The sequence below is a fragment of the Glycine soja genome, chromosome 9 (assembly GCF_004193775.1).
Source record: "Glycine soja cultivar W05 chromosome 9, ASM419377v2, whole genome shotgun sequence".
NCBI lineage: Eukaryota > Viridiplantae > Streptophyta > Magnoliopsida > Fabales > Fabaceae > Glycine > Glycine soja.
The window spans coordinates 39,591,480-39,733,179 of NC_041010.1; the positions used below are offsets into that span (position 1 = coordinate 39,591,480).

At 32.7% G+C, this 141,700-nt stretch overlaps 17 protein-coding genes across 31 annotated transcripts in view; 8 read left to right on the plus strand and 9 right to left on the minus strand.

Annotated features, from left to right (window-relative positions):
* Window positions 1–2,307, plus strand: part of LOC114424973 (probable 3-beta-hydroxysteroid-Delta(8),Delta(7)-isomerase) — a 2,610-nt gene extending 303 nt beyond the window's left edge. Inside the window, exons 1-4 of the mRNA XM_028391681.1 lie at window positions 1–5; window positions 1,180–1,323; window positions 1,431–1,539; window positions 1,696–2,307. The exon at window positions 1–5 is cut by the window's left edge and continues 303 nt beyond it. Coding sequence (XP_028247482.1) covers window positions 1–5; window positions 1,180–1,323; window positions 1,431–1,539; window positions 1,696–1,966 — 529 coding nt within the window. The 3' untranslated portion in view covers window positions 1,967–2,307. The remainder of the gene's footprint in view (window positions 6–1,179; window positions 1,324–1,430; window positions 1,540–1,695) is intronic.
* Window positions 2,308–4,764: 2,457 nt separating this feature from the next.
* Window positions 4,765–6,946, plus strand: LOC114367307 (probable 3-beta-hydroxysteroid-Delta(8),Delta(7)-isomerase). Its single transcript, XM_028324463.1, has 4 exons — window positions 4,765–5,016; window positions 5,821–5,964; window positions 6,075–6,183; window positions 6,423–6,946. Exons 1-4 carry the CDS (start codon window positions 4,857–4,859, stop codon window positions 6,652–6,654), a joined length of 645 nt encoding a protein of 214 aa, XP_028180264.1. The 5' UTR covers window positions 4,765–4,856; the 3' UTR covers window positions 6,655–6,946.
* Window positions 6,947–8,917: 1,971 nt separating this feature from the next.
* LOC114367284 (probable 3-beta-hydroxysteroid-Delta(8),Delta(7)-isomerase) lies at window positions 8,918–11,142 on the plus strand. Its single transcript, XM_028324443.1, has 4 exons — window positions 8,918–9,239; window positions 9,965–10,108; window positions 10,225–10,333; window positions 10,558–11,142. The coding sequence occupies exons 1-4, from the start codon at window positions 8,981–8,983 to the stop codon at window positions 10,826–10,828; spliced, it is 783 nt and encodes a 260-aa protein (XP_028180244.1). The 5' UTR covers window positions 8,918–8,980; the 3' UTR covers window positions 10,829–11,142.
* Window positions 11,143–14,828: 3,686 nt separating this feature from the next.
* On the plus strand, window positions 14,829–16,032 carry LOC114425396 (protein PLANT CADMIUM RESISTANCE 9-like). Its single transcript, XM_028392314.1, has 4 exons — window positions 14,829–15,049; window positions 15,275–15,346; window positions 15,468–15,677; window positions 15,769–16,032. Exons 1-4 carry the CDS (start codon window positions 14,944–14,946, stop codon window positions 15,843–15,845), a joined length of 465 nt encoding a protein of 154 aa, XP_028248115.1. The 5' UTR covers window positions 14,829–14,943; the 3' UTR covers window positions 15,846–16,032.
* A 2,179-nt stretch (window positions 16,033–18,211) lies between these two features.
* LOC114368843 (protein CASP-like) lies at window positions 18,212–34,270 on the plus strand. The gene is made up of 19 exons (XM_028326105.1): window positions 18,212–18,513; window positions 18,705–18,815; window positions 19,099–19,277; window positions 19,843–19,992; window positions 20,931–21,019; window positions 21,618–21,727; window positions 21,894–21,988; window positions 23,663–23,718; window positions 24,799–24,964; window positions 25,226–25,318; window positions 25,412–25,540; window positions 25,834–25,953; window positions 26,114–26,200; window positions 27,221–27,328; window positions 27,414–27,557; window positions 27,658–27,759; window positions 33,428–33,507; window positions 33,748–33,840; window positions 33,923–34,270. Exons 1-19 carry the CDS (start codon window positions 18,408–18,410, stop codon window positions 33,981–33,983), a joined length of 2,079 nt encoding a protein of 692 aa, XP_028181906.1. The 5' UTR covers window positions 18,212–18,407; the 3' UTR covers window positions 33,984–34,270.
* A 3,943-nt stretch (window positions 34,271–38,213) lies between these two features.
* On the minus strand, window positions 38,214–40,242 carry LOC114368844 (protein ASPARTIC PROTEASE IN GUARD CELL 1-like). Its single transcript, XM_028326106.1, has one exon. It carries the CDS (start codon window positions 40,117–40,119, stop codon window positions 38,641–38,643), a length of 1,479 nt encoding a protein of 492 aa, XP_028181907.1. The 5' UTR covers window positions 40,120–40,242; the 3' UTR covers window positions 38,214–38,640.
* A 3,041-nt stretch (window positions 40,243–43,283) lies between these two features.
* Window positions 43,284–45,639, minus strand: LOC114366873 (ATP-dependent Clp protease adapter protein CLPS1, chloroplastic-like). Of its 2 annotated transcripts, none has more exons than XM_028323895.1 (3): window positions 45,446–45,639; window positions 45,035–45,185; window positions 43,284–43,837 (listed from the first exon to the last, which is right to left on the minus strand). In XM_028323895.1, exons 1-3 carry the CDS (start codon window positions 45,510–45,512, stop codon window positions 43,573–43,575), a joined length of 483 nt encoding a protein of 160 aa, XP_028179696.1. In that variant the 5' UTR covers window positions 45,513–45,639; the 3' UTR covers window positions 43,284–43,572. The 2 variants fall into 2 exon arrangements, with proteins under 2 accessions (XP_028179696.1, XP_028179697.1); XM_028323896.1 differs by having other exon boundaries at window positions 45,035–45,199; window positions 45,446–45,635.
* A 5,169-nt stretch (window positions 45,640–50,808) lies between these two features.
* LOC114368845 lies at window positions 50,809–57,035 on the plus strand. Its single transcript, XM_028326107.1, has 9 exons — window positions 50,809–51,090; window positions 51,774–51,947; window positions 52,849–53,245; window positions 53,361–53,641; window positions 53,740–53,808; window positions 54,225–54,281; window positions 55,191–55,243; window positions 55,336–55,411; window positions 55,679–57,035. Exons 1-9 carry the CDS (start codon window positions 51,047–51,049, stop codon window positions 56,619–56,621), a joined length of 2,094 nt encoding a protein of 697 aa, XP_028181908.1. The 5' UTR covers window positions 50,809–51,046; the 3' UTR covers window positions 56,622–57,035.
* Window positions 57,036–59,847: 2,812 nt separating this feature from the next.
* LOC114368846 (nudix hydrolase 20, chloroplastic-like) lies at window positions 59,848–63,451 on the plus strand. Of its 2 annotated transcripts, XM_028326108.1 has the most exons (9): window positions 59,849–60,247; window positions 60,488–60,552; window positions 60,825–61,011; window positions 61,109–61,189; window positions 61,772–61,897; window positions 62,136–62,215; window positions 62,431–62,546; window positions 62,639–62,759; window positions 63,205–63,451. In XM_028326108.1, exons 1-9 carry the CDS (start codon window positions 59,924–59,926, stop codon window positions 63,272–63,274), a joined length of 1,170 nt encoding a protein of 389 aa, XP_028181909.1. In that variant the 5' UTR covers window positions 59,849–59,923; the 3' UTR covers window positions 63,275–63,451. The 2 variants fall into 2 exon arrangements, with proteins under 2 accessions (XP_028181910.1, XP_028181909.1); XM_028326109.1 differs by lacking the exon at window positions 60,488–60,552 and having other exon boundaries at window positions 59,848–60,247; window positions 60,820–61,011.
* A 155-nt stretch (window positions 63,452–63,606) lies between these two features.
* Window positions 63,607–67,877, minus strand: LOC114368848 (probable strigolactone esterase DAD2). The gene is made up of 2 exons (XM_028326110.1): window positions 67,378–67,877; window positions 63,607–64,358 (listed from the first exon to the last, which is right to left on the minus strand). The coding sequence occupies exons 1-2, from the start codon at window positions 67,785–67,787 to the stop codon at window positions 63,932–63,934; spliced, it is 837 nt and encodes a 278-aa protein (XP_028181911.1). The 5' UTR covers window positions 67,788–67,877; the 3' UTR covers window positions 63,607–63,931.
* Window positions 67,878–83,852: 15,975 nt separating this feature from the next.
* Window positions 83,853–92,171, minus strand: LOC114368849 (fe-S cluster assembly factor HCF101, chloroplastic-like). Its single transcript, XM_028326111.1, has 15 exons — window positions 92,033–92,171; window positions 91,822–91,950; window positions 90,978–91,120; window positions 90,835–90,885; window positions 90,477–90,632; window positions 89,879–90,022; window positions 89,656–89,798; window positions 89,273–89,342; window positions 88,460–88,555; window positions 88,172–88,261; window positions 87,972–88,025; window positions 86,739–86,862; window positions 85,888–86,012; window positions 84,870–84,992; window positions 83,853–84,245 (listed from the first exon to the last, which is right to left on the minus strand). Exons 1-15 carry the CDS (start codon window positions 92,103–92,105, stop codon window positions 84,174–84,176), a joined length of 1,593 nt encoding a protein of 530 aa, XP_028181912.1. The 5' UTR covers window positions 92,106–92,171; the 3' UTR covers window positions 83,853–84,173.
* Window positions 92,172–93,553: 1,382 nt separating this feature from the next.
* LOC114367592 (FT-interacting protein 3-like) lies at window positions 93,554–96,375 on the minus strand. The gene has a single exon (XM_028324782.1). The coding sequence runs from the start codon at window positions 96,206–96,208 to the stop codon at window positions 93,818–93,820; it is 2,391 nt and encodes a 796-aa protein (XP_028180583.1). The 5' UTR covers window positions 96,209–96,375; the 3' UTR covers window positions 93,554–93,817.
* Window positions 96,376–97,950: 1,575 nt separating this feature from the next.
* Window positions 97,951–106,393, minus strand: LOC114368850 (VIN3-like protein 1). 9 transcript variants are annotated; one of them, XM_028326115.1, is made up of 8 exons: window positions 106,180–106,393; window positions 105,724–105,782; window positions 105,103–105,170; window positions 103,115–103,221; window positions 102,205–102,269; window positions 100,459–101,086; window positions 99,702–100,012; window positions 97,951–99,604 (listed from the first exon to the last, which is right to left on the minus strand). In XM_028326115.1, the coding sequence occupies exons 6-8, from the start codon at window positions 100,905–100,907 to the stop codon at window positions 98,409–98,411; spliced, it is 1,956 nt and encodes a 651-aa protein (XP_028181916.1). In that variant the 5' UTR covers window positions 100,908–101,086; window positions 102,205–102,269; window positions 103,115–103,221; window positions 105,103–105,170; window positions 105,724–105,782; window positions 106,180–106,393; the 3' UTR covers window positions 97,951–98,408. The 9 variants fall into 9 exon arrangements, with proteins under 9 accessions (XP_028181916.1, XP_028181915.1, XP_028181914.1 ...); XM_028326114.1 differs by lacking the exon at window positions 105,724–105,782; XM_028326113.1 differs by lacking the exon at window positions 103,115–103,221.
* Window positions 106,394–113,133: 6,740 nt separating this feature from the next.
* LOC114368853 lies at window positions 113,134–116,394 on the minus strand. The gene is made up of 2 exons (XM_028326121.1): window positions 115,836–116,394; window positions 113,134–113,459 (listed from the first exon to the last, which is right to left on the minus strand). Exon 1 carries the CDS (start codon window positions 116,308–116,310, stop codon window positions 115,840–115,842), a length of 471 nt encoding a protein of 156 aa, XP_028181922.1. The 5' UTR covers window positions 116,311–116,394; the 3' UTR covers window positions 113,134–113,459; window positions 115,836–115,839.
* A 4,828-nt stretch (window positions 116,395–121,222) lies between these two features.
* LOC114367601 (protein SODIUM POTASSIUM ROOT DEFECTIVE 2-like) lies at window positions 121,223–123,091 on the minus strand. The gene is made up of 3 exons (XM_028324791.1): window positions 122,336–123,091; window positions 122,018–122,093; window positions 121,223–121,669 (listed from the first exon to the last, which is right to left on the minus strand). The coding sequence occupies exons 1-3, from the start codon at window positions 122,528–122,530 to the stop codon at window positions 121,533–121,535; spliced, it is 408 nt and encodes a 135-aa protein (XP_028180592.1). The 5' UTR covers window positions 122,531–123,091; the 3' UTR covers window positions 121,223–121,532.
* Window positions 123,092–129,802: 6,711 nt separating this feature from the next.
* On the plus strand, window positions 129,803–138,193 carry LOC114368854 (probable ADP-ribosylation factor GTPase-activating protein AGD14). 5 transcript variants are annotated; one of them, XM_028326123.1, is made up of 15 exons: window positions 129,803–129,976; window positions 130,234–130,351; window positions 133,066–133,127; window positions 133,578–133,665; window positions 133,769–133,830; window positions 133,911–134,007; window positions 134,177–134,560; window positions 135,054–135,372; window positions 135,455–135,693; window positions 135,774–135,938; window positions 136,037–136,135; window positions 136,372–136,455; window positions 136,909–137,071; window positions 137,167–137,212; window positions 137,546–138,193. In XM_028326123.1, the coding sequence occupies exons 2-15, from the start codon at window positions 130,253–130,255 to the stop codon at window positions 137,676–137,678; spliced, it is 2,040 nt and encodes a 679-aa protein (XP_028181924.1). In that variant the 5' UTR covers window positions 129,803–129,976; window positions 130,234–130,252; the 3' UTR covers window positions 137,679–138,193. The 5 variants fall into 5 exon arrangements, with proteins under 5 accessions (XP_028181924.1, XP_028181927.1, XP_028181923.1 ...); XM_028326122.1 differs by having other exon boundaries at window positions 129,804–129,976; window positions 136,037–136,138; XM_028326126.1 differs by lacking the exons at window positions 137,167–137,212; window positions 137,546–138,193 and having other exon boundaries at window positions 136,037–136,112; window positions 136,909–137,047.
* Window positions 138,194–139,509: 1,316 nt separating this feature from the next.
* Window positions 139,510–141,700, minus strand: part of LOC114425393 (probable serine incorporator) — a 6,529-nt gene continuing 4,338 nt past the window's right edge. Inside the window, exons 9-13 of the mRNA XM_028392312.1 lie at window positions 141,549–141,618; window positions 141,065–141,136; window positions 140,852–140,985; window positions 140,369–140,442; window positions 139,510–140,028 (exon numbers count right to left, since the gene is read on the minus strand). Coding sequence (XP_028248113.1) covers window positions 139,973–140,028; window positions 140,369–140,442; window positions 140,852–140,985; window positions 141,065–141,136; window positions 141,549–141,618 — 406 coding nt within the window. The 3' untranslated portion in view covers window positions 139,510–139,972. The remainder of the gene's footprint in view (window positions 140,029–140,368; window positions 140,443–140,851; window positions 140,986–141,064; window positions 141,137–141,548; window positions 141,619–141,700) is intronic.

A 141,700-nucleotide genomic window follows, 5' to 3' on the forward strand; every position in this document is an offset into this window, starting at 1 on the left:
CTCTGGTACTATCAATTATGAAACTTTTTAACTTCAATAAACGACCCATCAGCGGAATTTGTTCATTTCTCGTGAAAAAGATGCTTTTTTTATTATTTTATTTATGCACCCAGTGTTCAGTTTCAAAACTTTTTATCTCTTTTAATGTCGAAATACCTTTCATTAGAACAATGATGTTTGGTTACACACTCCACTTGGTGGTTTTCCACTTTTACAGATAACCAAGTAGTTAGACGTGATTTTTTATGTTTCAATGTTGATTCCAACCACGCTAAAAAACAAAACACAGATCCACTTTTTATTGTTTCTTTTATGTAACCGACGTGCAGGGTCTTCAATCTTGATTCGCATTTAAAACATATCATGTTGTTGAGGGGAAGGACTAAAAGATTATTAGATGGTCATGTTAGGGTTTTTTTTTTTTTTGGATTCATAGGAATCGAAGAAGACAGGTATGAGGGGGTTTAGAACAACTCACAGGATTTGTTTTTTTATTTTATTTTTTATTCTGGTTGAGAATATACAGTATGGCAATAATTAATAAGTTGCTCTGTGATTAACTTTTTTCTGCATTTGATTTGGTATTCAACAGTATTGCCTAGTGCTTTTTTATTCAATACAATCCAAAAGGGGTTACCCATTGCCATGTATTGTTTGAACCTATTCATTGTCCTGCTTAGTAACGGTCAAACCGTCCTTTCTCTCATTAACTATTGTGCAATGGGACAAAATTAGATGCAATAGGTGCTTTTGGTGATGTTTTTGTTTTCTAATTGAAGTTTTACCTTGGTAATATGGGTAATAAAGGTTTGCATTAAAGATCAATGTAGGTTAAAGAGATGAAACTCTAATTTTGATCGGAGAATTGGAGAACAATACTCAAAATATCCAAGAGTTTGCGTCTAAGTTTTGTCCAACTAAAGAAACCATATCAGTTGGTGTATGCTGTCTCAGTTCACTCTGTGTTCTCTCAGTTCCTTTGTTTTTGAGTACATTGTTTTTTTCCTTTTAATTAGTTCACAAGGCACTCACACTATATCATCTGTTGCAAGTTTATGGTTTAGTCTCTGTTTCTGTTTTGGCTTCCTACTATTATTTTTATTTGAATTTCTGTAATCAGATTCGCATAAATGATTGAAGGTTTTCTGTTTTTGTTTTCATGACTTTGTATTCTCCCAGGACGCTTTAAGAAAACCAAAGTTGATAGAGTGCTGATGTGCTGGTGGGCCTTCACAGGTCTCACACACATTATTCTTGAGGGTTATTTTGTTTTCTCTCCTGAGTTTTTCAAGGATAAAACTGGCTTCTACCTGGCTGAAGTTTGTGAGTTTCTTTGGCATTGAACAATGATATTGTTCAAATTTGGAGTACCCTTCAAGGAATTTGCAGTTTTTTTAGTTGATGGAAGTTTTTTAATGAACAAATAACAGGGAAGGAATATAGCAAAGGGGATTCAAGGTATGCAGGAAGGGATGCAGGGGTAGTTACTGTTGAAGGAATAACAGCGGTTTTGGAGGGTCCAGCTAGCCTTCTAGCAGTGTAAGTTGAAAATAAATTAAACAAAGGACCAAGAGAACTAATGCTATGATGCTGCTACTAATGATTTTTATTTTTTTGCTCAGTTTGACTCTGTATTGCATGTTTTATCTTCTCATTTTTTCACATAACTGTTTGTATTACCAATATGGATGACAGATACGCTATAGCTACTGGGAAGTCATATAGCTACATACTTCAGTTTGCCATTTCTTTGGGCCAGCTATACGGAACTGCTGTTTATTATATAACAGCAATCTTGGAAGGTGATAATTTTTCTACAAACTCGTTTTACTATTATGCATACTACATTGGAGCAAATGCCTCCTGGATTGTAATACCCTTGATCATTGCCATCCGCTGCTGGAGGAAGATCTGTGCAGCATTTCGAGTTCAAGGTGGCCAGACAAAAAAGCCTAAAGTTCGTTGAAGGAAACATTTTCAGGTTATTGGTCTTAGAGATCCTGAGCTAATAATGATGTTTTGGGGTAGTTGAGATAGGAGAGATTGTTGTAAGAATTGTGACATTGATTCTCTTAAACTGCATATCTCAGGGAGAAAAAAAAATCCCAGTGTCATTTGAGAAGGTGATGTTTTTAATTTTAAGTTTTGAATAAGTATTTTCCTATCATTGATTTGAAATTGAATATTGAATGTTAGCTGGCAGATGCTAGAATATAGACACCAGCGCTTTTGCTCTTTGTAGCTACACTTGTTTTCCTTAATTTTCATTTGGAAAGAAAAAATAAATGACCTCAGTGTTGTGTTTTAGGTGGGTATTTTATTTGTTTTCTGTCGTATATAGATTTTTAAATAAAAGAATAGTTTTTTTTTTTTAAACACTAGAAAGTATAGAAAACATTGAATCAGATCGCAAAGCCAGCAAATCCTTGTCTTCATTCAACAATTCCAAGACTCTCTGAAACCTAACATGGAGCCTATATTCTTGTTCTGTTAGAATATTCGGAGAACATCTTGTGATGTTGTAATTGTATCTGAGAATATTTTTACTTTCTCATTACACTATTCTAGTTATCCTTGATAAATTGTGAGCTTATTAAGCAAATCACAGTGATGCATCCGAACTTTGAGAAATTTTACATAGCTATCGATTTTCCTTAAGATTACTTACCAGATGCTGACCATGATGATGAAGTATCTTTTTAAAAATTTCTCATGTGTAGATGAAAAAACAAAATGTTTTTCAGTCCAATTCTAACAAAGCACCAAATCAAACATTACATTAGTTGGAGCATGGGTTGCATTTCGTTGACTAGAACATACCAATTCTAACAAAGCAACCAAATTATACAGTGATTAATTCCACCAGTTTAAACTGACAAATGTTATGCGATATGGACATGCTTATTTTCATTCGCAGTCCTTACTATTTACAAGTGTTGACTTCAGTATGGCAAAATGACTTTTGCCAGAACCGTAGTATTTTCATTGTAAGAATTTAACAAAGGGATTAATATGGTAGTAAGTATATTTGTTTCTTATTTGTTATTTATGAAATGACAATAAATTGATCTCATTTTTCATTTACTATTATCTAATTGGTGTATCTTAGTTGACAACACAGGTTAAATTTTGTAAAGGAAAACTTGAGTTTAATCTCTACAAAATACAATGTTAGGGAAGGATGAAAAACTTTAAATGTGACTAAGTTTTGAACTGAAAATTAATTTTATAATCGACCCAAATGACTGAAGCTTGTGAAAATATCTAAGAATCAAGGATTCTACTGGTTACTGACGTACCAAAAGCCCTAATTATTATGGGAATATCTCGAAAGTCCTACCAATTTTTAGAGAGTCGAAATCCATAATTACCATGATTATAAAAAATATATCTTTTTTTAATAGTAATATATATATGCACGCTTAGAGGGTGAGCCCTGGTACAGCGGTAAAGTTGTGTCTTGGTGACTTGTTGGTCATGGGTTCGAATCCGGAAATAGCCTCTTTGCATATGCAAGGGTAAGGTTGCGTACAATATCCCTCCCCCATGGGGCATGCTTAGACTTTTGTCTTAATTCATGGTTATCAAAGTTAAAATGACATTGTCAAATATGATAAACTAAAAAAAGACGAATTAGGAAGATAAAAAAAACATTTAAACTAAAAAGAATGGAGAGAGATGAATCACTTTTGATTTTTTTTATTCATAGAAATTATACTCAAATAATAAGAAATTTATAACAATTCATATATACAATTTAATTAATTGATTTAGACTCGCTTAATATTTACCTTAATTTGTATTAAAATGAGTTTAATTTTTATACATCATTAGTGTAAAAAATTGTAATTTGTTAGTGAATAAAAAAGTATAATCAATATAATTATTATAAAAGTCAATCAACTTATTATAAATTATCATTGATAGTTAAATCACAATATAAATGGCTGAAATCTAACTCAATTAGTTAAATAAGATAGATAAACTATTATAAATTCCTCTCTCTATATATATATATCCTCCTACCATAGATAAAAAAAATCAGAATATAAAAACTCTTTACACACTTCACACATACACTGATTTATCATTAACAATAGCAGTTAGTTTTTGACAGTTGGCCAAAGGTCACGTAATATACGTTCGTGAATTGGACTTCCACCACGTGCCAGCGGTAAAACAAGATAATGAAGCTGCGATGATTTGGTCAGTTTACCAAGAAGTCATATAAGTATCCATCCACTTATCAAATCTCGTCCCTTTCCGATCATGATTCCCTTCAAATTTTATTTCAAGTGCATCAATCTCAACCATTTATATATACTAAAATAAAACATTTAGAAAAAAATAATTTGAAAAGAATGGAGGGTGAAAGATTGAACTGCATCCCTGCACTTATTTTTCAGCTACAGAGGATCCGTATCCTTCCCTCTCATCCACACTCTTTCTACCGAAAAGTTATCGGTCAGTAAAACTCTTAAACGATAGAAAAAATATGATTAAAAAAAAAAATCTTACTAAATTTTACCAGTCAAGTGTTCTGATGAAGAATGAAGTACAGATACTCCAATTCTTTGTTCTGTCTCGTGTCCAACACGCATTCATGTCAGTATCCGACACCGGCATAATATTCGTATTACGTTCTATATTTTGAACATTCCACGTGTTCATGTCCGTATCATATCTGGGGTGTCTGTGTCGGTGCGTTCTTCATAGTTAATGAGAGACAAAACCAATAAATATTATATACCACTAAGATAATAACAAAAGAAAATATTCACTCTGTCCAACCAAGTACTCAACACTTGAAAGCACTAAACAGTATATCCCATTCAGCCTCATTGCAGAAGAAGAAGATGGAGGGGTCTCGAGTCTCAGAGTCAGAGGGTCACCCCTACGTCCCACGTGACTTGCACCTTCCTGGCTACGTTCCTTGCTTCCTTTCCGTCTCTAACATTCTATCTGTCTATGTCTTCTCTTCTCTCCTCCTTCTCTCTCTCGTCTGGATCTTCTCAGGTACCACCAGCACAACACTTTTCTCCAAGTTTTTAGTAAACTCTCCACAACCCATCAAGTATTACACTTTCGCTTAAATATTCTTTCAAATAATGATGAAGTAGTCTTAAAAGTATTAAATATCCATCAATTTAGTTCCTACATTGATATACGAGGAAAATGTGGTTTTAGTCTTTATATTTTTCAGGAAATGTGCTCGAAGTCCCTGTATGTTATTAACATTGTGGCTGAATGTCATTTGTTATTCAACAGTATGGCCTGATCCTGATGCTTTGTTATTTGATATAATCCAAATTGGATTACCCCTGTATTCTTTGAACCTATTCATTGTTCTGTATGCTTGGTAACAGGCTAACAATCATACCACAATTAAGTTATTAACCCTAATTCCAAAGGGTGTGTTTGGTTTAGAGGATAAAAATAGGGAGGATGGAAATAGAAGGAGATTTTTTTTAATTAAAGTAGAGTGTAAAGAGGTGTGAGTCTGACAAAAAAAATTACAAAATTTCTCTTGTATATTATTTCCATCCTTCAAAACAAACACACCCTAAATGAAGATGGTTGCCTCGAATAAGAATCCAAGTCTAAATTCTACAAGCGGAATATGTAGTTTGTGGAATAAATAAATCCATATCAGTTGTTGTATGCTGTCTGAGTTCACTCTATATGTTCTCTTACTTGCTTTGGTTTTTAGAGTATACTTTTTCTTCTTCTTTATCATTGTTATTTGAATTTCTGTCATCAGATTGGTGGAAATGGTTTTAGGCTTCTGATTTTGTTTACATGACTTTGGTATTCTCCCAGGACGCCTTATGAAAACCACAGTCGATAGACTGCTGATGTGCTGGTTGGCCTTCACAGGCCTCACACACACGATTATTGAGGGTTATTTTGTTTTCTCACCTGAGTTTTTCAAGGATAGGAATGGCTTCTACCTGGCTGAAGTTTGTGAGCTTCTTTTACATTGAACACAAATGTACCATTGTTAGAATTTGGAGACCTTTCAAGGAATTTTCTGTTTCTTATTTGCTGGAAATTTTTCAATCAACAAATAACAGGGAAGGAATATAGCAAAGCGGATTCAAGGTATGCAGGAAGGAATGCTGCAGTAGTTGGTTTTGAGGGCCCAACAGCTGTTTTTGTGGGTCCAGCTTGCCTTCTAGCAGTGTAAGTAGTAAATAAAGAACAAAAGAAATGACTAAGATAACTAATGCTATGCCACTCCAACTAATGAATTTTCTTTAACCGAGCCAAATGGCCTCTGATCCATGTAGCTGACCTCACTTACTCAAATAAGATTTTATTGTTGTTGTTTGTAGTAGTTTAACTCTGAATTTCATGCTGTATTTTCTAATGCTTTTCATTATTTCACACCTAGCTGTTTGTATTGCCAATATGGATGACAGATATGCAATTGCAACTGAGAAGTCATATAGCTACATACTTCAGTTTTCCGTTTCTTTGGGCCAACTATACGGAATTGCTGTTTATTATATAACAGGAATCTTGGAAGGTGATGATTTTTCTGCAAGTTTGTTTTACTATTATGCATACTATATTCTAGCAAATTCCCCCTGGATTGTAATACCCTCAATCGTTGCCATCCGCTGCTGGAGGAAGATCTGTGCAGCATTCTGAGTTCAAGGAGGCCAGAAAAAGAAGCCTAAACTTCGTTGATGCAGACCTTTTCAGGTTATTGGTTTTAAAGATCCTGCGCTAATAATGATGTTTTAGGGTGGTTGAGATAGGAGATATTGTTTCAAGAATTGTGTCAATTTACTCTCTTAAACTTCAAATCTCAGGGAGGAGAAAAAAATCCAACTGTCATTTGAGAAGTTCATGTTTTTAAGTTTTGAACAAGTATTCTCCTATCATTGATTTGAAATTGAATGGTACATGCTAGAATATAGACACTATTGCTTTTGCTCTTTGTAGCTACACTCTTTCCACTTCTTTCCGTTAATTTTCATTTAGGAAAAAAAAGGTGGATTATGTTATAGTGTTTTAAGGTGGGTACTGCATTTGTTTTCTGTCTCTTAATAAAACAATAGTTAACCTTCTTTTGTAAACACTAAAAAGTATACAAAACATTTAATAAGATTGCAAATAATCCAGCAAAATCCTTGTCTTCATCCAACAATCCCAAGCCTCTCAGAAACCTCACATGGAGCTATATTGTTATTCTGTAAGAATATTTGGAGAACATCTTGTGATGTTATTGTGTTTTAGAATATTTTTACTTTCCCATAACACGATTCTAGTTATGCTTGATAAATTGAGTTTATTAAGCAAATCACGGAGATGCATTCCACAGGTTCCATAAGATTACTTGCCAGTGAGATGCTGACCATGATGATGAAGTAATAGAATACATAACATTTTACAAGTTTCTTATAGTAGATGAAAAAACAAAATGATTTTCAGTCCATTTTTTTTCTAGAATTGTTTTTGACATTCACAACAAAGAAACTTACTGCTGACAATTCCTAGAAAAGTTTGTGGGAAGGAGTCATTTTGTGCATATAAAAAGATCTTTGATTTTTGAAAGTGCTTACTTTGAGACAAAGTCTTCAATTTAAATTTGTGGTTTGCAGTTTCTATCGAGTTTGCTTACTTTGGAGAAATAGATCTGTAATGCAATGCTTCTCCCATGACCATAATTGTTGCACAAGATACCTCACCCCTTATAGTACAAATGCAAATCGACTGCTTAATGTTTGATCTTGTAATAGTGCATCAGTTGGATCATGGGTTGCATTTTGCATTTCGTTGACTACAATATCGTTTAAATCAAAAGCACAAGTCTAACATGTTCACCTAATATAAACTCTTTTTTTAGGCTTATTATTTTAACATATTTAACCTGAAAATGTACTTAAAAGCCTATTTTATAGTAAGAGCTATAAAATAAGATTATATTTTACACATTTAACTAAGTTATTAACGTATCTACTATCTACCTTTATATGAGAGTTAAATTTTAGGCCAAGTTTGGAAGAGTTTATTAACACTGATGTAAGTTCTTTGGAGAGTTTATGAAAATAACTTATTCATATGTCCATAAGTTGTTTTCAATTTGTTTCAAAAAGTTTTTCAAAATAGATTTTGAAAATAACTTATAGCTTATATGAAAATAATTTTTTCCCATTTCCTTTTTATTTATCAAAAAAATTTATACGTTTATATGATAAGAACTTTTTCTATAGACCTTTAAATTATCATAAATCTATAATTTTAAAATATAATAGTAAAAATTTAATCAATAATATTTTTTTGAGTGACAATCAATAATATTATTTTCATCACATTATTATGTTTATTTAAATAAGTTGACTTATATCAATATGTTTTGAGTTAGAAGAGGATAGATCTCACTGAATCTCACCAGCTTGATTCCGTGACAAAAATGTTATGATAACCTAATTAATTAAACAGTGTCACATTGATTTTTGCAGGTTTTGAAAATGACTTACAGTTAGCACTACATTATTGCTTCGACCAGAACAAGACTATTTTTATACGTCATGCTTAATGTATCAACACAATCACTAGTAGATGCGATTGAAATTGAATATGTTTGAAATGATTGAATGTGATGCCTAATCTTGTTAATCCTGCAAAGCATACTACGTTGAATTAACATGACAATCATTGAAGTCATTTTCAAGTACCGATCAACTGATGGGAGTAACTTGTTACATCCTAGGCTTTCTTTAAATCCAGCAGTTCAGTTTCCCAACTTGAAGCAATCAGAGGGTACATAGTACATACTTACAAACCAGTTGTGACAAAGCAACCAAATTATGCAGTGATAAATTCCACTAGTTTAAAGTGACAAATGTGCTTATGCAATATGCTCACGGATGGGTAGGAAATTAGTTATTATTGTTGAAAGATATTAAAAATCACATGTGTTGCACGGGTAGGCAATTAGTTATTAGTTTATATCCATGCACCAAACCAAATGTCTTCCCTCCAACTCAGTAGTCAACACTGGGCAGCACTAGACACTACTACTACTACTCTATCATTCTCTTCATCCCCATTGCAGCAGAAGAAGAAGATGGAGGGATCTCATTCTCAGGTCTCAAAGGGTCATCCCTACGTCCCACGCGACTTGCATCTACCCGGCTATGTTCCTTGCTTCCTCTCTGTCTCTAACATCCTCTCCATCTACGTCTTCTCCTCTTTGCTCATCGTCGCTCTCGTCTGGATCTTCTCAGGTACCACCAACACAACAACACTTTTCTCCAGGCTTTCAACAATAATGTAAAAGTTTTTGAGGTCTCGTTATTAACTAGTATACTATCAATTTGGTGCCTCACCTTTTCTTGCAAATAGTCTTTAATGTAATGAAATTATACAAGAAGTCCCAAAAGTATTAAATATTTATAAATTTACTTCTTACATTGCTATATTTTACTAACATTCAAAGACTAATTTAAAGAATTTTTGCATACTTGGAAGGCTATTAGTATGATTTCTAATACTCGATTGAGAGATTATTTATATAATTTATTTACTTTAGGGACTATTTAGAAGAGGGAGAGTAACATTTAGGAATAAGAATCCAAGTCTAAATTCTATAAGTCGAATTTGTAGTTTGTGCAATAAAGAAACCATATCAGTTGGTTTATGCTGTCTCAGTTCACTTTATATGTTCTCTCATCCAGTGTTTCGATTTTGGATTGATTATTAGAACTCAAAAAGCACATTATCCCACCATGATTTTCTACCATAAGTCATAACACGGAGTACCTTAAAGCTACGATGGCTATATTATATCTATGTGATCCACCTCGTTTCCAAACACTCACTCGGTTGCTTTGTTTTTTAGAGTACACTTTTTTTTTCTTTATCATTGTCATTTGAATGTCTATCTTCAGATGTGTGGAAATTAATGATTTTAGGCTTTCTGATATTGTTTCATGACTTTGTGTTCTCCCAGGACGCCTTAAGAAAACCAAAGTTGATAGAGTGCTGATGTGCTGGTGGGTCTTCACTGGCCTCACACACATGATTATTGGGGGTTATTATGTTTTCTCACCTGAGTTTTTCAAGGATAAGTCTGGCTTCTACATGGCTGAAGTTTGTGAGCTTCTTTGACATTGAACACAGATGTACCATTCTTAGAATTTTTTAGTACCTTTCAAGGAATTAATTTGCTGTTTTTTAGTTGAAGAAATTTTTTCAATGAACAAATAACAGGGAAGGAATATAGCAAAGCGGATTCAAGGTATGCCGGAAGGAATGCAGTGGTAGTTACTTTTGAGAGCCTAACAGCTGTTTTGGTGGGTCCACCTTGCCTTCTAGCAGTGTAAGTTAACAAAAGGCATGATCAAGATAACCGATGCTATGATATTGCTACTAATGAATTTAATTTCTTTAAGCGAATCAAATGATATCAGTGATTCATGTAATTGACCTCACTTAATAGCATAAGATGTTGTTGTTGTTTTTGTTTAATTCTGGATTGCATATTTTATCTTCTCTTGTTTCATTTTTTCACCTAACTTTTTGTATTGCCAATATGGATGACAGATATGCAATAGCTACTGGGAAGACATATAGCTACATACTCCAGTTTGCCATTTCCTTGGGCCAGCTATATGGAAGTGCTTTTTATTATATAACAGCAATCTTGGAAGGTGATAATTTTTCTGTGAACTCATTTTACTATTATGCATACTATATTGGAGCAAATGCCTCTTGGATTGTAATACCCTCGATGGTTGGCATCCGCTGCTGGGGGAAGATCTGTGAAGCATTTCGCATTCAAGGAGGCCAGACAAAAAAGCCTAAAGTCCGTTGATGCAGACCTTTTCAGGTTATTGGTTTTAAAGATTCTGAGCTAATAATGATGTTTTGGGCTAGTTGAGATAAGAGAGACTGTTGTAAGAATTGCCAATTCATTCTCTTAAACTGCATCTCAGGGAGGAAAAAAAATCCACTGTCATTTGAGAAGGTGATGTTTTTATGCTTTGAACAAGTATTTTCCTATCATTGAGATTTGAAATTGAATGTTAGTTGGCACAAGCTAGAATATAGACACCATTTCTTTTGCTCTTTGAGCTACAGTAGTTGTTCACTTCTTTTCCTTAATTTGAAAGAAAAATGTTGATCTCATTGTAGTTGGATTATGGGTTGCATTTCGTTGACCACAACATTATTATGTTTAAATTTAACATATTATTAAATAAAGTTACAATCATATATATCTTAACAATTTAATGAGCCTTTGTGTATGCTAACAAGTTTTTTTTTAACCATATTATTGGTATATAGTATTTATCGCTTTTATTGATGATTAGTCTTCGTCCAAAAATTTAACTAATCATCTTTAATAAGATTTGATCTCTCTTTTTAACTAATTTTTTTTTATTCATAAGGCTCGAATGCACGGTAACAAGTTTAAGTTTTTGGGAAAAAAACATCTTAATGAGAAAACTAAATCTGGACCATAAAACTATATATGGAGGATTAAAATTTAATATAAAAAACTCACATGATTTTTTAAATAGTTGCATGATATTAAACTTTAAGCGTTCATATTTAATTATACGGTTTAGATTTAATTTTCTCACCTAGATTTAATTTTCTCACCTTCACATAAGATAATTTCCTCTCATATGATTTTATATATATACATGTATATATATTTTCATGAAATTTATATTTATTTAAATAGGTTAGTTAGCCAAAAGAAAAAGCAGAGGAGAAACAATTTTTTTTCTAGACATCTACTAAAAAAGTCAAAGTCAATTCCAATGGCATGTTAATGGACTAATAGTTTCTTTTTTCTCTTGTTCTGTATTTTGTTATGTTTTTTCCCATTGCACGTCATTCATTCGAGTTGATCATGCAACCAGCTTATTCTACCAAAGTTTGGATTATATGTAGCTTGTTTTTGTTTATGGATAAATTCAACCATAAACTATATATTCTAGTTGTACAAGCATACGAAGTTAAGGTGACCACGTCCCTATTAATTTAGTACTTAAAAATATACTTTGAATTCCCAACTTCAACAAATTGATAATTTTTATTGCCATTTCCGAAAGCTAGCCATGATTAACCACGTTCCTAATGGATAATGATAATTAACTTCAAATGTTCAATAGCTTTATGTTTTACGGTGACTTATACAGATCAATCATAAATTACACTATAAGGGCATGGATTTTGCTTACATTAAGCCTTTAATAGAATAAACTTAGCCTAAAAAGTTTTGCAGAACAAAACCAGGTCATGTGTGTAAGTATTTGCAACACCATATAACTATATACTATAACTAAACGGCTGATGGAAAAGAGATGAACTAATTTATGTTCCAAAGCGTATATGAAATAGTAGAACAATATATTAACTAGCTCACTTAATTTATTTAAGGGGACTGGAATTTCCGAAGTCCAGCCTTGCATTTTGAAATACTAGTACTGGTCATACCTATATATTTAAATCAAATGTTGTATAGTAAACAGCTTGGTTGTTGGAATAGGACAAAAAAATAAAAGGAACATATGAAGGCAATGTCAATCCATCGAGCTTTTCCATGGCTACATATATGCAAGATTATAACCTAGTGGACAAAAGTTTGCATTGAGTTGCCAATCTCCTCATATCATATATATATTTCCATTGGACAATGGAAAACTGGTTTATATGATTGCTTTGATGACACTGGAAATTGTAAGCTCTTGTCCGAATTCACCGTGTCGTGTATACATGATGTATCACAAAATTATGTTGCATTCTAATTTGAGCTTAATTAATTTGTATCCACTGTAGAAAGTTTTACATTACTGTCAAACAATTAGATATCATGATTGACATGACTTTTAAGTTATTGTAAACTTATCAAACAGTCATTGGATGATGTGTGCGTATACTAACTATTTTCTCTATTTTTTTAGATATACTATTTTCTCTTGTTTTCGGGCATTTACATAGGATTGATAACTTGCTATGAGATAATAAACTTCCAAAATTACTTTCAGTTCAATTTTTAATAGGTCGCAATGTGGAATTCTTATATTCATTCAAATTCAGATTCTTATAATCAAACTAGAACTATATTAAATTTTGAAGATTTGAGTTTACTCACATGTTTTTCCTTGGTCTATAATTTCCACATTGCGACCAAATGTGAAACGTGGACAGCACCAGGTAAAACAACCTTCATAGAGAAAAGGAGGGGGGGAGAAGGTATGTAACTAAACCTATTAAAAATTGAACTGAAAGTAATTTTGGTTACATACCTTCTCCCACGTGGTTGAAGTATTCTCGCAAAATAACGTGACTCTGACTGATCTCTCTATGATTTTATCTAGTGAGAATGATGTGATTACCCAGTGTATTGGGACATGAGTTTTTGTATTAATTGCTTGAAATTCTAAATATGTAGTTTTTTGTTCATTCTCAAAGTTTTTGATTATCTTGTTTTAAGACAGAAATATTTTCATATCCTTAATTGATAAATTTTTAATTTGATGATTAACATGAATGTGAACCATTTTACTCATATTTTCTCATATTTTATTAATTAAATGTTTTGAGACACGAATATTTTGATATCCTTAATTATCATATTTTCTTATATTTTATTAATTATCACCCATTTGTTATCATTTTTTTAATAGGATATGATTTTCTCATTTTTAATAGAAAAGTACACATCACACCACTTTTATGTTTTCATCTCTAACACTATCATTTATTTATATAAATAATGAAATAAAATTCTTCAGAACCCTTTATTTTTTTATTTTATTTTTGGCGTTAAGGAGGCCTCAAATGCTACTACAGTTTATTAAAAAAATATGACTTGCCATTCGCCACACCAAAAAGACTAGTAGCTAAATTAGTAATTAATTAAAAGCCAAATTCGATCTCAAGACAATTGAAGTGCCGCATGCGCATTGGAATGGGGCAAATTCATCTCCTATATATAAATATTTTTTTTCGAAATAATACATTGTTATATAAATATGTGTTTGTACTCTTCGAGTATTCCAAAAAAAGAAAAATATTTATTAATTAGTTTAACTGGACAATATTATTTCTACTTCAAAGGTTTTAAGTTGATTTAATATAAATTATTACATTATAAAAAAATAAAAAGTACCGCATATTTCATTATACTTGATAAAATATTTTTTAAATAACAAATAATGAGTTTAATTTTGAAACAGTGATAACTAAAATTACACACTAAAATTTCTCTTATTTTTTTATTTTTATTCATTTTTTAAAATTATCAAATTAAAATATTTTAAACTTAAAATATTGTTCATAAATGAATAATAAAAAATGAAACAAAATGAAGAAAAACAAAACAAAATAAAAATTAAAACATCACATGGTGATTCCCCACATCATTTGTCAAAACAATATGTGAGTGTGGCATCATTATTAACATGCCATGTTAATAATTTTTGTTAAAAAAATAAATAGTTGTTTAATAGTAAACCAATATGTAAGATGTAAAATGTTATCATTTTTATATTGGTCACTTTAGAAATTGATGTCAAAATTTCTTGTTTTATGTTAATTGTATCGATAATAAATATAAAAAATATTTATTTTCATCAATCAAGTTGACAAAAAAGTATTATTATATTATTTTTAATAATTAGAAGATCTAGTTAAATTTTTTAATAATTTATAAATTCAATTAAACTTTTTATTGTAATCAAGAGATGAATTATATAATTAATTATACGTTTAAATCAAATGTTACCTATCAGCTTGTTTGTTCGAATTAATTGGACAAAAGTTAAAAGGTACATACGAAGTCAATATCAACCCATGGAACTTTTCTGTGGCTACATATATATATGCAAAAGACAAAAGATAACCCAGTTAAATAGTACTATTTTGTGTCAATCTCCTCATCGATCTCATTTTGTCTCTGATTAGAGCTTCAAAATGGATACCGGTGAAGGTAAGTCAGCACAAGCACCAAACATCAATGCTCCACCCACTGGACAATGGACTACTGGTTTATTTGATTGCTTTGACGACACTGGAATTTGTAAGCTCTTTTCTAAATTTACCATGCCACGTCCTACGCTTGTATGACTTATCACAAAATTATGTATTAATTGTTGCATTCTAATTTGAGCTTAATCTGCATTTACTGCTAGTAAAAAAAATTTAATAGTGTCAAGCAATTAATTAGATATCATGGTTAAAATACTTTCAGTTCAATTTTCACGAGTTTTATTAATTATATACCTTCTCCCCTTTGTTTATGAAGGCTGTTCTACCTGGCTCTGTCCACATTCCATTTTTGGTCCCAATGCGGAAATTATAGACCAAGGAAGAACATGTGAGTAATTAAACTCAAGTCTTCAAATTTAACGGTTACCCGTTTAAGCTACTTACGTATGTATAGTCATAACATTTTTTAATTATTTACTTTCCATAAAAAATGGTGAAAAAAATTGCAGCTTCTAGATCTGCAACTTACATATTTTGTGGCCTTAGCTTGGTTGGGTGGGCATTCTTATATTCATTCAAATTCAGAAGCAAGCTAAGAGCCCTCTACAACTTACCAGAAGAACCATGCGGAGATCTTTGCGTTCACTACTGTTGTTTAGTGTTTGCTATTAGCCAAGAGCGACGAGAACTTAAAAACCGTGGATTGGACACCTCAGTAGGTATAATATAATTACTCAATACCGTATATAAACACAATATTATAATATGTACATTATTATATTCACAAGTTCTAATTATATGTATATCTAGGTTGGAAGGGAAACGAATTCGCAATGAGAAAAGCTAACCTAGTACCTCCACCAGTTGTGCCCGCCATGACTCGCTAGAATTTCTCATGTCAACGATACAATTTGGAGTAGACTTGCTGTTATATACAATCTGGTGCTATAAGTTAGGAGTTTAACTTTCTTAGTTTTTAATATCTAGTATCAGTTGCTTTATAATTTCCTGTTGTTGAGTATGTAGCCACTTTGAATTCAATAAAGAAGCATCAGTTTGCAAGTTACATATATACTTTTCATTCTCTACAAAATCTGTTTCTTAATTATCTGTTTGTGATTTCCCACGGACAACAATGATTACCTTTATATGTTGAGTGTTGCCTGGATTTGTTAGTTTTGTTGTATTATTAATCGTCTCTTGTCTCTTTCTTGTGAGAAACAAACATTTGTGGATCATGCATGTTTTTTCATACAAGCAAATAATTTTATTCAAGGAGTCAAGATACTCATACATCATCTCACAGCACCTATCCTTCAATCCTTAATACATTATTATAGTGCACAAATATATGTACGGGTCAGGAAATCTTAGTCCAACTCTAGCCAACTCCCCCCGCAAAATCTAATTTTGATCAAGTCTAAAATACAAAGTCCCCAGGTTGAATACTATCTCGTTATGAAGTAATATGAATTATATATACAATTTAATTGAACTCTTGTTTAATACTTTTTTAATATATGAAGATGTATACTATAATTCCGATCATGAAAAATAAACTATTTTGATAAATTACACCAAGAAAGTTATTGAAAAAAGTTTTAAAAAATTGTGAAAACGAGAATCATAAAATATTTTCATAAATAAACTCGTTATAAACTCTTCTAAATATCTCCTAAGCCAGCGAAATGTTTAAAAAACTTTGTTTTATTCTCAAAAGCATAAAAAAATTAAAATAAAAAAGGGTTTACATAAAACCTTGAATTATTTTAATATTCCATTTGATGGTTTTCAACTTTCTAAATTTTTTTAACCAAAAAAAAAAAAATCTAATTTTTAAAGCTTGCATGGGACCTTACATACAACTGATCATAAATCGAATGGATGAACTGAGCGTGTTTGGTACATTTAAGACGTGCGCTCAAATTAAAAACTACATCAAAACTGTGTTGATACACAAAAGTTACAAGCATTAGTGTTGGCTTGAACGTGGATCAATGTTGATGTCATTAGAAAACAAAAAACTAGAATTGTGTCAATCAATCATTTGGTGGTCAGAAGATATAGATGATCCACCCAAGTCTCGCCTCAATATGTGTTAGGGTTATGTAATATACTATATAAATATCATACTTAATTGACAATATGTGAACACCTATTTTAATTGGCATTCAAAAGTACACTTGTGGTCATATTGATTCTCCATTTATCAGTGACAAAAATTAATTCTTTAATAATAATTCATGATATTATTTAATTTAGTTTTCTTTTTTAATTTATGATAATTTTAAAAACTAACTTATCCAAAATATAATTTCAAAAGAATAGTGTAATACGGCATATATTTCCAACTACTAATTTAATTAAATATACTTATTAATTAATTTTAACATTATTTTGGGTATTTTTTGGAAGAAAATAATAGGCATTCTCTTAGCATCTTTTTTTCACTTCTCAATTCAATCAATAAAAGTTTATGCCAAAATAAAAGGCACAAATTAACCGATACCCATAACTACAAAATGCCAACATATCTTAGAAGTTAGACCTCGATAGCACTAACACCACGGGCTCAACAATTCCAAACCCGCCCAAAAAAATGCGGGCTCCCAATTATTGACACACAAAAATTGCTATTTAAATCCCCCAATATAATAAAAAGTCACATATACCCCCACCCCTTCCCCTCGATTAAAACACCCTTGCTTAAAACATCATCCTCCATCCCCTTTCCCTCGCTTTTCTTCCTCTCTATTCTTCACCCCATTTGTTTCTAATGATTTCCGTACCCCTTCTCTTAGTCCCCACTCCCCTCAAGCTCTCCCTCTGTCGCACTCCATTTTGGTTAAACCAAAAAGTCCTTCAAGCTCCTTCGACATTGACTAGTCAAGTGTGCATTTCAAGCCCCCTTTTTTCTATCTTAAAGATCTGACAGAAACTTGTTTTTGCTGCATACCTAATTCAGTTACATAACAGAACCTTGATTACGTGAACGGTGTCAAATATCAGGGGTATTTTTTGAAAAAAAAGCACATTTCTGAAAAGGTAGGAGTTTAAATAGTTAACTGAAGGTGTGAATAGAAATGCTAAAAATATGAAGCTAAAGCCTAAAGGATCAACTCGGCCCAACGATTACAAGGAAGAACACGTCTCCTTCAAAACTGTACCTGTAAAAAATACTTGTGGATTTATGATAAAATTGATAATGATATCAACCCAGCTAAACCATTATTAACTTAGTGACCAAACAAAACTTGAAAGCTATTAAGCTAAACTAATACTTAATTTACTAATTTACTTGGCAAATATTCAGATCCGTTTTTCTGATCCCACATTACCGCATAAAAGTGTTTTCCGTTTGGTGAATACAGAACCCGAAACCGAGACAGAGTGATAGAACAGAGAAAGAAAAAATAACTACTTCAACCAAATTAGACACTGCACCAGAAATGGAGGCTCCACCAGGTGGATCCGGATCCGGATCCGGACCCGAGCGAGATAAATCCACCGCTCCCTCCTCTTCTCCGATCTCCGTCGTCTCCGCCTTCTGGAAAGGTCACACCGAAACTTCACTTCCACGTTTCGCTCTTTCCAAATTTCCGTCGATTTTCATAGCTTTCATCTGATTTCGTGTTTCCGCGTGTGTGAATTGACTTGACGATCTCTAATCTGTGATGTGTTGCCGCATTGTTTCAATTGCTGCAATTGCGATGATTTCGTGACTCTGTGTTTATTCGTCTTTTCAGATTTTGAGTTGGAGAAGGAGAAATCTATATTGGATGAGCAAGGGCTTCGAATTGCAGAGAACCAGGAAAACAGTCAGAGAAATCGGCGCAAGCTTGCAGAGAACACTAGAGGTGTGTGCTTAGTGCTTTTGTTACTGTTTTCAAATTATGCTCGAAACTTAGTTAATAGAATTATTATTAACATTTATTCTGAAATCAGCGTTCAATATATGCTTTAGTAACAATTCACTTGGATATGGATAGCTTACCTGTTAGGACATGTTTTCACTGAAAATGGAACGGAGGCAGGAGCATAGCTGCGCTTTGTTTTTTTTCATGCTCTGTAATTTTTTATTATTATTGTTTGGGGTAATAAATGGATGTGTCTGAGAATTGCATATTATGCTGCTTACAGACTTCAAAAAGGCTTCGCCTGAGGATAAGTTAAGTTTGTTCAATTCCTTGCTTAAGGGCTATCAAGAAGAGGTCGATAATCTTACTAAGAGAGCAAAGTTTGGAGAAAATGCTTTTCTCAACATCTATCAAAAGCTCTATGAAGCTCCGGATCCTTATCCAGCTCTTGTGTCGATTGCTGTGAGTTCTAGCATTTTGCTTAGGTGCCCTGTTTCTTTATTTTCAATTTTTTGCACTATGTGATAGGACTCATGTAATTTTATTGGATGTATTACATCATCTACATGCATGAGTTAGTTATGGATAATGAATGCATGATTCTCCATTCTAAATATACTGATGTAGTAATGCTCTTTTTAGCAATGAGCACTGGGCATGTCCTTCCATCTTGGAATGCATTCAACTTTAAGGGTGTTTCCTTGCCATCATACCTGTGTTGGGATGAGATTCTATTTCTAGAATCTCTTTTGTGTTCTTCCCATTGCTTTAAGGTGTTTTCATCTCTTGACTTTTAAAGAGATGGGCTGCCCTCCCACTTTTTCAATATGCATATTTAAAGATTACAAAATTAGGCCTCTGTCATGATCATTAATTTATTATGCTTTTAAACTGTTCCATTTTTATTGCTTACTAAATTGTATGTACGATACTTGTGTGGATTAGTGCTTATATTTTATGCATGTAGGGAAACCATGTGCATAGTTACATTTGCTTGTTCATGTTCTGATGTGTTTTCATTGTGCAGGAGCAAGATCTCAAGATATCTGAGCTTGAATCTGAAAACCGGAAAATGAAAGTTGAGCTTGAGGAGTTCAGGACAGAGGCAACTCACTTGAAGAATCAGCAGGCTACAATACGAAGACTTGAAGAGAGAAACAGGCAATTAGAGCAACAGGTTATTAATGCTTCTGATATTGTGTATATGATTACATGTTACAGTCTCTTTCATTTCTTGAGGAAAATACCTGTTGAGTGTTGATGCCTTTATATGATGCTTCCTGTTTTCGGTCTAGTATGCACTGGTGTATTGTCAGGATCCTATTATGATCGCCTGATTTCATTTCTTTTATGAAACAACTATCCCAAAAGCTTAAGCTTTTAGGTGAAAGAACAAAAATCGTTTTTAATATATTGCATCTCTAAAATCAGCATCCCAATCCTTTATCCTTTTTTCTTATCCAATTTATTTTTTTAACAATTTAAGGATGAATAAACTTAGGTTTAAGTAATTACGACTTACAAGTACAGTATTGTTTGAAGGTTGCTTTATGTATGTGTTTTATCCAATAATGTATTCTATAACTATCCTTAAATCTAATTTTTGCATTAGATAGTACCTTGGACTTATAAAAGGGGCAAAGTAGGTCTTACCAAATTGCTGATATTGTACCCTATTTTAAGTAAAAGATTTCTCATGAATTGCCAATTTCTGAATTTGAGATGCATTTGTATGTTTCATACCTGTTTTATTGTTCAAATGGGTGAATGTGCACATGCATTCAAACAAGTGCAGAATTTTTCCATTTGTGATAAAGAACTTTGTTAATTGCGGTGACTGCCTCCAAATGTCTACCGATAAATTTTGGCAGAAAGGTTTTAAATGTTTACATTTATGACATGCAATAAATTGATTTCCTAGCTTAACTGAATCCAACTCCTTACTGTCAAATTGATAAGTTCCTTTCAATCTGTGTGTTCATATTTTGTTATTTTATGGCATATTTGCAATGTGTAGAATTCTCTAGATCCCCAACATCTTTAAAATTCAATTATAAATTAGACCTAACTGTCTTTCATGATTTTTACCTTGTCATTTGAATTTATGTGAATTAGATGGAAGAGAAAGTGAAAGAAATTGTGGAGATTAAGCAACGCAGTCTGGCAGAAGAGAATCAGAAAACAATGGAAGTTTTGAAAGAAAGGTATCTGGTAATCTTGTCTGCTATGGCAAATTGTTTGTTTATTCAGTTTAGTACATGTGACAACTGCCTTAGATATATGTTTGTAGCATTCTTAGTTTCTTACCATTGCCAAAGTGGACTATAGAAAGAAGGGAGGGAAACATAGGATGGAGAACCCATGTGAGCCAAAGAAATACTGGCTCCAAGCACTACCTGCACACATGGCAGGGTGGTGGGAGGAAAGAAACCAAATTTTTTAATGGTGTGAAGTATAAGAAGGGCGCACAGGGAAAGGGAGGGGCAACCAAGGACTGAGTGTGGGATTGGATGGGGTGTTAATGTCTCTTGAATGATGTTGACTTCCTTTTTCATTCTTTTCTTTTTGTAAATGTTTCCATTAGCTTTCTGTTTGCTGTGAGCAAGAGAGGGAGAGTCTATTCTTGTGAGTCTGTTTCTGCAATTGGAAATTATTCCCTCTTTTTCTACATTCAAATATAAAATACCTAGGTTCCTATCACTTTGTCCCTCTTGCCCTGTATTGACTGACTACTACTATATCAGAACTGTCCTCTGTCTTGGCATTGCTTACCTAGTCTGATGATCTCTTTATTCTGTGCAGGGAACAGGCACTGCAAGATCAGTTGCAGCATGCCAAAGACAGTGTTTCTACTATGCAGAAATTGCATGAACTCGCACAAAACCAGTTGTTTGAACTCTGCGCCCAATCTGGTAATCAAATAGTTTTCATTTTAATTTTAGTTGTACACTTCACTTGAATCTGTAACATCAGTTCTTACATTACTTTATAATCTGCATATTAAGAGTTAAGACCATGATTCTCCTAATATTATTTAATATTGAAGAAAATGATCCCCTGTTTTCTTGAAAACTTCAGAGGAAGAGAGGGCATCTAAGCAATCAGAGGTCAATCTTCTGATGGATGAAGTGGAACGTGCACAATCAATGCTTCTTAGTTTAGAAAGAGAGAAGGTACAATTTACAAACTTTTATTTGATTTTGAAGTGTGGTTATTTGTAATTGTGTGTTCGCCTGTTCAGTCAAATTCTTCAATTTTTGCTGCTTTCTCTCTATTTGTTTCAGAATTTACAAAATATTATAGTCCACTGTTTTTAAATCTGTTTAAGTGTAGTGAAGACGATTAATGTTGAGGTGGGATGATAGGACATACAAGATCAGAAATATGTATTTGAAATAAATTTAGAGTAGTACCTATTTTGAAAAGATGACAGAACCTCGACCAAGTTGGTTTGGTTGTGTTTGGAGTTGACTAACAGAGTTTAAGGGAAAACTTTTGGAGATACTCATACTCATAAGACTTTGCTCTAAACACTTTTAAAAAATTAGTTTTGACAGAGCCTGGTAGCAGAGTTTGACCCCGCTGCCAACCCTTCCTGGCAAGATAGGGCTTGAGTTGTGTTTTGTATCTTTTTTTTGTTCCATATTAGGTGCTCTGTTGAGTTATAACAGTTTGTTTCTTTATCCTTTAAAAAAATTATCACTGCTGCAATCAATTCATATTCCATATACATATTAATTACACAGCTGGGAGTCTCTTACAAACCAACAAACCAGAATTGAAGAATAGAATGCAAGATAGAAAGAACAAGAATGAATCTGTTATTGGAGAATGACATTTGAACAGAAAAGGAGAGAAATCTCCTTCTAAGGGTTTCCCCTTGACAAAGAGTTGTTCATTTCAGGCTTTGTTTTCCAATACTAACAATTCTGAATGCCTAAGCAGTGATAATTAACAATTCTAACCAATAAACCAATTCTAACAAATAAACCAATTCTATTACTGACTCTGACTACTATTAACAACTCTATCTAATTCCATAACTGTCCTAACTACTTTGCTCCGACTCCTATCAGAGTGCTTCTATTATATATGTCAAGATCAAAATAGGAAAAAGTATCAGTGGGCAATTTTTCAAAATTTGAAATAAACTAAAGAAAGAAAGTATTGGTAACTAGGAAGATGGTGTCTTAACTTTAAATCCCTCTTTAACTATTCCCCATGGAATTACTTGTGCTTGAGGATTCAACTATTAATTGATTCTTGTTGTGATCTTCACTCTTGGGATAAGGCTTGTTTTTTATTATTATTGTTAAGTTTCTAAATTAGTTTCTCTTTGTTAAATTTTCTTTAAATTTTAAGCATATCCTTATAATCAACTTTAAATTTCTATTGATGACCTACCCCACAACCCCGTGTACTGTTCTGGTTTCACTGACAATGTTCTTCCCTCCTGTAGGTATAAAGAATGGAATTACTAGTTTATATTTTTTGCAAAGGCTGTTATCAATGACTGTAAACTGAATATAGTTTGTGATTGTCAAACTGAATGAACTGTGTATTTGTGTAGGTGCATCTTGGTTCTTTATGATGTAAGGATACAGTTTTTACTGTTTAGTCCATAATCAAATCTTAAAATAACCAAGTCTCTGTTTGGTATCCATATAAGGGTAGAGAGGAAGATAATTGGATGAAAGAATTTAATTGGGCCCACATATTTTAAATCCTTCCATAGCTTCTGTAACATTAAGTGGAATGAATCTTGTCTCAAGCTGCTGAGTGCTGATGCTTTTCCATGTTCAATAAGACTTGCTGTTTATTGTAGCGATACTTCTGTGTCTATGCAGGGGGTTCTCCGAAATCAGTTGCAAACGGCAAATGAAGAGACTGAAACTAAGAATAGGTATGGTGATCCTCTTTGTTTTCTATTTAAATTAAAAATTATTATTATGCCCAAACTAAGCAGTATTAGTTGGACATATTTACACATTTCCCTTTCTAAAATCTATTTATGAGTATTATCTGCATTTTAAGTTTCTAATTTCCAAATTCTACATACAGAAACATTTTTTTTATTGGCTGTTAAACTAAAGAAATTTATTATAACTATACTACCCATCTTTAGCATCCCTTTTTAAGTTGAATAACATTTCCCATTCTGCATTTCCTTTAAAGATCCTTTGGTCTTCAACTCTTCATTCTTCCAAACATGATAATTAAAAGAAATCCCAGTTCAATTAGTTTCAAGATTTGCTGCATGATATATTTTCATTCTTAATCAAGCAATCCAAATTTATTTTTATCATTTTAATTTGGTATCTTTAGCTATACGTGTTATTATTTTAATTATTTTTTACAGCTTTAAAAGCTTGTAAAACAAACTCTCTTTACTTCATAAAATTCAGAGCATGATGTGTGAAACAAACTCCATTCTTCACATTCGGGTTTATCTCTTTCGGTTAATAGAAGCAATTATTTGGATCCCTCAACATATTAATCTTTCCTTGAAGAAAGTATAGTCTAAAAGAAATAAGACCATGTTTTTGTGTGGACTAGAAATGCTAACAACACATTCTTTTGAACGCATTGTATTATCGGCTGAAATTTATTGGAAATTACAAACTTTGTGGGTCCCACTTATTTAATTATTCTCTCTCCTGATTTTATAGTTTTTAATATTTTTTAATTTTTAACCAATACTAGAGTGTTATAGAGTGGGTTGCTATTTGCTAACACTCCTCACTCCTCTTGCGTGAATTCACCGTACAATAAGTTATTCAGTGATGCAGAGCTACTTTCTGTCTATCTGACCCTATATTTCTGTTTTTAATTTTTAATAATTTAATTATTTGTGTTTTCTGTCTATCTGACCCTATATCCATATATGCATACTCACTCATTGATACTTGCTCAAATCCTTCTAATTTCTTATCTTTTACACTGGATCGCAATCTTCAGATTATTGTTTGTTTTTATTTTGCAGTGATAATTTTGACTCAAATAGCGCGCTGGAGAATTCTTTAAATGCCAAAGAAAAACAAATCTCTGATTTGAACATGGAACTACACAATATTGAAACAGCCTTATCAAATGAAAGAGATCAACACATTAATGAAGTCAAGAAACTTACGGCCATGCTCAATGAAAAGGTAATATTTTGGTAGGCCAAAGTCTACTGAAGATTTCCTTCGTGTGATACTTAAATGCACTATAAGTGACTTTGATTTGTGAATTCCCCAAGATTTTGATCCAATATATTTTGTTTTCAAATTGGCTTAGTCCTGAGCAGATGCGTTGCAGTTGATATAGTAGCAATTACAATCCATTTGCTTCGTTATATGGCACATAATTTTGTTCTTCCATGCTCATGAAAATTTAAAACTATTTTTTATCACCTTCTCTTAATATAGGAGGCTGCCCTTGAGGAGATGAAGAAAGAACTTAAAGCAAGGCCAACAGAAAAGATGGTTGATGATCTGCGCAAGAAAGTGAAAATTTTGCAGGTGGTTTTATTGTTCCCTGTATCCTCTATTTACCATTTTGGTGGGCTCTCTTGTAACATCACTATTTGTGTTCCTTGTGAACTATACTTGTAGGCAGTGGGTTATAATTCAATCGAGGCCGAAGACTGGGAAGTGGCTACAAGTGGAGAAGAGATGAGCAAGATGGAGTCTCTTCTTCTTGATAAGAACCGTAAAATGGAACATGAACTAACACAGTTGAAGGTAAGAATGTGATTTGTTTAGCAATAGGACATCCAGTCCTCCTGCCCCCATAAACAAAGAAGAAGACTTTGAAAAGATCAGAGTGAAAGAAATAATCAACTAACATAACACTAGCCTTTTATATAGTGTAGCTTTCAAAGAAAGCAAGACCAGTGATGAAAGGATCCTATGTATTTCCTTCATTTGAGCAATTATTGTGGAGTCAATAACAATTTCATGTAGAAATGCCAAGTATTATTGCTGTGCATTTGGAAATACCTCTTTCATTCAGATGGAAGTCCTACCATTTTCAGGTCACACTTTCTGAGAAAACGTCCATACTGGAAACAGCTGAACAGAAGATAGCAGAACTTACAGCAAAGTCTAATGAACAACAGAAATTGATACAGAAGTTGGAAGATGATATATTGAAGGTTTGGAATGATTACCTGGGTTGCCTCTGTTACATATCCACCACTTTAAATAGAATAAGAATTGCTCTCTTTTGCTAATATTTGGTTATGCGTTTATGAATAATGATGAAATTTTATGCTTTTTATTTATTTAATGCATTTAGTAACCCTCTTGATACAGGGATATAGTTCCAATTCAAAAGACCGTAAAGGGAACTTCCTTGATGATTGGGATCTTTCAGAAGCTGGTGGGGGTGAGGTTTCTGAGGTAAATTCCACTCTTGTGCTGCCATTATTTCTGCATTTTACTTCTTTCTGCAGACCAATCTTCAAAAGAAACAAAGTTTCATACATTCAACAATTGGAAAGAGATGCTGTCTGTCTGAACTGTTGTTTTCTTTTAGGTTAACAAAAAATTAGTTCTCATCAATAATTTGTTGGGTGGAGTTGAGTTGAGTGTTAACAATGGGGAATTACTATTCTAATTTCAGATGCATCTGTAAGAGATATAAGTAAAATTCATCACAGGCCTTCTCTTAACATCTTATGCTTGTGGGATAGTTAGTTCATGGCATGTTGTCAAAGCTTCTTGATCAAGTAATTGATAGATTGATTCTGATCATTCCCATTCCCGCATCCAAATTTAGATGAACTTTATACATTCTTCGAGCTAACAGGTTTCGAAGGGATGTGCGTCATTATTCAACTTTTTCTTAACAGCTTTAGCTTTTGAGTAATAGGAGATGAAGCGGAAGCCATGAAAAACTAGTCAAGGATCGACCTTGCTCAAATACCATAATAGATTCAGAGAAAAGGAAGAAAGAGAGAGAGAGAAGGAAAGGTGATTGTATTGATAAAATCAACCCAACTAACAACAGATTACAAAGCTGTTGTTTATATAGACAGTTACTTAGCAATAACTGTCAACTAACCTTGAGTTAGTTCCTAACAGAAAACTAAGGAAATACTATGGTTAACATAACAAGACTTAACCAAACAGATAATAAAATTCACTATAGCTGGGCGAGTAAGTATACTCTCCTATATTAAGACAGATGGTTTAATGATGCAATCTATTTTCTTTGATTTTTTAATGATAACTTTGGGTACGAATGTTGATTTTCTTACAATTGAACCCATGCAATTAGAAGATTTAGATTTTGAGAACATTGAAAAAATTCTTTTGCTGGATAATTTTTTGTGATTGATTAATAACACCCCCAAATATTCTTTTGTACACATGTATATTAGATTGAAAGAATTCTTGAATTAGCTCTTTTTGCATCAGAATACTGACCAAAGGCAAGTATCCTTAGACCAAGATCAGAGCTCAATGCTTAAAGTGATTTGCAATCAAAGAGATCGATTTAGGACCCGCTTGCGAGAGACAGAAGAGGTATGTTTATAATCAGCCCAATTTTGGATTAAGGATATGGTAGTGTAACGAGTGTTGACTTGGGTGAATTTTTCACTTTTATTAGGAAATAAGGCAGTTGAAGGAGAAGATTGGGGTATTAACAGTGGAACTGGAAAAGAGCAAAGCTGATAATGTCAAACTATACGGGAAGATTCGTTATGTACAAGACTATAATCATGAGAAAGTGGTTTCTAGGGGTTCTAAAAAGGTTTTTAATTTGTGCTTAAAACATCACTCTATTTCATTCTTCAAGATAACTTTTTTCCCTTTTACCCTGAACTCAGATTTATTTGTGATTTTTTGTTCAGTATGCTGAAGATCTTGAAAGTGGTTTCGCGTCAGATGTGGAATCTAAATACAAGAAGATATATGAGGATGATATAAATCCTTTTGCTGCATTCTCAAAAAAGGTGACTTAACTTGGCTGCTGCAATGAAACACAGCATATTGAAAAATGTTTCATGCATTATAAGTTTGTATTAGTGTCACAGCTTGACAAAATTGATAGCGCTTGTCCCTTGAATTCGAGACCAAGGGAGGAATCTCCTAAAATACGAAGAAGAAGAAGGATAAAAATAAACTGAATATGGATATTCTGCTTTATTCATTACTATTTCAGGTATATATATAGGTTCATTCAGTACTAGAACCTTCTGCTATCTTATTACAGGCGCGAAATATCACACGACAAGTACTGGCATATCCTAACAGAATGCGTGCCTCATTAATGCTAATACAATTACGAAAATGCACATGCACGTGCTTCATATGCGTACATAGTAACGGGTTGCTGGGTCTCTCTCTCGGGCCTGGTACTCTGAATGCTATCAATACCCGCCGCTGGCAAAACCACCTTGTCCTCAAGGTGGTATACAGAACGGAGGTCGTCCCAGTGCTCCCAAGATGTTTCCTCCGGTGCGAGACCATTCCACTGCACCAGAACCAGCAGAGATGGTGGGGACGTGGTAGTATCCCACTTGGTGTCGAGAATACTTAACGGTTCAACGAGTGGGTGGTGGTCAGAAGCCTGTGGGGGTAGAGGTGCAACGTCTTCGGAAACTGGGCCGTGATGGGGTTTAAGTAACGAGCAGTGGAAGACATTGTGGATTTTGGAGTGAGCTGGGAGAGCCAGGCGATAGGCGACTGCACCAACTGCCTCAGTGATGCGGAAGGGGCCATAGTAGTGCTTGGACAGCTTGTGAAATGTCGTACGGGTGAGAGAGAGATGGCGGTAGGGTTGGAGTTTGACGTAAACCCAATCTCCGATGGAGTAAGAAACGTCGCGGTGCTTGCGGTCAGCCTGGATCTTCATGGCTTACTGAGCTTTCTGTAGAGGAATTTGGAGGTTGACCCAGATGTCTTGGCGTGATGAGAGCAGGCTGTCGACAGCTTCTACAGAAGAAGAGTCCTTGATGTAGGAGACCAGCGAAGGTGATGGCTTACCATATGTTGCTTCGTATGGGGTAATGCCGGTAGCGGAATGAACCGCGGTGTTGTAGCACCATTCAGCTAGGGAGAGGAACTGTGTCCACTGCGATGGGGAGTCATGCACGAAACATCACAAGTATTGTTCCAAGGTTCGATTTAGCACTTCAGTCTGCCCATCCGTTTGAGGATGGTACGAGGTGCTCATACACAATTTGGTGCCGCTAAGTTGGAATAGATCGCGCCAGAAATGGCCTACAAAGATTGGATCGCGGTCGGAGATGAGACTACGAGGGAAGCCGTGGTGTTTGGCGACGATGTCAAAGAAAAGGAGTGCAACCTTATGGGCGGTGTAACGATCTGGTAGAGCTCCAAAATGGGCGCCTTTGGTGAATCGATCAACTACGATGAGGATGGTCGTGTATCCACGCGAGGGAGGCAAACCAGTGATAAAGTCCAATGAAAGGTCTTGCCATGGGGAATTGGAAATAGGCAGAGGTTGGAGTAACCCTGCAGGGCGCTTGGTCTCGTATTTGACTTGTTGGCATGTCGGGCATTGTCGAATGAAACGCTTAACGTCACGGCTGAGGGTGTTCCAGTGGAAACTGACTTGTATGCAATGGAGTGTCTTGGCAAAGTCGAGGTGACCGCCGATAGGAGTAGAGTGGAATTCGTCAATCAAGGTATCGACGAAAGGGTTGTCGGGTTCCAACCAAATTCGATTATTGAAGAATAACAAGCCGTCGCGAAGTGCAAACTCGGGGTGTGAACTGGGGTCACTCGTAACTTGGTGAAGCATGGCCTGGAAAGGAGTGCTGGTGGTGAAGTGTTGGCGCAGTGTATCGAGGAAGATGAAGTGAGGGATAGATAATAACCAGTACTGGCTTGCTTCGGGATGAGGTACCCTGGAAAGCGCATCTGCAACAACGTTGGACTTACCTGACTTGTATTGTATATCATAATTGTAACCTAACAGCTTGGCTAAGTAAGACTGCTGCTCCGGGGTCTGCACGACCTGGTTCATGAGATCCTTCAAGCTTCGATGATCAGTAAGGATCGTAAAAGAGTGGCCGAGGAGGTATTGGCGTCACTTGCGTACGGCGGTGGTGATTGCGTGTAACTCGCGGACGTACGTAGAGGCTTGCTGCATGCGAGGGCACAGGGCTTTGCTGAAGAAGGCCAGAGGATGACCTCGTTGCTGCAGGACAGCGCCAATGGCGGAACCGGAGGCGTCCGTTTCCAGGATGAATGGAATGGAAAAGTCGGGTAGGGAGAGAACATGAGCTTGAGTCATGGCGCGTTTAAGGGATTCGAAGGCTGTCTGAGAGGCCTCCGTCCAGAGGAAGTTATCCTTCTGAAGCAATGCAGTCAGTGGTGCAGCGAGGGAAGCATAACCCTTGACGAACTTACGGTAGAAACCGGTCAACCCGAGGAATCCGCGAAGTGAATGGGTGTTCGTGGGAATGGGCCACTGAACCATAGCATCAATCTTCGAAGGGTCAGGGGCAACACCGCGGGCTGAGACGATGTGTCCGAGGAATGTCAATTGGTATTGGGCGAAGACACACTTGGTTTCCTTGAGGAAGAATTGAGCATGAGATAAACAATCGAATACCTGGCGGAGGTGGGAGACGTGATCATCTAAAGAAGCGCTGTACACCAGGATGTCGTCGAAAAAGACGGCAACAAAGCGGCGAAGGAAGGGCTTGAGGAGTTCATTCATGGTCGCCTGAAAGGTGGAGGGAGCGTTACATAAACTGAACGGCATTACCTTGTATTCGTAGTGTCCTTGGTGGGTGCGGAAGGCGGTTTTGGCGACGTCAGCGGCAGCCATGGATATTTGATGAAAGCCCTGGCGAAGGTCAAGCTTAGAGAACCAAGAGGCTAAACCCAGTTCGTCGAGCAGCTCATCTATGGTGGCCATTGGAAACCTGTCCTTCACCGTCATGGCGTTGAGCGCGCGATAATCAACGCAGAAACGCCAACTCCCGTCCTTCTTCTTGACCAGTAGGACTGGGGAGGAAAAGGGACTGTTGCTCAGCTGTATGAGACCCGATGAGAGCATATCCTGCACTTGCTTCTCGATTTCCGCCTTTTGGAAGTGGGGGTAACGATAGGGACGAACGTTAACGGGGGAGGTGTTTGGCAAGAGGTGGATGTGGTGGGTGATTGGCCGGGGAGGGGGAAGGGTTGTGGGTGGTTGGAACAGGTGAATATATTGTTGGAGAAGGTGGGTGATGGCGGGGTGGGGTGACGGAGTTGGGGAAAGAGGGTTGATGGATATGTGGAAGAAAGCAGAAGTGGAGTGGGTCTGCAACATACGGCGAAGCTGAAGTGAGGACATGTCGGCAGGCACCATGGGGGCATCCGCGCGAAGAAAGACTAAGTGTCCCTGGTACTGAAATTGCTTGGTGAGGGCAGCGTAGTTCGTGATGGTGGGCCCGAGGTGTTTGAGCCATTGGATACCAAGAACTATGTCCGCGCCACTGATGGGCAAAACATGAAGATCAACGTAGAAGTCGTGACCTTGAAGGGATAGGGTGGTGTGGGGGCAAAGTTGGTCACAGGGAAGGGAGGTGCCGTTGCCGACGGTGACTTGCAGGGGGTTGGTCGTGACAGTGGCGAGTTGAAGGTGCTTGGCCACGCGTGATTGGATAAAATTGTGCGTGCTCCCTCCGTCAATGAGCACAGTGACGCGTGAGTTGTGGATGGAACCAAAGAGGCGGAGAGCATCGGGGGTGGGGGTGGAGGTGCCGGGAAGGGCGTTGAAACTAATCTGGGCAAGGGTGGGGAGGGTTGGGAGAGGATGGGGTTTGCGGGTTGGGTGTCTGGGTCGGGTTCATCCTCTTCAAAGATCAAGAGGAAGAAACGGGCCTTGCATTTATGTGTGGGGACCCATTTCTCATCGCAGTTGTAGCATAGTCCAAGCTCGCGCTTGCGGGTAGTCTCCTCTGGGGTGAGGCGGCGTACGTGGTTGCGGGAGGGAGGGGTAGGTTTCGGTTGAGGGGAGGGTAACAGGGAAATGATGGCAGTGGTGTGGGGTGGTTGTGTGGTGGGGGAGAGGGTCGGGAAAGGTTGAGGGGTCGAGGCCGGTGGACGGGGGTGGAAGGAACGGCGCCTGTCGTCAAGTTTATCTTCCTGCAGCTTGGCGAGGGAGATGGCCTGAGGGAGAGAGATGGGCTGGAAAGCTTGAACTTCCCGACGTAACTCCGGCGCGAGGCCGGAAATAAAACAGCTGAGTAAACACGACGAGGGAAGCCCGATAATTCTGTTGGCCAAGCGTTCGAAGTCATGCAAATATTCGTTGACGGTGCCTGTTTGAGTAAGTTTAAATAGAGTACCTCTGGGATCATCGTAGTAAGTTGGCGTGAAGCGAGTCTCGAGTGCTTGCAAGAGGGCGGCCCAGGACGTGATGAATCCATTACGATACATCCATTGATACCAGCTTAGGGCTGGTCCGTCCATATAAAAAGATGCTACTGTAACCCGCTCCTCGTCTGGTGTATGGTGGTACTCGAAGAACTGGGAGATCTTAAAGATCCATCCCATGGCGTCGGTCCCGTCGAAACGGGGTACATCAAGCTTGATATGGTGGCGCGACGAGGGTGGAGATAGCGGAGGAGGTAATGGGGGTGGTTGTGGCTGGTGTTGGATTTGCAGGAGTTGGAGCTGTTCCTGCATGGCATCCAAACAGAGGGACAGGTCGTGGTGAGTCTGTGTGAGACGGAGGACGGCGTCCTCGAGGCGGTCCGTGGTCTTCGAACGAGTGTTGTGCTCGGTCATGGCGACGCCGGCAGGTCGGACCAAATTGATAGCGCTTGTCCCTTGAATTCGAGACCAAGGGAGGAATCTCCTAAAATACGAAGAAGAAGAAGGATAAAAATAAACTGAATATGGATATTCTGCTTTATTCATTACTATTTCAGGTATATATATAGGTTCATTCAGTACTAGAACCTTCTGCTATCTTATTACAGGTGCGAAATATCACACGACAAGTACTGGCATATCCTAATAGAATGCGTGCCTCATTAATGCTAATACAATTACGAAAATGCACATGCACGTGCTTCATATGCGTACGTAGTCTTTAAGATAAACTGGTTGCTGGGTCTCTCTCTCGGGCCTGGTACTCTGAACGCGATCATATGCATATGTTGAAACTGAAGTGTCTATCTGTCCAAGATAACTACAAGCCTAAAACCGCACATAAAGATCTTTGAAGGAATTTTCTATCTATTTTAAGGTTGGTGCTGCCAAATGCAACTTGTTCATAACTGTTTGTGTTTGTGAAATAACTTTAGTTTTCAGATGTATTATTACTGAGATTAAAAAATGGTATATGTTTAGTCAGTAGGTACAGGGAAGAATGCCTGTTATGTCCTTGATTGAAAGTCTAATTTTGTTGGTTAAACTTGCGTTTGAATAATTGTTGTTGCCTGTTGGAGCTATTGAACACTGGATTCTCCTTATGTGTAGATCTCCCTCTCCCATTTTGCACCTTACCTAGAAAAGGGAGGGCTTATTGGGATTGGATGAAAGATTAGGAAGTGATTGGTTAGAAACATGACTAAGTTATCTTTCACTGTGTTCTGTATTCAATGTTATTTAATTTTAATTATGAACTGTTCCATCTATTTTTCATGTAATTAGGAAAGGGATCAAAGATACAAGGAGTTAGGATTCAGGGACAGAATTACACTCAGCAGTGGACGTTTTCTCCTTGGGAACAAGTATGCTTGAAGGCTTCTGCTATATTTTAGACATTCTTCAATGCTCCTGTTTTCTTCTGCTTAAATAATTTGTTAACCCGTTTGATATTCCCATTCTTCTGCTTAAATAATTTGCTAAGCTTCGATAGCATTTTATTTGATGTTTTTACTTTCGACTTGGGAAGATCAAGTGTATTATTCCTTCTTCTTTCTTGCACATGTTATTGTTAAGTTAATTGATAAAGAATCCTCCTGTTGCAGGTATGCCCGAACTTTCGCATTCTTTTATACCATTGGATTGCATATCTTGGTCTTCACCTGTCTCTACCGAATGTCTGCTCTCAGTTATCTTAGGTAAAATATCTGACGACTAATTTCACTGTTATAACTACTGTACATGGATTTCAGCCACTCTTTACCCTTCTCTTTCCTGCAGCAATGGCCCAGAGGAATTCCTTGTCGGAGAGAAAAACGTTGATCTTCCGCGTGGACCATAGTGGATATGCAACTCAGTTTTCAGCGATTGATTTCTCAAATTGAACAGTACATGTGGTCGAAATGAAACCTCTTTTCAGTGGTCATTTTCAACTCAATTTTCAGTGGTCGATTTCTCAAATTGAACGGTGCACATGGTCGGTGTGCAACCTCTTTTCAGTGGTCTTTTTTTACAGACAGAACGATAACATATTGTCAATATTCAAATATCAAATGTATTGTACATATGACTGTTGTTTTACTCTAACAATGTTGCAATGAAATATAGAGGCATTTTTTTTTTCTTGAACACGACAATGGCAAAACACTACAAAATCGTGTTTTTTTTTATAGGCAAATGCCACTATAAAATCTTTGTTGACACTTGACGGACCCACGAAAGAAATATGGACTGAAATTTATATTAACAAATTGTAAGACTTTTATGGGTTATGACTAATTGAGGTTAGGTATTAAATTCTGTAAAATTACACTTTCAATACCTTTTTTAATAAATAAATTTTTTCAATTAAATTGTTAAGGAGGAGGGTTGTGTAAGGTCTTCAATAGTCAACATAAAACTTGTTATATCAAACATGGATTATTCTTGACATATTTCTGCTAAAACTGTGATGAATGACTTCATGTAATCTATGTAGTTGATCTTATTTAGTGGGATAATGCTTGGTTGTTGTAAATTTTTAAAGTTTTCATGAAATAGCCCCCCCCCCCCCCCCCCCTCCCCCAATAAAATAATGGATAAAATGTTATTGTTCATCTGTTCCTGCATGTTTTTCTATGTCGTCCATGGTCCTCACGCTGATCATCTCTTATTGGTAGTACATTTCATTGACCGGGTTTCACGCTAAGCAAAGAATTGAAGCATTAGTGTCTTTGTTCTTACTGTGTCTGTGTGGTCCAATTATTTTAACTGACAAAAGGTTCCTAAGCACATGGATAGTGGTTCTAAACAAACTAAAATACGTTGACTGGAACCAGTGCGTAAAATTTGGCTGAGGGATTTGATAAAGATACAACGATTGTTAAGACTGCCAACAAGATATAGCATATAGTAAGTTGAGTGGTTGTTGAATTTGAAACAAGCAGGATCTTCTTGCCAAGTGATTAACTAAAAGGACTAAACTCCATTTCCAATAGTGAAAATTGTGCCCCCGGCAACAACGCCCAGGAAAAAATTGATAACCAAGTTAAATGTTTATTTCATGATCTCAGTAGTTTCATATTGAGGAGACCAACACTACTTACATGCAAAGAATTCTCCTTAAGTTAAGTGGGTATACTCTGTCTATTGTAACTGAACTTCCATTCTTTTTTTCTGAGAAGACTTAGCTAACATAAAAGCAGCTAAATAATATTTTTATGATACGGTGAAATAAAAATAAAAATAAAAAACTTTGATTGTTAGCTCTGGAAGCCACACTTCAAAGAAAGTTTGTTGTGTTATTTGTTGAAAAAGTTTGCGACGCGGTAACTGTTCTATTGATTTTATGGATGGTTCTGCTATTCAATTGGGATTATATAATTCCACTTTTGACCATACCCGAGAGAAAAAGGTAAAGAAAGAAATATGTGCAAGCTTTGCTGTCATGTTCACCATGATTCGTTATTTTCAATGGTGATGTGCACTCCCTAACTTCTGTGTGAAAATGGGAATTGTCAACTTCCTTCAGAAAAGGTTTGATATATTAAGTTAACTTATTTTAAAAAAAAAATGCCATATGTTTGCTTAAACTTATTCAAGGCAAAAGGCTCACAATCTTTTTTTGTCTAGAATTGGATGTGTGTGTGAAGGAAGCAGTTGCTCATTACGTCAAGTCATCTTCAATTAGTTTCGGGAATAGAACAGAACAACTATCTTTATTAGAAAAAGATTATTGAACAAATAGTTATAATGTGATTAAATTATTATTTTTATAAAGTGCGTGATTTTGAAATCAAATTTTAACTAACCGCAGCTTTTACTCTTTTTGACTTTCCGTCCTCTTTCATACTCTTGATTACATACCTCTTTGAATGATTCCAATGTGTAATAAGTAGTCAACACACAAAAGTTTTTCTTGTTTGAGACTCTAGTGATTTGTATTATGCACCCCAATTACGTAAAGCGATTTCCCAAAAAAAAAAAAACTACCACTACAAAGTCGCAAAGTGAACAACACATATCTTCCTTAATGCTTTTCTACATATTATAATAGCAACATGATACAAGCAAGAAGGAAGAGGTGACCCATGCTAAAGGAAACAATGGATGAGGAAAAGGTCCTTGATTTGAGGCTTTGTTAGTGGCATAACACGTGCAACATTTTTACATGTGAGGCAACAGATTTTGAGACTTGCACTTACTTTTTGCAGCATTTGTAGATTGTAGTTGACCAACCTGCATTTTTGTCAATGGCATGATTTGTGAGAACTGAAAGTCCCTTCCTTGCTTTCACTCTGCTGCTACAACATTTGCTCTCCCAACCACTGCCTTCAATTTTCTGATACATTTTTTCTTCCATGCACGTCCAGTATCCATCGTTATGTATACTAGCTATATCACTTTTGGACATCACATTTTTCTAAATATCTACTTTAGTTAATATTCATTATTTCTCTCTCTCTCTTTCTTTCTTTTCATTACATCTTATCATCTGATATACATATATTTTTATCTCTTTCATCTTTCTCTTATTCAATTCACTTTGTTAGACGTACATGTAAAATTGTCTTTTCACTCGGATCTTAAAGTTAACTTTGTAAAACAGGAATAAATAGAAAAATAAAATATTAAAAGTTCTATGTTTTAAGGATGAAATTTATATTTTTAGGAGCCTTAATGCAGTTTAACTAAACAAATGCTGAATGTTACTTTTATAAGTTTGATATCATAATTTTCTAAGTATTGGTCAATTAGACAAACCCTTAAGATCATACTACCAATTTTAATTTTAATTAACATGAAGAAAATTATGATATTTAAAATCATATTACCAATTTTATAATAAAAAATAATTACATGAATACTGTGAAGATTTTGTAATTTAGAAAGTTACCTAACGCTAACCTGGGACCCTTACTGTGGTTAATGAAACGTGAGGTTTTATTTAATAGGCCTTACATATATCAATAAATACTTATATAAAGATTCCGTACTAAAAAAAAACTCAAAATGTAATTTGTGTTCCCTGTTTAATTGGTAATTTGATTTATTAAAAAAAGTAAAAACCAATTAAAATAAAATACTTTAACTTAAGAACGTGCAAAAATTTATAATTGATAAAATTTATATTATTGTAATCTATGTATTTCACATTATATTTGATTTTGGTAATAGTTTTAAACATTAACTAGAAATTTAAAAATATAGATTTTAATTAACTTTAATTAAAGATAAAAAAAATACTGATTTAATTTAATATGAGCATTCAGAAAACTCAAGTCAGAAAATAAATGAAAAAGAATATTATATCTCTTTAAAAAATATATTATAAAAGACAAGAATCTAAGTTAAATCAGTTTTATTACGTTAATAGTATATAGAAATTCATGTTACAGATTACAATGTTGATTAAAGTAATAGTAAAATACAGTATTATAGCACTATTAAGTTGTAAATGAGAAAAAGAGTTGAAGCTAGTCTTGAAATGAGAAATGGGGAGTGGGTTCCAGCTGTTGAAAAACGCCAGAGAGAGGACATGATAACAATTAACAAACTACACACCACCAGTCTCATTTACTACCATGCATTATTTCGCCGACAATCAGGGATACTTTACCCCACAATTTAATGTTTCCAAATTGCTACGGTACCCACCACTACCACTCTTATGTTATCTATCACCATTATTCATAACACACATCAGAACCCATAACCAGTTAATTAGGTTCCCATAATCAGGCCATGCAGATTGAGAAAAAAAAAAAAAGAATTTGCAAAACTTTCTTATTCCTGTTTGATTAATTCAAATAATGTAATAAACAATGACGATAATCACATTACCTTTGTCACCTAAGCCCAAGTTGTGGGTTTGTTTATTCTAGTACATCTAAGTTTATGAATAAAAGAATCATCCCCTCATTATATCCAAAACAGCTCCAGCAAACACTCAAAAATTATTGTCCTTATTTCAAGATAGCAAGTACTACCAAAAAACATTATTATCAAAGCTTGTCCTCCTCATCGTTACAGATATGAATCAAAAGAAAGAAAAGACTTTGAGTCAAATGAGTTAAAAAATGATAAAATAAAATGAAGAGACAAACATCCCTCAATTCTCCTTTATTTTTTATTTATCCAAAATAAAATCTCCACAACAAACAAGCCCATGTGAAATTGATCTCATATGATTGTCACATTGTTTGCCATGTGGCCTACATGCAAGCCTTTACACCAACAGCAGAAAGTAGTACTAGAAAGCAGTATGAAAGCATGAACTCCATTCTTAAAACCTAAATGGCCTCATCTTGATCAAATTTCGAAGCCATCGAGAGAGTATTCAATTCAATTGCATACGATCCCACACAATCCAAGGTCCAAGGGCAAAAGCAAAACCTTCTCAAACTTAATTGAGTGGGTCCCATTAGGCTTTTAATAATAGAAACCTACCGCTATATATCACCATAAATTATTAATAACAACAACAGGGTTAAATATGTAAATTACAAGATCTATCTAATCTAGCACTTGTTGGGCGAGAATCCCACCAAAGAGTTTGCTAGATCGAAGCTGACACGTGTCCCCTGCTGCTGCACGTTCCCAATAATCGACATAGACGACGTCGTCGGCGCGAACGCGAAGCAGTAAGTCCCGGCACCGTCCACCGGAATCAAGTAATTCTTCGCCGGCAGCGCCCACGCCCTGTCGCCGCTGAAGTGAAACGACACCGTCGGCACCCGCACGCTCTGCAGAGACGACAGGTCGTAGCACGTGTCGAAAAGCGCAACCCCCTCCGCGGGACGCAGGTTCGAAGTCTTCCTCTTGAAAGCGTCGCGCACCGAGTTGTAGGCCTGAGTCCGCAACCGAGTTATCGCGGTTCCAGAATCCACAATCACACCTCCGGCGCCGGATTGATCAACGGCAAAAGTCTCCGGCGGAACGGTCACGATTTCCCCGCCGACGCTAACTCCGGTGAGCTCCACGTAGTAGAAAGTGTTCACCTTCTGATTCTTCAACAACGGTGCAACGACCGAGTCACCGGGTCGAGGTGAGTTGAACTCGAGCGTGGACGATTTTCCCGAGTCGCGATCCACTAAACAGTACGAAAACGACGTCGCTTTGATTTGTGAAGTTAATGACAAAGGCCCACCACCAAGCCCAAGAAGCCCAGCGGACCCAACGAATAAACCCTCATTATCATGCCCGCAACCGATTGCGACCCTATTAACCGACCCGGCTCCGAACGACACAGTTTCGGTGACGTATTCTCCTACAGTGAATGAGCCATCACCATATGAGACTTGGTAGAGGCATTTACCGTTTCTGCAAGCGGACATTTCGAGGTCCTGACACTGTTGTGCGTCGCAGGTTAAGGGGTTGTATGAGGAGGACGCTGTCGGGTCGAAAATCGGGTCGGATTGTTGGTAGCAATCGGAGCAGGGTTTGCATTGGAGCCAGTTGACGTCGGAGCCGGTGTCGAGGACCATGTAGAAGGGCTTCGAGGGTTGCCCCACGCCGACGCGTGAGAAGTACTCGCCGCTGCCCTGGGCGGTGCCGGAGGAGACCGGCGTCGAGAGGTCTTCGGGTCGGAGCAGTTCCGTTTCGGTCGGGTAAAGATCCGACCGGTTGAGGCTGGAGAGGGCAAGCTGGAGTTTGGTGTTGAGAGAGTTAACTCGGGCTGTGTCGCGGGCGAGTCGGGAGAGAACTAGGGTTTTGTAGTTGGGGTGTTGCTCGTTGAGGAGGGTTTCTCTTGGGTGGAGTTGGAGAGAGAATGAAGAAGAAGAAGAAGATGGTGAAGTGGGAGTTTCTGTTTCTGAAGATTGCTCTTCTAGAAGTTGTGGGTTGAAGGAGAGGATTTGGTGGGCTTGGTGGAGAGAAGAAGAGACATCGAGAACATTGGTGTGTGATGGGGTTGTGATCGTGCGAGAGGTTGTAAGAGAGAGGGTTGTGAAGATGATGCAGACTGAGAGTAGCAATGGGAGGTTTAGAGTTTCAGCCATTTTTTGTTTTGTTTTGGGAAGAGAGAGTGAAGTGTGGTGTGGGGGGTGATTGGCTTTATTGGTTTGAGGAAAAGAGAGGGGAGAGAGAGGTGCTTGTATCACATAAAGATTGATTTGTTGGTTGGTGGATGGGGAAATTAAAGTGAGAAAAAAGAGTTTGGTATTGCATCGTATGTATTATTAAATTATTATTATTATAAATAAATAGAAAGATGGCTCTAAATCTAATTGCTGGCTTTGTTTTTATGTGCATGCAGAAAGGTCAAGTTTACTGTTCTGTATTTTGGATGTATGCTCAACTCAGTGATTAAATCATGTTACTGAGTAAGTTGTTCTTAAATGAATGAATGATTCCTTATAAATATCGATTTTACATTATTTTTTTCTTTTTATCTTATATTAGTGCATATTATCTTTATTTATTCTACATTTTATTTTTACACAATCCCAGTCGCCTTATTTCCAGGATGGGATGAATCTTTATAATTTCTCTAAATAAATTTAATACTTTTGATTTTGGTTTAATTAATATTAGTATTAATGAATTATTATGGTCTCTTATTGGTTGGAGCCTCAATCCAAACACATTACTGGTGAACTTTGGGGCTTGAAGTATGGTATACATACATATTGTCATATTAATCTTAATCTTCAATTAGCCCACTTTGTGTTTGTGTTAGTGTTAGATTGTGTCTCAGTGGTTCAAATGATATGCCATGTTCCCAACATCTAAGGAACATCATGCAAGTCTGGCAGCAAATGACTGACTGGTCTATGTTAGAAAAGCCAACCGTGTGCGGATTTTCTTGAAAATTTGGGCTGGAGGCTATTAATCTTTTGTTCTAAATCTTCCCCCTATGTTAGCCCTCATTGTTGCAGAGGATGCTATTTTTAGAGGGGTATCTCTTCCACTTTTTATTACTATTAGTAGTAGTATTTAGTAATATTGATTTAATTAATTCTAATAAATTATATATAATTTTTCTCATAACAAGAACCAACATTCAGGAGTATTTCTAATTTTAAATTCATAAGAAACTAATAATAGGCCTACTCTTTTAATTTTTTGAAGAAGAAAAATACTTTTTTTTATAAAATAAGTAGTTTTCTCTTTTCTGTGTGTCTAAATTATTTAAAACAAAATTTTTTAAAATAAATTTTTGTTTATTTTTAAAAAAATATTTTTAAAAATTTAAACAAATAGATATTACCTCGTTAGACGATACCCTCATACCAGCCCACACAATTATTTCCCTGTTCCAGATCGTTCGTTGTTCAACCTGTGCCATTTAATGCTTGTGTATATATTATTTCCATGACTACGAACAAGTAAGTTCTTTATATGTTTTGGGTTAATCTATTAAAAAAATATAAATGGTAGTATTAATTGTGGTAGGCACTGCTTGTGCTTTGGTTCAGGCTTTATTTCCAAATTTTAGAATTGTTTATAACAATGTATTTGATCACATAATAAGGTAATTCATTACATCATTGGAGGATGTCATTAATCACTATCGATTGTAATGTTGTCAAACTTGTTTTTTTTTTTAAACAATGCTGTCAAATTACAACTAGCAAACTTTGTTAGTTAATACTTAATATCCTTATTGTATTTTTGTGTTTATTTATTTCTTAGGGACAAAGTTATTTTATCTTGCCTCCGGGGAAATATAATTGATAAGGAAAGTGAAATGCTAAGTGTATATTATCCAAGGGTCATAAACTCAATTGAACACGCTTTTAAATTTTAATGGTGTACTATAGAGTGTAGTAGGCTAGAGTGAGTTTTCTTCTGTAACACTTTAATGTTCACAGAGTAGGTACGTGGGATGGTTATAATACTTGCAGTTGGAAGAGGGCATAAGAATAAATAGGTTAAAAATATGGATGCTTAAATTGTCATAATAACTTTTTTAAAATCCTACATAATTTTTTTTCAAAAAAATTACGCAATATAAAACTATGTACTCTTTTCACTACATAGGCTTTTCTTGATTTTTTTATACTTTTATATGATCGAAAAATGTTAAAGTAATATCACAAAAGAGAGAAAAGTCGAGCATAATTTATAAAATCTTAGTAAGTGTGAATTCACAAGCCTTCGGGTAGGTTTTGTCAATGAACATAAAAAAATAAGTATAACCATAAGTCCTTAGTTATAAAAAAAAAAAAAGTTAGAATAACGACTTTTTAAGAAAAAAAATGGTAGAATATTACATTAGGTGGTTCCTGCATGTGTAATACAAAATTTCCATATGGGAGAGTAGCCCTATAGAGGGAAATTGAGAAAAATTATAGACAAAGTCATTAAAAAGGGGTCAATAGTTTGTCTATAAACTATAAACATGATTCATAATACAACACTATGGCATTGACATTGTTTGATTTAGTTCTGGCTTGGGCCTCTTGATTAGGCTACTTAGCCCTAAAAGTTGAACCAGCCCAAGTCATATGAGTTGACCAAAGTCACAGCATAAGCTCATGAACAGTATATTGAATCTCGGTTTGTAGTAAAGTTGTCTTGTTGCTACATCAAGATAGGGTAATATTACTTCTAACAAACCTTGAGTCTTTGGCTAGACAATCAGCCTAATTCACACACATAAATGTAGCCAATGTGAAAGCACACTTTGGTCAATTTCAACCAAATTTGGTCAAAACTAGCAATATCATTTTGGACACATCATATTTATACAACTCGATCACTCCACCTAAAGAGAAAAGTTTCGGTTGTTATGGTTGTTGTATGAGCCCTGACAGTTATTACCATTCTTGGTTCCTAGATTCTCTTTTATCTTTGATTATGTTTTTACTTTTCACTGCTTACTGAAACATAGATTGCAACCAACCTGGATTAAACTTTAGGTAGTAACTAATGTTGTACTAATGGATAGCCGTGTATATGTTTTCTTTAATGCTGCAAACTTGAAGATTTAAAATATTTTTCAGATTACTTCTTTTAGGAGTATACATAGCACTGCGAGTTAAAGCTCATTCCCTGCTGATATTTTATACAATTGGGGCTTGCTTGACTGACTTTAATTTTTCTTGAGTATCAATCATCATATTAATCCAAGATATAGTCATTAAGTTATTATTTCTATGTCAGACAACCAATTTTATATAGGCTATGTTCTGTTTATTGCTAATATAAAGAGGCTTGCTTCAATGAAAAGGTGGAAATGTAGGGACTAATGATAGTATAACACGTTAAATCCAAATAATGCTACCGGTTGGTAGCAATTTATGTCCTGTATAAGTACTAACTACTAACTAACTAGCACTATCACTTTCCTTACCTAGTCAATAATTTTCTATACAACCATCTTCAGTGGTTGGAAACATGCACATTATGGAACTGTGAAAATTGAAATGTGTATGATATGATATGATACGTCACCTCTCCAATGAAACTATTAGGCCAAAAGCTCATGTCAATGGTCTCTCTATGTATCAACAACCACCACCATCAGCTGGCTCAATTGAACTTAGAAGGCCGTTTCCTCTTAACTGCATGCAGTGGTCTTCAGCATCCACTTGAGCACATACTATCACCACTGCTAGTCCATTATAATGTGCCTCCTGCATGATGTTAACCGCACTATCAATTGTCATTCCAGGTATCACCTTCATCAACACTTGCACAACATATTCTCGCTTGTTGAAGTTGTCATTGTGCAGCAAAACTCGGTAAGGTGGGGATGTTTTCCGCGATTTCCTGGCAGAAAACATGTCATGAAAGGTTTCATCATTCTATTTTGCTTTATAGTAACATGTGATGAAATGAGACAGGAATAAACAAAGAGAAGAGCCAACAAATGCAGAAAGACAGGAATAAGTTTCCACAAAATGGATTTGCCTACTTTATAATTGCATTTCTTTTCCAATGACAACAAGCCAGAGAAAGAAACAAATCAATCACTTTTCTTTTGACAACTATGCCTTAGCTCATCTCAAAAGCAAATACAGTGGATCTCTAATAAAAGGTTAAGATGAAACTACAAGAAAGATTTCCACCCTCGTTATCAACATGCTATAGACACAACTTTGGCATTTCATTACTTTCACCAGGCTCAATTCCAAAAATCCAATAGTATTATTGCCTTGATTAGTGTTGTTCAGTAAACAAAAACGGGTCTAAAAACTAAACTTGACATCTAGGTGTGGCAGTTTAGTTCAATTGATAATTGTGAAATATGAAATAGTAATTATTCTTAGCCCATAAGAGAAACCTCTCGGCACATCTTACTGTAACACAGTAGGAAATTAAGGGTCCAAGTTTGTACTTCAGTGGCAAAACCTATGTTTTTCAAAAGGTTTAACAATTATTAGAAAGTAAAATGAATGCAAGGAAAAAAATGAAATACTATATGCAAACAAGAAGATGGACTAAAGACGAGAAAAGGAAAAGGTTAGGAGGGAAAAGAAGGACTTAATATACAAGAGTTAAATCCAAACAGAGGAAAAGATACCCTTTCTCTGTGGCATCTAGATGAACTGATTCCAAAAATATAATTTGCATTGAGTGTTAACAATGGATTAATTTCTGTCCTTGAACAAGGGATTACAGTTTCTTGAATGTAGCTTATGTTGGAAGCGCACGTTCACCTCCACGTTCTTTTAATTAATTAATTTTATTATTTTTGAAAAAATTAGTTATCTGGTCCATTTTCCATCCGCATTCATCCCATATCTTTGCAAATATATTTGCAACCACCTTCAATAACAAATCACGTACCCATCATTTATCTCACCTAAAAGCTTTAATTTGTCAGAGAAAAGGTATGATTTACACTTCCAACAGAGACTATTTTATATGAACCAACAAACAAGCAACAAGAGCTCTTAATTTTATATGAAGCATTTTCAAGACATTTCTTCAATTCTTCTCAATTGTGCTAATGTCGTTGGTTACCTTAAGTCAAATTCAGATTCCCGACCAGGTGATGTTGTCTCTATGGTTGGCCTCTCCAACAACCCACCACCTTTCCCTAATATTCCAGTGGCTGCCACTGTCATTACAACACTCCGATCTTTGCTATATTTCAAAGGAACATTTTTATCTCCTGCGATTACAAAACTAATAGCAATTAAAATATGAACCCTTTCTCTTTACTAAGGTTGCATAAAATGAAAATTATATCTAGTAACATGATCTCTTCCTCAATTTTTTTGGGAAAAAAATGTCATAAGCATAAATATAAACAACTAGTACAACATGTTCATTAAAAAAAATAAGCAAACAGTTTTGAATGTAACCCTTATGTTAATAAAATAAAATAAAATAAAAATGGAACACAGTTAGAAAGTGGACATGGTATAGTACCAGGATTTGCTGCATTGAATACTTGATTGGGTGAAAGAGCAAGTGCACTGCATAATGCAGCTTCCATTGCTGTTCTTTCAGTCTCTTTGTGGTTGTTGGAGCAGTTAATTAGCTCCTATAACAACAGAACTATAGAAGGGTAGTATGTAGTTCTAGTGGAAGAGAAAAAATCCAACATTGTCTTTGTCGTTACCACACTGATTTTTTTGGGTGGGTGAAAGAGATTTTGTAAGGTGCACACTGAATTTGGTTTCACACGTTAATATGGTGACACGTGCACAGCCGAATTTTTTGAGGCTAGTGTAGTGCTCTCGGGATAATACAATTCTTTTATGGTCTGAGAATGGACATAAAATTTTGAAGAACAGCACAAAGCCACGAAGGCAAGAACTAAGTATGGTTGAAGAAATTACTTCAGGGTTTGAAGTTTGGACAAATTGGTTTGTTACAACACATGTACGATTAATAGAGCATTATTTTGCCATAAAAATCGGTAATTTGTTGCCATATAATTCTTCGGGTTGTCTATAGTTTTTCGTAATTTTGATTTGAATCTTTATACTTTAGTTTTAATTTGTAAATCCTTGTAATTTCAAAATTAGAAGAAATTGATTCACTACTTTATAATAATCTATTGAGATTACTGAAATTTTAAAGTATAAGAATTAAAATCAAAATTGAAAAAAATTATAGGTTTTAAATTTATATTTAAACTTAATTTATTTTTGTGTATATAGCAGGAGGATAGAAATATAATGGTAAAAGAAAAAGAAAAATTTGCAAAAAAAAAGGTAAAAAAATGGAATTGAAGTTCTGCTTAGAAGGAATTTCTAAATCCTTTGCCCGTTTAATAGCAAAAAATCCATCAGAAAAAACATTAGCGGAAAGCTTGCAACGCAGAAAGTGGTGAGAAATACAAGTCTATCCCAAAGAATATTTGTGGGTGAAAAAATCTATAATCGATCATTCCAGCACAGTGCTGAATCCAATTTCAAATCAACCAAGCTAAAAGAACATGCTTTCGCAGTTATGCTCTTTATTTTTATACATAGTTATGCTCCTTTTTAACTCCACAACCTCTAAAATTAATAGTCACAAACAGCATGTGTACCGTAGTTGCCAATTACTTTCAAATAAAAAAGAACAGAAATCGTGAATCTATGACACTTCTTGTGCTTATCAATAAATATCCTTTTTTTCGGACAAAAAAACTTTCAAACAAAGAAAGAAAGAAAGGAAGAAGAAATTAAAGTGCTAGTTTTAGTAGTTTCCAATCATTTTTAATACGTAAAGGTTATGTAAGGCCCACTCATGCACTTGCGAAAAATCTCGAGTGCTAACAAAATAGGAAATTAAGGTTAATGTTGGGTTGGGCTAGAAAGAAGTGGGAAGCACGAGAGGACGCACGCACACAAACAATACATGTTGGGCTGGGTTAATGTCGTTATTAAGTGTTCGTCACGTGATTGAGCATTTTCCTACATGATATGAGAAAAATCTAACAAAAGCAAAATGGGTGATGCGTTATGCGTGAGACAAAATTTTACTTGCACATAACATAACATATACAGATTTAACTGTGTACAAACCCCACCTATCCTCTCTCCAATGCCAATCATCCATTTACCCTACTTTATTTGTGATACTATGCAACATACATTCTAATTTGTCACAGCACCAAAGAAGCTTCCAATGCCAAGACTTATCAATCAAATTTCCCATATTTGTAATAACTTCATCTTTTGGTGTGATACCAAGTAAAGTCTAGGAACACATGTTTGCTAAAGGCTCTTGCCCAATCCAAGAGTCATGCCAAGAAAATATTATCATCACTTCCTATTTCCAGTCAACCATATATTATCAAATCACTTTGTAACATTTTCTTCACCTCACACCTTGCACAAATATTTCCACCACGAAGATAATGTCTTATTGACCTCCGCACTATAGAATTTCTTTCTACCTCTATATTTAGATTTTAACCCTTCACTCCATAAAGTTTTCCTCTCATGAAAAATATGTCACTTTCACTGTACTAAAAGCGCATCATTAAAAATGACAATATTTTTTATACCCAACCCCGGCAAACACACTTTGTCCCAACTCAACCAAGCCATTTCTTTCTTCCCTCCTCACATCCCTGCAAAAAGTTTATTGGGGTATTGACAACTTTTTCCACCACAAGATTTGGCATTTTGAAAAAAGAGGTAAAACAAAGATAAAAAATTACAAAATCAAATTCACGAGACAAACTCTATCAGCAAAAGATAACATCTTACAATTGAATTCCAAGTTTCCAACTCGATAACTTTTTCAAATTTTCTCACAATGGGATTCCTAGTTTCTTCTTTAATTTCCTAGGGTTTGCTCTTATAGGTATATCAAGATATAGAAAAGGGACATGCAAAATATTGCAATTCAATAACTAGGTATACCTTTGGCTGACCTCTTCCACCTCTAAAATGATGTCAAATTTATTATTGAAAAAATTACCTTTAACCTGGACACCAACTCAAAACACTTTAGAATACTCTTTATAGTCAAGACTTTAGTTTAAATGCATCTTTAAAATACATCAAATATATTTTTTAAAATCCAAACCTTTCATGATTAACTTTATATTGGAAGGAGGTACCTAGTAAGACAAAACTAGTTGTGACCTCGATTCATTAACATAGAATCTAGTTGAACGTGTTTTGATAAATATTTTGTGACTACAAATATCTCATAATATATTTCTCTATTTTAATCATTCCACTTATATCTTGTGTGACATGCTCGGCCTTTTCTATTTTCTATTTTTTTTAATATTGATCATGAATATTTAAATTAATTTAAAAACATGAGGTCAAACATTTTCTCCCATTTTTACTTCTAAGTCATATTCTTTGCGAGTCTTGCAATGCATACACATATATTGCCTTACTTTGTCTTGCAAAAACCTTTTGTTTCCAAAGCTAAACTTTAAAGTTAAATAATATGCTTAATTTCTAAATCAAAATTACATCATTTGCAAAAAAAAAAAAAAAAATTGAATAATGATAATCTTTTGTATGTTCCTAGTAAACATGTCCAGGACTAGGGGCTTGTTTTCTTAAGTTTTTTTATTATTTAAAAAACACTTTTTGTAAGGAAAATAAATAATTTTATACTTTTTATGTGTTTGTTTAATTTTTTTTAATAAAAATAATTTCTATTTTTATAAGAAAAAAATTCTACGTGCTTCCTAAAAAAAATATTTTTTAAGTTTAAATAAACTGAAAATAAGTTAAAAAAAGCACTTTATTTATGATCACTTTTTTTAAGAGGAAGATCACTTTTTTATATTCAACAAAGAAATGTTTTCATTTGTTTCTTATATACAATAACGTGTTAGTATAATTTTAATATCTTCAAATCAATGGTTCACAGAATCGAGCTTAAATATGTAGAATCTAGATTCCATTAGGTAAATTATTGAGGTCAAAGTGACAAAGTCAATCTGTGCTGGCTAGTACGCAATTTATGAATGAATTATTACTTATTAGGGATACCTACCTGCAAGCGCATTAAACTCTCGTGTACCATTCTTTCTTCTTCTTCTTCTTCTTCTTTTTTTAAAAATTTTTTAGTGTGTTATATTTAATTGACTTTACTATGATTGGAGGCAAAAATGAGTTCTTCCTTTCTTTATTTAAATTTTCAACTTATTTTTATTTTTTATATTATCATACATGTATCATGAATGTTAGCATGCCCCTCTTCGCTGACTCTTGATTCATTCTAACCAATTTTATATATTTTGGAGAACTTCTCAAAAAATTCCTTTTGTGCTGTTGTGCTTAGGGTCTAGGGTTTTTTTTTTAACTCCAAAAGGACAACTTAATTCAAGATTTACAGTATATTGGATGGATGAAAAGGAAGAAAGGAGAGAAAAAATAAAAATAAAATTGAATTGAAAGAAGAATAGAAGACTTTTTTTTTGTATTTATGTCTTTAAAAGTAAACTTTTCTTTTAATTTTCTCCCCAACTAAACAGAAGAAAAAGCATTGTTATATGTGTTTTTTTTTCTTTTCTATTTTTTTCTACCCAGTGAAACATACCCCATTAATTAAAAAAAAAATCCTTTTGTGCTGTTGCGTTTATAATTTCTTTTTTATAATTAAATGGTGGTTCATATTCTTAGAACACAACTTTTTCATGTGATTGATGTAAAAAAAAAAACTTTTCCATGTAATCAACTAGTAGTATTATTAAATTAAGATCAGTTGACTCTTATTTTATCTTCATAAGTTAAACTTATAATATATAACCCAATTAAAATCTCAATAGTATAATTTTCATTTAACGATTATAGTGCACTAAATTGCATAAATACATTAAAAAAAACTAACTGTCCTGAATCCGTTTCCACAATGAAAAACCTCATTTCCATAATTCCATGTTCATATTCGCATGGAATGTAGAATAAATTGCTTCCTCTGCTTATAGTAAGCAACAAACTCCCACTTCTTTATGGTACCAGTATATACTAGATTACGTCCATAAAAACTAACATTATGATAGATTAATATTTACCAATAAAAAAACACTAATTTACGTCTCTCGAGAGAAGAACAAGCAACAATATTGATTCAAGACTCAGTCCATTGTATGAATCCCGCAATGAAAACGTTATTTTATGTGCTAGATTCTTCATGAAACATATGATTAATGTGTCGTTAGGTAAAAGTAAAGTAAAACGAAACTTCAGAATCAACTAACACCACTTCACAGAATGCAAATTTGATTCTATTTTTCTTTTTAGATTTAGTTCCGTCCATATACCATGCCCCTCTTTTCTAAAAAAAAAACTTGTTTGCCTTTTGACTTTTGTTGAATATTAATAAATTAATAAATAAATAAATCCATAAACTAGTAACTTAAAAAAAATGAAGTTAAATAATAAAATGAGCAATAACAAGGAGATAAATGTTTGATTTTGAAACATATGTTTTGTATTAATTTCAAAATGAATTTAATAGGATTAAAAATTTCAAAATCAATTTATTTGTATTAAACTATTAATGTCATAAAGTCATCAATATACCAAACTTAGAAAATGCATTTACCTTATTCCGTCAAATTGAAACGCTTGCACTTTGCATAGTGTCGTGCCTCTTCTTTCAAGCAAGAGCCAATCATAACGGTCCATCACATAACTGATTAAACTCCATCAACGGTCCATATCGTGTCCTATAAAAAGAAGGCGAATATAGCATCACCACATAAATCCTCGGCCCCACACATTACGTGTATCGTGATCCATAGCAACACGAAATTATAGCCAAAAAGCGGCACTTATTATTTTCGCCAATGAGAATCGCCACGTGGCTCCTAGACAGAAACCACCGACCTTGTAGGGCAAAGGTTCTTTGGTTTGGTGAGTGTTATTTTAGAACCTTTCATCGGATTACCGGTCTGTCACTGATTTCAAACTTCCACGACCATCCGCTTCCAATTTGTTTGTTTTTCATTCTGATTCGATTCTGGTTATCGCCAAATTTCTCGGTTTTCCGCATATTTTGGATTTGGAGGGGTTTGAAGAAATAACCGAACTTTGGAAGGAAAAACACAACCCCATGATGCAACGCGTGGTTGATCATGTTCTTGGTGTTGCTAAAGAGTAAGTCCATTTGATTTATCTATGTGGGGGGTTGAATATTTTATCATGGTTGTTGGATATCTATGTTTTAAATGAAATGGGGTGCCTTTTTTTTTTTTTTTTGTGAGTGGAGTTTAATTATATTATGATGGTTTTTTAGGCAATGATTCAATGATAAGGACGTGTTTCTCCTCTCTATTTTTTTGACATAGTTTCTGTTTGGTCCTGGTTTTTCTTTTTACTTGTTGCTATGGCTCTCATTCTGCTGATCCTCCTGGACACTGGATGTTTGGTATTGTTTTTACTGTTCAAATGGGTATCGTTTGTTTGATGGATTGAGTTAAGTCATTTTGCTTCTGTTATGCTTCAATGCTATTCTTATAGCAATTTTCACGCACTTTTCTTTTTCCTTTTTTTTTGGGGGGGAGGGGGATGTTATTTTATTGCTAATCTAAAAGATTTGACTAAAACAATTCTGTTTAATTTTGTTGCTTTTGTACAGTCTTAACTCTTAAGGTGTTAATCAATTCAAAAGATCTTTTAGTGGCAAAGAATTTTTGGAATCCTAATACTTTTTTTGTTTTGATGGAAGTGCTACAATACAATGCATTGATGTTTTAGAGCCATGGGGTATTCTATCCTAATGTCTTAATCAATTGTTTACTTGGCAAAGGATGGGCATATTTATCTGGTTTTTAGTGCAGGTCATTGAAGGCAATTACTTATGAGTCCTTAAACAATATTGTGAGGCTAATCAATGGAGTATCAGCCCTTTTGTTGGCACTACTACCTGGGAAAGCTAATATACTTGAAGGCATCCATGGTTGGGAACTCAAGCCAACTTTCAGGGGACCGCGATTTCCACGTTGGATGGAGAAGTAAGTTTTCATTATAACATTAGTAACTTTCTGTGTGATTTTTTTCTTTATTTTCTTAGTGTTACGTAGTTGATTTTATATACTTGTATTTGTTGCTTTGTTATAACTCAGACTATTGGTATGGAGTAATAGAATCACTATTTATTTGCTAAGGCCTAAGAGTCACTAGTTCAGTTATTAATATTTTTTTTGTTAATGTTCTTTAGAAAATTGCATTTTCTATTATGGGTTGTTTTTTATGTCATTTACCAAGTATTTGCATGCACTGATACTAATTTATAAAAGGTGTACCTATGAATGCATTAAGGTTTCAACCCTTTACTACCCCATGATACTGGTTTCATGCCTTTATATGCATATCCTTCATCTACCTGTTGTGCAGGTTGCTGTCTACAGCACATGGATACTAAAAGAATTAGGAAAGAATGCAAGTTGCAAGGAACTATATTATTGAAAAACCAAATTTGAAAAGAAATGACTAAGGCTTTATATTTTCTGAATTAAGGATTTGAAGTTTTAAAAATCAGACAAGAAGAAAGAAGGGGAAAAATGAAAATTAGAGAAAGAATAAATTAGGACACATAGTGGAGCCAGAGAATTGGCCGAGAATGACGTCAAATTAAACTAGAAAATAATTGATGCCAAGGAATTAGTATATAGGGATAAAAAGTGTAATTCTTTTAGTTTTATTAAAAACTTGTAAGTATATTTGACTATGTATTTTATTTTTTCTTTTACTTTTTTTTAATGTTTTGCTTTTCTAATTCTCTGAAACATTAGAGTTCAGATCATGCATTCTATCTCATTTTGGGATGGATGCCTTTCTTTACAGCTTAACAATGTGGCTAGTTTGTTCATGATATTGTTGTCCTTGCCTTGAACTTTGCTTTCTTTTTTCAAGTGGTGTATCCTCTTTCAACCAGTTCATCCATGAACTTTCTGTGGATTCTGATAATTCAAGCCTTGAATACTCATCTGGAGAAGAAGATAGTGATAGATTCGATTGCCCTCCATCTCCCGCATCTCAGAGTTCTAGAACCTCAGAAGCTGGTTTTGCAAAGTACAGTAGGCATCAGATGGATTGGATCCAGTATATCTTACTTTTGATTTTGTTTCCTGTAAAGTTATTGCTGTGTATTCCACTTCATCTTTTCCGGTTAGTTTATTATGGGGTGTCGAAAGCCATGTCTATCACTGGAAATAAGCGCCCTTCGCATTTACATGCACATAAGAGGGTGCTAAGCCTCAAGGATCATATTATCCATCGTGCTACTGATAGGAGACGTGGAGTTGTAGAGGTTGTGCAACAATTTCTTTATTCATTAATTTGTATTGTATTTGTTTATGTTGTTTAGATCAATTTCATGAGTATGTAAATTATGTATTGCTAAGTATGTTTATATTGTGAATCAGGATCTTCATCAAGGCATAGAGTTATCTATAGAAGCTGTCTTCGATGTTGTTCACAAGGCAGCACATCTTCTTATTTCGCCTTCAGAAGCTTTTGGGACATTATTCAGGTTGTTTTCATCTCATGAAAGTGGCACTAAAGAAGATTGTGATGGTGTTGAGGACACCCCCATTTATAGTGCTACATTAGGAGAGAATGACCCAACACCTACACAGAGGAATGTAAAGTATCAGCCTCTGAATACAGATGCCCGGACATGCCAGGATGTCATAACAGACCTTGGGTAATGTTCTTTATCATGCATTTGCCTTTACATTTTGTTCTTTTTTGTCTTGAAATCTTGCTAGTCTGCTTCATGATTTATCATTCTATCTATGGCAGGTATCCATATGAAGCCATTCGTGTGATCACTGCTGATGGATATATTCTTCTTTTGGAAAGAATACCTAGGTAAAAATGTTCATTTTGATTGAAATCATGTGGATCTTCATAAATTTAACTAAGTAGCCTTTTTGAGTTTTTTTACTTTGATCTTCTGAGATAAAATTAAATGCACCACGGATGGTTATTTTTATGAATTACTTCAGAAGTCAGAAATGGATACAGCAGTGCATGATTCTAATTGGCATACTTTGATATCTCAACTATTTTATCATTGTGTGGAGTGAGTAACTTCAGATATGTGGAATAATTTTATTATGGTTGGGAATGTGTCTTTTTCTGTTTATAAAGTTAACTTTTATAAATTGATAAGAATGTGGCAAAAATATTTGTGTGGAAAATGGTGATCATTAGGGATGTCATTATGATTTCTAGAAAAGGTGGTACCTTGCATGTGGTATCTAATGCTTGTTCTGACTTCCCAGGCGAGATTCAAGGAAAGCTGTTTATCTTCAGCATGGGGTTTTTGATTCATCAATGGGGTGAGTCATTTTATCTCTATATTTGCTTAGCTTTTACTTTATTCTGTTATTAGTTTACTTATGAGTTAAGAGAGTCATACTGTCTATTTGTGTTTGAAAAGCTCATGTTTTGAAGAACAAAAGATTTTGCCTGAGTGTTGTTATGATGTCAGAATAAGCAAAATTTGTGAAGTAGATTGAGAGAAAATCTTTTGTTGCATTGTGAGCTTTATTTTAAGTCAATAGGTGCATGAACCTTACATTCTTACTATTAGTAGGATAGAAACAGTCTGGTAAATGGAATTGGCTTTATTTACTAAAGGCCAGAGCATTTATAGTATTTGAGTTCAGAACTCACTATTGAGCAACTTGTTGAGAGATTTGTGCATACCCACTTAAATTTTGTGTTTGTAAATATTTGCTTGGGATAGGGATATATGTGTTTATGCTAGGAATTGGGATAAAATGGGAACATAGGTTTGTTTGTTATTATAATTTCTGTGACATTTGAGTGGGTGTATGGGGGAGTGACATGGCCTGTAGTTCCTACAGAAAGTCAGTGGCAACTGGCAAATATTGAGTTTTTGTCAAAAGTGACGAGTGAAAAGGTGCTGTGTCCTTTAGGCCAAAGAGAATTGTGCTTTCAGTTTATCCTTAAAATGTACCTCAAATGGCCATGGGGAGTGAGAATTCCCTTATAAGCCTCAAAACCATATGAACTTCTTGATGCTTTATGGTGTGTCCTTCATTTGTCTTTTTCTTGGAGATAATCTTGTTACCAAAATTATGTTTACTGTGCAATAATGCATTTACTTGAGTATCAAAATTTTCTATTTTAGGCCAGTATCTGGACTTCGGATTCATTTCTTTTAACTTCTCAACAATATATCATAGTGATATTCTAATATACTTTTTTTCTCTGGGGTTCAGTTGGGTATCTAATGGTGTTGTTGGCTCTCCAGCTTTTGCAGCCTATGACCAAGGTTTGTTATATTTGTCTAGAAAATATCTGTGCTTTAGCAAACTATTCCTTTTTTTTGGAATTATTACATGTATAGTTTTATTCTATCTGCAGGGTATGATGTGTTTCTGGGGAATTTTCGTGGTTTGGTTTCTCGGGAACATGTCAACAAGAACATATCATCACGTCAGTAAGTTCGTAAAGCAAATCTCTTTATATATTTTTGAAAAATTTCCTAGAGAATGGAATGGAAAGAATTGGGAAGGAAAAGTATGAGTGTTTGTTTTCCCTTGATAATATGTTTACTCCCAAATAAGGGGACTTATTCCTTTCCATTCTTTCCCCTTCTATCATCCTCATTGCCTTTCATTGAATAAAGTTGATTTCTGTTTGTATCTGATATAATCTAGCTTTGTATCCTATGCTATGTATTCATGTAAGAATTGATGTAATGTAGATACTGGCGGTATTCCATCAATGAGCACGGGACTGAGGATATTCCTGCTATGATAGATAAAATCCATGAAGTAAAAACTGCTGAATTGAGGCTTACTAAACCTGATATAGAGGAGGAAACTGATGATGATCAGCTTTACAATCTTTGTGCCATTTGCCATAGTTTGGGAGGAGCTGGTATGATGATGTATGTTATTACACAAAGGATAGAAGGGAAACCCCATAGACTTTCAAGATTGGTTTTATTATCACCGGCTGGTTTTCATGATGACTCTAATGCAGTTTTTTCTATGGCGGAGCTTCTATTAGTTTTACTGGCTCCTGTTTTGTCTCTTCTTGTGCCTGCCTTCTATATACCAACCAGATTTTTTCGTATGCTTGTCAACAAGTTAGCCCGGGATCTGCATAACCTACCTGCAGTTGGAGGATTGGTTCAAACTTTAATGAGTTATGTTGTTGGTGGAGACAGCTCAAACTGGGTTGGAGTTTTAGGATTACCACATTATAACACAAATGACATGCCGGGAGTATCTTTTCGTGTTGCTCTCCATCTTGCACAGATGAAGCGCACCGGAAGGTTCAGAATGTTTGATTATGGGAGTGCATCCGCCAATATGGAAGTGTATGGTTCGCCTATGCCTTTGGACTTGGGTGAACACTACGGACTCATAGACATTCCTGTTGATCTTGTTGCTGGACAGAAGGACAAAGTGATAAGACCTTCAATGGTAAAGAAACATTATAAATTGATGAAGGGTGCTGGTGTAGATGTTTCATATAATGAGTTCGAATATGCACATTTGGATTTCACCTTCTCCCACCGTGAAGAACTCTTGTCTTATGTAATGTCATGCTTGCTGCTTGTGGATCCTAATAAAAAACATCAAGTGAATCAAAGGGTTGTAAGGTCAAGGAGGAAAGGACAAGTTGCAACTAGTGGGTAGGTTGTACAAAAAAATTTACAGTTCATACTTACTGAAGTACTTCTGCCATTGCTTGCAAGAGTCTTTGTGTTACATTGTGCATGTTTGAATATAGAGCTGCTCTGTATACTAGGGGTCATCTTTTCCTACAAATCTTTGTTTTCCGTTTGGAGGAAAAATAGATCTTGAAAATATGTTTGAAATGTACATTGTAAAATAGTGTACAACTGTACTGATTATTAGCACAGAACAAAGGCAGTAGAGTCTAGATTAATGTTGTATTACTATTTGACTACAAATCTAGTGTTGTCTTGACAATTTGATGTTGTCATTAGATTTCCTCAGGCTCACTGACTGCAGTGATACTTCAAAAGATGTTGCTCTCTCTCTCTCTCTTGGTAACTTATTACCCTAAAATGAATTTGAGATTATCTACATGTGTGTCAGATATCAGTCAATAATTCACATCTTTGCAAAACTTTTGAATTTGCCACATATTTTTTGTGAAACTGTTGTTACCTGGTAGTACAATTAGTGTTATGAGACGCAATATCTTTGATGACAGACATGTAATTACCCCGACTTCACCTTATGAAAACTAGAAAAAAGAAGCATGATCTCATGACTGGTCTCTACTCTTATACGTGCTCTTCTAGCTTCTTCAGCAGCTCCTTCAACTTGCTGTTTCGGCTTAAAAAAATGAACTCAATGAACAATATTTTAAACACAAATTTCCAAAAGAATGAAAATGTTCCAAGATTATAATATGGATATATAAAGACTTGTTCAAAGCATTTTAAATCACTTTCTCTCAGTGTGGACCAAATATAACAAAATGTTTTCTAACCTTGTAACAGAATTAATCAGAAATAAAGACAGAGTAAAAACTAGGAATATAGTAGTCAATTGCAGACTTGCAGTATATAAACCAAATAATTAATAAAATTTCAAAGTTGAATTTTCTCTTAATTGAAAGTTAAAAATGTTTTTTTTCTTATAGTTGGTAATTTCTTTGACATTTATCCTTTTTTTTTCAGCCTGTATTTTTCACAACATGGAAGGCTTTGAACAAATAAATTTTCTTATCGTCAATCTTTCACCCTAAAACGAAATTTAATAACACAGACACTTCGTGAAAACATTTCCCTAAATATATTATTCTGCAAAAGGAAAATTTCCTCATAACTATAACTTATATCATCCAAGAAATTGCAATAAAGCAGTAATTGGACTTTTTCTTTTATGAGTCTTATTATTATATATGATGAAATTAGTTGAGTAGATATATATGAAGATGTGAAAGGAAGAGGAAATAATTCATATTATAAATTTGTTTTAGTGAGAAGCCAGGTAAAAACTCATTTTACTGTAGAAGATGAACTACTCTATAAATAAAAATTATGAACTCTCATTCTCACATCTGAGGTGACAATTTTGGCCTCAAAATTAAGGGGAGCTTATCAGAAAATATAGAAGATATGTACAGCAAAATAATGATAAAAGAAGCTAGCCAACCTATCAACCTTTTTTCCACTTTCATAATTCAATTCATGCAATGATATGCTTTTGTGTCCTTGCAAAAAACTCAAAAACCAAGCTCCCTTGAAGCTATGACGAAAGCTGCTTCATTACTATTGTGTAACATGCAAACCATGAAGGTATAAACTTGCGTTGCCCTTCCGGGACCATAAACTATACTATTGTAAGAACAGAGAATTAACAACTAAAGATGTAACAATAACAAAGTCTAATGGTCTCACATTATGTATATTTGTACGTAAATTGTATAGCGTGCAAACCATAAATAAAGGCATAAACTTCCAGTCATTCAAAAACAATTTTAGAGTTTCTTCCTGAATTTCTTTCAGAAGATTGTGTTTGGAATTCGGGAAACATTTGAGAACAGAAAGCTGCACAACATGTTATCAATTGACGGAAATACAGGTTTGTGGAATGGTAGCTTAAGAACATTAAGCAAGACAAGTTGAGAAGAAACAGGGAAACAAATCCAACACACATCATAGGAAGTTGAACATAGAGCAAGACTAAGTTCATAAGGCATAGTATGCTTTCTCAATCTAAGATTGATCAAATTGACTCCAAAATAAAAGAAAACGTCATAATAATAACCAATAGAAAAGATACTACTTTGCAAGAAAACTCGAAGAAGAAAGGTATTATGAGAAGAAGAAAAATTATCATAATGTAAGAAGTATGAACAAAGAAAAAAGAAGGAAGAGTGAGGGCAAAAAAACAAATTTATCCAACAAGCGAAAGGAAGATGAAACCACCATAACTGTTAATTACAGGGTACTCTTCATGGAATGGATGCCTCATGCCACATTTTTTTAACATCATCGCCTTCACTATTTTCCAAGAGTATGTTAGGATTTGGATTGCAAAAATACTTTTGAAGCAAAAATAATTTTACGAATGGATCAACACTCTTGTTTTTGCTTTTGGATTTACATTGAGATACGCATCCCAATATTTTAACTGTAAATCAGACATGCACCAAGTGTTCTAAATATAAGAAACACATTTGACTGGAATTCAATTTCAATAGTAGATATTGATAATAGAAACTCTTTCTTGCATGTAAAACAGAATATCAGAAGAAAAAAAATTGATGCATGAAGAAAGTGGCCGAGCCATCCTAAACCAGCCACAAAATTAGTTCTTACATTATAACCAGACTAAAGTACATCCAAAATGGATTTAGTTAAACCTATTTTGATAAGTCCTTGCTAATAACCAAATCAAAATTAAAATTACATTTAAAGTGTATGTGTCTAAACCTTTTTTATTTTTATTTTACTTTTAGTATGATTTTTAAATAAAATGTAACTTTTTTTTTCAAAGATAAAAAAAAAATTACCACCCCTCAATTTTAGAATAAACAAACAATTGAATGAGTAAGATAACAATCATTCTATTAAGACACAAATTAACAACTAATTATTTAATTTAAACTAGACTTAATTATATAATTGATCTCTTAATTATTAGTAACAGTTGAATTGAGTCCTTCAATTATTAAAATGTCCAATTAAATTCTCTAATTATTAAAAAACACTACAATCATATTCTTTTCATTTGATCGATTAATTTGATTAATTAAAGTTTTGTAAATAGATATTTTCACATTAATTGTCAATATGGAACTAGCTGTAATAAATAAATAAATAAAAAGACTTGAAATATCTGGTATTCTGGCCCATTAAAAAAGGGCCTAACTCTAACAATGCCTCCATTCACAAAAACAAAAACCTGAATTGACACAGTAAAAGCAGAACCTTCACTTCCTTGGATCATGTCGTGATATGAGATACCTTAACTTGTGTGCTGCCGTGCTGAGTAACCCAGAGAGAGTAATGGGAACGGTTTGCTGCTGCATAAACAAGTTTGCTACTTTGAGCAACATCAGGTCACGACCCTTCTTCTCTTCACACTTCCCCTCTCACCATTTTCCCTCCACAACAACTTCCATCAACTTCAGCATCGCCTCTTCTTCTTTTTCTTCTGCCACATCTTCATTCACATGGGATGATGTCTTTCGCATATCTGAATCTCAATCTGCCACTCAAGACCGCTCTCGCTACCTCCAAGGCTTCTCCCACAAACTTCAACTATGCAATCGTGCTTCTGTAAGCTCTTCTCACTGTTTTCTTTGCTTCCTTGGAAAATACAAACAATGAATGAATGAAGCAAATTTGGTATCTTGAGTCACCCAATTGTGTGTTTGTGCGTCATGCTCTCTATTTTACCATAAAGTTTTTTTTCTATTCGGTTTTTGAAATATGGGTCTGGCTAATTTTAAATTTTTAGGACACACTTGGTTTGATTTTATTCTTAGTCTGTGTTGTTGACATTGAAATTGCTTATAGGAGAAACAATCTGAATTCCTTCCATTTGTCATTGAGGACCACGTTGTTGGATTCATTCACAATGGGTAAAATTTAATCTCTCTTTTTTTCCTTGTAAATTGCTTGTATCATCTCTTGCTTAGTTATTTGTAAATGTCTCATTGGTTTACCTTGTTGGATTCTGGCTGAATCAATTCTTTACCTTGCTCTGGCTGATCTATGTAGCTGACCTTACCTAGTGAGAAGGCTTTCTTGTTGTTGTTGTTGTTCTGATTTATTATGATGAAATGAACTGCTGCACCTGCACCTTAGTTAATGATAGTGGCAGGTTTATTGGCTAAACTTCAAATTAGTTCAGGTTTGTGGAGCATTTGAGGGACTTTGGCGATGTATTTGTTTTCCCCATAGATAAAAACAATGGAGGCCCCTATGGTGACTTTGTTTCTTTGCATCCAACACTGAAGACAGCTGACGAAAGAACCAGCGCAGTTGGATATGTGGTAGAGCGTTTGGGAGAGGAGCAGATTCCAGGCATACGGGATGAGGTATTAATTATGATTATTAAATTTTCTCAATTGTCATCCTTCTATGCTTTTCTAATGCCTATGTATCTAACTTATGTTTTTGTCCTTGTTTTCCCAGCTTTACCCCGTGACATCATCATTTGGTGCACCCATTTTCTTTTCATTAGAGCGTGCTGCAGCTCCTTATTTTGGCATTAAGGTACATGGGAATATCTCTGAGTACGTCATTGACTAACATGCTTCATAAGTTTGTTTGTAGTTATTGCAAATGTCTGAAGTCAGATATTTAGATTCAGCTGCCTGTACACTGTGAATTCTGCCCAGGCCTTCTGCTGTTATCATAGTTTATACTCATTTCTACTCTTCTAAAGCATGTTTAGCCACAATTTATTGTTTTGGTAGAAAACAATTTCCTCCTCTCTTCATGTTGTTTATAAACTATTTTATGCCAACTAAGTTTCATGGTAAAAACTTTCAAAAAAATTGGTCAAGTATTATTCGTTGTCAAATTGAACTTGCTTTAATTTTTTGGAATTGAATGTTACCAATTTGCAATCTTAGTGTTGGCTTCATTTTGAAATTAATTGATGATTTGTCTTCAAGCAAATTTGTCACAACCACACATTATTTGTTTTTCAACAGGCTTTCTAGTTGATAGTCCAGTTCTAATCCTAAAGCTCATGTTTTTCTATAACCTTTCTTCTTTAACCTGCATTTTGATATTCTAAAGCTCTTATTGGTTATAACATCTTTAACCGGTTTTTTTCTCTTCAAAGATTAGGCTTATGGAGTCCATATGAATGGCTATGTTGAGGTGGATGGGCAGAAACACATGTGGGTAGGGAAGAGAAGTGACACGAAACAGACATATCCTGGGATGCTTGATCATCTAGTTGCAGGAGGACTGGTTTGTAGTTTCATCAATATCTGTTCTGACCTTGAAATGTTTAAACATTTCTCCTTGAGACCACTATTACCTTGTGTGTGAATCATTTTTCCTCTGGTTAGAAACTGAACAGTGTTAATAATGTGCAAACACTAAACAAGCAAGTCAATGTTGGCTAATAAGATCAATTTACTATTAAATGTTTCCTTTTGTTCAATACATTATCATTGAGTTTCTGAGTTAATTGCTACTGTCACAGCCACACGGAATTGACTGTCAGGAGAATCTCATAAAGGAATGTGAGGAGGAAGCAGGAATACCTAGATCTATCTCTGTCAAGTAAGTTAATAACCTGGTCCCAAACCTTCCTCCTCTAGTGAATGGATTTTCTTTTCCTTTGGGATGGCAAGTTAACTGGGTTTTTTTTTCTGCCTATGCTCAACATGTTTATTAGTTGTGTGCACTAGTTCACTCTTTCCAACCATAAGCCAAAATGACAACAACCAAATTAGTAGCACTCTCTCTCTGTCTAATTATGTGATTGCTTCTGTCAGAGCCATACCTGTTGGTGCTATTTCATATATGGACATTGATGGGTATAGATACAAGAGAGATGTTGAATTCTGTTATGATCTAAAACTTCCAAAAAGTTTCTTACCTAAAAATGAAGGTAAGCCTTACAGGTTCTTCAATTTCACTGTTGTTTTTCTTCTAATGGCGCCCTGTTCACCCTTTGTGATAACTGGTTTAATAAAATATCAGATGGAGAAGTTGATAGCTTCAAGTTGATCCCTGTTACGCAAGTTGCAGAAGTCATACGCAAGACAGAGTTTTTCAAGCCGAATTGCTCTCTTGTAATCATTGACTTCCTGTTTCGACATGGGTATTTCTCTCTTTGCCTACTACTTTCCATACTTTTTTCCCTGTATGTTAATGTAAATAATTAAATGGAAGGAAAAAATTAATCAGCCTTTGTACATTAAAATCGTAAACATATGTATATAAAATAGCAGTGTGGTCATATTGTTCTATTATGGGAACCATATGGTATTTGTATGTAAGACTTTTGTTTGTGTGCTACTGCGCTTTATTAAAACTCTAGTTTGGTTGATTGTCATTCCTGAAATTTATGGGCCTTTGGCAGAGTATACACAATGAATTTGGAATTTCCAGGCTTTGTGATTACTATATGTTAGGAAATCATATATTGCAATTATACTGCATACAAAGTAACAAATGTGAAATTTATTTTGCAATTGTTGTCTTGAGTGATTATTCTTGGGATGGTTCCAGAGAAAACTTGATGATTATTTGTTCTGATATTGCAGATACATCACTCCTGAATATCTTGGATATTTGGATCTCCTACGAAACTTAAGAATAGGAGATTGCTCCTGACTCAAAGCATCATGACCATTTACTATGTTGCTATGCATTGATATGCTGCTCAAGTTTCTTGGTTATTGTTATCCTTTATATTGTTGAAATTCTATAATGATTTATTCAATATTATATTAACTCTTGGGATTGTACTTTTCTCGTAATGCAGTCTGCAACTTGGATACTTATTTGGTACTCTTTTTTTTTTCTTAAGAATTGGTGAGAAAACATTAAATATGTTCAAAGAATTATTCCATGCAAAATCTGACATTATAGATTTCATCGTCAAAATTGCGGCTGTTTGTTTTATCTAGTTGCAACCCCTTCAAATAAGACAAAGAAAGATAGTGTGGTCCAAATCATGTGTTGAAGATGAGTTCCACCAATTAATGGATAAGATTCATGTCAACTTAGTTGGAAAAAAAAGGATTTACCGCCCCACTAAACTGACCAACAAACCTAAGAGAAGAGATACAAACAAACAAAAAAAGTACACTCCCACAAAGCTAATTTAACAACACTATTTCACAAGTACAAACAATGAATTAATTAACACATACCACACTATTTCCACATCAAGAAACCATATAATTCTCGCACCACTACATCAACCTATAAATGAAATGAGAAACAGGTGTAAAACTAAGGTAACAAAAGGAATGAAATTGAGAATTACTAGCCAAGTACACCCTTAATCACATCAACTAGCTGAAGCCATGCAGTTAGCTGAGGAAAGTGCCCTTTGGTGTCTACAAACTCTAATGTAACTTTCCCTTTAATTTTGTTCTTCATGTAAACCGCTGCATTGTGTGGAACAACAATGTCACTAGAGGTCTGAATGATGGTGCATGGAGTTTCAACTTTGTCAAGTATATCTCTGTAGTCACTATAGAACACAGTCTTCGCTAAGGAAGCTGCTACTTCAGCTCTCATTCTTTTCAAGCACTCTCTGAATTTGTTAACAGATGGCTCATCATTTGGATCCACTACTAGTAAGGAGAAGGCAGAAACCCAGTTCTCATAGTTGGATTCTATGTTCTGCAATAACTGCTCAATATCTGAGCTAGTAAAGCCCCCCTCATAGTCATCTGTGTTAATATACCTGTATGTTATGGCAAGAACTTAGAGGGACTAATCCTTTTTTTTAATTGAGAATTAAACATGGAATAATACTAAGATATGTCTTGAGTTTGAGTTGGTTAAAGAAAAAATTATGATTTTTATTTTTATTTTTACCATTTTATTTTTTTCTGGAAGCAAAATATTCTCATAGCCAAAAGTCATAAGACTAACCTTTGAGGCACAAAGATAAAGTGAAGAACATAGAAAATGCCAAAGTTGATCAATGGATTTAAGAGAGTTTTCAACGGGGAACCCATTCTTAACTTACTTTTAGTGAGCCTTATATATATTGCATAAGAATTCGAACAAATTTTCACTTCAATGATAAAAATTTTAAGAACTTAAAATAAATCTCATAATGAACCCTTATCTTAATATTTTTCTATTAGTCCTGGCAGGTATTTTTAATGTTAAGAACTTGGTTCTTATCTATGGACCAATGCCATGTATGCAAATATTAATATAGAAACACAGAAGAACATGTTCAATTATAACTGTTTATCATATAAAATAACTATTTTTTTCTTTTACGATAATTATCTTAAAAATTATATTAATAATAATTTATAATTAGATGACAATATAAAATTAAGTCTCACATGAAAAAAAAGTTGATTGTAATATTTAAAAAAATATGGTACCATCACATCAATGAAATTAAAAGTAAATTAAAGGTGAGAGAGGTTTAATTAGTGTAAATAAAAACATATGTGAAAATCTATGCATATTGTTTTGGGTACGAATAACTGAGATCATAATAACAACAACCCAAGTCTTACAATTCAAATTAACCAAAACTTCTTAAGGAATTTTTAGAACTTCGAATTTAAATTTTTTATAGTATGTTTGGAAAGATGAAATATGAAAGGAATGATAATGGAGGGATGGAAAGGGAAATTTTTTTTTCACTTTTTGGTAAATTTTTAAAGGTGAAAGGATGAGAAAAAAAATTATGGAAGTAACTTATCCTTACTTTTATATACTTCTTTATTTTATTAAGGATATTTTTGTTATTGTTGGATTGCAATAATTAGGGCCCATCCGAAATAGAATCAAATTCAAATCTTCAATGGTATCTCTTGTAGTCCAAAATTTGTGATTAAGATTAATATTTTTTTTTATCTTGACCCCTTTAGTTTATTAGGGGAAGGTAACTAAGATTTTTATTAAGTTAGAATTGGATGAGAAGATAAATAAGATCTAACTAATAATTATTTTCATCAAAACTTAAATTTAGATAATATTCAAATAATTTAGCTTTAATTTTAATATATTAATCACTTCAATCGTTTAAATTGAAAATAAATACATTTCTACTTTTTTATTTTATACATCTCTTTACTTTAAAGGAATCAAAATATAAAAAAAAAGTATAAATATACTGAATTGATCTCTAACTGAAATTGACTTGGCCGGCTAATTGGTGGTGCAAATTCAAAAGAAGCTACGGAGCAATCTTCCAAATCGTATTTTTATCAAAAGTTCGAGATAATTGAAGTCAGCAAAGTGGGAAAGTGAAGTTTTGTCTTTTTTGAGTTAGTTCAGAGCTTTTCTGCTTATTCTATTAATATATATATATATGGATGAAAGCACAGGGCATCATCAAACCCCCCACCACGCTTAAAAAGTTGATAGCACTAGAGTACAAAAAAAAAAAAAAAAAATTGGACTCCCTCCCCCAATCCCATATAGACCACATGTTTTGGTTGGTTCATCTTTTTTTTTTTCCTTCAATTTTGTACCTGGTTAGTTCATTTAAATAGTAAAATAACAAAAAAAATTATTGCTTATTTGGATTATGATCTATCCTCATCTTTCGTACAGTCAAAATTTGCAAGTTGCTCAAATGATTAGGTGTATGAATAGTATTGATTAGTTATTGTTCGTTTTCCCTAATACTAAAGATTCCTACAGACAGTGGAGAGTCCTAGATAGAATTTTGGGACCAAACCCCCTAAACACATGTCTGTAGGTATAAGGATTCGCTGAAGAGAAAGAGACAAGGAAAAAAAATAGCATACGTGTAACTCTAGGCTAACTCAAAACAATATAGGGATGATGGGATTAGTGAGACAAATATTTAAAAAAATGACAGTGAAGAAAGGAGAATACATGCATGTTAGAGGAGACAATAAAAAGAAAGAAAAGTTATATTTGTATATTAAATTTACATAATAAAAAAAGATGAAAACAAAGTGAGGTGTGATGAGTGGTATATGATAGAAATATAGAGAGAAAAAAATATTGTAGTTAACACTCTAAGAAGTGTTTAATGATTATAGGTTACATGTCATTTAATTATAAATTATTATTTATATGTTTTATAAAATAATTATTATAAAAATTAATAAATTTATTATACATCATAAATTATGATTAGATAATTACGTAAAATTATTTTACATTATTATCGTATTTTTTTCTCTTGTGTAAATAGTACTATAATAATAAAAGTGTAAAGTAAATATTAAGCGGAATAAATTAGAAAATAAAAATATTATTAAAATACATTTATTATATCATACTAAAATTATTTAATATTGATTTTTAAATAAATTAAAATATTTAATAGAACCGTTCAAAGTAGTACTGTCATGATTAATGCAAGAAGAGAGTTACTGTGTTTCATCAAGTAACTCAAGGATTTCAAAGTATCACAAAAACTAACGAGTTGAAAAAGTTCTTTACTCGGAATACACAGGAGGGGGAAGTTTTTTTAATCAAATCAAATAAAAAAAATCAACTTATTTCTTAATTTTCAAATAATTAACTAACAAAGTAACAATTAAGACAAAACAAAGGATAAGCGACCACTCAGATATAGTAGGAGTTAGTATTAATCTCTCACAACAATCTTGGTGAATCGAAATTAAATTTAAATTCTTATTAAAAGAGATGTTTACAATATTCGAGGATTTTTTAGACAAAATTGATTCAGAAAAAGGATACATGTGGAGGAAAAAAACAACAAAAGAAAGGATAAGAGAAAAACAAAGTACCTGGGAGAAGCACCAAGGAGAATAAGTCTCTTAAAAAGTTCAGGCCTTTTGATGGATGCTAAGCAACCAATCATGCCAGACATGGAATGACCAACAAAGGTGACAACTTTGAGGTCCATCTGATCCATAAGAGTGATAAACTCATCTGCAAAAGCTTCCAAGGAGGTATACTTCAAAGGGTCATAGAGGCTTGGATCCTTCACAGCTCCAGAAAAAGGCCAATCAAACAGCACAACCCGGTAGTTTTCAGCAAAGGAAGGAGTGATCTTGTCCCAGATGGATTGGTCTGTTCCATAGCCATGAGCAAAGACTATTGTTTCACTTCCTAATCCTTGGCTTCTAACATTCAAAGCAGTAGAAAGCCACTTTTTCTCTAACATCTTTGGGTTGTTGTTAACGTTTGGTTCCATATGAAAGGAAGATTAAAGGCAGAGAAGTAGTGAAAGAGAGCTAGAGCTAACTATTGCAAAATGTGTGGTTTTCATTGCTGCCTTTTTGGTATGGCCATATTTATAGCCATATGAGAAATGTTTTTCCTTCTTTTTTTTTTTCAGGTCAAAAGAAAACATGTAAGATGGTAGTTGTAAATTGTAAGGGTGCAACTAAGCAAATTGTGTGCCGTCATTTGTCATGTGCTCATATGGATGGTCAGGTTTAACTATCTGATTTTGGTACATATTGCTCTTTTTTTTTTTCTCAAACTTGGTATGTATATTTTTTTATAAATTAAAATTTTATTTTGGATTTAACATCTCTTAAAAGTGAGATGCGTTTTAGAAGACATTATAATCAACTTAGTATTTTGTTATATACATATAATTAATTTTATTATAATTTCCAATAGTTGATTAATGTAAGTATATGCTATCCTTTAAAGTGCATTCATCACTTTATAAGAGTCATATTCAATAAAAAAAAGAGTCAAATTATAAAATTTTAATAGTATGATTCAATAATTAAAATTAGAAATATTTCATATAACATCTTTATAAATAAATTATGTTAATGTGTATAAGTATCGTCGCATTTTTTTACAATGAAAATGAGAATCAAACTTAAGACATCAGGTATATTATTCAAACTCTTCACCACTAATTATTTGTTTAAGATATTAATTTAATTTTTATAATAAATTATATTCAACTCAATGTTAAATTAAAAATATATGCTATTAAAATCTCACATAACTTTATCAGGTAATTTTTCATTGATTTATTTATTTTTATAATTATTAAATAATAAATTATCAAATTTTGTAAAAAAAAATATCAGTCAGAAAAAAATTTAAATATTTAAGGACACATAGATTCATTTTTTTCATATAATAAGGCACAAAAGCGAGAGAATCTATTCCCAATTCAATTTGAATATAAAATAAATTGTGTTTAATTTTAATTTCATAATTTCGAACCAAATCAAGTTTTGGGTTGTTTAGAAACACCCCCATCTATTTAACATAACATAATATATACGTCACTGATTGAGGAAAAATTCTTACTAGTGCTGCCTTAATCTAGTAAAGTTCTAAAAGCATAAACACATATATAATAACAACAAACACAGACGTATGTTATTGAATTAAATTTATAATATTATATAATAAAATATAAATACAATTTTAAACATTGAAGGAATACTTTGAAAAATAAATTGCACTTAATTAGCCACTTTATTTTGTCCCGACAAGGGGATCGAAAAAAAAGTAATATTAGTGTCCAAAAGTGATTATGAATTGCATTAAAAAAGTGATTATCAATTAAATAAATCAGCCCTAATTAAAAATTTAACCTATCATAATATGTAAAACCCACACCAATTAATTAACATTTCCTGTATATATATAATAAATTTATTTATATAATAGGAAAATAAAATAAAAAAGGCAACTTAACCCTTTCCCCGTTATAGCAAAAATAAAAATGCAGTACGGCTTCAGCTACTTTATCTAATTAAGATTTAGTCAAAAGTATACGCAAGTGCATTGAATTTTTTTTTCTTTTTTTGCATTAAGTTGTTTCTGCATTTAATTTCTTTGGCATTTTTTAATTAAAATTTTTTAAAAATCACAGCCAATTTATTATCATTTTGTTCGATAGTTGGAGTCATTTATTGGCTTTGACATTTTTAGGAATTGAAAGTATAGGATATTGCTGCCGAGGTCCACATTGTAGTAGGCTATACCCATTAAAAGAAAAGAAAATTCTAGTTTCAAACTTTCATATATTGTATTTTGAATTTTCTTCTTCGGAGTTATTGCTACTATCCCACTGTTTAGTCCATCAAGTTATACATACCTTTAAATAGATTCATTTCCACTCACTTTCTAAAGTACTCAGTTTCTCCTTCTTTGAGGCAAAACACAACACACAGAAAATTTAACTTTCCTCCTTCCTTCCTCTCAAGGGACTTCTTCTATGGGGCAATTATTCTTATGAAAGTGTGATCGTAAAAGTGGCAATTGTACGTAGAGATGATGAGGGCATCAATAGCAGTTGTAAATTGTAAGTGAAAACTGAAAAGGATGTTAGTTATGATAATTGTCACACTGGCGTTCAATGGAAATAAGGATATTAATGGATTAAGTTGGATGGAATTTAACTAAACTTATTACTTAATTCAATTAAATTTATACAAATTGTGTTGGGTCAATTTTTTTTTTATAAAAAAATGCAATACACAATTTAAATCAACTCATTTACAAACAAATTGAGTCAACAGGTTAAACACACTTAAATTTGTTTATCATTTTTTAAAATCTAGTATTTTCTATAAACTAAATTCCATTAAAATGCAGTCAAATTTAGCAACAAAAAAAAAAAACCAATAGGATAGGAGGTATAGGTCCTCTACCCAAATTTATAAGCTAATAATGCAACCTAGCTTTATTTATGATAGCGAAATTATCTATATATTTTTAAACATATAAATTATATTTTAGGTTTATAATAAAATAAATTATATTATGATATAATCCTAATTTTAATTATTGGTATTTAAAAAAGATGAAATTTAATTTATAATTAAAAATAATAATAACTAAAAGAGATGTGAGTTAAGAAAAATATTTTCATTGAAAAAAAAATTCAAAAATACTAAATAATAATTCCTAACAATACTACCATTCAAAAAAAAAGTATTATAATTTATATATGTGATAAAAAATATAAAAGTATAATATTTTTTACTGTACTTTTTACAATACTATACCCATCATCTCACATTTCTCTCTCCCCACTCTCTACATGTCTTTATCATACAATTTTTTACATCAATAAATTATTCAAACGTAATCCATCATAATCTAATGGTCATCCTTCAAGTAGTGGTTGGTGGGGAACCTTTTTTTTTTCGAAATTAAAAGGAAAAAAAGAAAGAAGGGGGTCCATGTCTCCATTAGACAGAAAAGGCCCCATTTGTCGTGTTATGTTGATAGCGCCGTGAGACTTGGGGGATAAAGTAAAAGTCCAATGCCAACCTTTTTCTGCCATTATTATTTGAACTAACTCCTTCCCTTTTGCCATTAAACTCCCTTTCTTCTCAATTAGGCAACTATGGCCACATGCATGCACCAGAAAACAATTGTTTATTGTTCCATTTTCACACAAGGGGGGTCACTGTACTTTTTCAAAAATGCTAGTTTATATTTTGTCTTATACATTCTTTCAAACACATTTTTTACCAAAATTTACTGAAAATCAACCAGTCTGGTGGCCTTACTCCTACTCATCATTTGGTGATTTTGTTTATTTATTCAGGGTATATTTAGTTGTGAAGAGAAAAAATGAGAGAATGTGCCAGAAAAAATTAAAAAGAATTGAAATAGAGTGAAAATTAAAATTATTTGATTAACGTAAAATAGATGAAAAATATTTAAATTAAAGTGAGTGGATAAGAAAAGAATAAAAGTAAAGAAATTTATAAAATATTATTATTCTACCAGTACACTAGGTGTCGGGAGGACTAAATTGGAAAAGTAAATAATACTTATTTCTTTTCAAATCCGGTCATGTCAGACAAAAAAATTTACTTTTAAAATCCGGTCGAAGAAATTTTATGTAATGGTACTTAGATTTTTTTATATATAAAAAAAAATATTTCTCTTCCTTCGTATCATATTATTGTTTATCCTTCTCTTTTCTTCTGTCTCCTTTTTCTCCTTCGTACCAAACAGGGGCCATGAACGGAGGAGGGACATGCAGGTGTAATTTTATGGTTCCCCTAAAATTTATAAGAAAATTATTATGTTAGATGATAGTTAGGAAGATAAAAAGAAATAAATAAATTGTTGCTAATATTGAGATACATACATATAATTATTTAAAATTAATTATTTTATTTATCTAATTTTTTTCTCATATATCATTACCTTTGTACTTAATGTCGTTATATATATTCTTTATTTATCAAAAAACATTCGAGATATATAATAATATATTAACTTCTTTAATATTTTTTGCATGCAAAAATTTAATTTTTTTTCTTGATCCCCTGAAATCAAATTTCTTACTCCGCCCCTTATACCAAATGAATAGTTAAGTGAGAAATAAAATTTAATTTTTATGTCCATCAAAATTATTAATTTTTAATAAATTTCAATCAATTACACAAGAGTATTTAAAAGAAAATATTAGAGAAAATATTGTTAACTTTTTTCTACTTTTAATTATCATTTAACCTAAATAATATTTTTTTGGGATTAGAAATTACAAATATCTTTTAACCCACTAGATCAACTACTAATCTTATTTACTATTTCATCCAAGAGAATTTTATATATCGAGAGAATCAAATACATATTATCCAATTAAATAAATTGTTTTCATATGAATGCAATGAAACACTGCACCACTTTTTTAACCTATGGGCAATTTGCAATATTTTTGTTTGTAACTTATTGCTTTTTCATGTTGAAAGAAAAGATTTAAAAGAATATATAACGTAATTTTTATGTACGAACTTAGTATGCAAATAATATCAAACTCTTTTTTAAAGATCGTATTAACAACAGTTACCTCTTCCTTGTTTCAAACACCAAGACCACATAAAATTTATATCATCAACTACCGCTAATTTGGTATATGGAATTATTTTATTTCTCCCCGGATTTAAATAATAGGAAACCCAAGAACAACATGAAATGCAACTCTTGTCTCGTCCCTTTATCCTCTGACCAACAAATCTTTTTCAAGCCGATCGAGCATCCCACGTCAATAATATCTACAATTTCTCCAAACTTCTCTCTGCCACTAATTATATAATAAGCAAATTTCCTCTCCATGCTACTAGCTTTTTTTAATATCTTTTTTTTCTTTTCCAATATCATCCTCTAATTGGTTTGAGAAAGATTAAGGCAAATTGGTTTGGGTCAGTTCGATCTGATTCAATAATTTTTTGGGGATAGTCCATATTTGTTTGGATTACATCGGACTATATAGGAATATATTTATATTTTAATGTATTTTTTATTAAAAAAATATATAATGTAAAATAATTTAAAATAGCATAAGTTATTTGTATCAATAAGTTATTAGGATTTGACATTTTTCTCAGACTGAACCGATTTTCTACCATAAATTGGATTGGCTTAGTTGAGTTTTGTAAGTGTGGTAGTGGCGTACCATTTCTAAGTGAAATATATATTTATACACACTAGTACAAAAAGGTATATATTGTAATAAATTTTGTAATACATTCTGCCAAATATTTTTGAATGTATAAAACAATGTATGACACGATTATTTGTGTTTTATATCGACCATCTTTGGGACTAGAGGTTTTATATATGCTCCCTTGCTAGCTTTTATTTGCTCCATATGTTTGTTTTATTGGAGAATCTTATCCTTCTACCATCGTTGAACCAATAAAAGCTCGGCAATTCAGCTCATGCAATTATGGCTAAGGTTTCCTCATTTCCACGAAAGAGTTTATTTTGTCCAATTTTCCAGTAACTTCGAAACTAAAGTTAGGGGTCCCTTTTTGGTTCATGTAGCTTCCCCACAAATATTTAGGTCCATGTGTTCTGTCGTCTTTTTATTAGGGTACCATTCTATTTCCAAGAAATAATATCACCATATATAAAGCCCGAATGAGAAGGAATACACAAAGAGACAACCTTTATCTTGTAAAATAATTAAGAAAAAATACAAAACATATTTAGTGATAACAGAAATAGGTTAAAAGAGAATAAATTATTCTCGTGGCTATGTAACCGCTCTTCTAGTTTAGAATTATGCAATCTATATTAATTAGACTCATGTGAAGAAGGAGTAGGAGAAGAAATACGCAAAGAGACAAGTTTTATCCTGTAAAGCTAAGAGAGAGAGAGAGAGAAAAGACAAAGCATACTTAGTAATAATAAAAATTGGTTCTAAGACAATAAATTATTCTCTGGTCAATATAAGTATATAACCGATCTTCTACTTCTAGTTTAGAAGTGATATAAAAGATAGAGTCAGAGTTCAATCCAAATATCAGGTCACCTGTGTATAGGGTTCTTAGAATGAAATTGTGAATACCACACTTTAAGTTTGTCAAATTGTCATACTATTAAGCTCATTGTATATTGATCACAGGCCACATAAATACCTGGAAAAATGTCGGTGAAAATTGGTGACATGATGGATGAGATAGATCATAAGATGTGCATACTCCTAAGTGGGGTGTGGGTGTTTTATGGTGTACTCATAATTTTGTCAATAATGTGGTGCTCTATGCTGGTATGTGCATGTGATCGGTAAAGTGTGCGATCCAGTTAACTTGTTTTACGTTAAAAGTAGGCACACCACAAAAGTCATTACAGGGTGGCAAAGCATTTTCTTTTTGTTGTTGAGAATCCCATGTTAATATGTTTGTACAGACATAACCATCCATTTATAAGAATTTGCCGTCTCTTTTGTCTTTTCTATATCTCTGTTGTGTGGACAGGGCCATAAGTGACCAATTCTTTTTTGCTTTATGGAATATTCATTACCGACAATATGAACATATCCTAGATTATCCTCTCTCTCTTTTTTAGTTTAATATTTCAATTTTCACTCACGCATGACATGACGATATTCATTTATTACATTATTTTAAACGAAACTCTCAAACATATATAATTCCTTATAACTTTAAGTTGAATGGGAACAGTACTACTAGTTGCTTGTAAACTGTGTAAGCAAAAAAAACTCATATTTCAGTTATTTGATAATATTTTGTTATTAAATAAAACTCATGTTTTGTTGAAATCCCTAAGTAAGTTAGGGTAGAAATTTATCTACCTTAACAAAACATGCATGAAGAAATTCAAAGAGAAGAGAATTAAGAAGGAGAAAGAGAGAGAGAATTTACCGTCGGAGTCTGCAGCTATTGATTCCATTCAAATGTACGGTGCTTAAAGCGTTCAGCCATAAACTTCCATCGTTTTGCCTTCTTGTACAAAAATAAAAATTAAAGAAGATTTATATGGATCATATATTCATTGGCCAATTAAATTTTCTTATCCTTTATTGCTAATTTTCCCCTTATTTATTTACATAAATAGAAATTTTATTTAATTAATCTCTTTTCATATTATATAATTTACATAACTTCATGAAATACTATAAATTTATTAGAATCTTATATATAGAAAAAAATTCCACAGAAGAAAATGAATCTAATCATGTTACAAATATTCCTTATCCGAATAATTCACCACAAATGGGAAAAAAAATCCTCACTCGAATAGAACCAATGCAATATTTCTCGTAATAGTAAGCTGGGTATCATCATTGTTAAAGTGTTGTGTTGGAGTATCTCTACTATGCACCATGCATGGTTGAGCCATTTAATTCAGACCGCAACCTAACCTAGGCTTCACGGTTTCACACGACACGATACACCAATTAGAATGATGCAAAATCATGCAAGGAATCTACGTGAGATATATACTCAGCTCGCTTCTCGTTCATCACGAAACAACTCAGAATAATCGTTATTCAAAATTATCTTAAACGGCCCAATTTTTCACGCCACTTCATGTGGTGAGTACTGAGTCTGAGTATCACAGTATATTCTTTTAACAAACGTGGATTTCATTTCAGAGGGCAACGACACGTAGTGCAAAGTATTACATCATTACATCAAAAGTTGCAAGTTTGTTTCGTCATCTACATAAGTCTTAAGACAAAATGCTTTAAAAAATATATTTTTATAAATAGTAAAAATGATAGCTATTGTTTTCTTAGTCCAAAATTCAAATATAATTTCAATCCCTACAATTTTTATCAATTTTATTTTAATTGGTATTTTATCTTGTACATTACACAAGATAAATTCTTTTATATAATTAATTTTTTTATAATAAAAAATATTTAAATATATAAATTATATTATAATTAAAATTTATGTTATATAAATGAAATTTTAGATTTACGAACAACAGTTTAAATTACGATAGAGTTAAGATTGTTTTTAACTATTGTAATTTCAAAAAAATATATATAAATTAGAAATAAAGATAAAATGTGGTAGAGTAAAAAGAATGTGAAATGTGGTAGAGTAAAAAGAATGTGGTATTAAAAAATGAAGTATTCAAAACAAAAAAAGAAAAATTCGAAATAGTTGAAAGAAGTTTTTTGGCTAGTTACTGCATAGATACATAGATAGTGATACACATTCAAATAAGGAAAAATGATTAAAAATGTCCAATAATTGTGAGAGTTGAGAGAGTGAATATCTCCCTTTTCAAATTATGTATTTTAATTAATAGTATTATAAAAATTATCTAGTCACTACTTACATATATATACACATGTGATTTTCTCATGCATTGCAAAGCTATTTTTGTTTTCACCGCACCTACTTTATTTCTTTTTTCTTTTTTACTTATTTGCTCTTTCTTTTGTTTTATTTCCTGATCGTGCAAAGTATTGGTGAGACTGTTCTAGTTCATAATATGAAGAATGATCTTTTTGTTTTACTAGCTAGTATAAGTTTAATTTTGACCTCTCAAAATTTTAGAAGTATTAAAAGTAATTCTTGGTACATGGACTAAGATGTTAAAATGATGGATAAGGATTAATTTTTAGTGATTTTAAAACTATTAAAACTCAGAAGTAAAAAATTTAAAACATAAGGAATAAAATTAAAACTTATAAAAATAATAAATATTTATTTTCATCCTGAGGAAAAATATATAGACCTATTACGTGTTCACAGCTTAATCAAATACTCAAATCCATATAATTTTCCTTCTAAGTTCAAATACTCCAAATTAAAGAACCTAAAGATACAAAGATGGACTAAGATCTACATTAGGGATAAAGTTATCCCGCACTCTCGTTTCAAAGTAGTAAATAACTGTCCACAAAGGACCTTAGTCCTTAGGTAATGTGTCCGGAATTTCAATCCAATTCTAATCCAACAAGGAGTTAGAATCGATGGTGTGAACCGGTAATCGACTCAGACGAGTATTAAAAGTAGTGGTGGATCCATAAATAATATATTTTGTATTGAAAGTTTTCCATTATGGAGTAAAACGGTTTTTTTCCTCCTTTGATGTGAGCTAACATGGGTACAAGTTTGTAGAATTTGTGTTAATAGCTAAATCCTGATATCACCATTAAATGCTCGTGGACGGAAGACTTTAATTCGCTCAGAGGAGTATACTATACGTAAAAGATACTCATATTTGAGGAAAAAATTAACAATTAAAATATAAAATGTAATTTTTTTATATTGAATAAAAGTAAGCAAGTTAAATAATATATAAATAACAAACTAGAACCTACATAAATATAATATTTTAAGATTTTAAATTAGATGTTTTATCAAATTTATTTATATTTTTTATCGATAAATGTTTAATTATTAATTTGCTAATTTTTATTAGTAAAAGAATCAAATTTGTGATATTTTTTCTCTTTTTATTTTTTTTAATCTTTCAACCAACTTTATATTTTGATTTATTTATATAATTAAATTAAGAATTGACTTTTTTGAGGCGAGAATTTTTATTTAAAAAAGATAATAGTAGAGGTGTAATCATTAATTTTAAAAAATAATAGATAAAATTGTAATAAAAGAATTTAAATACATTGATACCGTCAAATCATAAATAATTATATATGATAAAATTATTGATTTTGGTTATAACTACTTTAAAATCTTATCTAATATGTTTCTAGTTAATTGATAGTACAAAAAAATTTCACTAACATTACATGAAAATTGAACTAATTTTTTTATGTCAAATACCAGAAGCTATGTGCTAATTTTCATTGGATCTCGGTTGTTAAATATATATTCACGCATTTATAAGAAACCTAATCCATCACATTACTTAATGTGTTAATATATTAAACAAGGCAAATCCAATGAACAATGAAGCTAAGTATTAGTGGGCATGCACTAGGCACGGTTTTTTCACCAAAATAGACGGAATTTGTAAACAAAATATCTTTTTGGGTTGGTCTCAAAACAATTAACTTGTTATGGATGATTTTGGCTTAAAGTGAGATTCTTTTGGGTCAATTTGTGGGAGACATCATTCTGAAGGCTTTCACCGTGCCCTAACATTACCTGCCCAATACTTTTAGGAGGCGCCACCATGTGATTTGTCTCCCACAGTTTCATTCTGTTAAGGGACAATATAGGAGCCATCACACTGTTACCTCTAGGAGGCGCCACCCTGTGATAATTATTTTTGGTTAAAACAATCATAGTCTTTAGTTAATTTTTTGGTTAGATAATGTTTTAGTTAACTTTTACATATTTTTTTAGTTAATTTTTATATTAAAAAAATTTCACTACTAACTTTTACTATTTTTCAACAATTTATTCTATTTCCCTGTTTCTTCAATATATTTATAATTAGATATAATTATCTGAATTTTTTGAAAATTTAGTTGCACAAAAATATTATTTAAGTATTTTTTTTTCAGTTTAGGTTTAATTTTCTTTAGTTTTTTAGGTTGAAACAAATTTAGCCTTTTGTTAATTTTTAGGTCAGATAATATTTTTTTTCACTACTAACTTTTATGGTTTGTCTGTTTTTTGTTTTTCGTTAATTAATTCCATTTCCCTGTTTTTTTTTTTTTATAATTTAGTTGTCTTTATTTGTAATATTTAAGTAGTGTTAATCGGTTACAAATTATAATATTTATATTTAATAATTGATATTTATTTGTGAAAACAAGTGAAGATTTTATAGGTTGTTAAAATTTGATAAATTTGACAAATTACCACATTTTGCCAACGTGAATTATGATCATCTCGACCAAGAAATAAATTTTGTTAAGGTTCAATATACGTGGTTCACGTTGGTTGAAATTTAGAGATAATAATATTAAATAAAGTAAAGTTTGTTGAAATTTTTTTGAAAGTAGTATTTGAGAAAAAAAAAAATGTGTTTTTTTCTCTTTATATTTGAGATGAAAGGGAAGAATAACTGATTAAGCTTTTGATTTTTCAGAAATATGAAGTGAAGAGTGAAGAGGCATGATATGAGAAGGAGCCAAATAAGTGCCACAAAGGTCAATGACACACACGGGTTCTAATGAAGAATGTCAAAATCACACACCATAATAAATAAAGCAACTGTCCTAAGGTAAAAAACAAATCCTCATCAAAGAAGTTGAGAACTGACCCAAAGGAACAGAAAGTTAGCTGGGAAAATTTAAAGCTACAATGTGTGAAAAGTAGCCCCTATTGCTAAATACAACAACATTGAACCTTCACTTTGGTCTCTGAAAAATCTCATACTGGGTCCTGTTTTCATTAATTGGCCGGTTCCTAATACTGCTACTTCTAGTGCGACTTAACAAAGCAATTTTAATACTCTTTTAATGCCACACGATCTCTCTAAAATTAATTAATTTTATTCTCAGTGAAATAATAATATCCACAACAACGAACACCAATTAATGGGAGTCATATATATGTGAAAGAGCCTCCTGACCCATAAATGCGCATGAGATGACTCCAACTAGATATTGAGCTGTGATAAAAGAAAGACAATTAATTTTATGAAAAATGTGATTTATGAGTGAAATTAGAGCAGCATTTTAGTAGGCTTTTTCAATTACTTCATGCTACTAAAAAAGTTTTTTAACAGTAAAAATTAAGGTTTGACGAGAAAATTAAAATAATAATAATATATGTATTAAAAGATAAATTAAAAATATATTATATAAGTACTAAACGAATAAAAATAAATTACAAACATATAATAATAATAATAATAAGTTACAATTTATTTTTAATGTTCGGATATATTTATCAAACTTTTTATACTTTTAAGGACTAAATTTTATATTTTCATATTTCAGGACGCATTTGTCAGCGGAGTTGAAAAGCGAAAAGTCAAAAAAATATTATGACAAATATACCCCTATGTTGACAATCCACGTTTGACAATCATGTCAGTGTGCCACGTAAACTACTTTATTGTTGGTGACAAATGGAAGTTAACCACAAAGATATATTTGTCGCATTTTTTACTCTTTCAATGACTAAATTTTGTATTTTCATCTTTCACAGGTACATTTCTCAACGAATTACACATTAAGGGACAAAAGTGATTATTTACCTTTTAATTTTTTAAATTTATTTATTTATATAAGACTTAATTCATATTATCTCATACATTATTATTTTTAAACTAAAATTACTTCTAATTAAATAAGAGAGAGGTTATATTAATTTATAAGAGAGAAACATTAACAACAATGATATTTTTGAAAAAGTAATATATAAATTCAGAACAAATTTATTATTATCAATTACATTAACTACTTTTTCTTAATATTAATGAATTAGACAATTGGATCTTATACAATAGAAATAAAGGTGGTAGTTGATTTAGTTAATCATTAAATATTTTAATTATTTGTACTATTATTCTAAAATTATTATTTTTTTAACTTTCTATTTACTTAATTGCTTTTCATTAATGTTTGAGGAAAAAAATAATTAAGAATATATAGAAAAAATAATTAATATATCTAAAAATTTAAAAATAATCTTATAAAAAGAGACAAATAATTTCTTTTAAAATGATTTTATAATTAGGAGTGAGTCAATATAAGACTTGCAAAACAGAATTATTGATCAACGTGGTTATCGTGTATGTGGCCCAATCACGGCAACCATACAATCAAAGAAATGCCCAAAATTTTAATATTGTGGTTGCAATTGTAATTATAAACCATAACTTAATAAAACCAGCTTGAATTTGAACATTTATTTCATGTATATATGTTAAAAGTATGATCATAGATTCTAAAAAATTTACTGTATTTGATCTTGAAAAATAAAAACTTTCATTTGCTTCATATACCTTTAGTAGTGCTCTTAGGTTTGAAAAAAAATGTAATTGCATGTGCTTGTTTAGATTTTAAAATAATTAGTAATATAATTTCTTTTATAATTTTTTTAAACTTTAATTTTCATATATTAGTAAAGATTTTGTACTATCAATTAATAAAAAACTATCCTAAATAAAGAAAATTAATTTAATTTAAAATAATTATTGGAAAAATGAACAATGTAGACCAATTACTATAAAAAAAAAATTATCATACTTAATGACAAAATTGACAATTTTAAGAAAATATTATAAGTTTTTTTAATTATTTTTTTTTCAAATCTCTTCTTCTAACTTATGATATTTGAAAGAGATTTGAAATACTTGTTCCAAACTTTCAATTGAAAGAAAAAAATAGGGATATATTTTATATTCCTCAAAGAGGCTGTTTCCGGATTCAAACCCATGACCAATAAGTCACCAAGGCACAACTTTACCGCTGCACCAAGGCTCGCCCTCGAACCAAATATTAGGTATATATTTTATATTCCTTTGGAAATTATTCTAGACAAGTGTCATCATTAAACTTTTCTTTTTTTTTTGTATGGTAAAGATGCTGAATCTATTATTGATGAGAGAAAGAAATAACATCGTTTAGAATGATTTCTCCGTTGGAGGTCTCCAAAGAATGGTTTCCTCCGTAGAAGGTTGTGTCCCCAATACCCTTTCTGGAGTCTTCAAGTTTCTCTACATCTTTTGTTCTGTTTTGGAAAACCAGATTGCCCAATTCAGTGTGATCACCATTGTTCTAGCCTCTCCAAAGAATGGTTTCCTCCGTAGAATGTTCTGTTTTACTGAGATTCTGGACAAGTAACTATGGCATGAATGACTGTCTCTCTCTCTCTGGCATTTTCACAAAATGGGCATAGAGTTTCTAAAATCACGTTCCACCTTGCCCAAGTAAGTGTCTTTTATTGGCAGGATATTCGATGAAGCTCGCCAGATCATGTTCTTAGTTCTTACACAAAATGGGCACAGAATGGTTTTCTTATTGCTGTATAAATGCACGTTATGCTATTCACACAGCCTTCTACAGTTCAATATCTTTCTTTTGTTCTTGCTACAACCCTATACATCTTTCTAAATAACCAACAATTCCCCACCTTCCAGAGACAACCTTCTTCCATCATCCACCTCTCCATAATGCTTGTCCACATATAGCATTTGATTCTTTTTTCGCTTCCCACTAAGATTTTTTTGGGAAGTATCTAGCTTTTATAACCCTTGACATCAAAGATTCCTCATTCACCATTAGCCTCCACCATTGTTTGGCCAATATAGCAATATTGGAAGCTTTCACAAAACGGAAGCCCATATCACCTTCCTTCTTACTATTTGTTAGTTTTTCCCAACTCATCCAGTGAGTCTTCCTACCTTCCATATCTCCTCCCCAAAAGAAACGAGCAGTGAGGTTCTCAATTTCTTTTCAGATGGCTGGTGGGAGTGCAAAACATCCCATGCATGACATCCGTTGAAATATGGATTGCACCACTGATTTGATCAACACTTCCCTACCCACTTGTGACAAAGCTCTTTCTTTCCATCCCTTCAGCTTCTTCCAAACTCTATCTCTGACAAACTTGAAGATTTGGGTCTTGGACCTACCTATCAAAGTAGGAAATCCCAAATATTTGTCATGACTTTCAACCGCCTTTACCTCCAACAACTGTGTTAGTTCTTCAAATCTAGTACTAAGCACGTTTTGGCTACAAGAAAGTTCTGACTTATTGTTGTTTATCCTTTGTCCGGAAGTTGCCTCATATGATTTTAAGATGGCTAGAATGTGACTTGCCTCTTTTGTAGTGGCCCTGGAGAAGATAATACTGTCATCTACAAAGAAAAGATGAGATATCATAGGAGCATAATTTGCTATTTTAAGACCATGTAACATCCTATCCCTCGCTAATTTTTCCAGCCTTGCTGACAAAGCCTCAACATATATAATGAATAGATAGGGAGACAATAATGGATCCCCTTGTCTCAATCCCCTGAATGGAGAGAATTCCCTATGCGGGTTACCATTAACTTTAACAGCAAAAGACATATAGTGTTTGCACACTTCATAATTAAAGAGATCCAGCTGATGAGGAAACTCAGAAAAAAGAATCTGCTCCAGAAAAGTCCATTCCACCCTGTCCTGACATGTTCAGTTTCAAGCCCATAAAGCCATGTCTTTCTTTCTCTTTATGTTTCATGAAATTGAAACATTCAAAAGCGATCAAGGCATTATCAGTTATGAGTCTATTTGGCACAAAGGCACTTTGAGTCTCCCCACAATACCAGACATTATCATTAAACTTAAATGCATTTCTATACCCAAAATATCAAAAATTCAAAAATAATATATTTTAATTAGGTGTAAACAAATTATTTTTAATACAATTATTGGCATCAAATTTAAGGATCCCTTCCAAAAGTAGATCGACATCATTTTCACTAATATATAAGGATCCCTTCCAAATTTAAGTGTCATAACGTATAGAAAAGTAACTTAAACTTAACTTCTCAATTATTGTATTTAAACACTAAACTTCTCAATTATATAGTTTTAAGAAATAAATTATGATTTCAATTTTTTTGTTATATTTAAATAAAAGTAACACTAAAAAAAATACTATTTCTATATAATTAAGTGAGAAAAAATATAAAACGAAATTTCCCAAATCACCCCGAAAATAATTGCATGTATAAATAAAAAATAATTCCTCAAATTATAGAAAAAAACAGCTTGAATATATATTGCAATAACAGAATTGTTTTTTATTTTAGTTTCTACAATTAAATTCTTTATTTATTTTTAGTCTTTAATTTAACAAAATAATGTATTTTTAATCCCTCATGAAATATTAATATTTAGAAGCACGTGAATTTTGAAATTTTTAAGAACTAAAAAAATAAAATTAAAATACTAAAGTCTAGAACTACTATTTTTTATAAATTAAAGATTTAAAACAAATATTTCTTTTTTTATAAAAACTGTCATTGCATAGTCTTTTTATTCATAATTACAATGTGATCTCTTTTTCCTATAAAGAAAAGTGTTAGTGTTTTAGCACACGCGCGCGAGCGCGCGAGCACGCGAGCACACACACACAGATATATATATATATATATATATATATATCAATTTGACAGATTCTTGATATTTGCAAAATGTACCCGAGGAAAGAAAAGCCCAAGGAAGAAGGTTTTATGGTACAAGGCTAGTGAATGAATATATAATTCACTTGTGTTCACAGTTGAAAAATAAAAGCTTTATACCCAATGGAACAACAAAAACCAAGGAAAAAAGTTGAGTGCAGTGAATCTCAAGGCCAACCTATACCTTTGCAGAATGCTCTATCAGACTCTTCTAATATCCCTATTTGTTGAAGGACTATGAATTGAGGCTATCATACATGTATATATGATTTTTGCCATATTACCAACACCTACATCAGTACAACCCATCTGATGTTTTTTTTCATCATGCTTGTACACTTGGTTCAAAAACATCAACTAGCCGTTCAATCATCTGCAATTGATCATAAGGAGCAATCTGCAACACAAAGCAAAAATAAAAAAATTAACTATAGATCAAAGTTGCTTAATACTAAACAACTAACGGTAATGGCCTGTGTTCAGAACTGCGTGCTTGCTGAGTACTTGCTAGTTTATACTGTTACTGGTTGCATCTACTAATATGCTTGAGCCAAGGACTAAGGACTAAGGGCTATAGTTCTTATACCAATCAACCAGGTAAAGATATTGTTACAATTGCTTAAATGTGATGACTGTAACTAACAATGTCACAGCATTAAGGTGTCAACACGGTTTGATGTTTGGTCAAAACACACACGTTAGGTTTGAAGCCTATTCTGCTTACTTAAAGCCCAGTCCAAACCTTATTTCTAGTTAAGAATGATTGATATGTGAATAATTTAAAGAGATTAATTTCTATACATTGTTAGTATAAACAATTTACATTGTTCACCAATCAGAAATCTTGTTATTTGTATTATTTTTAAAGTAATTATTGTAAAAATTAACTAACTTACCATATATGACACTTTCTGAGAGGTTAATAATATAACAACTCTTTACACCGTCAGTGCATATACTATTTACTCATTTAAAGTTTTATTGTTTCCTTGGGGATTATCACATCTGACGTATATATTACCTGACTAAACCCATCAGGCCAAGTTATTGAAACTGCATAATTTCCCATTGGTCGAATTTCTTCAGGTTCAATATCTTCAGGAATATCACTGTACTGCAATTTCTGCTCCCCCGTCCATTCATCCTGTTTTAAATAAAATTAGCTCCTGATGAGATGGATTATAGCATACAAAGGATCCCATGCAGACATGAATTTAAATTATTTGATTAAATCCAACATAGATTACTAGTCAAGGTGCAATTTTTCTTCTTAGAAAGCAACACTTTTTTTTCAAAGTATCTGGTATGGACTTTCTGTCACAACAATCCACTCTCATTGGCATGAATTTCAACTTCAATCCCAAAGTTTCCCTTTACTTTTCAATCCAAAACAAAAATAGGCTAGAGTTTAGGAATTCCAGTTTTCTCTGTCACCAAGAGACTTTTGGCTTTAAGTTTTTTGAGATCCAACATTGACTACAGATAAGACCTAAATAGAGCTTATAAAAGCTTACATAAATTTAATTTGCTTCAGTCCTTCTGTGTTGAGTTAGGCTCAAGCCCAAATTCAAGAAATCTTATTGAATTGCAATGACAAATGTGCCACATTGAAGGGTCAAAATAATATATTAGCAAAAATAATATACCCCTCTCAATAGTTTATCTATGACATTTGAGTTTGTTATGCCAGCCATGCAATAATCTCCAAATCTATCCTTTCATTTTTTTTTATCTCTCTTTTGTTACTTTCAATTTTCATAACTTGTGGACAATCACTTCTAGAATCTCTAGTTTACTTTGTATCCTGTGAAGTTGTTTAACCAATTATGTTTCATAATTTCTAACTTTCTGCCTGATCAATATATGAAATGTTACTAGATATAGCATCCACAATATTTTTTTTGGTGACAAAATATTGTCCCAGCAGTATTTATATAGGGTCATTCTATTAATTCTCATGCATGATGATGTAAGCACAATACAAGTTAAGAAATAACTATAACTTTGAAATGTTTTGAAAATAAAACTTATCCACATACCACACTTTGAGCAGAGCGATCATTCCGTCTCACTGTTGCAGGATGCAGAAAGAATTCTTCCTTTGAATCTGGTACCTTCACTTTGATTGCCTTGATTGATTTATCATAGGTGACCGCAGTTGAAACTGAATTGAAAGTAAATTATTTTTCAATCAAAGAAAAAATATGAATGCTACAGAGAAACTGATATCTGTATTAAAATCAATAGAAAGAATAATTTCTGAACATTATTTCCTTGTTACAGTTGTACAGAGGATATGTAAATAGACTTATGCAAACAAGTACTTCAAACCATATATAACAGGATTGGTTTATAGGGTTTTGCAAGGTCCTTTTTCAATTACCACCTATAATGTTGCTTAGCTGTCAAGTTTAATAATGTATCTGGTTAATGCATAGGTTTAATTACTCATTTAGTCTTTATAGTTGCATAAATTTTACCTTTTAGTCCGTACAATTAAAAATCATTTATTTTAGTCCCTACATATACCATTTTAAGGATTAAGGACTAAAATAAATGATTTTTAATTGTACGGACAAAAAGGTAAAATTTATGCAATTATAAGAACTAAATGAGTAGTTAAACCTAATGCATATTTAAAGGAAAAACTGCATACTGTTTCTCTAGAAAGTATCAAATACAACAGTGGGACTAAACATTAACAAGATAACATTATTTCATAAGAGAAGAAAGACTCAAGCTCTCAATTACCCCAAATTGATCAGTGATCAACAACTTAAAATTTAATACCAGTTAGATACAAGTGAACAACTAGCTTCACTATATTGTTATTGATAGATTTGATTAGAGGCTTTTTCTTCTCAAACATTATCAAGTAGTAACATAATACCTTGTTGGCGTATTTTGGCACACTGCTGAACAACACATACTCCTAGATTTTGGAATATCTTGGAAACTTCACCTTGAGGATCAGCTACCACTTCAGGCATTCCACTGTCTCCAGAAGCAGAGAGCTGTGACAATTATTTAAATAAACTTCACTTGTTCTCAAATCTTAGTTTGCATTAAGCAATAAAGAAAAAACACTTAGGGTTTGAGAATGGTATAAACATAATATCTTTGAAGAACTAAACAAACTCATTGTGTGCACTGTATAATTAATGTGTCACCAAACAACGCTGCTCCTATAGAATTTACAATTCAGCAAGCATAAGCAGACCTATTTTTGGTAATTTACTATTGCCAAAACATATCAACCACAGGATGCCTTCAAACTGTCAGATGAGTATCAAACTTTATAATCTTCCTCTCTTTTGCATGTGATTTGAACACAGCTTATATCATGATGGACTTGGGTTTGGATATGCCAAATCATAAACTTTCTTCTAGTAAAACTGTTAGATGCTTTTAATGGAGAAGAGAAAGAAGGGAGACCACGAAGGCAAGTCTTTTTTACAAGATCAGTACTTTTTTATTTTTAAATTGAAGTAACTTTTACTTCAATTTTTTAAGAAAAAGAAAACTAATTATGTTTTTGACAAGCAAACAAAATATATATATAAACATTACCCTTTTCTTGGCTTGTTTTTCAACAATCATGTTTCTAGGCAACATGTATGACACCAAACTGTTTATGTCATTATCAAGTTAGGATTTTAGTTTTATGAATTTGATAGAACCATATAAAAAGAGTCCAATAAAAAGAGTACCTTACAAGTTTATGCCTTTAAGCCTAAGATAACAAGAGTTTAATTATGATTAGGAGGGAAAGCTAGGTATAGGGGGAAAGAAAAGATGGGAGAAAATAATCAAAATATAGATCTGAAACATCTGAGATACTTTGTGTTCTCTTTCAAGTTCCCTATACTTTAAGGAGGTCAAATAACAACAACGTTTGGTTCAGGTGGCAGATTTAATGCAATATTGTGGTGAAGTGCTGTATCCACTGTACCCTTGCATGATTGGGGGTTTAAACTTTTAAATGGTGGAGTATTGTCTTCAAATCCTCTAAGTTGATAAACTTTGGAAGGTTAAGGATATTTTTTTTTTTTGGTAGTAAAAAAGATGTGAGAGAAGAGCAGAAAGGTTTGAAGTATAAAAGATAAAGTAAAATGAAACATACAGTTGGTCTAATAGGGAGATCAAATAGATGAGGTATTCCAAACTGCTGAACAACCTGCAAACATAATCATCAAACTATCAAACACATGCCACAGACAGAACATAATTGTTTTATATTAAGTATCATGAACTTGTCTATAATTTTTCCCTTGAGTATGATGAAGCAAATAAAAAGTTAACAATCGAAGACATTATTCATGCCTGAGAACCTGAACCTCTGCCAAATGGGTAATATCGTTTTCCATCAGCATCAAAATGACACATATTCTCCACAACAGCAACACAAGGCACCTTACGCATTAACAAACAAAAAATAAATGTAAGTATCAAATGAAGTATGACTTAAATTATGACTAGCAAATACTTTCACAATTATATATATATATATATATATATATATATATATATATATATATAATGCAAAACACAAGCATGGGATTGAAAACAATAAAATGGAATAGTTATGTCTTCAAATTGTAGAAGAACCACCTTAAGTTTTGAAAACATCCGAACTCCTTTTGCAACATCAATGAACGACAGCTTTTGAGGAGTGGTAACAATTACAGCAGCAGTTAATGGAACTACCTAAATAAATATGCAACCAAAGTCGAATCAATGAGAATTGGCAACTAAAAAGACATTGACAAACAATTAAAGGATATATACACTATACAGGCTTCCTAAGCCAAATTTGATTGAGCTGGGCACGATTTAAGCCCAAAGGAGATCAAGCTGGCCCAAATTTAAGCTAAGAGGAGCTAGCAATACACTTTCTAACACACTCTTTCTAACCCACACTCCACTATTGGTTGAAATTTATTGAAAACTACAAAATTAGGAGAGAATCATTAAATGAGAAGTAGGATCCACCAAAATTTATAATTGCTAATAAACTTCTGCATAGTAAAATGTGTATTCAAAAGAGTGTGTTGCTAGCATTTCTCTTTTGAGGAGTGTTAGCAAGGCACTCTCTAACACACTTCGTTATTGGTTGAAATTTATTGAAAACTACAAAATTAGGAGAAACAATCATGGACCCACCAAAATTAGTGCAAAACTCCAAAAATAATTGGACAGACCAGATTTCCACTAAAAAATGACCGAACTGAAATCAGGCCAGTTCAATTACTTTTGCACTAATATTGAGCTGAAATTTGGGTCAGCTTGATCTCCTTTGGGCTGAAATCTGGCCCATCTCAATCACATTTAGCTGTTCTGATTTCAGATCAAAGGTGATCAAGTTGGCCCAATTCCAACCCTATCAGCCAAAATGTAATGTGAAACAAGCTAAAGGACCAAAACCTGGCATAATGTGAGTTGAATATCTCCAGTTCCAGGAGGCATGTCAATAATGAGGTAATCCAGCTCACCCCTACATTGTATAGCAAATCAGGACTATAAATCAAGCAGAACCCATTTGATCTTCAATCTAATTTTTGGAGAGGACTAAAGTATAGATTACTATATGAATTCAATTTTTTTTAACTCCAATACATGATCTGGGGTGGACCAATAAACTTGAAGGATGTAAAAAAAAATCGGTAACAACAACAAAAACAACAACCAAAAGCCTTATCCAACTAGGTGCCTTATACAATAAATACAATGCAAAATCCTATGAAAGACATGGTTTGGCAAGCGAATAAAGCATGTATTTTTTTAAAATGTTTTTCAGAAATGCATACCACTCAGTAGTAGTCAGAAGTTGATCAATGACTCCAGAAACCATGGGGCCACGCATTATTGCACGTCCTTGTCCAGCAAATCCAAAAGAGATCAACTTCACTCCCAAGTATTCAGTTGGAATTATGGTCTTCTTCTCTGGATTCTGCAGCAAGACTCTGAACAATTATGTTTACAGTACTCAATCAACTAAATATTAAAAAAAAATGGTTTATCAGATCATACCATTACTAACAGTCGGTTTTCAGGAGAGACCATAGTTGGTAAGCTTGGACCATAAACATCAGCATCAAATATACCAACTCTAGCACCCATATCAGCCAAAGTGTAAGCAAGGTTTACTGCTACAGTTGATTTTCCCACGCCCCCCTGCAAAGTTCAACATAAAAGGCATTCATGGCATGAAATGAAATGCAAATCGTGGTAAATAGATTGGCTCATAATTCCACTTAGCAAAACTTTTTAGTTTCAACCCATAGTTGAAATGATATAGTGGTATTGTTTTTTTCAGAAGCGTTCTTTAAATGCATTTAATAGAATATAATGCAAAAATACTTTTTTTCCTTTTATCATGGAAGATCTGCATTTAGTTTATGTTCCATCAAAAACTCGAGAAACTTTTCAGGTGCTATATATATAAAGAACTACCATACATAATAAAAATAAAAGTTCTATTTAACTCATTTAGATGCCACAAAGTTTTTAATCGGCAGGAATAAGGGAAAAATGTGAGGAAAAGATATTGCAAGAAAGCAACCAAATTATTAACTTGATACAACAAGACCAATATATGAAGAAGACAAAACCTCCCACAAAGACCAACCTTGCAACTGGACACAGCCACAATATTTGAAATTGTCTGTAGACCTGCTGGAAGTTGCTCGGCATATATGGGTCTAGCTGGTTGTGCAGACATTGTAACTTTTACATTCTTGACCCAAGGGAGCATTGCCACCACTTCATTTGCCTTCTGCTCAAACTGTCATGCATATATAGTCTAATCAACACATTAGATTTAAAGATGGGGAAAATCAAGTACGAAACATTTCTTTCTCTATAATGGAAGATAGATGAAATATTTCATTTATTATCCCTGCTACATAATGAGCATACAAAAAGAAAGGTCTACCACTCTAACCTACATCAGATATAGCTCAAACAATGGCAATTGTGTCATTTACCACGTCCTTGATTGGACATGCTGGTGTAGTGAGCTCTAACCGAAACGATACCTGAGATTCAAAGGAAAAAAACTTTGGTAAGAACACATTATCATTTACATGTATGTGTGTTGCAGAAAATTTCAGGCCTATGCTTTTAAGACCTCTCCTAGAGCTTTATCAATATGCAGGTCTTTCACAAATCCACATGTAACAATATCTGTTCCAAAGTCTGGATCAATGATCTGAGACAAGGCTTTCAACACATCATCCTCAGCCGTTCCAGTTGATACTGAAGAATCCCCAACTGCATACATGAAAATCAACAAAATTAAGGCATGAATCAACTACAAGTATTCCATTAATAGTTTATGGTGGCTAAACAACTTATGGCATGTTGTTTACTTTTTATGACAGGTTTTATGCATAGGAATATTCAAACTTTTCTAATATACATCTGCCATCATGTTTAACCGAAAACGTGATTCATTAGGCTGTGAACAACTTCTTGAATGTATATTCTTACAATCTATCATATGTCTGACATGACTTACAAGTGCACATCTTTACATCATTTGATGTCTTAATCTTCTAAGCAACTAAATTCTAAGCAATTGCTGAATGTGAATATAAACTGATGAAGCATTGCAAAAAATAATTTTTTTGGAATTCAATTTAAAACATTTTATCACATCAATCCTGATAGGATCTGATAACAAGTTAACCAACCTCTGCCGAGCTTAAGGTTGATCAAGCATTGTATTTACATTCATAGAGACATACATACCCACCAAAACCCAGAAACAGGGAAAGTGAAATATTCATTATAAAACAGTTCCATTATCATACTCTAAACCCATAACCACAATGATATTTATAATTCCCACATCCTAGTTCACAAAAATTTAAACAAATTCCAAAACTTTCGCACACATTTGAGGCCAATGAGCAGAATTAAGCACCTTCCAAGTTCCATGTACAGAAAAGGAATCAAATTTAGTAGTTTACCTTCAACAGAAGCAGCTCTGGAGGTGACCCTTTTATGGCTCCATAATAAACGCTGGTCCCTTTGGGAGTGAAGAGAAAAATGAAGGGCTGAAAAAGGTGAAGAGTTTACACTCACAGAAGGAAGCAAACCTGCAAAGAAAGAAAGAAAGGAAGAAGTGTGATGAGCATAACATGATGTGAAAGAGGTGTATGAGAAGAATCAATTACACACCCCATGTTAGTTGTGGTGCTTTTGAGGTTTGGATAGAGAAGTGTGGAGAAGATGGAGCATGAAGAACTTGCATTGTGTTGTGTGTGAGGAAAAAAAGAGGGTGAGGTAAGTGACAGTTTGTTTCTGAACCTCATGTTTCAGTTGCTACTTGCTACTACTATATAATATTTTATTATTATTATTTTGCAAATTAAAAATTCAATGTTTTCTCAGCCAAAATAAATTGTTTTATAAAAAAAAAAAATGTTGTGATATTGGTTTGTCGTTTGCTGTAGTAAGGTATGGGCTAAAGCCCGCGGCTGGTCCGAATAACGTGCGGTCCATACAATTTAGGATTAATAAAAGGATTTTAATTTAAATACACTTAAAATGTAAAGATTTTTTATACTGTTAATTCAGTTGTAAATTGTCGTATAAGATAAAATTATTTATTTTTGTATTAATTATTCTAAAGTCATACTTATAACGATTTTGATTAGTTGATACTAACAATATAAATAATTAAACTCTTAATAAAAATTTAAAGAGTTATTTAAATTTGCTTTTTTATTTCGTCTTTCATACTATAATAATTTAATTGCAATGCACAAATAATATAAAGGATTTTTTAACATTGTTGTAAATCAGGTTCATGTGGACTAAGCCGACCAAATCCTAAATCGTTCTTCAGCTTCTCTCATACCAGAATGTTATGATCTTATCCTAATTAGAGTTTCACCAATTTGTTTTTGCAATTATCTACATAAGCAAAATCCTCTGTACAAACACTCACTCACACCAGTCACCAAACTAAAATGTTAGCTGAAAAACATTACAAGCCGTTCTCAGTTTGGAACATTACATTATTCAATATGCTTTAATCAAAGTTACTTACATGTCAAATAAATAAAGGCAATTTCCATTTGTTCAGTTATGTTAATTTACTGTAGTCAGCAAAGTGACTAGAGTCTAAACCTGTCAAACTTGGTTGCAAATTATTTCTGAGCTTATGTTCTTATCTTGCTTCGATTTTTTCTTTTTGGAACACAGCTTCTGTATTCAGTATTTTACCATAAAGAATATTATTCAAAAATTATTGTTAGCCTCGAGGGTTATAGGCTACCGTTCTCAAAACAGGACGAAGAATAAACTTTGTAGGAAAAACATTATTCTCAATTTTATAGCAAATTCTTTGATAAATCATCAAAAGCCTTTAATTCAGAAATGATCCTGTTAATAGATTAAATCACCATCGATTGCATATCAATACACCAAAAGAGAATAATGAACTGGCAGAGCAGGTACGCTATATCAGCAAATGTTTTTGGTCACAAATAGAATAATTAGAAATTTAGAATTGAGCTAGCTGATTATATTTTTATAAGTATGTAAATTCACTCAAGATATACATTAATCTAGGTTCTACTCAACTAATTGTAGGTGCGGAACAAAATATTGCAGGCAATAGAGTTTGCTCTCAGACTGTTAAAGTGAACTTCAATCCTTTAAATCATATCAATTGTAGCCAAGCTAATCATACCACAAACAGAACAATGATCATGATTTATTTTTGTTTTTCAATAAATACAAAAATGAAGTAATTAACAGAACAAAAAAAAAAATCTTTCACTTGCTTGACCAATCTAATAGAATTTATGGGCATACAAACAGATCGTATTACTTATCTATCAAAAAGTAAGCAGTGAAATAATTAAAATTGGAATATCTCCAATGGAAAAACATGAGGAAGGTGGATAAAAACAAAGTGTTGATGCGAGAGTCACAAATCACAATCTTCCAAGATCATCATAGCAAGCCATCTGATTTTGCAGGCATCCTCCTGAGGAAGTTTTGAGGGACTGCAGGAATATCAAATCGAAACCTTGGAGGCCTTAACATATAAGTCACCCAAATGAACACCAAAATGCGGAAAGGAACCAAATATGTCACAATGACAGCCACAGAACAGAAAATAACAAACAAAGCTGTTGCTCTTGGATCCCTCCAGCTGAGTAGAGACTGCACCCTCTCTCCTTGAGTTGCCAAGTCTGCCATCACTTCTAGCACCCTCCCCGCGACACCTCTTAATCGATCATACCTCCTCTTCAAATTTTCACCACTGAATTTCGACGGAAAGGAATCAAATTCTTCTTCTAGTTCTTCAACACTGGCTGTGTCAGCCTGAGACAATCTCATATCCATATGGGAAGGACACCTTGGCCTTGTTCTATAGCCCCAAATCCCAGCCAGGAGTAGGAAGGAAAATGTTGATGGCAAAACTATTTGCGGACAGAAAATGACAATGAGAAACATGAAGTAACTAACCACCGTGGTAATTGAATTCTTCCAAGCATGTATCTCACGAAACTGTTTAGCAACAGAAACTAAAACATTAAGAAGACTAGCAATCCTGAAAAACTGAGCTCTTGCCCTCCTCATGCTCCACACATTTACCCCCATGTCTAGCATGTACTCCACAACCTCTTTGCTCAGTGGTGGTTCAGCCCTTTTAAACCTCAATGTGGTGATGGCAGCAGCTTGGTTCCTCAAATTATCCAACTGAAATATAGACAATGGACTTAAATAGTGCATCCTTGGGAGCAAAGGTTGTGCATAAGTTTGCAAAACATTCAACAATGATGGACAAGAAAACCTCACAGCCAATTGAATTTCTCCCATCTTCTTTGCTCCTTGAGTGTGCAAGTTTATAAGAGGGTAAGAGTGAGTGTAAATCCTATCACTTTCAAGTGTTGACAACCGAATCCTCACCTTGCCAATTCTCCTATCCACTGGTCCTTCACATTTTTTCCCTCCGGCATTTTTGTTGCCTCCATGCAAGTTTCCGTTGTCAAACACAACAATTGTGATCACAGTGCAAGGATCAAACACTTCCCATGTATATTGCTCATTCCATTTGGGAGAAAGACTATCTACAATAGTCCTTGTCCTCACCCACTTTGGACCGTACTTAGCTACACAAAACGCATTGGTCCGATTTTCCTTGCTCATTGGAGAGAGCCCCACAGCATTCAGGATTCCCAATTCAAGAACACCAATACTGGGATTGCACAAATACTTAGATGATGGCCTTACATCACTGGTGTAGTGAGTGGCCTCATCAAGAACATGGTACCCTCCATCTAAAGAGATCCTCATGTTAAGTTTACTGGAAAAATTAACCTCCTGCTCTTCTCCCTCCTTTTCCTTTGGCTTGTGAAGATTGTACCACACACTAGCTGGTGGAGTGGCATCAATTCTCTGCTCCACATTCTTCAAAGGAACAGCACAAATTGCCAAGCTTTCGTGCTTGAAGTTATTCCCCTGCTCAATGCTCACAAACAAGCAATCATCAAAGGGTTCTGCCACAACAAACATCAAATCCTCATTCCACGAGGGGCTTGTACTACACTTTATAGAACGGCTCCTCAAAGCCAAGTTCCCCAAAACACCTTGGATGAAAATTTCCGAGTTATTATTGCCACTCTTGTTTTTTAGCAACAAATCCTGGGCTTGAATCACATTAATTCTAAGATACCAAAGCCTAGGAGAAATATATACCTTGGAACGAGTGTGAGCAATGTTTTCACCACTAGCCTCTGATGCATCTGAATGCCAAGCCTCAGAAAAAGCTTCATCCGCCTGAGTTCCCATCCAAACAGAAACCATCAACTCTCCTTGAAGCTTCACCCCATTTTGATTCTCAAGCTTGTACCATTGCGGCGCCAAGGGGCTATCGGGAGGAACCCTCATTGGAACATCACCAATTGTGAATGCAGCACGTCCCACGAACTCATCAAGGTCACCATTATCATTAGGGTCACCATTTTCACCCTTGTTCTTCACCACAATCTCCAAAACTAGTACTTGAATCCTCTCCTTGGCAAAAGCAAAGACTTGGTTCCATTCTGGGGTGGTGGTTTTCTCCATGCATCTGGTTGTTCCTGTGAAGCTTCCAACATTCACTTCCACAAAAGGGTTACAAGGTTGAGATTCACTTTTTTCAGGCAAGTCTTTGGCCTTCACCACCCTGACAAACAGAAACTGCATTTTCTCAACCAAGTCAAATGCAGTTGGGAGCCAATCACCACTTATCGCTCTTCCAGCACTGATGTTTGGAGTTGTCGCCTTCAGAGAGAAATCCTCTTTGTTCTTCTTTTGGTTTTGGTTCTGATTCTGGTTCTGGTTTTGATTTGCCATTGTTTACTCTGCATAAAAAGTGAACACAGACTACAATTAAATCAATTAATCACAAACACATATACATAACCTGAACAAATGCCATATATAGGATTAAAGAGAAAACATACAATCACAAACTGTTTAACTATAAAGAACTCAGAGAATGTTTCCTCAGAGTTTGAAAAAGAAAATGGCGTGAAGCCTTATAATAAAGTGCAGGTTTGGTGAAGAAGATAAAAACAGTTGTCAGTTATGAAATAGAATGCAGTGATTACGGTTTGTAAATAACAGCAATGTATACATGAAATTTGAAATTGAAAAGATGTACTACATATGAAATTTTTGTTTAATTATGTGAGTTTAAGCCTAATTGAATAGTAAAAAGCAACTCAAAAAATAAGGATTCTTTCTCATTTATATATTCTGATTTTATCTTCGACTATGTATGATTTAGGGTTTTTCGAATATCATTGTTTCCATTTTTTTTTCATATAAGTGTCTCCATTTTTTTTTTGTTTTTGTTTTTCTACTTACTATTTATGGCAATGCATATCAATATAACACCATTGCATGCATCCTGAAAGTACTAAATAAAAAAATGAACATGCAAGCAAATTTAACGAGAAAAATTCAGTTTTGAAAAGTAACAAAGACGAAAATTCAGAAGAAAAAAATGTCACGCACACACAAAAAAAAGTGAAAGATTGTGCGAGAAAGAAGAGGGAACTTACGTGAACTTGGTTGATCTGACAAGTTCAATTTGCCGTAACCGCCAAAAAGACAAGCAAGTCTACCACCTTTGACGGTGTTTTGACGGCGTTGCACGTGTTTCTTTTTCTTCAGAATTATCATTATTACTAGCACTGATCGTTTTTATAAGAAGAAAACGCATTTAATTTAATTAAAACTAAAAACAGCGGTTACTCAGTTTCAGAGATAACCGCCGTTACTCAATTTCAGAGTAAAAAATGATGAAAGGTGCGTGCTCTTATGGATTATGGATTATTTTGATAATTTAATACACATTTAATTTTATTAAATTATTATAATGCGCGAAGATATGTGTCATGCTAGGTTTTTAATTTTTTATTTTTGTTCGATTCTCGTATATTGTTAGTTAGCTTTCCTTTTTTTTCAAGGAAACTCGTTTGAATGTACCAGTTTTGTTTCTATTTGAATTTTTGAAGACGATTCAATTTAAAACAATTAATGTTATCAAATAACTGACAATAACTTAAGTTTTATTATTTTCTGCTGCCCTTGATCACTCAGTTTCAGAAACTTCGAAATCCTTTTAATCATCAATATCTTAAAAATATTATAATCATTTCACCTATTTCAAATTTTGATTGCCATAAAGTTAAATAAAGTTATTTTTTTATTACACAAATCTGCCAAGAATGCGTATCATGAATATTAAAAAAATGAATTTAAAACAAAAGATAAATCGTGATTCAATTTTAAAGAGAAAAATAAATTATAAGATTTATCCACTCGCTTTAATTTCATATATAATGATTTTTTTTATTTACTCTATTTCTTACCCTCAAGTTTCAATTAAAAAAAAATAAAAGTTGCAATATCGTCATTATCGTGTTAAAAAAAAATCCTTAATCTTAACATGGCTGCAAAGCATGATACAACCACAATGTTATCTATTGTGCCAACAGCTTAGCTTAATATACTATTAGTGGTAGCTTCAGACCTACAACACCCTATGATGATAACAACCATAGATAGGGTTACATAGTAGAGACCCACATCAAGATAACCACAGTCCTAGTAGAAGTGAGTGATAAAAATTAAAACACCAAAGAAATCAAAAGAATGACGGGATGAATAAAATCAGCCATCACAATGTTGCTTGTCAAATGAAAGTAATAATGAAAGGAAAGTTCAACACTAATAATATCTACGATGACTAAATTCATAATTGACAAATAATTGCAGTAATTTAGTAAAATAGCAAATTGCCTTCAACATCCTGAGACTTCCATGTCCCGAGATCCTCCTTCCCTTCAAGGATGAATGAGTTACTACTGTCTGCGCAATCATCAATGCAAATCCTTTTAGCAGGACAAAAACTTGTCCCAACAAAATGAATCACGGTGAGTAATAAAAAATGCATGTACAAGGCAGAAACAATCAGGGTTGATTTGAAAATGGTACTAGTCTTGAAGCAAATAGGGATGATATCGGGTAACAGGATTCCACAGCCTTAACTTGATGACACAGCCTTATTGGAAGAGAGCCCATTTCTTGGCCTCTTGTTGGATATAATATCAGAAAATGAGTCAACTAGTTGCCCTGCCAAACTACTTGGATCATCAATCAGAGTTTGAATGAAAGTATTTACCACCCTACGTTCTTGTTCTGTCGACCTCAAACTAAACCATGTCAGCAATTTCAACCTAAACTCCTGCTTGATATGACCCTGGCATTCTAGCCAGCGAATTACTTTCACACAATACTCAAAGTTCTCGTCTAAGGAGAATGGACCATCAGATGCGCGTAAAGGAGAATCATTTATCAAGGTGCTGTCGCAATCATGTGTCTCTTCATTGGTGCTTGCCATCCTTTTCCTACATGCATCTCCGCGAGAGTCAACTGCTGGAACTTCTCCGGTTGGTCCATGGTTCCAAGTTTGGGAACCACCACTACCGTGTGATATTGCTAAATTTTTCTCTAAATCATGAGAAGCAGCATCATCATCTGCCTCAACAGCCTGCTGCAAAGTGCAACCATTATCTTCATCCCTAGAAGACTCGAACAGAGGTGTAAGCTCTTCATTTAAATCAGGCACCGAAACAACATTTAGATCAAGGTCGCGTGAAACTGAAGGCAACTGCTCTTGTAGATTGGTAGGCTTGATTGTTTCACTTTTCCCACAGCAATTTCTCTTGTCAGCGCAGCAAAACTCCTCAAAGCAGCCTTGTTCTTGAGCCCAAGAAAGATGCAAAATTTTTCCAAGGTCTCGAACCTTAAATCCAGAGTCTTCCATTGTGGGATTGGGCTCCATTTCGGAGCCAGAAGAATTGCATTCAGTTTGAAGGTTCTCCTTTTTTTTATTCATGGCAACTGATGAAGATGAATTCTTTTCCAATATCTCAATGCTCTTGGTGAAACACTTGGCCTCAGAATGACCCAGGTCACTCGTATCTGTAAAAGATACAATCCGAAATGTATATTCTGTGCAAGGCTGGAGGTTGGATATCAAAATCCTTCTCTGAGCTTTGGGAAACACAGAAACGGGATCTTTAGTGTGTGACTCCTCCCTACTTTTGTAATACCAGAGCTTGTATCCCTTAATGTCCACAGAAGATGATGCATTTGACATTTCAATTAAAATGATTTTGACTGAGAAAGCTGTTACCTCTTCAAACACAACCTTGCATGCAGCAGGAAGTGAACCCTCTGCAAGTTAAAGAAGTTCATCATATATACCATATAAATCAAATTGCTTGGGAAGCAAAAAGAATTTATATATTAAAAAAAAAATATTAGTTCCAACCTCTGGATTCTGGATGTACATTGGGAACAGTGGCCAACCATTCATCAGCTTTCTCAATAGCAAGAGAGCAGAGTTTTTGTACATCACTGGCAATAGGGAGTCTGCTGACAATCCCACGTGCCATCTTGGCAGAAACCCCATTAACTGGACCAACTTCAGTTTCCAGTTTAGCCTTTGCCTCTTTTACCATTTCATGTAATTCTTTATATTTTGAAGTACCATCCAAAAGCCTGTAGCTCAAATATATCCTGTAACATAGTACATCTACACGCCGGGCATCTTTTGCTATATTTAGCTGCTTCTTCCAACATCTGCCAGTATTAAACATGAGGCACCAATTTCATCAACATAGACTAAAATTTTAGTCACAAACACAAGTTGAAAATGGTTTAAATGTATTGTACACCTCAATATTCCATTTCACAATCAAATTAAAGGAACTGAGAAAGGCCATGATGGAATTCATTTCTTTGAAAAAGACAAAGTATAACAAAAACTGTAGCAGTTAAGTTTGCTTCATTGTTGCATGCATGTCAAGTGAATAATGGACAAGAGAAGCAGGAGACATGGGAAAATCCATTTTTGATTCTCTTATTCAATATATAGTTATATACATAATGCAGGCTGATACATATTATTTCACAGCATAAACAAAGAAATTTGAAAGATCAATCGAAGCCTCACAGTATCAATAAAATGATACAAAGAAGAGCGGGGTAAAACACTAATAACTAGGGAAGTAAAGAAAATTACTCACCCAAGTATCCCGGTAACTTTACCGCAGGATGCACAACAATAACCACCATCAAGTTGCATCAGTTGTCCATGATCAACAACTCCTACTTTTTCATGTTGAAGAGCACACTCAATATGGCAAGACAACCCACAGGAGTCCCCTTGAGAAGATTCACATGTGCATACCAACCAAAGACTAGGATCCTTGTTATCATCAAAAAGGTGACAAATACAGCAAGAGCACCTTCTACAAAAAGTGTCATCTTTAGAGAGAACAGCTCGGCAGGCAGAATTCTTACAGATCCAGGAGTTTGAATGTCCAAAATCACTAGGTGGGTCAGGAGCTGGTACGAACCGCACCGGGTTTTCTCCTTTGCGATGTTGCTTCCTAGAAGGCTGATTGGTGAGACCAGAAACTTTTTTCGAGTCCTGTTTCTTGACAATCTTACTGGTTGACTTAGTTTCAGCCATCCTGCTTTTTGAAGAAATTTTCTTTTTGTCCTTATCAAAGCAAGTTGGTAAAAGTTCCTTCTTAGGACCAGATTTTAGGAACTCCTAAAGAAGTTCTGAACTTTTTGAAGCATCATCTGAATGGCCATTTTTTTCTGGAGTACTTTGAGCACTGAATGAAAGGCTTTGAACACCAGAAACTGAAATAACAACCAAATACAAAGTAAGTCCGGTGGAAACAGATGGAAAATCCAACTAGAGTAAACAATGAAACCACTTCTCGTATAGATGTTGATCAACTGAAGAGAAATAATAAAAATAGCTGATTAATCCAGAGCAACAACAAATGAGATAAATAATAAATTAAACACAGGTTCAGTTCCACCAAAGAAATATGAATAGAAGATTAATCACAGAGCAGTTTGACCTCGAACACGAGAACTTCAACCCTTCTATGACTACATCGTTCAGATCAAGGCAGTCAAACTCAAAATTTTACTTAGACTCAGGAAGGGGAAACAGAAGCAAAAACCGTTGAATCATAATTCGTAATGCAAAGCATAAGATTCTACAAGATTCATAAAATTCATATATAAGCATATTACAAAGCATAAATAAGAGAAAAAAACATTATAATGCACATCAAATACTTAATTAAGCTTAAATTCGTAATCATAACCATCCCCTTCATCAACCATATTAGCAAGATGATCCCCATATAGATGTGGCACCGCAAGAACATCCACAATCACATTTGTTTTGGGGGAGGGTTGCGAGAGGTTGAAGATGAAGACAAATAGTTATTTTGTATTTCTCGGTTCTCTCAGTAGATGCTTCTTGGTTCTTAGTGTTAGGGTTAGTGAGCACTTGGTTTATGGGCTTGGATTTACGGGCTTAGTTTGCAGAATCCCAGAATGGCCAAAACAATTTGGAACCTGACTTGCCAAGCAGAATCAAAAGTTCAATGATTCTGTGAGGCGATGCTGCAGATTTGTGAGACTGAGCTCACACCAACTCATGCAGGGAGCGTAAAATATTGCATTTCTACGACTCACAAATCTGCAGAGCCTATTTGATTTCCTTTCACAAACAAAATCATGGCCCCAATTGTTTATATTTAACATCAAAGCTTAGCATATGTTGCTACTTGATTCATACAGTCTCATTCTTGCTCTAACACCTGTGTTATTATTAGTAAACCAATACCTGCTTTAGCTCCACACTTGTAAGCCTCATATTTTAACATCATACATAGGCTTAAGAGTATAAACTGGAAATCCAACAACTAGAGATAAACACATCTAGGTTATGTTTCTACCTTGTTATCATGTATGCATCAATCAGCAGTAGCTAGACCACCTGCACTAGAGCCCAGAACCCTCCCTATTCAAATGCAACAGAAGAATGTAAATAAATTGTCCACGATAGTACATTATTACAGATGGAAATTGAGAACAAGAGAGAAGTCATAACAGGATGAACAAGTCGACTGCAACTCACATGAACTCAATCTAAAAACAAATTGAAGAACTAAATGAAGAATATAAAAACAAAAACCTATGAAGAGTTGATTCTGGAGACAGCCATTAATTCATATGCAAAATCAAAGAAAATTCAGAAAGTATTAGCAAGTTTTTATCCATTCCAAATAATGCTACATAAAGCTGTTTTGACTCTTGCATTTTAAATCCTTTATCATTTAATCATGAAGTATCATCCTAATGTTAAATTCTAATCAACACAATCATTGTCTTTGAAAGTATTCCTCTTTGTATGGACAGAATCAATGTCAACTCCATTTCCACCTTCAACTTCAAAAAAAACAATCAAAATTTTTAAACATCAATGTCAAAAATATGAGCAGATGCTAATACTACACTAAATCAGGAAATGAATTAAGCATTTAAGAGAAACAGCCAACACACCAACAAATATTGTATTCAGTTATTTCAAGATGCACAACAACCAAGGAGAAAACCTGGAATCAAGTTCCTCCAGTTGAAATGCACAATTCATAATTAAATAGGAGTAACAAAAGTCAAGCTACACTGAATCAGTTAAAATTACAGAACAACCCCAAAATTATATTCCAAACAATAGGGATCACATCTTCTCAAGGACACAACACATAAAATATATGCACACATCAGGCATTCTCATAATTCAAATACCTAAAAGACTACATAGAGGAAAGATAACAGGAACAGTTGAGGATGAGAAGTCAATACCTCATAAGCACCAGATCCTCCCTACCATGGAACAAGAAAAAGAAAAGAGATATCCTGACAGAGTTGACACTACAGGAGCATCTCCACATTCAACAATGTAGTAAATCCTGGACAGGAATCCAAGGCCAACACGCAACAGATATAGTTTGGAATAACCCTTTATACTAGACTATGCAGGCAAAGGAGAAAGACCTAAAGCTTTAATTTTTAGTTTATTATGCACATCTCAATCAATACAAGTGCAAATCTTTATACGCTTCCACCATTTAAAATATTTTTAAGGAATGTATTCTTCATCGATCCAACCATTGAAGTATACTTAATTATCTTGATCCTTCTTGCCAGATTTTCTTGTGAACAATTACAAATCAATTTAAGATTATCTAAATTAAGAGAATTGATTATCACATGGAAGATTTTCTATGAAATTTGTGCTATAAAGAGTCTTGTCAGGATAAACATAAAACTGTACGGTAGAAATAAATAATATTTGAGTATAATTATATAATCACCGCACACGGGAGTTCTACTAAAATTGTATCTATTTTAAAAGTACCAAGTGCATGTTTGGATAATTGGTAAAGTATTACTTGAGTCATTGAGTGGAATTCATTTGGAAGAAATATCTTCAGTAGAATGAGTTGTACATTTAGGAGGGTTCTTCCTAAAGGTAATTGTTGTAGAAATACCAAAATTACTTTCAGCTAAACTTTTAATACCCTAATTAAATTTTAAGTTTGGTAACTGACAAGACAATTTGGACAACAGAATCACTTGTTGAGGAGCTATTTATACAAGGACTAAATTCATTAATCATATCCCACTCTTAGCATTTATAATACCATCAAATTCTACAATGTATGTTTTAATTGGGAGGATTATATGTACTTCAATTGTTTCTAATTATACTCAATAACAGAAACACGCATATTAATGCATTAATATTTCATAATTTCATATGATATAAACAGAACACTATTGGTATATCAAAATTCATACCCCCAAGGTTTAAAGGGAAAAAATAAATGGACATTCATATTGTGAATAAACATAACAGGAAAAAGCACAAAAATAAATCCATTTAAAAGTTAGTCCCAGATTGGTTTTGTAGACAATCGTCATAGCCTTACCTAATTTATTGCTGAAAATATTATGCCACATAATTCTTCATTATTATTTTCCTTAATAAGGAGGTATCACAAAGGTTCACAAAGTATAACATTTCCATACAACAAACGACAAACAGTACTGTTTATTTAGTAAAATATAATTCCAATTAACAAAAAAGAGAAAGAATAGGAAATTATATATAGCTTTATGCATTGCAGCCCATAGCCACAATTACTTTCCAAATCTATACCATACAGAGGAAGAAATACAAATACTAGATTGTAACCATATGTGTTCAGCATTTATTAAACCTGAGAAGCTTATCCTGATATAACATTGATCCTTGATTCTTTAGAAAATAGCCATGCAGATGATATCACCTCAAGCTTATGTCATCATATTACTCTATTTTAAGCCCATTTTATAATATATTGCATCATAAGAACCAACCCACTTTCAAGTTAGGGTTTGGTCAACAAAAGGGTAAATATTGAAAAAGCAATTAAGCATAACACAAAAGTTATGAGGCACCTAACCATGGGGCTATAAAGTGATTTAAGTGACAAAAGGCCTACCAAAGGAAGCCACTTTCAATATTTAAACCAAACAACAGTGGACTGAAACTGTACATAAACACTAGTCCTTACCAGGGAAGAAAGCAAAAGAAACTTGATGGTTAGTTACTTAGTTAGACATGTTTTGAAACATGAAGCAGTGTGTTAGTAGGTAGTAAAACACACATAAAAACAGAATCATTAGACAAATCACACAGCATGCATCAGCCAGTCAGCATTACAAACACAAAGAATAAACTCAAAAAATTGTTGCAACCTGTCACTACTGAAAGAACAAACTAAAAAAGAAGCAAAAAAACATACCCTTGGCAAGGAACTTGTCTTCTAAATCCATTTGAGAGTATCCAACATTGTAACAGAATGGCCCTTCTCTGACAAGCAGAGAAAAAATGGCATTAAAAGGGTGTTCACGTTATTGTGAAGAGAAAATGAGTCTCATCATGAATCATCACTCCACTCAACTCCCATATCCACATGAACAGAAAAAGGAAACATTTTTAGTCAAGTCTAAGCCATGTATAACACCAAAGCAAATTAACAAACACTAGTTAACCAAAACTTCAAACATAACCAGCACCTCACTTAAAGCACAAATTCCAATTTTGAAAAGATCAAGAGGAGCAAACAACTATTATCAAACACTTCGAAAAGAATTATTTTGGATTGTTCACTTGTTTTTCATTTACCGTTAACGAAAAAGAAAGTAATAACTTAGCACAGGAGAGAGGAGCCATGTTTCAAATTTCAAAAACACCAATGTCAGAATGCAGCTAGCTCCTAATGACTTGAGCACGATAAACAAACAAACACATTCAGAACGCAAAACCAATAGTACATGACACCAACCATAAAAATCAAAAGTATATATCTCAAATTGAAAATTAAAAATATAATAAAATAAAACTACAAATACAGCTGTATTACCTATAGCTCATTTGACTTAAATCCACGTTGCCCCATGGAAAAGATCCAATTCCAATCAACTTCAACGGCAAAATAAAATTATTATTATTATTGTTGTTAATTATTATTATTATTAACTTAAAGTCTTAAATACATTCTAAAATAAATGAAATAATAACGAGATAAATAAATGAGAAACTGAACGTAAAAAGAAAAACAGAAGCACAACAAAATCACGATTTAACCGCTCTTCCAATACACATTGCGTGCCGTGCATTATTTTTCTTAATTTAAAAGAAAAAAACAAATCGAATAAGGAAAATTTAGAAACGAATAAAAAGCGGTTATTTATGCGAGAATCACGAGGCGAACGTCAAAGTAGGAAAAGGGAGCGAGGAAGGGGGGGAAACGAGAACGAATCTGCGAGGAAAAAACGAATCGAAAAAACGAAAAAAAAAAAAAGGTTGAATCACTGACCTTGGGAGAATGGGGAGAGGAATCAAGGGTTTATTGTTGTCATGAAATCCCCAACAACACAACACGACCTGACACAAACGTTGTTGTGGTTGTTGTTAGTTTGCGTAGTTGTGTTGCGATAGAGAGAAAGAATAGAGGAAGAAAAGAAAGAGCTTTGTTTTGTACGAGTCGCTCACGTTTACGTTTTAGGAAGAGAGGAACGTCACGCGCGGGGGATGGGGCGTGGATTAGTGGTAGTTTGAACGGTTCGGTTTTTGTGGGTGCATGGTACGGATAATGTAGTCAGGTCAGCTGCTGCTACTCCTCCCAACTCTTTTTATTTAGAAATATATATATATATATATATATATATATATATATATATATATATATATATATATATATATTATTGAATGTATTTGGAGGATTTTTTTTTTTGAAAGAATATTTAGAGGAATATTAATAACATAAATTTTAATGTACTTTATTTGAAATTAAAAAATGATAATTAATGTAATTAGGGTTTTTTTTAACAGGACTTTAAGGTGTTTTGTAAACTTTGATCGTAATTATATGACTAATCTTGGATCTGGAATTTAGTATGCGGTTGGACACATATCTAACATGCACGTATTTAAATAGAATCACGTTGAGGTATTTAATTTTTTTTTTTTATGCGTCATCAGAACATTAAAGAGACAAATTACAATTAATAAAAAAATAGTGTCCACTGCATCAACTAAAATCAATTTGCACACGAGTTAGGTTCTCTTGAGGTGTGCTCAATGTTGACCTATATATCAAGGTTTGGCCATGCGAACACGAATTTTGGATGAAACAAAGACATCTGTTAATCCAGAAAATGATAAGCATTCATGGAGTTCGGTCGCAAATCAAGAGCAAATAACCATATTTCCAAACTATTTTTAGAGCATGGTATATGACAAACAATTTTGCATGAAGGTTCGTAGTTACTTTTTTTTCGTTGCATGAAAGTGTATATGGTAGTTACACCACAATAGTCCAAGTATCCGTTAATCCATCTGTCAAGAGAATACGAAAGATTTCACTGAAGCCTAATTAAGTGTAAACAATGCACAACTGTAGAGTATTAAAAAATACAGAATTAAACACATTCTTTATCACGTTTAAAATTCTTCATTCCATCTTAAGAATGTATTTTTTAAGTGAATAAAATTCAATCTTCTTTTTCAAATTTAATGTATGCTGTGAATTAAATAACACTCATTAAGTATTAAAATTAAGATAAATCTCAATAAGTGTCCTTTAAGGAACTTAAAAGGAGGTTTTTTTCATAAAAATACGTAAAATTAAGTTGTTAAAAAAATTGTGCTTCTCTATGAGTTTTAGATCAAAAACTCTCTTCTTTAATTCTTTAATTCAATACCCGTAGTCAGATCCTAAAGTTAAAGTTGATAAAATTGTGAAGAAGAATCAATGAGAAGATTTATATAATTTTATAATCTGTTTTACAGTTCAATTGATAATTAACCAATATATTAAAAAAATTGTTGGTGGCTTTATTTTTTTAGTTGACCATTGCGGTCTCTGTCTCTTTCTTGTTGCCAACTCGTCGTTTTCAGGTTTAAAAATGAACATTGATATTGATGGACATTAATGTTGAAAATTATAGAAGTATCAAATCCGCTGCAACTGTTTTTCCTTCTGTTTTACGTAATCCCTATCAAACAGCTGTACTCGTCACCGAAAGAAATTGAACTGAATATGAATAATAACCTACTAAACTTGTTGAGGGCCTGAGCGGTGCCAATTCAAATTTATTCAAATTAATTTAAATAATTTGAATTGTAATTTTTATCTTTTGAATCGTACTCAAATTAAATCAATCAAATTTATCCCGTTTTAGATTGAGTCACATATTTTAATATTTAAATCTGTTGATCGGTTGAATTATTAATTTATTAAATTATTATTATTATTATATGTAATATGTGTTATGTTTTTAATTTTTTTTTAAAAAAATAAATATTATTAACTATTAATTACATAAATTTATTAATCTGAATTGAGTAATAATTACTATATATTTAACTTTCATGATCAAAGATAAAAATATTTTAGTAATTAGATAACTTCTAAAAATATTTTAAATTTATTTATAAAGAATAGGTATCGTAATTTTCATTAGTTTTGGTAAAAATAAATATTTAAAACTCATCATCAATGTGTATATTGAAATTTCTTATTTGAAATATAATATGTTTAATTTCTCATCTTATATGGATAAATAAATAGATAAATAGGGATAAGTAGAGTAAAATATAATAATATCACAAAATTTTATTTTTTAATAAAAAATCTAACAGAAAATCATTTGTGTCTAATTCATTTAATAAAAATTTTAACTTATAAAAAATATTACATTTAATAAATAATAGACAAGATTTAATATTTTAAATCGTTGACCCAATTAAATCCAAACTATTTACAAATAGATCAATTTGAATTGGGTCTCATTTTTTTCTTAAAAAACTTACCAAAACAAATTCGTTCAAATTTAATTGAGTTGGATAATGAGTTTAATTAAAGTCAACCCAAACCGACTCGCTTACACCCATATTGTAAGCCTAGTTTTTTAAGGCAATCTTTTCTATAATTTATTTTGAATAAAGTAATTTATGTTTAGATGAGAAAAAATATGTACCATAAAAAGGATTAAAAGAAAACAACTAGTCAAATTAATATATTTTTTTGGTTAAATTAACGAATAGCTTTTTTTACTATTTAGGAATTTTTAATTAAGTCTCTAAATTCATTTTTTTAATCTTGTAAATTCTATCAATTGTGTTTCTATGGTTTTAAAATCTGCTACAAATTATTTTTTTCCTGATAATTTTTAGCATGCTTATTCTATCGTTAGATATGTTATAGCACGTGTTTTAATGCATATTTAACAAATCAATGAAAAAATAAGGATAAAGATCTTTCTTACAAACTTTTAGTTTGAGCTCTCTCAATGCTTACTAAAACATGTATTTTAAGCTGATTATAAATTAATTTCAGAGACTGGACATAGTTTGATATAAAAAATGTCTCACTTTATAGTTTTATTTCTGCATAAAATACATTGCAATATTTATTTTCTTTGTGCAAAAGTTATATTGTAATATTAATTGATAGTAATTGGTTTATTTCTTTCTCAATTATCGTATACATGTTAGGTCAAACTTACCTTTTTAAAATAATGTATGGGACTGATATTATTAAACTTGTGAAGTTTGTACATCAGTAGAAATCAACATTCTCAGAATACATTTCAGCATAAGTAAAAGCAAAAGAAGCTAATTTATCAAGGAAAAAAATGTCTGGTATGAATAAGTTTGATGGATCCCATGGACCATATTTGAAGCCAACTCCTTTGCATCCTAAACCGTTAAATTACCATGAAATGTATAAATTTGTTAGTAAAGACTCTTCAACTCTTAATTAAGAATCTTCAGTTTGACTATCTAAAAATACATTTATATTAAAAACCAAAAAAGGAAGAGCAAGAGAGCTTTTCTATCCATAGCAAAAACTTATTCAATTCGTCCAAAAATAGTAAAATATTCATTATAAAAAATATACTTGTAATCATTTTTACTTAATTCAAAGTATAAAAATATTTAGATTTACCGTACATAATTTTTTAAAAATGGGTAAAAAGTAAAAAACCAGTGACAGTAAAAATGCTCATTAAGGAAAAGACAAATGAAGAAATAAGAAAATTAAGGGAAAATAGTGAATAGCTGATGAGTGGGGCCTTAGGCCAGGACAGGGTGTAGCCAGCAGAGAAGAAGGTACATTAAGCAGTAATACCTGCTGTGATTGGTAGGTGCATTCTCCATGCTATCCATTGCGCGTGAGAATAACATTATCCAACAAATTATTAATTGTTTTTTTATATCATTCTATTTATTTATTTATTTGTTTATTGGAGACAAAAAGGTTGTTTGAAGAAGGGTTTGGTTGTTACGTGAGAAAGGGAGAGATCGTGTTTCATGATCCATCGTAAGGGAAATATAAACAAATGAATGTTCATATTTGTGCAAATTAGGTTTTTTATTTATTATGTCAAACAAATTCACTCAATCCAATATATGTGGCTCAATTGATGACACAAAAGATCCGAATTCAAATACCAAGTTTAATTCTTATAAAAATACATTTTTTTAAATGTAAAATATTTTAAATATGATTAAGCTCCAAGATTAAAAATTACTCAAAACTGTTTTAAGAGTCCTAAATTTATGAAAGTATCTCCAGATTCTATTGGAAATAGAAAGATTTCATTACCTGTGGTAAAAATAAATTCACTCAAACATTCTTTCTATGTTGTAAAAAGAAATTTTCATCATGATATTATAACTAAAAGCATGTATAATAATATATTGAACTGAAGAATATAAAATATTTGGGACATTTTCAAGTGTTTTGCATTCTTATTTAGTGGCATGCAGAACTCAAATATACATTCTAATATGACAAAAGAAGATTCTAAACCATAAAGGAAATGAATATCTGATATAAAAAATAAAGGAAATTAACATCAGCAAGATAAGTTTGTCCTGTCCGTAATTAACTAGTTATGTTCTGTCATTCAGCTGCAGTGCTAAGGTAACAGCTAGTTATGTTATGGAGTCAGTAAAGAACCCTGAAATCTTTTTCGAGCAATATAATGGTTGGTTATATATAAATTAAAATTTTTAAGTTAGTTGTGATCCCGTGATTATTGCCGTAGCATTACCAATGTCAAGGTAGCAACTAGCAATGCATGCATCTGAAATTTCTTAAGAAGGTCTGTTAAGTTATATTTTGTGGGTTCAATAATATTTTTTATTATTTGTGATATCATGGTAAAAAATTTATATATAGTTTTAATTTAATGATAAAAAACTCTTTAAAGTTTTAAGAAATTTACACTTTTATAATTTTTATTTTTACTTCATTGTGATTTAATTATAGTATTATTATGTGTCAGATAAATATTATTTTTTTATTATTAAAAAATAGTTTTTTTACATTATACAAGATATAAATCTTATTTTTAAGAGATTCTTCCTGTCACATAAATTTTGTTCTTGCAAGAAATAATTTATTCACTTAAAAAAAAATTCAAGAAACTTTATTAAAGATGTTCTTGTTTGAGTCGTATGATAAATACTTATTAGTAGTATTAACTAAATTAAATTAATAGTAATAAATTTACTTGTAATTTGCCTATATTGACGCAAATCAGTCCCATGCATTAATCTTATAAAACTATAATTTTAATTATCACCTATATTGACGCAAATCCACTGTAATTTGGATTAAAAAAAAAACGATATATTATCCTAGCCAAATGCCACGGGTTGCATGAGACAAAAGAGACAAATGTGGTTTGATTTGAGCAACCATGGTAGATATGGGTCAATTGTTGTGTGTGTTTAGGGGGATGATAAATTATATTTGTCATTTGCCAAGTTGGGAACTAGAGATGCCTTAAATATGAAAGTCAATATTAAGGATTCAAAACTACATAAGTTGAAAAATATAGAGGTCCAAATTAAGTAATTAAAATTGGAATTGTAGTAACACTCTTTCTTTGTCAGCAATATCAGAAAATTTATGTTTCCGACTAATCCAAAAATAAAACAATTGAAGTTTAAACTTTAATCCTATCAAAAAAAAAAAATTATTTATTCTTAATTTTATAAAAGCAAAATGACTTTTTATATTGACAAAAAGTTCACATATATTACAAAAAAAAATTCAACATATAATTTTTATTTAAAATAATAGTTTTATAATTTATTTTAGATCTCACTTACCTACCGTTGGATAATATTGTTCATGCCACCCACTTTATAATTATGTCAATATCTGGTATAAAAAAACTATGTCAGTATATTTATCAATATTAAATCTAAAACTAATAAATGAGTTGAAATCATATATTTTCCGCATAACCACAATCCCTCAAAAAGTATAAAACTTCTTTTAAATAATTAGAAAACTTATTTGGCTTGACTGTTTCATTCCTGCTTTTGGTTAGTGTTCTTGAATTCATTCAACGTGAACCAAACTCAGATTGGAGAAGAATATGGTCCGTGAGTTTCTTTTATTGAAACTTTGTTTTTTATTTATTTTTGTTTCTAATTGGTCAGAATGATATTGAAACTTTGTTTTTTATTTATTTTTGTTTCTAATTGGTCAGAATGATATAAATACTACTGTTGCATTAGTTTTACTTACATCAATTACATATTTCTTTCCGGGCCTTAAAAAAAAGTTACGTTAATTTAGAAAATACATTCAACCAACTCCAATCGTCTTGTCCATTAACATTTTGAAAGATTTCACAAAATCCTTATATCTTAGTTTTTGACTTTTCGGATATATATTAACTGATGAATTAACATGTTTGATTTACAGTTATAAAATTACTTTTAAGACAAGAATAATTTTGTCACCGAATCAAAATCCTTTTGCATTTATTTTGTTTTTATCTGGTAAATTTGTATTGAAACGCAAGTTCCAATATTTTCAAATACAAACTAAACATGCACATAACTCACGAATGTGTTTGTCAAGTTTCAACTTAAATAATTAATAAAAAGCTGTGTAGTTATTAAGCACCAAACTACTTCCTTCCATGGGACTGGAAGCTATTGTGGATGGTGGAATTGGACAATTGGTAGGGTCTATTTTTTGTTATAAGGATTCTCAAGTTTTTTTTTTTCTATAAACAACATTTAAATCTGTATTTTGGATATATATTGTATCTTTTTTAAAAAAGTATTACTAATTCTCAAGAAAATAATATTTTATTTTGTATCTTTCTCTAATAACTTGCTAAGAAACTGTACATCAAACACGTATTAACATGATTAAATTATAATTATAACAAGTTTAAATATAATTTATATAAAATACAAATATATATTTTTAATTTAAATAAGTCTCTTGATCAAAACACAAGTTCTCGTTTAATAAAATTTTATTGGACACATTCTAAATCCAATCATTTACTAATTAATCGACAACGTTGGGAAAAAAGGTTGATATTTACATGGCCATACTACTACAACAGAGAATATTAAATAAGAAACGTACAAAATGGCCTTATTCACGGGTCCAACGAGTGTATGAACATCAAAGTAGATTCGTCTTATGGCATAAATATGATGAAGTAAAAGTACTATTACCCTTGTAATAACACAATCTGCACTTAGTGGACACTGGATGGATGCTATCTCATTACATAACACGAAGGCTGCGAATAAGTAGCTAAAACCCTGCATAAAGGAAGATCCAATCTACGTTAGACTCCACAAAATTAAAGGCCAGTTAAAACAAAAGAAAGAATACCGTGATCGAAACTAGAACAGATTCTAGGAATTAAAAAACAACCAGTTTTATCAATCACCTAAATATCATTCGTAAGTCAACAAGAACAGATTCTAGGACTCAAAACATGTTTCATCAGTGCACCCAAATATGATTCATACGTCAACTAGAACAGAATCTAGGACTTAAAAATAGCCTGTTTCATCAATGCAAAAGAAGATATAATAACGAAATTTTATAATATGATATCTTGACATCTCATCTGGGTCTTCTATTCTCCCAAACCAAAAGAAAAAAGAAAAAGGAATTTGCACCAAACCATCGTGCATGGCTTCAGCCTGCTTGAAGGAAGACTTCTAAGTTGGAGCAAAATACTATTTTTGAAGTACAGCGGATTACCCTGGGTCGTATAAGTGGAACTGAATCATGGTTAACATAGGAACAAGAACCACTGAGACTCAAAGACACTGGGAAAACAACAATGAATCTATGAAGATCAAGCAAATAGGCAGAATACTTCAAAAATCAGAGCTTAAACCAAACTCCAGACCTTATAAGGCCAAACAAAATCCAAAGTAACAGTCACTAACCAAGTGTACCTAACCAAAAAAACAAGTCAGTATAAACCCCAAGCAAGTCAATTTCTAAATGATAAGTAATAGCAAAATAATTCGCAACCAAATAAATTTAAGACAGAAATATCACATTAGTTTGTAAATGTTAAAACCAAGGCAAAACCATTGACAGGGAGAACATATGGCATCCCAGGTAAGGGTACCAATGCTTGGTAGCGGATATTGTAAAGGTGGAATGGTGGAAACAATATCTTCAGAATATTGTGGGCTAGCCAACCCAAAAAAACCAAAGCAATATCTGAGTGCGGTGGTCAACAAAAGGATGCTATGGACAGATTCAGTTCAGTAACTATTTGCCACTGCCAATAGAAAGCTATGAGGAAACAGGCTCAGAACCAACCCCCTAACTGCTAGAATTTATTTTGCAGTTTACCTAATTAGAATAGAACAGAAACCAAAGGAATGAACAAAATAAATAAACACTAAACTCCACCAAGCCACGTGATTCATTTTTCATTGAAATGATAAGACAGGACAAAATGCTGAAGTAAGATCACATAAGAAACAACATTGAGCAATGTAACAAAACTTTATAAATAAAAATGCAAATCCACATCCTCGTATATTTAATACAGTAGCAAAAAATATCAAGCAGAAAAACTAAATAAAATTTTGAGGGGTAACAATGGAAACACGCAACTAAAGCTTTTGAGTTTTGTCAGCCATGGTTCTTCACGTTGAAGAAAAGAGAAAAGTTCGTTGGCAGGAAACAGTCCATCAAATATTAGTCAAAGCTTAGATAACAAGTAAAATCATTAATAATGATTGTTATCCTTACAAGTTATAATCATATTAATACAAATCAAAACATATTACCAATAGTCTCTAAAACTTATTGAATATATTGATAATACCAAGGATCTGTTTTGAAGAATTTATTTACAGCTTATTTGAACTTAAGATATAAGTATATAAGTTTTTCAGAAAGTTTATGAAAATAGCTTGATATATTTATAAACAGCTTAAAGCTCTCTAGGATAGCTTATGAAAACAACTTATATAGCTTATACGAAAACAATTTAACCTTATTTTCTCTTTAATTGTAAAAACAACTTATAAATACTATGTTTACATAAAGCTATTTACCCCAAACGAGCCCTGCATCCCAAAAAACCTATACTATTGAACCCAATGAAAGGACAATGTCAGCCTGTAATTCTAATGAGCACAATCTCTACAAGCCGCCAATCAGACTCATGATATAAAATCCCTGAAAAAGTGAAGATAACAGTGACCAAACTAATTAGATTTTCAATTTTTCATGGTCCCATCAATGTCATCATTTTGCTTTTGCAATGTAACAAAACATGAAAATGAAAGAACTATATCACCGTGCAGCTCTCTCAGTCATTCTATCCCCATCTAAAGTTTTATTTTCATTTCCAATTACAACACAAAAAAAAAAAAACACAAAACAAAAAGGAATAACCAAATCACCGAAAAAATAAAAAGGCACTTACACTATTATCAAATTGTCATATATGATAAGTCTCTTAATTTATGAATAATCACCGAAAAGTTATATCTATCGTCATTTCTAATTATCAACGGTACAACTTTTTTTTACAAATAGGGCATAAAAATTAATCGCATATTCTCACATCAAATAAATCAGATTCGTGTGCAACTGAAAATCAAGTTTTTCTAATTAAGCATCACGAACCAGCGAAAAAATAAATAAACCCTAACCTTTTCACGAAGAAGAGTGCTGGCCCTCGCACGCGGGGCTATCGTCGAAATTCTTCGATGGATACTTCGCCGTGACCATGCCGACCTCGAAGACGATGTCGTCGCCGGAGGAGCGGATTCCGGTGATGGACCACCACTTGAAGAACGCGCGAACCCTAATTCCCTCGAGTTCCGCGATTTTTCCCTTCACGATCTTCCCGGTGATGGTGTCGGAATAGGTGGCGACGTAGTTGTCCGGCGGGAGCGTGATCTTGCACGCGCCGCTGAGCTTGACGGTAAACTCGCCGGAGGTACGGTTCACGGCGTAGCCCGAGACCGTGGTGGCGGGGAGAAGACCGACGGGTAAGCCGTAGTTGACGAGCTCCACGTGAGCCTGCGACGGCGTTGATTTAGGGGTTTTAGGGTTAGGGTTTTGGAACGAATTGGATACGAGATTCAGAAGAAGAGCAAACACGAAGAGGATTTTGGGATTCATGGCGATTTATCGATTCAATTTTGAGTTTTCTTTTATTAAAAGAAATTATTTTTTCCTCTGGTCTTTATGAGGAAATGAAACTGATATTTTTATTTTTATATGTCAACTTTGATATTTATTAAGAGATCTAAATGATTTAGTCTTTAAAAGTTTGAATCCGTCAACTTTCGTTAGTAAAATTGTAAGATTAGAGTGGACGAAAATATTATTAAGAAATCATTTTTGAATATAAACATCAGTAAAATTTATATGCATCAAATTGTCAGTAATTTTCTACTTAGAGGAAATTGTTAGTCATTTTATTTAAACTTAAATGTTATTACTTTTTTTGGAATAAAATGTCAATCACAAAAAAAATGTGATAGATTTTGGTTATTTGGATGAAAATAATCACCAATTTTAAATAACGGTCAATAATTTTATTTTTTTATGAGTAAAATATAATTTTATAATAAATTTTTTATATTTTTTATCATTACAAGTATAACGCTACAATAATCACTTGCAAAAATAATTTATAACAAACATAATATCAATAGTATTGATTATGAATAATAATTTTTCTATCACAACATAAATTATCCAAAATAAATATTATATCAAAATACCAAAATAAACATTGTATTAGTGTATCAATTATTATAAATTTATTCAGATTATAATAATTAATTAGTATCTATAAATAAAAGATTAATCTATCTCATATTTTAGTTCTTCGAATTTTGGTGGCTAGACATTCTTGGTGTAGGTATGAAGCTCATGTAATTCGATTGGTTCTTGTCATGAGATACTTCATCTAACATTATAATTTGAATTGGTGTTGGAGGTTCAAGTAAAGGTGGTCTAAATGCAGTTGACATCGTGGAGGTTTGAAGATTGTTTCCTACAACAATAATAAATAGTGATTAGTTATGCATAACATAATTTAACAATAACTAATCAATAAAATATAAAAATCACTTACTATGACTTGGAGTTAGAACATTTTGAGTTGGAGTAATTTCCAAATTAGTTGAAGGTTGTTCAACTTGTGGAACAGATTGAAAACAGTTAATCTCATCCTACATATGTGTAAAATAGTCATTAGCCTCTGTACAAATTTAATATAACTATAGATAAATAGATTATTGAGAACTAACATTGGTAAGTAATCATTAGCAACTAACATTTCACGTGGATAACACAAATTTAATGTAACTATAATAGACAAATGGTGTATGTAGTGGCATCCTTCGAAATGAGTAATTATCAAAATTTAGTCTTTAAAGGTAACCTTTTGCAACAAAACAAAGTAGCCAAATGGTTGCTAACAATATATATGATTAGTCCATTCTTATACAACACAAATTTTATTTAAGAACAAATGCTTGCTAACAAAATTTTAAAACAATATACAACACAAACTACATTTAACAATAGCAGACCTGCATCAAATCCAGCAGAAAGTAATCATGTATTGGATTAAAGGTAATCTTTTCCAACAAAATAGAGTAGTCAAATGATTGTTAACAATATATATGATTAGTCCCTTCTTATACAACACAAACTACATTTTAAGAACAAATGTTTGCTAACAAAATTTTAAAACAATATACAACACAAACAACATTTAACAATAACATACCTACATCAAATCCAGCAGAAAGTAATCATGTATTGGATTAAAGGTAACATTTTCCAACAAAACAGAGTAGCCAAATGGTTGCTAACAATATATATGATTAGTCCCTTCTTACACAACACAAATTACATTTAAGAGCAAATGCTTGCTAACAAAATTTTAAAGTAGTATACAACACAAACAACATTTAACAATAACAGACCTGCATCAAATCCAATAGAAAGTAATCATGTACTGCATAGTCAGAATTGCATACTCAATGGATTAACAACAGTAGATCAATTCACAACATACACATAATAATTGACAAATTTAAGTCATGTGGTTATTGTATCTGATGGTAATAGTAGATCAATTCACAAAATACACACAAAAAGTGGATTTACAGCAAGTCAGTTGACAACAAGTAATTAGTGCTTAATCTGTTACAACCATGCCTCAAAAACAATAAGAAAACATATCCTTGGATGACTTTTGACTTTTCTGAAACATTGAGGCTTGTGTGGGCATTTTTATGAAATCAAAATATTGATGTATCTTTGCCCTAGTTGTCCATTTGGAGCTTTACTGAATATTCTTTGTCACCCTATTTTGTATTTTCTTGTATAAATTTTGTGTTGGTGATTAAAGTGCAGGGGAATGAACAATGATGGTACAGGTTGTACAAATGAGAAAGACAAATAAACTTCAACTTCTTCTCCCATGAATAAAGAAAGAAGGGTCAAAGACCTTTGAAAAACATAGAAGAAAAAAAAAGAAAAAAAAAGAGAAGAACTGAGAATTTAATGAAAAGCATGGTGAATGCAGAATGTGAAAAGAAAATGTATTGGTTTCCTTGGATTTTAAGTTACTAATTAACGATTGTGTTTGAGCCTTTTGTTGCATATTTCCTTTAGTATCTGCCTTATATTATGAGCATAATCCCATTACAACCTGAATTGTCTCACTTGTTTAGGATCGTTGAAAGTTTGTTTGAGTTGAATTGATTGATGAACAATTTTGTGAACATATCCATTGAATTGTGATTTGAGTGTATACTTAATTACCTGAAAATAGAGAGATAGAGAACTGTGTGAAATAAAGTTCTTTGAGAATTATATGCATATGTAATTTAAAGCCTAATGAATTTCTTCAAAATTTTTGTTGTATCCTTATCACTTGTTGTTATTGTTCTTTGTTTTTATTTTTTTCACTAGAGTTCTATTACAAGTTTCTTGACTAGAGAGAATTAATTGAATTTATAAATCAAAATAATTGCTTGAGGGCAAACAATGCTCAAGCGTGAAGAGGTCGATAAATTAATATTTGACTGTATTTTTATATGAGTTTTCATGTCATATTTATGTATTTTGATATATTTTATCTCACTTTTAATGACCCAAAGGTGTTTAATTTTAAGGGTCTCTTCTAGACAAGATAATGTATAATATTATGATTTGAGTAATTTGAGTTCTTCTCCTCCATTATATGGGTAAATTAGAAATAAATTTAGTAATTGATTGATAATGACAATGGTTTGATTTGAGTTCTTCTCCTCCATTTGTGATTATATGGGTAAATTATAAACTCAATTAGTAATTGGTTTTAGTAATTAAAAACATAATTAATTAACAAAATTAGTGAGAAAGTCATATGTAAATGTTTTTTTTTAATTTATTCTTCGATGTATATACAATAAATAGACTATAGACTAGACTATAGATATATGATTAACACTAGTTATTATTGTTATATTATAAATATATTTATATTATATATTATTAAATAATTATTTGTTAGAAATCAAATATTTAATAACTATAAAAAGAAATTCCCCCTTTTGTAACTCTATAGATTCGTCCCTGAAAGAAATTAAATGAAATAATGTAGTTGTTTTACTGAAAAATAAAATAATGTAGTTAAAAATTATTAGATGAACATGTGATAAGGATAATAGTTAGTAGAAGTCCAATACTATTTTCTTTGATAATTTTTAGTTTTATATATATATATATATATATATATATATATATATATTATTGGAATAACTCACCCATAAATAGGACATACTCTATTTTTTAAGTCATATTTTTCAAAGTGAGTCATCTCATTCCAATTAGGTTGAGAAAGGAGCAAATCAAAATCAAAATATGTTGACCTATTTTATCATTTTTAATTCGTGCAAACCCAATTAAGGATGTAAAGAGGCGAACAAATCTACCCAATAGGACAAAATTATTTCAGCCTCTATTATTAATATTCATAGTTCAAAATTGAAATCTTGGAAGGATAATTAAGCCCCTTATCCCTTTTGTTATGCATGTGACATGTTACTCATTTCTTTGATTAAGAAAAAAACCTTTCCAAGCTAGTTTCTAATTCTATTCACGTGGCCAAAAAGTTAACAGGGCTGGACCTCTCAAACTAGCATTATGCATGTACCTTGTTCTTTTCATAACTTGCACATGTCCTGCATTAGGCTAGAAACAAATTTAGCCCTCTTTAAGTAAGAGATGCGTTCCCCATTCTTTGGCCTCCTTTTTATTTCTCATGATATATGACAGAGAGCATTGTGTTGAAAAGCTGTACTTGTGCATTTTTTATCTTTGATTGTTTGTGACATGGGAGCTCAATAACGTGAGAAAGAAGGCAAAGAACAGAAGGGTAAGTACAAATCATACATTTATTTAATGGTGACGGCTATATTAGGAATGTAAGTAAGGAAAACCATTCTCCTTCATGCTGTATTTGTATTTAACACATTTGCTTGTGACTCAATTAAGCTTCTTTTAGTCTGTGGCCATGATATAATTATTTTGTTTGCTATCAGTGACACATTTTTTGTTTAGTAATTCAAACTAGTATAGAAGCCGTGCATAATGGATCTTCCTTTTAATTATTTTCCAAGCAATAACTATAGATCTTTTGTTGCCTTTAATAATATAAAGTATAAACATCACTGACCAGTGGTCACCCCAGAAGAGTTTGAAGTCAAACTTTGACTACTGCTTAAACTGTCTACCTTGTTATCATATGTCAGTATTTCCAGTGGCCTAAAAGTTCTGGTCACTGCCACATTACTACTAGTTTCCAGCTTCTACGAGCATAATTTGTGAACGAAATTTGAGGTAGAAGATTTTAAACATGAGTGTTACATAGAAGTTGACTAAGATCATAAATATGTGGAAGCATACAATAATTTCTCCCTAAAAGAATGTCAAAAGAACAAAAAAGAAGGTTCAAAAAGAGCAGAGATATTGATACATTTAAACAGAAAATGCAAAGAAGTATGACATATATTTATGGCGCAACTTGGTCAAACAGACGTGAAAATTTTAATTCCCAATGGTAATGGCTTACATCTGAGCACCTTCACAAATGTGTTAAAACTTAAAACATATATATCAAGTCTCCTAGATAGAGAAACATTAATAGTAACACTTCTGTTTTTTTAACTTTTCTTTCTTGCACGACAATTTCTGGAGCTTGGCAATAGGTATTAACATGATATAAACTATATACAACACCAAAAAGCACATAGAAAATAAGAGCTCCTTAATTCTGTTTCAACATATATCTTTGTTGAACTTGAATCTGATGAAGATGGATGTTGCGTCCAAAATTATTCCTTACTAGCTTGAAAATTAAAAAGCTCTGCATTTTTCACCTTAGATACACTCTGCAACACTTCAGAGGGAAGAATATCGCCCATAACCACTATTATTTTTGTTTCCAAATCCACCTTATATGAGCTCACTCCTGTTGTTGAAAGAGGTGGATAGATTCAGAAATTATAATTATGATAAATAGATACAAAGCAAACAAGATTAAAACATACTGAAAATGAACAATAATAATGTTGACTTTTTTGCAGATGTTGTCAAAAGGAGAGGTTAACATATTCTCTATTCTGTGGTGGACATTTGGGCAACCCCACTGTTCATCTTAGTGTTCAAGTTCAACAACATCTGACAGAATTTGCTTTAGCTTTTGATGAAATTTAGGAAAAAAAGATAAAGCAAAAGGCTAACATGCCTACCAGTATCAATAATGTTACATACTTAAAAAGTTACATAAATGATATGGAAAAAATGGCAATATGCTCACCTTCCAACTTTGAGATATGTTTCTCAATCTTTTTTGCACAGCCATGGCAATGCATGGACACCCTCAATGTCACTATCTGCATGTTTGGTTACCAGGAAGATATTAGATCAACCCTTACTAGATGTATAATATAATACCAAACATGCATTTTCTTTTTTTCATTTTGGAAAGAGAGAAGAAGGACTAATGATGTTATACTAGAAAATTTGTTGTAACAACATCAACAACAAAGTCTTATTCTACTAGGTGAGATTGACTACATAGTTAAAGACCAAAGTATCATAATAAGAGCTGGAACAAAAAGAAAAAAGGTCTCACCTGTGGTTTCAATTGAAAAGCCAATGTCTGCTTTCCACCTACAACATCCTTCAATCTCAGTTTATGATCACTGTCACTTACAATCAAGGGCTTTTTCTCAAACTCATCTTCAAACTCCATGGAGTTCATGCAGAAACAGGTGTTTGAACCAAAAGAAAGACAGAAGGTATCCAACACCCTCCGTAGTTTTCCCATTTCTAAGTCTTGTTCTGAGTCACAGGCAAATCTGAGTTGAAAGAAAGCCACACTTGAAAGTTGTAACAACTAAACTAACCTTCCACACAAGTCTCGAGTCTCATCTCAACCAAAGCAGGGTTTTAGGAATAATATCTTATATTAAGGAGGAGAGAGACTTCAAGGTAGTGGGGCAACAAATAAGCTTAAGGTCAATTTTTATTGGGGAAGCCAAAAGCAACACAGAACCAATAAATTTTACGAGGAATAAATAACAATAGAAAATTGTTTCAGTGTGGTTAGATATTGTCATGTGATGAACCTCCAAAAGCACCTGACCAACCTATAAAATCAAGGATGCAACTAGGATGGCATTAATTGTCACTATATACTACTACTAATCTTATCAGTCACAAACTCACAAATTTTAATTATGTTGAATCGAATGATGGGTATATGGGTTTAGAAAACGTGATTTTGTGAACCAAAATACATTATAATAAATTTTAAACATTATGTCATCTCATAACTTTTTCTAGTGCAAACCCACTAAAAACAAAAACAATAAAAAGTGTCATAAAAGGAGAAGCATGGTTTAAGAGTTGTCTCTCTATGACTATTCTGGCTATGGAGGAAACAAGTGTGTATTAAAAGAGGAGAAACTTGGGTCACATGATGAAGGAGAACATAAGTAAAGGAATAAAGGGATCGCAGGATTGGAAATAGAAATGACAAACTTTATTAGTGAATGTGATGGGACTTAGCCCAAGTAGGAGGAAAGGAATATGTATGTAGATCCATGTGATGTGTCCAAATTAATGAACTATAAGAATTGAAAAAGAGTCAAATATATAAGAACAAGTGTGCCAAATATTTTTAATGAGAAGGTGAGACTGTTGTATTAGTTCACTGATGTTGATACAAAGTAAACTACCGGCATATGACATTAGTGTATAGTGCTTAACTGACAACACAAATGAATTAAATAGTCTATACAAACATTTAAAAATAAGTCACTCCCTGTACTTGGACCTAATATTAATTCATTAGAAAATACAATTGATCGAAATATTGGCATGCTTGACATTATAGATTATGCCACTAAAATTTTTTAAAGGGCTTTTTTTATGAATTATGATATAAATTTTTTTATATTCTCCAATCATATATAATTAATTTATGAGTGTATACGCAGATAAATTAACATGGCATATTTTATCTTAATCAATGATTTTGAATTTGAATCTTATTAAATGTAAAATTTTATTGTTTATAATAATTTTATCTAATTCAAACAAGATTATCTCTCATAAAGGATATACATGTGGTCTCTAAAAATAAAAGAATCATGTATAGTTAAATTATTTAAAAATTAAAATTATAATAACTCTTACTAAAAAAATAGGTTGAATTGTAATATTGGTCCCCTAATTTTTCAAATTCATATATTGGTCTCTTTGATTTTTAATTGTAACATTTGGTTTCCTAGTTTTATAAATTTGCGATTTTGATATATTAACTAATAATTTTGATTATTAGAGATAATTAAATTAATTATAATTAAATAAAAATTATTAGTCATTAAAAAACTAATAAAAGACTATTAATTTTAGTGTGATGTTCGTGCTGTGGAGTCGTGTGTGACGTGAAAATAGAAGAGGTATTTGGGCAGGAGCAAAGAACCACAGTGATGTGAAAATTTAAAATTAATAATATTTTATTTAATTTTTTAATAATTAATTTATAATTAATCTTAATAACTCAATTAATCATAATTATTTGTTAATAATCTATTAAGAGGATCAAAATCATTAATTTATAAAACTATAAAAATCAAATGTTATAATCAAAATTTAGGAAACAAAAATTATGGATTTGAAAAATTAAATAAACTAAAATCATGGATTTAAAAAAATTAAAGAGATGAAAATCACAATTTACATACTTAATAATTATTAATGTGGCAATATGTCATGTAGTGCCAATATGTCGGATACTTAATAAAAAAAAAAAAAAAGGTGATCGGTGCATCAATTTTAAACTGAGTTTTAGGTGGCTAAAAGGCAAAGGGCCGGTACAAATGATCGAATAAGTAATTGAGACCTATTAAGACCTGAATGAGACGCTGTGGACATGTTTGTCTTCACCTTGAATATATGATGGCGCAAGATGGGACAGGAGGTGCAGCCATTATTGGACGCCATGATTTATAAGAAGCGTTTACGAATTATTGAATCATTGAATAATTGCGTTAAATAAAGGCTCTTTTATCTACAGGTTGGTCCATGTGACAGTGTGGAACCTTTCAATGGAAGCAGAAGGAGAATTTTGAAAAACAAATGCTAAGGGCTAACTAATGTGTCAGGTATGTGTTAGTCACATGAGTTTTGCTTCTGCATGGATAATAAAAAGTAAGAGGGAGAGTTTCTTTAAGTGGTTATACATGAAGCTCAGACACACCTAACAGATTAGACAAATGTAGGGTTCACTTCATGGTCACTTCACATCAGTAACCGCTGTTACCAAATACATGCATAAATAAATTGATATAAGATTATTTTAATTTAATTAAAATAGTCTTAAAAATTTGAGTTCTTGATACACATACATTAATGTTTCATTTAGTAGACATGAAATATGATAAAAAAAAGTGAAATAAATAGTAAAATTTTGTAAAATTCACACTTTTATTTTTTATTTTAATTCAAAACTTTCAATTTTTTTTTTTTTTTTACTTTTATCTCTTTTCTTTTCCCTCTATCCAACATACACTAAATATTCAAGAAAAACTGTTATAATTTTACCTAACACAAACAAAATTCTCTATCGTAAAAAAATATATGCTTGCCTTGTAAAAGAAATAGCAGCTAAGAGGTGATTGCAGGCCACTTGTACTGCATCTGCGTTAGTTCATAAAGACCAAACACGTTGCAGTGTATTCATAGCATTTTGCATGAAACACCTTTAATTTAGAGTTATATTATTTTTATTTCACTTATTCATATTATTATAATTTTATCTTTTTTACAGTAAAAGAATTATATAAAATACTTTTTCTTTAATTTTATAATGATAGAAACATAGCTAGAGGAATTAATGCAATATGTATAACAGAAGCAGAATGGACTGAGGTTCATACTCCATAGTTTGCTACGTTGCTACCAGTCAGTCGCTTAATATATCGAGTAAAACATTTTTCATAATTGAAAAGTGTACCAAGTTTCAATTTAATCTTCAAAATGTAATTATTTATTAATAATTTATTCTTTAAAACTATTAAGTTTTTAATTTTTAACCATTCCATCTATTTAACTTTAGTGTTAGCTAGTAACTTAAAAAGATTTTGCGTTATATTAAAAAATGTCATGGCATAGCATATATTATTACATGGATCAGACCTATGAAGCTACAAAAAATTTAGTCACCCATCTAACCTCTGTACATGATAACCTTTTTTATGTTATTATAATACATTTGACCAATTTGATATTAATATAATATTTTAATTTAATAAGTTTAAAAAAAGTATTCGTGTTGTGGGTCTAAATCTAGTATATTGAAGTAGTAGGTTGTAGCTAGTAGTTACTTGAGTTTGGAATCTCGTGTGTAAACTAATATAAGAGTTTATAAGATGATTCATTTATGAATTAATTAATAACTTTAGAGGTAGTTTCCAAATGCATAAATAATGCTATCATTCAAGGGGCAAAGAACTTGGTGGTTGATTTGATCAATCAAAAGCATCTACGATGTATTGAAAAAAAAATATCCTTAATTCAATTTGAGTTCTTAATTCTTTTTAAGTGAGTCCCTTATTGTCATAAAAGATTTAAGAAGACTCACAATCTAACTTAAATTCTTAACTTATCTTTGGTGTGTCTTATAGCTTATCTCTCTACTCAACGTACAATACATCTAATTTAAACAAAAAATATATATTTTCATAGTTAAACAAACTTGATGCTAGTTGTTTATATAACTATAAGTAAGTGTGCAGCTCGAATCTCAATTGTAGGATCAAAAATGAAAATATCTAGGATTACAGTATAATATAATTTGTTCTGCTCTGCCATTTTGGTTTAACAAATTTTCTTGTGTTATTGGAAGCCTTGTTTTGTAATCTTTATAATTAACTGCGGATGAGCAAAGTGTAAAACATCTCATATCCCGAAAACAAAACATGGTTGTGTATAATCCCATGTGAACTTCCAATCCAATTAAAAACATCAACTAATTAATTAAACCAATCATTGTTGTGATTAGGCCAAGCTGATGTATCCGGATATTAGGAAACTCACTCCAAACAATTTTCGACGCTTGTTAAAGGTGATTATATAATTTTTTATACATTTTTAATAATAAATACTAATCAATGTCTTGGAATATTGGTTGAAAAATTAAAAGAAGAATTTTTTTTTATTAACATACGTAAAATTGTATTGTTTATAATTTTTTTATGTTTTTCATAATAAATATTTTTTCTTTTAATTTCTTAACCAATTTTTTTTATTAAGATACAATTCTTTTATTAAGATACTTTTTTTAATAACACCACATTATTTCTATTATTTTGAGTAATTGTATTTATGTTTTTATTTCAATTTAAAAATTCTTAAAAAGTTTTTAAAATGGACTTTACAATTTAACAATTCTCGACCCTTTCATACTTTTCTTAAAGAAAAACCAGAGTGATTATTAGGGATGAGACTATGAAAAATGGAGGAACAAGTTCAACAAATTGAAGGATTTTGGTCGTAGCATGTCAGACAAGTTTATTCTATACGCATCCTAGGCGACAGTTTATTGAGTAATATCACCTCTTCTATATATACCCTCTTTTGTGTTTTTTTTTCTTTCTTTCAAATTTCTAATATGGGTTGGTTTTATTTTGCATCCAGAAAAAGAAAAATGACCAAACCCAATCATGGCTTCTGCAATGCCCTTAATGGATGGTGCTATGCTCTGTCTTCAAAAATGCCCTATGGATACTCATTAAGTTTGCGTTTAATTACCATTCATATTCTATTGAAATCAATTTTATCCTTCTTATATTTACATTTATGGCCCGATTGAAAGACGAAAAAGTAAAAAGAAAAAAAAAATAGAAAAAAGGAAAACACAACAAATCACGATATTATTTTTTTTGTTTGATTGGATAAAAAAATAAGAGAAAAAATTAATTTTACGAGACAAAAATTTAAACTTTTTTTCCTTTCATTTTCTATTCAATTTAAAATTTAAAATTTTCTTTCCTTTTTCATTTCCTTTTTTTTTAATCTGACGTAGGGTTGGATTGCAACCACCACTAGTAAGTGGTGACTTTCTTTTTTTACAACTAGAATTTTTTTACAATTGGTGATCATTTTAATAAAAGATAATTTTTATTTTTTTGCGTGGATTAAATGGGCACTGCCTCTAATTTGATTGAAAAAATGGCAATTGAGTTGAATAAGATGAACTGAGAGGTAAAGTCACTAGTTTTTCAATCCAAGCAATTAGACCAGTCTGGCATTTGCGTTGAGGAGGAAGAAGACCTTGACGGAGAATGAGATGTTTATTGTCTACATAGCATGTCTAGTTTGGATTTAGAGAAATTCAAAATCATGTAATCAAACTATGATCTTGAGCTTTCAGAAGTTAAGTCATGCATATTAATGATAGTCGTCATGTATGACCACTAAATTAATAGTTATACCCATTTTGTTTATGCCTAATCGAAATCATATCACTCCATTCTCATCTTTCCTAAAATATACCTCCTGCTCCATTAAACTTGATTTTTCTGCTGTCCCTTCAAACCTACATAGTTTTTATAATTTTCATGGAGTAGATCCACAATTAAATATTAACATAACTGTTATACAATGTTGTTTTAGATGAGCAGTACAAGAAAAGTTGGAAAAGGAAAAAGAGAGAAGCCATATCTTATTCCATTACATCCTAAACGGTCTAAACTAATACCTAAATAAAAAAAACATACTTATTTAATTATCAAATTTTATCAGAATCTACTTAATATATACAAGTTTTTAATTAAGATTTTAATTTTCATATATTGCTAAGAAAATAAATAATTGTTATCAATTAATTATAAAACATTTTAAATATGAATTTTTAGATGATTATATAATTTTTTAATTTAATTTATGATTGATTAATAATATAAAAGAAAAAATTTACAGATAGTTCTTTTAGCGTTTGTCTTTTTTTTTTTTTTGAGTTTTTAGCATTTGTCAATCATTCACTAAAAAAAGAGTTTGTCAATCAAAATTTGAATTTCAATTCAATAATCCCTATAGTTACAATTAAATGTCAATATAAATTATTTAGGTAAAACTTCAGCTATAATCGAAGAATAATAAAAAAGAAGAATAATAAAAAAAACATGTAAAGAAGAATTAAGCTCCTTTGAATCTTGAATAATCATTTATAATAATTATTTTAATAATCATATTTAAAATAAAAATTTAATTTTTATGTATTGATCGAATCACAAATTATTATTTGAATTACATAAAAGTCAACAAACCTAACATACATGATAATTATGACCAGATGATTTTATAAAACTTTTTACATTATTAATGTACAATCCTTCTTTCTTTAAAATGATTTTATAACGAGATAATTCTATAATTTTTCTTTAACAAATTATAGTTATCTTTAACAAAGATATAATCTTGCTCAATTTGAGCAACAACAATAAATTAAAATCAAACCGTTGATCATTATAACAATTTTTTAATTATAACTATTATTATGTTATATATTTGTTAATAATTTTTATAAAATTTTAATGAGAATGAATTAAATAATACCAATATAACTTATATCAATAATTATATTATTCCATAATTTCTGATTGAATAATTTCATTTTAAAATTTATCATTAGATTAAAAATTCCTCTCATATAAATTATATCTATCAAATTTTATATTAATAAAAAATTGTGTAACATTTCATTAATATATATTAGAATCGATATAATATATACTTTTTAAAATATACTATAATAAAAATAATTTGTTTATTTCTTATTAATGTATAATTTTTTTTATAAAATTTGACATAAATAATTAAGATAATATATAACGACATAAATAATTTTATATAAAATTTGATATAATAATTTACATGCTATATAAAATTATTAAACAATATAATAATTATAATTATTAGTATAATGTCATTTGATTATTCTCTTATTTGAAATATTATATAATAAACATGAGCTTTTTCTGAAGAAATATAAAAAGTACTGCAAAATGTATATGGAGAAGGGTGTAACTGTTTACCGACTAAAGACACCGAATTTTGGTGCTAAAACCTCTCTTAGCTGTACAAAGCCGTCATTGCATTACGAAGCGAAGAAATCTGCGACTCTTTTCTCTCTCTGTTTCGGTGGTGCCTGACTGCTTCATCCCTCTTTCTTCTCTTCAATCAAAGTCTCCAACCTTTTCCTCTGGTCAGTTCCTCAACTCCTTAGGGTTTAGTTAACTTCAAACTTCACTTTCTTCAATCTCTCAAAAGCACATCACTCTTATTCTCAGATCTGTTCTTTTCCGTTTCCGCGGAAAATTGTTGCCTAAGAAATCACCAATTTGTTCCCTTTCTCTTCTTCGGATTTTTAGATGCATGATTTCGAACTTGTTCCCATTCGTTTCCTTTTTTCTGCTTTTGAATTGTTAGTTTATTGATTGTTGTGATGTTTTTGAAGTGCAGAATTGAAGCAGCGGAGGAGATGGCGAGTCCCATGAAGGAAGATGAGAAGAACGAGCGCGTGATTCGAGGTCTTCTCAAGCTTCAACATAATCGCAGATGCGTTAACTGCAACAGTCTGGTAAGTTGTTAAACGGGTGGATATGATGCATTGTTATGGTTCGATTGTTTTGAGCGTGTGAATGTAAGTTGCTACTAACTCGGCGGTGGAGTAGAAATAAAAAGTAGAAGCTAAACGGCGTGAGAATAAATCGAAGAAGTGAGAAGTGAGCAGTGGAAGTGTAGCACTGCCATGGATTATTGTTATTTTTTTTTTTTTTGGTCAGCATATTGTTATTTATTTATGTAAGGTTACTGGACTGTGTTGCGGTGGCGGGCACTAACGCTATGATATGGTTTTGCCTGTTAATGGCATGCCAGTGCGAAACACTGAGTCTTTCATCTTAAGAGTAAAATGGTTGAAAATTGGAGTTTGGGATTAGATGTGTAGTATTTTTTAAAGTGAGGCTTTACTTGATTAAAAATGTAAGCTCTGTTAATAGGGACATCAAATTAGATTTTTTAAGCTCCGCGCCACAATCAAGCCAATCCTAAGATAAGAGGTGTTAAACTGAAGTAGTAAGAGTAGGCGTTCAGGTGCTGGTGCTATGGCATTTTTTCCTCCTTTTTCGAATAGAATGATTCAGTGCTCTCAGAAAGTGGATCAAAGGCTTCCTATTCAACGGATTCAGATTATTCTACTTTAGATGCTTCTGATGCTTCCCTATTTAGCTAGGACTTTGACTCACTAGAGTAGCCCCTCTGTATTGGAAGGCACATTTTTGTTTATGCACCTGAAAAGGCTTCCAATTTGACTTGCTTATAGTACAGTAAAGTGGATCAACCTTGTTCAGTAGAATTCTGAAGACAGAAGGCTAGGCTTCTTGAACCAGAGCTAATTCGATCTTTCCCTTTCGACAATGTATTTGAATAGCAAACAAAAGTACCATGACTGAAAAATTTAATTTGGTTAACAGACTACCTCTAGAATGAACTACATCACGTGGACTTCAGTGATGCAGACCCAAAACTTCCCCAGAAGCACGATCACAGCCGCTTCATCCGCTATTAGAAAATGAAACACGTTAGACGTTTTGTCGCCCCACACTGCCGCAATGACCCACTCCCATGTATCTGTATTGAGCATTGAGTCACTCGGGCTTATCAGTTTTGTAATTGGAAACCAAATAATGAACGCTTCTCTTTGTGGTTATTAAAGCATCGTCATTAAAGATTAATGACAGACACTGTCTTGTTATTGCCTTTCCTTATTTTACATCACTCTACGAGAAATGTTCCTATTGAGATAGTATTAATGATATTCATTTTATTTTAGGAAGCTTCATGAAAAAAGAGTGCTAAAAATCATTTTTGGGCTCTTCACATTAGTTGTGTAAATGGGATTTTTTAGCTATAAGTGCTTATTTGGCATCATAAACTCTGAATGAGGATTTATTTTGTGTTTGGATGATGTTTTACTAAAAATTGCTTGATGAGTTTATTCTTGCTCATATCGACCTGTGTTCAGATGATATTATTGAAAATAGCTTGAAGACCCTAATTTCCCATCTTTGGTTAAAAGCAATGCAAAATTTGTTGTTAGTATTGAGATGAAACAATAAGCTTTTTACAGTTAGTTGTTTGAGATATTTCAAATTTGCTTAAATAGTTATTTGAATCCATTTCCAATGAGTACAGAGTACTATTTCTAAACATCCAAACGGGAGTACCCGGATTAGGCTGCGTTGGGAATGAAACTATTATTAACTGAGTATTTCAGAATAAAAAACGAGTTAAAAAATATTTTCATGTGATGAACAGTAACTAAATGATTTGGGTTTCAATGGAATGGATTGTATTTTAAAAAAAAAATCTACTAATTTTCAAGGTCTCTGAGAAAGGTTAAAATTTCTAGTGCATGTTGGGAAATGTGTATAGATCATATAAAATTGAATTATATGTTTTTTTTTAACTGCAAAAATTGAATTATAAGTTTTTTTTTAACTGCAAAAATTGAATTATAAGTTATTTAAGGATGTGTCTAAATTGTTTGATCCTTTGCTTTAGGACTGATATGATTGAATAACAAGCATTTAATATATTTAATAGATTTCTAAGAAAAGTTCAGTGTGGTATTTGAGAGTATAAATTTCCTTGATCTTACAGATTTTGCTTCACCCATAGCCTGTGGCAGATGGGCTTTATTTCAATGCCAGGCAGTTCATTGTTTTCATTTGTATTTAATGTCATGTTTGTAGCATGTAGACTACAAAATTGCAAGGATGGTAACAGTTCCCATCACCTATCTGCCATTCCCTAGATTCCATGCAAAAACAGGATCCTTAACAAAGATATAAATTTGAGTCTCTTCTCGAGTTCTTTTCCAATCATTTTGTGGACTTTTAAGTGTCGCTAATTTGTTAGGAACCAAGAATTGAAATGAGAAATAAAAGAAAGAATTTTATTGACTAGTAAGAAAAGAACAGAAAATAGGAAAAAAAACTCTCCTCCAAGGGTTTCCCCTTCACAAAGAGCTAGTGCTCAATCTACAAATGATAAGATCTCCCTCTCTCCTATCCTTCTTCCTCTATTTATGTCTAATAAACCCCTCTAACTAACTAACTAACTCATCAATAGTCTAACAATCTTAACTAACTTTCCCTTCTCCTTATATCCTAACATAATAGCTAACGAAATTTTAGAGCATTTTGATTGCTTTATTCTAGCAAGGAAATTATTGCATTTGATATCGTGACTGGTCTGTTATATTAATTGTTTTCTTTTCTCTTTTGGAAGGGGCCACAATATGTGTGCATAAATTTCTGGACGTTTGTTTGCACGAACTGCAGTGGAATACAGTAAGTCCTTACAAGATTTTTGTACACTGGTTTTGAGTTGATTACATGTTCTTATGGTTCATGATGGCTTGCTTTGCTGATCAATACTGCCAATTTTAGTGGACTGTGTTTTCCCATTTGCTTTTGTTTAAATGCTTTGCCGAATGTTTTGCTCATAAAATTCTACTCAATTGTCTTTTTACTGTTAACTGTGTACTTTGTGTATATGTTGGACTGCTGTTTGTAATGGGTTGGATTTCATAAAATTATATGCCTACAAAAATCTGATTTTCCTTTGGCAGGGAATAAATCTCACGTAACACTAATAATGTGCATGCTCTCATATGCCTTGTGTGCATAAACTGCATTTGTTTAAAATATATTGTGCTGTACTAGAGATAAAATAATAACTTTTTATTTCTAGTGTCCACTTTTCTATGAAAGTCAACTGTTTTTTGTGTTGATTTATAGCCGGGAATTCACTCATCGAGTAAAATCAGTTTCAATGGCTAAGTTTACTTCACAAGAAGTTAGTGCCCTTCAAGAAGGAGGGAATCAGGTATAGATGCCGGTTTATGCTAAAACTCATGCTAGATATCTTTCCAGTTGGCCTGATATCATATGTTTCTTAAGTTGATTTCTGCTTTTTCTAATACTTGAAGCGTGCAAAAGAAATTTATTTTAAAGAATGGGATGCACTACGTCATTCTTTCCCTGATAGCAGGTAACTACTTGTTTATATGTTTTTATGTACAACTGCAGGATCCATCATTCATTTATTCTTATTAGCATGGTTGGTGCCAGTAATGTTGACAGGCTCCGAAACTTTATTAAACATGTTTATGTGGATAGAAGATTCACTGGAGACAAGACCAACGACAAACCACAAAGAGGCAAGCCGGTAAGATATCTCTTGTCCCCTTTTAGATTCACCATCTTTAAGTTTATATTTCAGTTTGTTACAATTTCAATTTCATTTTTCACACTATTGTTTTTCTTTAGAGTTGCTTGAATATATCACAGCTAAATCTAACACTCTTGTCTCTTCTCATATGTTGCATGTTTTACAGGGTGACAAAGATGATTTTTATCAAGGAGGATCTATAAGTCCTCATTATGAGGACACATATGAACGTCGTTATAGTGACAGATCTAGTCCAGGTGGAAGAAGTCCTGAATATGATAAAGACAGTAGGCAATATGGTGATCATAAGAGAAGTCCTGGTCGTCCTCCAATAATTAATGATTGGCGCCGTGAAGAACGTAGATTATCAGATGGAGATTATAAGTTGGAAAGCCAATCTCCTGAGCGAGCCAAAGATGTGGATACTTCAAGCCCACCTGTGGTCCGACCTGTTAGAGATATTTTGGGAGAAAATGTAGTGCCTCTTCGGATAAGTGAACCACCCAAAACAAACAGTGGAAGACCTGCTGATAGGTCAGCACCAACACAGGTGAAATTATTAATGATGGTCCATTTGGTTCTACCACCTAGGTTCTGAATCCTGACGCTGGATGCTACATGACCTGCCTTTGCTGTGGAGTTTCTTCAGTGTTTATCTGTGATCTGTTTATCATTGTTTCTATGCCATAACAAATTCACTGTTTTGTCAGTCAAAGCTGATATTTTTCTGTTATTTCCTTAAAAATGTTTTTTTTTTGTTTTAACGTACTGTTTTGCTGGTGAATTTGTTATCATTGTATACTTGAAGATTTTATTCAAGCATCTGATGAACAATAGGAATCTAGTCAATCAACAATAGCATGAACACTAAATGTTCATTAGAGTTCATAGTTAATATTCTGCAAGATCTGTCCCAGTGTTTACTGTCTTTTTTTTTAGCATGAATTGTTTTGACATCTCTTTCCCTTAACCTGCTTGGACACTGTAGTTTAGTAGGGTAGCCAAACTTGATTTTTATGACAACTGACTGTTTATAATTTCAGAGAACTGCATCTTCCAGTAGCTTGGCTTCTGGCAATGAAAACCCATTAGATGTAAAGCTTGAGACTACTAAGAGCCTTATTGATTTTGATGCTGATCCTGAACCTCCAGTAGCTCCATCAATTCCTCAAGCCCAACAAACTACTGTGCTTCAACCTGTTGTGCAGCCAGCAAACTCTAGTAATGACAATTGGGCCTCTTTTGATGTTGCTCCTGCAACAAAAGCAACTCCAAGCTCCTCAAATTTAAGTCCACTTGAATCAATGTTGTCCCAATTGTCTGTGCCAGCATCTTTACCTGCTCAAGTTTCTGGAGTCCAAGGTGATCTAATTGTCACAGCAGCTATTCCTAAGGCACTGTGATATCATTACCAAGAACTGACAACTCATCTGTTTTACTGCAGGACCTATTCCAGCATCATCTCTTACTTCTACTTCTGGAGCTGCAAGTGTTAGCGGTTTCTCAGCTTTCCCACCCAGCAATGCTTCAGTACCGTCTCCTGGATTGACATCAGTGTCACCTCTTAATAATGCAGGACAGTGGGCCAATTTGCAACAGCAGCAACCATTTTTCCCTGTTGCTGTTAGTCAGTCTAGTACACAACAATTTATACCACCATTAGGTGGAACAGCAAATAATCAGGTTTGGCAGTCATTTCGAATGTTAGTCTGTCAATTTCAGATTAGTATTTGTTTTCACTCTTTCCTGGAAATATCTTGCAGCCATGGAATGTACCTTCTGCACCCACAGTGCAAGGGCATCCAAGCACACCAATGCCACATACATACCCTCATGCCTCAAAGCCTGCCAATGAGACTATATCCGGTGTTGTTTCACAACCTCCTGTTGCAGAAGTTAGAGCAAGTGGAAGGAAAGAACTTCCCGAGGTATTTTTTAGTCCTTATTTTATTTCACAACCATCTAAATTGTGTGCACACTTGCATGTGTATATTTGTTGTCTTACCGTTAGTTGTGGTTAATGCAGGATCTGTTCACTGTAAAATATTCTTCCTTCCCTGCTCCAGTCCTAGGTTGGCAAATGGGTGTTCCCCATGGCATGGGTATCTCAATGCAATACAATAATGTGGTAGTACTATTAAAATCCAGAATAATTAGCTTACCAGATTATCCTAGTGTGTTTGGATTAGTTTGCTTTTTGTTCAAAACAGCATACAATCAACATCTTACTCTTAAAGACCTTTTTCCTTTTCTTTTAAAGGCTATTTTTCCCAAAAATAATCAAACCAAACACGTGCTCAATCTGTGGCTAATGCATTAGTGTGAGCATTTCTCTCATATAAGTGTTTGCCCACGTTGCAGCCTGTGCCAAGTTTTCCACAGCCATCAAAGTCAACAAATCCGTTTGATGTCAGCAGTGAACCAACTGCAAATCAAGCCCCAACTGTATGTGATTTTCATTCATTCATTTAAAATATTTTTGTGTGCTATTTGGGGTGTAATGCATAAATATTGTATTAAAAGTTTAAAACCACATTTAATTTTGGTAATTAATGATTTTACTTTTCTATGGTGCATCCTATTGGATAAATGATGGTTTGGATTTTGACCATTATTGAGTCCAAAATATTTTTTTTCATCATTGGTTACTGTATGTTGCTCTCTGAAGTTTACATCTTGCCTTTAGCAGAACTATATATAAGAATGAAAATTGCTATCTTTGTTTTCTGTATGACCTCTTCACATCAAAAAGACACTGAAATGCGTTGTACTAACTTTGTAGCATATTAATTCATTTGTTATTTCAAATTTTAGAATTCCTTTATGCTTTTGTTCAGGAAAATTTTCTTAAAAAAAATCCTGGTTGATGATTTTCTGGTTGGTTTTCCTTGAATACAGTTTCCTTCCATGTCATCCTTGCAAGGTGCCCTGCCTAGTGTACCACCTGCTGGTGCAGTGCACCCTTCAAGCATGGGTAATCCAACACATGGCTGGACTCCTCCCCCAGCATCATCATTTCTGCCTGCACAAGCACAAATGCATGCAACTGCATTGGGACCGAGTATGTTTATCGTTTTACGATTCTTTAATTAATTGTTCTATGCCTAAGGTCAGTTTACTTTTTTATCTGTATTCTGAATCAAGTGAAAATCTCAGGGGCATATATGGAGCAACAAATTCCGACTAACATGCCAATGCCAAGGTAAACTATTCTTTAATCACGATAACATGTCTTGCAGGCTATATTGGGTTTGGTTGTATACTAGCTCTTGGAAACTCATTTTGGGTTCATTCCTTTATATGTACCAAATCATGCATCTAAAACATTTTATCATCACTGTTTCTTATGTGGGTAGATGACTATATGTTATAACGTTAGGTGCTATCAATGAGAACTGAGATTTTTTTTTTCCTAGTTTTTGAAGTGACTTGTTCAAGGGGAAATTTATTGCAGTTTTATGGTTAACATCTATATGATTATTTGTTGTTCACCATTACTTGAATTGCTACTCAATGATTTTAACTGAATGCGTAGGCAAGAAGTTGGGAATTTTGGTAACCAAGGAGCTGTTTTTGGCTTGTCAAATCCAAATCAGCAGCTGATCGGTAGGTTATCAAACACTCCCACCTCTAACTCATTTCCTACAGGAGGGAACCCATTCGGATAATGTGAAGAATTGTCCACCTGAAATTGTAAAGTCAAGCATCAACTTGTTGCTCCTTGTACAAATATGTGCAAGTTTCAGCTTCGCTTTCTGTTGTTTGTCAGATTGATACACTTACGCATAATGAGAGGTTTGTGGTAATCCCTGGATTGAAGTCAAATATTTGCATTTGGCCGTGTAAATTGTTATTTCTATATGAATGGTGAAGACAAAATCCACCTTCTTGGAAGAGGGGAAAACAGTGAGATGAGGAACGGATGAATGAAAGGGGTGCAGAGAACCATTCGAGGAGACATAATTTTTTCTTTCTTTTTTGTGGGTGCATCCATGTGTTGTTCATTTGTAATTTGTAGTATAGATTGGTTGGTGGTGTTTGCTAGTTTGGTGCCCCCTACTTGTGTTATTTTTATTTTTTTTGGTTTTACAATATTATATGATTTTGTAATCTTGCAATTTTGGTAAGGATTTTCTTTTTTATGGATAGTACATGAAATGAAATCATCTTATTTGTTTTGTAATGGGGAGGGCCAGAGGCCAAAAAACAAAACTATACAACTGCCCTAACACAGTGAGGGTCGAAGATCCCCCATAACATCATTCAATAACAGTATCGTTTAACGAACAACCCGCAGGGGGAGAAGCCCAGGCATTCACTCCCAACGAAGCATTATGAGCAGAATCTGCCAACCAATCAGTCATGCTGTTAGCCGGTGGAAGTGGGTTGTAAGATAACGATGTGTATATTTTTAATTGCCCTCCTTAAAATATAAATACAAACGCTGTGCATTCATTGTGTGGACTTAATGGTCTTGTAAAGTTAACATATGGCATGACTAGAAAGATCTCACATTGTCTCATTTCCTCCTTTTCTCTCTCCACACCACCCACCATTTGTTGATTATCTGAAATCCAATCTCTCCGAATCTGCACACACTCAAGTTTTTCACGTTCTTTCTAGGTCTCGCTTTTTTAGGGTGTCACTCTCGGATGAATTATCACTGTTACTGCCTATCTTCTTTAACCCACCTCAAATGCAAAAGCTACCTCAATTTCCACCAACCATGGTCCTTTACCTACACAATCACGTTTATAATCAGGTCGAGAAGGTGGATGTAGATGGGTTTGACATGTAGTTCAAGTTGCTAGTGTTTGGACCAAATAAACGTGGCCGGTGTTGGATCTAGCCATAAAGTTGCAAGGACTACCACAAGGGCAAATGATATCAACTTCTTATACCAGACAATGTAAGTGAATGGGGTGCACGTTATTTTTCACATGATATTGTAAGGTTTACGTCATAAGTACACCATGGACCTAAACAAATACACCACGTGGAATTTATAATCTCCGCATAACAAATCACGTACACTTAAAAATGATATTAAATAGAGGACTAAAAGATAAACTGTATGAGAGAAAAAAATTATAGAACTATTTTGTAAGAAAGAAAAAAGTGAAGGTAAAATCATTAAAATTGATGGATTAAAATCATTTGATCTTATGTTTTCTTTTAAAAAAAAAACGAGACTTTTCGAAACTGAACTTGCCTATAAAGTGGACGAGTACAAGTTTATTAATATTTATTAAACATATTATGATTTCACCTGACAAAATATTAAAAGAGGAATACCCTTGTTTACTTTAGAGATAATCGCGTTATTTCTGCCAAAGATGTTATTGAAATTGGTTTTTCAAGAAATCGCAACAAGAAATTAATTAAGTCGCTTATTTTGCAAATCTAGGCACCATTTTAATCCAAAAGATACTTTAAAGTATACTTCATAAATGATTACTTTAACAATAAATTATGTAAAAAAAAATCAAAGCACGGATCGAACATGGTACAAATAAATATATTAGAAAAAACAATGAACTCAGACTCGGTGTTTCATTGATTGTGACTTCTATATTATTTGTCACTGACAAATGGTAATACACTGCTTACCTTATGTTGAACATATGATGATTCACTCACAACAAAATTACTCTGATAAATTGACAAATCATGAATGAACTTTCTGATGAGCATCCTCTAAATGGTTGTTAAGTTACTTTATACTCCTTCAGTGATCAGGGATAAATGAACAGGTACTGTGTAGCTTCAAGTAACAAACCCAACAGCTTATGTGCATTTTTGGCAGAACCATTGCTTCTGACATCAAATTTGCAGGGTGTTGATTCCTTTTTCCTAAGAGCAGTATCTGGAGGAGTCCACTACATGTGCAGCAAATATATGTGGCATTTTAAGATCTTAATCCTCACAATTTCAAACCAGAATAGAGATAACAGGGAAGTTCTCATGTAGAATCAGCATGTCTACTCTTCCATATGATTGGAGCTACCAGCATCCATACTGTGAAAACACAAATGTTTCCTTTGTTCAATAAATTTACACACAACGTGTTGTATTAAGAGTCACTACTCTCTCAGTTTAAAATTTTCAAACTAGCAGTACACATTCTTTGTTATTGTGTGATATTTGTGTTCATCTCAATAATAATGTGAGTCACACACTTCAATTTAATAGATCTCATTCCCAATTCAATGGTTCCCATATGTATTTCACCCAATAACAAAGAATGTTTTAAAAAGTGATTTGTGAAGTTCCTCTTTTCTCATGAAGCTTTAGATAAAATTCAAATCTTCATGCTAAGCCTAGTTTAAGGGGTAGGAAAATACAGTAATTAACTTACAGTAGACACAAACTGCCAACCATTCATTTACTATTCTGACCCATGCACTGGTCCATCCCACATCAATTGTCCATCTGCAGTAGAATATAGTTATTATACATCTTATTTTCACATAATTTATGACTTCAATTAAAGTCTTTTAAGACATAATCAACCTCAAAAAAAACTTGCTACTAGCACATATAATATAAGTGAGCAACTAGGCAAATTTTTTGGACAGGACATTGCTGACAACTATTTTAGTATAATAATAAAGTGCTCATCAGATCCAGAATGATATTATGTCACACAAAGGATAACTTCTCAAACTTCATGATGTACCACTTTAATTGAATTAGGTGGCATCTAGATTTATATATGATAGTTTGGAAATTAATAACTAGAAATGAAATATGTCCTTTATTTTGGGTGACAAAGCAAAACAAGATATCTAAACAAGATGAGCATAACATGTTATGAACCAAGTGCAAGATGGGATCATACTTTCTCATAGAATGATGACTATTCCATCCGATCAATAGCATTGCAAAGTACATTGCTCCTGTGGCAAAAACGAAGTGGAAGAAACCATAACCATATGGAACATCATCTTCTGCTGGTGGATCACTCTTCCTGAACTGTAAGGATTTGTTAGATATGCATTGGAGAACCTGATATTAAAATTCAATTAAGTTCAATTTAGATCTTGTAACTAACCTGAAAGCATTTGGAATCTATGCCGGTAGAAAATGTTGCAACAACAAGTGCTAGTATTGCAACAACAAAGCTCTGCCAACAGTCATTGTCAAATGTCAGCCAATAATAAAGAATGTTTGATGAGAACAAAAGCCAAAAGAAAAAGAAAAAGATTTGGATCCTCTCACTAATTTCTTTATTGCGCCTTTTTATTTTTTTTCATAACAATGTTCTTTTTAACATGAGAAGATCCAAATTGAAAAGAAAAAAAAAATCAAATCTTAAAACTTGCATATTAGTTTTCATGATAATGAAATAATTATATTTTCTGGGAATAGCATCCTTTTCTCTTTTGCATATTAATAGCAGGGAAAACTACTAACAAGCGACAAGATGCTAAAATACATGATCAACATAAATATTTGTAGATTCACAATTATCATGTTTAAGAACAATTCAAACATTAAGTCCAAATTTCATTTGAACATGAAATAATAAATATTACAATGATGCTTTGCCAGTCTGTTTTGTTTGCAGATTCTGACTTCCTGATGCATTCAGCTCCCTCAGGTTCACTGCATACACAAATAAGTTCTAAAGCTCAAATTCAAGGAAATGAAAACAATATTAAGTTAGAAGGATAACAAAAGCAATAAA

Coding starts and splice junctions, on each gene's coding strand:
- LOC114367307 (XM_028324463.1), top strand. CDS start 4,857: ATGGAGGGGTCTCGAGTCTCAGAGTCAGAGGGTCACCCCTACGTCCCA. Junction 5,017..5,820: donor TCTCGTCTGGATCTTCTCAG/GTACCACCAGCA, acceptor GTATTCTCCCAG/GACGCCTTATGAAAACCACA. Junction 6,184..6,422: donor CCAGCTTGCCTTCTAGCAGT/GTAAGTAGTAAA, acceptor TATGGATGACAG/ATATGCAATTGCAACTGAGA.
- LOC114367284 (XM_028324443.1), top strand. CDS start 8,981: ATGTCTTCCCTCCAACTCAGTAGTCAACACTGGGCAGCACTAGACACT. Junction 10,109..10,224: donor CTTCTACATGGCTGAAGTTT/GTGAGCTTCTTT, acceptor AACAAATAACAG/GGAAGGAATATAGCAAAGCG. Junction 10,334..10,557: donor CCACCTTGCCTTCTAGCAGT/GTAAGTTAACAA, acceptor TATGGATGACAG/ATATGCAATAGCTACTGGGA.
- LOC114425396 (XM_028392314.1), top strand. CDS start 14,944: ATGGATACCGGTGAAGGTAAGTCAGCACAAGCACCAAACATCAATGCT. Junction 15,050..15,274: donor CTTTGACGACACTGGAATTT/GTAAGCTCTTTT, acceptor TTGTTTATGAAG/GCTGTTCTACCTGGCTCTGT. Junction 15,347..15,467: donor TATAGACCAAGGAAGAACAT/GTGAGTAATTAA, acceptor AAAAAATTGCAG/CTTCTAGATCTGCAACTTAC.
- LOC114368843 (XM_028326105.1), top strand. CDS start 18,408: ATGGAGGCTCCACCAGGTGGATCCGGATCCGGATCCGGACCCGAGCGA. Junction 19,993..20,930: donor ACAGGCAATTAGAGCAACAG/GTTATTAATGCT, acceptor TATGTGAATTAG/ATGGAAGAGAAAGTGAAAGA. Junction 33,508..33,747: donor CGTTTTCTCCTTGGGAACAA/GTATGCTTGAAG, acceptor CTCCTGTTGCAG/GTATGCCCGAACTTTCGCAT.
- LOC114368844 (XM_028326106.1), bottom strand. CDS start 40,119: ATGGCTGAAACTCTAAACCTCCCATTGCTACTCTCAGTCTGCATCATC.
- LOC114366873 (XM_028323895.1), bottom strand. CDS start 45,512: ATGGAAGCTGCATTATGCAGTGCACTTGCTCTTTCACCCAATCAAGTA. Junction 45,186..45,445: donor ATTCAATGCAGCAAATCCTG/GTACTATACCAT, acceptor TTGTAATCGCAG/GAGATAAAAATGTTCCTTTG. Junction 43,838..45,034: donor GAATCTGAATTTGACTTAAG/GTAACCAACGAC, acceptor GTTTTCTGCCAG/GAAATCGCGGAAAACATCCC.
- LOC114368845 (XM_028326107.1), top strand. CDS start 51,047: ATGATGCAACGCGTGGTTGATCATGTTCTTGGTGTTGCTAAAGA. Junction 53,246..53,360: donor GGAGACGTGGAGTTGTAGAG/GTTGTGCAACAA, acceptor ATTGTGAATCAG/GATCTTCATCAAGGCATAGA. Junction 53,809..54,224: donor CTTTTGGAAAGAATACCTAG/GTAAAAATGTTC, acceptor CTGACTTCCCAG/GCGAGATTCAAGGAAAGCTG.
- LOC114368846 (XM_028326108.1), top strand. CDS start 59,924: ATGAGATACCTTAACTTGTGTGCTGCCGTGCTGAGTAACCCAGAGAGA. Junction 61,012..61,108: donor TTCCAGGCATACGGGATGAG/GTATTAATTATG, acceptor TTGTTTTCCCAG/CTTTACCCCGTGACATCATC. Junction 62,216..62,430: donor CCTAGATCTATCTCTGTCAA/GTAAGTTAATAA, acceptor TGCTTCTGTCAG/AGCCATACCTGTTGGTGCTA.
- LOC114368848 (XM_028326110.1), bottom strand. CDS start 67,787: ATGGAACCAAACGTTAACAACAACCCAAAGATGTTAGAGAAAAAGTGG. Junction 64,359..67,377: donor CTCCTTGGTGCTTCTCCCAG/GTACTTTGTTTT, acceptor CATAACATACAG/GTATATTAACACAGATGACT.
- LOC114368849 (XM_028326111.1), bottom strand. CDS start 92,105: ATGCAAGTTCTTCATGCTCCATCTTCTCCACACTTCTCTATCCAAACC. Junction 89,799..89,878: donor AAAACCGACTGTTAGTAATG/GTATGATCTGAT, acceptor GTCTTGCTGCAG/AATCCAGAGAAGAAGACCAT. Junction 89,343..89,655: donor CTTCTGACTACTACTGAGTG/GTATGCATTTCT, acceptor TATACAATGTAG/GGGTGAGCTGGATTACCTCA.
- LOC114367592 (XM_028324782.1), bottom strand. CDS start 96,208: ATGGCAAATCAAAACCAGAACCAGAATCAGAACCAAAACCAAAAGAAG.
- LOC114368850 (XM_028326120.1), bottom strand. CDS start 100,907: ATGGCTGAAACTAAGTCAACCAGTAAGATTGTCAAGAAACAGGACTCG. Junction 100,013..100,458: donor AAAGTTACCGGGATACTTGG/GTGAGTAATTTT, acceptor TAATACTGGCAG/ATGTTGGAAGAAGCAGCTAA. Junction 99,605..99,701: donor TGTACATCCAGAATCCAGAG/GTTGGAACTAAT, acceptor TTTAACTTGCAG/AGGGTTCACTTCCTGCTGCA.
- LOC114368853 (XM_028326121.1), bottom strand. CDS start 116,310: ATGAATCCCAAAATCCTCTTCGTGTTTGCTCTTCTTCTGAATCTCGTA.
- LOC114367601 (XM_028324791.1), bottom strand. CDS start 122,530: ATGGGAAAACTACGGAGGGTGTTGGATACCTTCTGTCTTTCTTTTGGT. Junction 122,094..122,335: donor CTTTTCAATTGAAACCACAG/GTGAGACCTTTT, acceptor CCAAACATGCAG/ATAGTGACATTGAGGGTGTC. Junction 121,670..122,017: donor ACATATCTCAAAGTTGGAAG/GTGAGCATATTG, acceptor TTTCAACAACAG/GAGTGAGCTCATATAAGGTG.
- LOC114368854 (XM_028326122.1), top strand. CDS start 130,253: ATGGCGAGTCCCATGAAGGAAGATGAGAAGAACGAGCGCGTGATTCGA. Junction 135,373..135,454: donor TCAAGTTTCTGGAGTCCAAG/GTGATCTAATTG, acceptor GTTTTACTGCAG/GACCTATTCCAGCATCATCT. Junction 135,939..136,036: donor GAAGGAAAGAACTTCCCGAG/GTATTTTTTAGT, acceptor TGGTTAATGCAG/GATCTGTTCACTGTAAAATA.